This window comes from Tympanuchus pallidicinctus, unplaced genomic scaffold (assembly GCF_026119805.1).
Source record: "Tympanuchus pallidicinctus isolate F22 unplaced genomic scaffold, pur_lepc_1.0 scaffold22, whole genome shotgun sequence".
Classification (NCBI taxonomy): domain Eukaryota; kingdom Metazoa; phylum Chordata; class Aves; order Galliformes; family Phasianidae; genus Tympanuchus; species Tympanuchus pallidicinctus.
Genome location: NW_026294739.1, coordinates 19,993,854 through 20,138,032, shown reverse-complemented (window position 1 = coordinate 20,138,032; position 144,179 = coordinate 19,993,854). Strand labels below are relative to the sequence as shown.

The window sequence follows — 144,179 nt, the reverse complement described above, 5'->3', positions numbered from 1 at the left end:
AAGTCACCTCGATATCTAGGGACCAGGAGCATTTAATTTCACAGTGAAGCCAAAGTGCTACTAATTCATATAAATCACTGCACAGCTTAGCAGAAAAGCTATTTCCAAGGCTTGCCAAGATATGTCTCTTTCGAACTTCTGAAAACAGTATTTCAGTGATCACATAAAAGTGACGGGAGAACCTGAACAAAAGCCCACCAGTTCCTTTGGTCGACTAAACATCATTAATACATTGTGCTTTTTACTTTCATGAAAGCAAAGCCTTAGACAGGAGGCTGGTGGGTCTACGGTTTTTCATATTTCATTTTACCACCTATTCTGTGCAAGCAATACTCAAAGTGCATGAGGTTTGTTTCTTGATAACACATACTAAGTACGATTTCAGTCATTCCCCACATTTTCTTTTTAACAGATGCCATAATACATTGTGCTTGCAGTTTCCATAATATTACCTTTTTATTTTCCAGGCTACCTTGCTTTCCAATGACTGGTAATGTTTAGCTCATCTCATAGCATAAATAACAATGCTACCTTAATGTTAGCCTGTCTGTCCAGCCACAGAAGAGAAATAGATATGTAGGTTTTATGTCGATTACGTGGAGTAAAAATTCAGGTTAAAGAGATGTGGGAACAATACTTCATGTTGAATCTTGTGCTCTGTTAAAGCCTGCTTCCAGCAGAACCCATCTACAACCTGGCCTAATGGGTGCTCTGCCCAGGTAGCTTTTGTCTCTCAATTGTAGCACAAATTGAACACGACAGGTCCAATGCCTCACACATATTTTAGTGTCTGCCTGGGGCTGAATTTTATTTGATACAGGGAAAGGCTTGTAAAAAGGGTGGGAGTATGCTTTGTGTCCAAGGTCTATTCAGAGGCACATGTATATTTTAAATATATTTGCATTTTCTGAAAGGCACCTCAGAACTGAAAAAAAATGAGTAAGGACCATCAGCTTTTCCAAATTTTTGAAGAGGAATGAGAAAAGGTTAAAAGAAAATGCTAATCTTACAGTTATTTTACACTTTCATGATACATACTTCCCTCTTAAAAAACATCTTCAACTTTCAGATTTCTAATTCAGCCATGGTGTTGAGACACCATGCCAACATGTTCAGGTTGGACTTTAGAAAGAAGCTCTTCTCCAAAAGAGTGGTGAAATACTAGAACAGGCCTCCCAGGCAGGTGGTGGAAACATAGCCCATGAAGGTGTTCAAGAACCATTCAGATGTTGTACTGAGGGACATGGTAGAGTGGGGAAATATTGGATATTGGTAGTATGTGGGAGGTTGGACTGGGTGATCTTGGAGGTCTCTTCCAACCGTGGTGATTCTATGATTCTGTGAAACCAGAAGCAGTTTTCCAGAAATCAGAAGCAGTACTCCCTGCATCTGGAACAGCATAGTACCCTCTGGGTCCAAGCGTAGGGCAAGGTTGCAAGATTCAGTACAGAAGAGCAGAGGGAAATGATGTGATGCAGATGCAGATACATCTCACATGTACTGAGGAAAGACACGATCCCCACAGTGCGCTATGGCTGTCCCTGCTTTACAATTAGGCTCGTATCCAAAATCCACTTACCACCAAGATGAGCTGATTGTTCTCACTGGGTGGAATTGTGGGAGCCTTCTCCTCCCTCCTGCCCCATCACTTCATTATGCGATGTTATTTTTGAAGAGTTTTCCTACAGGTGACACCTGCTGTGATAGAACCTGAGAAGATAATACCTCCCTTTCAGCTCTGCCTCCTCTGTTGCAGCAGTCTGTGTAAGCAGTTGCTCGCACTGCTCTCTGAAAGGTTTTGGAGTCTCTGCAGGAATTTGAATATGCAGAAGCATAAGGCAGCTCTCCCAAGGTCACAAAAAGCAAGAACCTTTAAAGGCCCTCATCATCTCTCAGAGATGCAGGTACGTGAGACCATTTGAGGGATTTGAGGCAAGATTATAGCTGGCTGATCTTTAAACTTCAACTATTTTTTGGAAGAAAGTGCTATCCAGAATGGAAGAACAATGAATAAACACTATCCAGAAATTTCTTCCAATAGAATCATGGAATGGCTTGGTTTGAAAAGGAGCTCAGTGATCATTTAGTTTCAACCCCCTGCTATGTGCAGGGTCGCCAACCAGCAGACCAGGCTGCCCAGAGCCACATCCAGCCTGGCCTTGAATGCCTCTAGGGATGGGGCATCCACAGCCTCCTTGGGCAACCTGTTCCAGTGCCTCACTACCCTCTGTGTGAAAAACTTCCTCCTCAAATAGGGACAGCTCAGGGCTCTGCATCATTTACTTTTATTTAACACTAGGTGTTTAAAAGGAAAGATATGAGAAAGAAGCTATTGGTCAGAAATCAATGACAGTGTTGAAGGCAGTGGCTGTGGTGTTCCACGATGAACAGCCAACATCTTCATCCTAAACAAACAGCATACAAAGGAGAATAGCGAGAGGCTGATTTGATGCCTATCAAAGCCAATGGAAATTGTGGAGAAAGAGATAACGAAAGACCAGTGGAAAGATCTCTACTGCATAAAGTCAAGCTATTCAAGCCTGCTTTAAGCAGTGAAGAGTGGTGGCAGCAATCAGCCGTTCAGTTCAGGCAAACTTATTCTACTTTTGCCAGAGATTTTACAGAGTGATCTGAGCACCCCTGCTTGGATATTGCTGTCCTTATCTACTTCTCACAGCAACAACAACAGGAACAGCTGAGTGCTGTTATACCTTTCTGGGGACAAAGGCCCTGCGCTGCACGTCTGGGAACTGTCTGGGGCATCTGGAGTAGGAACAATTGCTAGGAAATAATTCAAAGCAATCTTGGACTGAGTCTTCAAGGGCAAATGGGCAAACAGTGCTATGAAGTGTTGGTCAGGGGAGCAGCAAAGACCAAAAAGTTTTCTTCCCTCTCCCACATATACATAGTCAAAAATCCCCCTAATCTCTTGCAGTAATTTATCTTATTATAGCTCTATGGAATGATAAATTAACTGCTCTGGTAAAAAGTGTTTTCTCACTTATGCCCTCAACTAAAAAAAAAATAATGTGATATTACAATGCAGATTCAGTGAAAATCTGTAAAACTGTAGACAACCCCTATCCTATTCCTGAAGCCTGCAAGCAACAGTTTGAAGTGTAGAGTTGTATGTGTAATATGAATGTATGTATTTATTTCATAGTAATAGAAGTATGATTCAAATCAAAAACAAATCTGAGAGATGATTCTAGGAAGTATCTACAAAGGTAATTCTAAAAGCATTTTGCCTCAAGGACTAAGAACTAAGAAAGCTGAAAAAACCACCTAGGGTATTGCAGACTTCATCAACTTCTTCCTTTTCAAAGGGATGTAAAAAATGAATGCCACTTGAGAACATTGAATTTATAACCCATAACAGTATAATCTATCACAGAACAGAATGTTATTGCATTTTCCAGTATAATTATTAAACTGAAGCCAGAAATATATTGAGATATCTGAACAAAGTGAAGTCAGTAACTGTTCTTATCAGTACAATGTCTTTAAAAAATTACAGTTCTTAATCAGAAAATGATTGTGGCTTGTCTAACATGTCATTTCTAATGTGACCGCAAGATTTACAGCCCTTCACTTTGTACTGATACCAAGATTTTTCCTTAGGACTATTTTTTTCCTTTGTTTTGGAAGCATATCATTGAGAGGAAAGGCACAGACTCAAGAGCAAACAGCAGGGAGGTCAGTCTCAAAAATACAGGAAAGTAACGCAAAAAAACATAAGAACATAGAACATAAGTTGGCCATTTCCTAATTCAATTTTAAATGACGATAGCATCATTTAAATTATTTGAGATTCCTTTTCTGATTGCATAACTGAGAGCAAGAAAGTTTTTAATGCATTTCTTACTGAACTAAATAGCAAGTACTTCTACAGCCTTGGGAGTTGCACTCAATGATCCTCTGAGTCATTTCCAGCTCAGGGATTTCTATGATTCTATGATGTGTAAAAGAAATTTAAGCCAGAGACGATATGGTACCTGTTAAACCTGCCTTTGCCATTTGTTGGTCTATGCACCAATTAACGTTTTGTTGGCATACATTAACTAATCACAAAATCTTTTTAAAGCCTTGAGATTTGAAAATATGAATTACACTAAAAAATAATCTGAAGCGTCAGGAAATGGTGCAGGTTCTACTGAATGTATCTGTTTTACTGTCTGAACCATCCGTGATACACGTCAGAGAACTGTGTAAAGCCCTGAAATTATCCTCGACTTCCTTTACTTGAAAGGTTCCACATGCATGAGCAAAACAGGATATAATTCACATTGAAAATGCAATATTTGTTTTAAACTCCTGAAGAACACAAAGGTGTTTTCATTACTTCACAGAATGAGACAGCCATAACCTTTCAAAAGGTGTGAATTTGGGGGTAGGAAAGAAAATGCCACCTACTTGCACAAATATTCATCTCTTTCTTGAATTTCTGGTGATTCTTTCAGTCACATACTTCTTCATCAGCAAGGAGGACAGCTGTTCTATAACCTCTCAAATTTAAGAGTCAATTACTGCCACGGCACAGCAATGTAAAAGGACTTTATCATACACCTGTCCAGATGCTAAATGAATCTTCCCTCTCAAAAGTCTCCCTGGCATCGCAGCATCCCTTTCAGTCTCTTTTGGCCATCATAGATCACTGGTAAACCACAGCAACTTCCAAGGACCCTGTTAACAGAGAAAGTGTGCCAGTACCTCTCACTTGGACACCTCCAGTTTATCAGCATCATTAATTCCTTGTGGTTCTCCCCCAGTGAACACAATAGTCTGGTTATAATCACAGAAAGGCTCTGGGAATGTGAATTATCGCTTTTCTCTCCTCATGAGGAACACACTCCAAAATAGCTGTGGCATTTTCCCCTAATAGCCTCACATTTCACTTATATTCAATTTGTTACCTGCTGTCTCTCTCAGATTCCTTTCTGCATTGCTGCTCTCTGTCCTGCTCTCCTGTATTTTATTTCTGCTTGTTATTCTTCTTCTCTGCCCCTTGAGAGGAATGCCTTGAATTCATCCACCTTCAATCACAAGCCCCTGGACTTCATCCAACCTTCCCAACTCCCCTCTTTCCAAGCACCCTCCCTCTTCCTGCACAATGCCATTAATGTGCCTTGTGTTTGCTTTTCCAGTTCAAAACCCAGTTGTTTGTTTGTTTGCTTAGATCAGCTTCTCAGAGGTTAATTTACGTGATCAGAAGGAAGGATGGGGCAGACAAGGATTGCGTGCCCACTGGTGGCCATCTGGCTAAAAATCAGATTCACTCCCTATAGATTTTGCTCTTCTTTTGAACATCTTTGCTCTCTGGTTACCTAGGCCCAGAGAGAGCAGCTCCACAGAAGGGTCTGAGGGCAGCAGGGCCAAAGGAATCATGGAATGGCCTGCATTGAAAAGAAACACAATGATCATCTAGTTTCAACCCTTCCCCCCCCCCTGCTGTGTGCAGGATCACCAACCAGCAGACCAGGCTGCCCAGAGCCACATCCAGCCTGGCCTCGAATGCCTCCAGGGATGGGGCATCCACAGCCTCCTTGGGAAGCACAAGACTGCTCCAGCTCTTTGCATTCTCCAGTACCCTTATTAAGGAGAAAAGATCAAAAGGGAAATATAAGTTTCAATGGAAATTTGTGTGTCTGATCCTGTATTCCCACTTATATCACTTAAAAAGAATCTATGATTCCCTCGTTACCCATCTACACAATACAGGAAAACAGTTTCAGGAACCACTATAACACTGATAAGCACCACAAGTGGCAAAGACAGAAATAAATGCATTCAGATATTGCATTTATTAATCATCACTCTCGATGACAATAATGTTAATGAGTCCCTTCCCACAGAGTTATTGACCATCAGCCTCACTTCCAAGTGTGATACAGTCACAGAAACTACAGCACAGGAATAGAGTCCTCAAGGATATCGGTAACGTTTTTAAACAACGTGAAAATAAAATAGAAAGCATAACATTTTTAATTTGTTTTAGTGACATCACAAGGACATTTCAGTGATGGCTCTAGCAGAAATTAACAATCTGTTCTGTGCACAAATGCTTCTTTCTTTCTTTGAATGTTTACATTTCTGTTTTACAGGTGCAGAAAGACTCTTTCTCCCTCCATTGCTCCCTGCCAGCAGTGGGAGTGATCATTAACATTGCACAGAGAAATTGGAAAATCTCATCCATGTAGGTGAGAGCATTTTCTGTTCATGCTGAAAAGCATCACAGTGATATCCCTTCTGAGGACACATGCATAGGACAAAACAATGAACACAGGAGAAGAAAAGCAGTTTTTGCCTTGGGAATACAGGTGAGCAACTCAATCTGAGCGTGTACCTAAAATAATCAGTAAAATGTTAGCTCTTTATTTACAGAGTTTGTAAAATACTTTGATGTAGCAATATGCACTTCTTCACAGCTCTCAAAAGCTAGGTAGGTCATTGTGAAGAGTAAACTGTTGGACATGATACCCAGTTTTTCATTGAAAAACAGCCATTTTTAGAAGCTTTTGATGGTGAAGATGCTGTTCAATGGAGGATCTGGTCAGAAGCAAACAGCACTTAAATGTGATTACTGTTATCCTGATGCTAATTGGAACCCCTCGAAAAAATAGGAGACTTTTGTTAAACAACCAAACCCAAAAGCACTCAAAGCCTACATTTTGGTATGAACGTAAGTAGAAAGCATAACTTTGTTCTAAAAATTTCCACTGAAATCAGGAGGACTGACTTAACAAGAAGTAACTCCCTGGTTGCAGACATTTGTATTTCTTCCTCTGCCTTGCTTGTTTCCTTCTAAAGATTCTTCCCACAAAGGGAAAGAAGAAAGATGTCTTCCCAGATTGATTAATAGCATTGCTAAGCTCATCTGGCAACATTTTTTATCCTTTGTAAAAGACAGCTGCCCTTTGCAAAGGAATAGTCTGTTCTTTTCTTCATTTCTTTTTTTTTTTCTCTTTTTTTTTTTTTTTTTTTCTTTTCCTTTTTCCAAGCTGCTCTCCACGGGAAGAGTACTTTGTCTTAATGGCAGTGATTGCCTAGCATGGAAGGACCTGGGAAGACAGAACGCTGAAGGTGGCTGCAGACAGAGAGAGGCAGAGAAAGTCTTACTACCTTTAAAGAGCCTGAAAAGGGCTCCCTGCTATGACAGCAGCTGATGATGAAAGGACTGCTAAAGAGCCACCTTCTCCTGAAATAAGACATAAGTTCCACTGCTGCTGCAGAGCTTTGTAGAAGCGTCAGTCCTGCTGGCACATTGCTGGGGACCACCCTGCATTGCTGCTGCCAATGGACTTTGGGGTGATTTCCAGTGTGAACTCATTAAAACCGCCGGAGCTGGCACAAGTTAGAAGCTAATTTCTAAGAGGCACACTGATGTACACGTGGCCTGTGATTTATTTGAATGTGTGAGGGTCTGAACCTTCACTGACTCTACTGAAGTTTCCTTTCAGGGAGTGATAGATGTAGCAAACAGCTTGAGCAAAAGAAAAGCTCATTTCCTGCTTTTATTCACCCTTGCACATCATGCTGCTTGTGCTTCAAGAAATGAAGAGGAGACAAAAACACCTCTTATTAATCTCCCACCTTTCACAAGTGATTTAATATTTTACAAGAAAAGGCAGTGATGGCTGATAACACACTTGGGAACATGGAAGCAGATTTTCCCACTGCATTAACACAATATTCTTTCTATAACAGTCAGCAACAAAATATGCTAAAGAATGGTGCTTCTATGCTTTCCTTTATCATAGGCTAATATCTGCTGTCATGGTTTAGGATATACCATTTGGTGTTCAGAGTGACCTCCTTGCTGATAACAGCTGGCACACAGGCCCAGGGGCTGCAGTGCTCCCTCTTTCCTCCAAAAGAGCCCCATTTTGCTGAATGCGTGCCAGAGATCCTCCACGTACAATAGCTTGCTCCCATTCTTACTGCTGCTTGCCAAACTGCTAGGAGATCATGTGGGAGTATTGTTGGTCATCATAAAGTAACCAGATGTATGATTGGCTTGCCTTAATTACACCTGTTACCTGCCTTCAGTGGGACTAGATATGGCTCATAGCCTGTGGGCTCCTGGATAGAACTGTTAGTAGGTGAACCATCAGAGGTGCAGAAGAGTCACCCAACTAATAAGCAAGATTGAGCCTCCTTTAGAGTGGTGCCTATGGAGAGAAGCACCATGACAAAGCAGTAAATGGTAAAACTCACCCATGGCTAGGAAAGAAAAAAAGTTAATGCTGCGCTCTTTATGGATCTCAAGAAGAAAATATAACCTCTTCAGATAGCAATAGTGACTCAATGAACAAAGAGAAACAGTTAAAAAACTACAAGTTGAAGAGAAATAATAGAACCAAGACAAGACCAATAAGAACCATCTTGTATTTTCAGCAACTTCTTCCTTCTTTCCAATGCCTTGACAAAATCTACACTCCTGCTTTAGAGCTGTGAGTGTGAAATTGGCATCTAGACTGTTTCCAGGCAAACCTGCAAATGCTACAGGACATGACAGGAAATGATACATTGACTTTATCTAAAGCACTGGTATTTATGGTCTGGTCTTCAGGAGCGGAGATGATTTCAGCGACTTTTTTAAAGGCAAGAACTGTAGGAGTTGGTAATCTTGCTACTGAACAACGTGAAGTGGCAAGCACTGGAGTCATTCCAGAAGAATCAGCATTTTTCCACGTTTTTTTTTTTTAGTGAAGATTTGAAAAACAAACAAACAAAATCAACAGAAAATCCAACACACTTTAGAACAGACAGCTGTTCCAGCTCTGCAGATTTCTTGCACTGCAACACCTACGGTAATCCATCAACACCCAAAATGTGCTACAGGATTGTTTTTGGCCTCCTTTTACACAAAAGAGTACTGTAAGGCAGGAGTTCTGGTACTGAGCTGTATCATTACCTGCACTGTACTTGTAGATCCTAGCCAAGATCTATCATGTTAGGCACTGTGATATCTAGGTATGTGATATGGCTTAGACTGTCCTTGATTTCCTACAATCTATGCCACCCATATCAAATACTGCAGGAAACTGTGAACTCAGATTTCTGTGGTCCAGCTCTCATATACAAACCTCACCACTTTTCTGAGCCTAAACTAAGGTCTTCCTCTAATATAGCTAGCTTCAGACTAACCTTGTTGCAACATTACATTTTCTCTTACTCTCTAATGCCTGTTTTTTTTTCTAAAGCATGTTGGAGAAAAGTGGTGTACACTTACTGTGTGGAGAGGTGAATATGCAGTATTACTCCAAAACAATAATAAAACACACTCCTCCTTTCTCTACTAATGATTTTGACCAGGTTTCAAGAAGGCAGTAATTTGTGTAAAGAGGACTGGAAGTTAAAAAACAAAAGTTCAGGACCTTTCTGAAAGTCCTCTTCAGTTAGATTTGTTGGCTATAAAGACAAAGAATCAGCAGCCTCTATATGCCCAAGCACTCTGTCCTATTTGCCATTTCTTTTTCACAAAGACTGTGATATGTGCACATAATTTCACCTCTCCTTCAGATGTCAGCAGGTAGTTGTAGGGTATATTGAGTATATGGGAGAATACTACGGCTGAAGCATCATTCTGTCCACCACTGCTGCACATTTTGTATTCCTTGATTTTATTTTATTTTTTGTGATGCTTACAGCAAACTAAGTATAAAACAAAGCAAAGCAAAACAAAACCATTTATCATCATAAAGGTTGGGACAGTCTTATAAGGAAATCCTTCATCACACTTTCCATGGAGGTAACCCATAATCAATATGAAACATGAGAAGGGAAAAGTGTTTTGGGTGAACGCATCACTTTGGTTGGAGGAAAATTCTACCTCACATCCATGTCATAGTGCTAACATCCTGGAATCTCATAAATGCAGCCAAGTATCCCTTGATCCCATTTCCAATCATGCCTGTTTGTCTTAAATACCTTTACTCTTTCAAAGGATGTGTGTCATTGTGCTACTAAGCAATTTTAGCATTTACTTAGTAACCATTATAAAGACTGGGAGGAGATAGAAGACAGAAGCAGAGTTGCTCACAGATTTATCAACATAGAAGCGATTTGTCACAGTGTTTTTCATTCCAGCATATTGACACGGCTCCACAAACTGCAATCTTAATAGAATGTACATGCCAATATTCTAGTTATAAAGTTAGTATATGGGAAATTAATATTATTATCAACATTGATTTAAGAGTTTCATATAGCAATTCGACTATGGATAGTGATGGTAGTGATGGAAAGTATTCACTCAACAGAATGAGTAAGCACAAGGAATAATAAAACTCATAAAAGCCTAGTTAGGGCTTTTCATCTCAAGCAAAGCATTCAAGGACATTTGTGCCTCTGATAGATGTGATCTAACTGAATCTTAGCCAGGTTTAGGACAAAAGAAGAGGAAAAAAAGGTAGGAGATGATCTGAAACACCAAGAGTCATAGGTCTCAGTATAGAATCATAGAATGATTCAGAACTTCTAGCCATCATCTGCTCTACACTCTCACTCAAACAGGTTATTCATGGTCACATCCAGTAACATTTTGAGAACCCACAGGGCAGAGATCCATCAGCTTTTGCAAGAACCTGCTCCATCATTAACACCACCACAATACTGTAGATTTAGTTGCCTGTTCATCCCATTGAGTTGTTGGGGTTCAGAATGGAGAGCACAATTCTGGGACTGCTTAAAAATTGAAACAGACATAGGTTGAAGTAGTTCTAAATTCCAGTATCGGAGTGAACATGTTTAGATAAAGAAACACAACAGCTGGGAAAACAATCATGCATTTTCATATGCAGCAGAAAAATAAAACTACCATACTACTGGTATGCTCAGTGGAAAAGAAATACCTCAAAACACCTTGTTGGGCTGAATAACATATTTTTATAGTGAAAAAAACAACTCTAGAATTGCATAAAGAGGTATTAAAAACAGAACTACTACACCATGACCAAAGAAAGGAAGGCTTAATAGCAAGTACTTTAAATTGATAAGGGTACACCAAAAAAAAAGTAGCAAAATTCTCTTCTTTGAAAATGGACTCGCTTTTACTGGCTAAATCTTTAAAGCTCAGATAGTACAAAAAACTGGTTTTCAGTAAGAGCATATATCTTTCCTGCATCTGATTAGCTGTTACTATTATTTATAGCTCTGTGCATGTGATAGAAACATAGAAAAGACAACATGAATCTTTCTGTCTCTGTTGACAGGCCAACTAATCCATTACTAAGTCTCCTCCATTCTTGTTCCACTTACCTGTAAACCAATAGTGTCAGTGCTGAATTATTTTTGATATGGAAACTATTGATGAATTGCAAAGGTTAAAATTAAAGTGTGATTTATGTTGTGATCAACAGCATGGTGTTAGAGCACCTACTGATCTGTGAAAAATTATAACCATAAATACACTTGCATCTTTGTTTTAGAACCTTTGCCAAACAGCTCTTTTTTTCTTTCATTCTCCCTGCCTTTTCTTCCTTTCCCTGATTTTGCAGAAAAAGAAATGCAAATAATTTGCTGATAATGACCATGAGGGCCCTGATTTTTATGACTTTCTGAACAATAGGATCTTACTTTAGAGACTCACCTGAAACACTACTTGAAAACACCGCATGGTATAACATATTCTCACTTGACAGTGTTTATAAAATTCTTATTATAAGTTACTGCAATTCAGTAACATTGGACATCTCTAATAACGTGAAAAATGCTTAGCAATCGAAAGAATTATTACATATTACATGTATTATTACTGGAATAATACATGTCCCTATCTACAAAGCCTTAGCCTGTCTCATCCACACCTAACAGGACTTGAGTCAACACATTCAACAAAAGAGAATGGTCCATTTGTCATATACAATATCATTACTTTTTAAGTATTCCTAAAATAGCTTTCAGTTCCACAGAAAACATCGCAAACCCAGAATATCATCCTCTCAATAATTCACATTTTCTGCATCCTCACCCACTTCAAGCGTAGAACCAATAAAAAAAAGTCCAAAAATAGAAGAGGTGAATCCTGTGGATCTGACCCTGCAGCCCGAAGGAATAAAGGTCAGTCAAACCCTCCTGCCTCAACAGGGCTCCCACTCACGTTGCATAACAGAGGTGAAATTATCATACGCTTTTCTCAGAGCACGTCAGCCAGCTCCTCCGTGATGCGATGTTAGAGACCTGTGTGACCTCAGTGTGCAGACTACAACTGTTGGAAAAAGTCAAAGAAAAGCAAACCAGCAAGTCCAACCTGCCTTCCCAAGCATTGCACTGACAAATGTTCAAAGAGGAAAAAAACTATTGCAAAATGACAGGGAAAAATATATCTGCAGAAAATGGTTGAAAACACATCAAACTGGTTAAATGCCAAGGTTCTTCACAGTGAAATGGCCGTGCTCCTTAGCAGCAATGGACTTTTTCCCATGTCACTGCAGATCAGAACGACAAAAATATTTCTATGATACTGAAGCCAAATCTTGTCATCTCTACTCCTGCTGAGTAGTACCTTATTTTGGTAAGCCTGCTTGCTGGATTAAGTTCAAGAATACTTGACAAAGGATGGCGGCATGTCTGCTTTCACATGTGTTGAATGCCTCAACTCATTTCAGAAGAATGCTTGTGGAATAACCCAGTGCTTGTGGGAAATTGCTCAAGCAGAGGGTTTTCACATCTCTTCTCTGAGGAGTGCCAGTATTTCCCAAGAGCACACTCCAACAGTTGTCAGTGAACATCTCTGAGACTCCCACTTACATTAATGAAACCGCACAGCATGAACTAAAAGCTTGTTTAGTCCTATTCCTCATTTCTTACAAGAGACTGAACACATTGTTCACTTTAGAGAAGTGCTTCATTCTGTGGATTCATTGGAGACATGATTAATAATTATTATCCTATCCATATTAAAGAGAATTTTCTAGGTGAAAAGAAAGATTATGTGCACTTCTCAAAGTTCTCCTAAATTTAGATTGATTTAGAAATTGATTTCATTTCAATTCACTGTAAATTTGGCAAGCTGCAATATCTGTTCGTTTGTTTTTTTTTTTTAATGTTTATTATGAGAATTGTGAAAACAACAACTGAAATAAAGTTGCGTGGAAAGCAGTGTTTTACAGATACTCACTTACAATTGAAAATCCTAATAGAGGTGACCTCTGTTCTCTTTTGCTACAAAAGAAGAACGCTGGTCACCAAAATGAATCATCACTGCATTATTAAACTGCCATTTCTCTTCTAGATAGTGCAGGTTTGTGAGAAGGATGTTCAGTAAGTTATACACTGGACAAGAGACCTCTCAGTCATCCCAGCCTATGGGCAGGGTGAATCCAATTTAATGTTTTTCTCTACTTCTGTCATCAGAGACATTTCTCTACCAGAAGAGAAAGAGGTTGGAAGTAGGAAAAAGAGCAAAATTCCTGGCTAAAATTTCTTTTTACGATACATTCATAAACCTAAGCTCTGTGGATAAGATAGAATAAGAAGTATATTCTATTAGGAAAATAATAATAAAAATATATACATTCAGAATGTACACATGCTCTGTGCAGTGAAGGAATTCTGAAAACTGAAGATTTCCTTCCTTGCATAGATTTATTTTTTCATATGGAACACCCCAACACTGTTGGTTCATCTTTTCAGAGCAAACGCAGAGTGCATCAAAAATGGCTGACATTTACAATGACTGTAAATGAGTGAAACACTTCATGTTTTCTTCATCAAATAATATCTCTTGAATTATAGAAGTGTCTAAAGTGTAATTGTAACATTATTTAAAGTAACTTCTTAATATGAAAGACTAAGACAAAATTTAAAAAGTGAATAATGGTGTGTCTTTTTTCTTAGTTGCTTCTTTAACTGCACTGATCAGCAATTCATCATTTTCTTTAAAACTCAATATTAACAAAATTGTAATGGATCAGCTTTACTCTGAAATCAATTCCATAGTCGTAGCCATGCCCCATTATGAAGTGAAGGCAGTGCTAATTTTATTCTGCCAAACGTAAATGGACTGATTTATCACATCAATCTACTGCCCCTCCAATTTGTCTCCAAAATAACAGGAGGCAAAACAGAAAGTATAATGTAATGACTTACCATTTTTGTTTTAAATAGCACTGAGAGAAGACCACAAGTGTCCACATGACCTGTCACAAATAATTTGAAGAGGCAAACACACCTCAGTATTTATTGTAAGTCACTGTGGTCTCCCTGACTTCAGCCTCTTAGCTTCTGAGCTTTTTAAGTCAAGTAAGAATCTAGCCCTCAATTTTTCATTACAGGGAGAGATTTAATAATTATAATGCAAAAACAAAACCATAATAAAATAATGGAATAGCTATAATGGGAAAGAAAACATTCCTGGTTCAAAATTAACTTGCCAGAGTTATTTCTGTTTTCTTTACTTAATTGGTCTATGGGGAAAGGATGCCATGTTTTTGGAATTCTTTAAGATTTATGCAAAGATAACCCCTAAGACAGCCCAAGATTTCCGGACAAAACTTGGAGTTCAGAAAGATCCTCATCATCATCCTCTAATTCAAACTTCTGTAGACCAAACATTATTCTTATCAGTCTCAAGAAACCTGATGGCACAAGTTTAACCAGTTGGAACTGAGCTAGCAAACCCAAAGATTCAACAAAACAGAATCAGAGATGTCTGCCAAACCAAGGGGATAGACAAAAAACGAAATGCTATTGCCAGAGCAGGCAGTCCCATAACTGATTTAAATGGTTTGCAGCCAGCTGGAACTATGGCGTAGAGAAGGCCTTGCCATGCTGAAGCAGCTTGCACTCAAATGTTTCTAAAATCTGCCAGTTATACACCCTTTATGGAACACAGATTCCCACCACTTGAAATATCAGGAAAAGTCCTTTCCAGTCATTCAGTTGTGAGCTGTTCCAGACATTGCCACCAACCACCTGCTCCAAATTCAGTTCTAGAACTGCAGCTCTTTCTGTTTAGAAGGCGCTTCGCCTGCCTCAGGTTGCAGCAATTGCTAATTGCTGTTGTGAATAAGCTTTTACAGGCTATTTTCATCTTCTGTAAATCTGTCTCTTACCCCTACTTGATTGCATATCTAATTTAGTGTGAACTGAAGAAGCTAATAATATTACATCTGCTAAAGTAGCTGAGACGCATGAAAAAGGGCAGCCACTAATGTTTTGTATTATTTAGCTTCTTAAGGCTTTTGACTGCTGGCATTATGCAAAGCAGTCATTTTAGTCATTGCTTTCGTAGCTGCTAAATTTTCACAAGGACATGCTGCTTGGTCCAGGGCATCTCTAAATAACAATAAAAAAATAAAAGCATTTGGCTTATAATTACATAAGACGCACGGTAAGCTAACCTCAACTGAGTACACACATTACAGTTAAACAGGACCCCAGATTCTTGGCAGAAGCCTCAGGGATCTGTGTGGTGCTAAGAAAAGCAAGCACAAGGACAATTATAAAAGCATTGCAAGAACTACTGGTTTGGTTGTAATGTTGGCTGCGTGCAACTGTAAAACACTTTTTGCTACCTGGAGTAAACTCTGCCTTTCACAAACTCCAACTCAGTGTGATATGCTTTGTACCTCATGTTTCTTTCACTTTTTTTTCACCCCAATATATCTTTTTAACAGGATGTATATCAGGTCTACTGAAAATCAGAACATCTTAGAGAAAGCCTGAATTTCACATCTTTGAGCCTCAGCTAAACACACAGGACTGCAAACACTGAGAAGTTCTTCCCAGAAGTCTTTTTGAAGTGGAGTGTTCAGCAAATTGAAGTTTGTTTTAACTATGGAGCATTGTTTGTAGAATCTGAAAATAAGGGATAAAGCAAAGAAATACAGTATACGCTTAAAAATGCACAAGACAGAATAGCAAGAAGGAACAAATAAAAACATGAGGGAAAAAAAATACAAACAGAATTGCTAATGAAAAGGAAAACAAATGTAAAACTGAATGGGTTCTGGGTCTGCACTCCATTCTTTTTCAGAGTGCAAATGCATTAGCAAGGAAATGGAAAGAGCTGATGTGACCAGTCAGTGGGTTCACTGTCTGCTCTATAGGTCAGACATGTCCTGCAGCTCTCCTTGCAGCCTACTCCTCGCTCCTTCCCTCCTCATATACTGGAGTTCTCTTCAAAAGGGACCCTTGGTGGAGACGTTAAGAGCTAGGAAACCTTTGTACTATCTGCCTTTGCTCTCTGCTTGTGCATCACTCCTGTGATGGAGAGCCACTTCACTCTTAAAAGCACTGAATCTGTTATTATATGCTGGCGATATTTGAAACACGGTGGTAGAAGACAACTCAGTGAGATTTACAGAAAGCAAATGAGAAAATTTCCTGTGAAGCCGCCTGTTTTATAATGTCTCTAGAACTTATAGTTCATCAGCTACTCTACAGTGATTGTCTAAATGAATATTTCTGTCTCCATTGTGCCATGCAGGTCAAAAATTGCCTTGCAGGGGTAATTTTTTTCTTGGAACAGAGGGGAATGCAGCTGGTTGCGCTCAGGTAGTTCATGCCCTAACTCACTTATTTGTGAGTGCTGACTTTAGGAGTGACAATTTAAGTGCAAAACCATTCATCTTGAAAATCGTGAATTCAAATGATCTGAGGTATTTCATACAAAAGTCGTGGTGTTCTCTGTAATTAAATAGCTCGTTTATTTCCATATTCGTTCGTTTTGACCTTATTTGAAAATAATTTCATTTTTTTTAATAAGGAGGCAAATTCTGTTAATTATACAGTGCTCGGGGAAGTTGAATGGAAATATCAAGCTGAAGACAAGTTTCCTCTCTGGTTTGTTTGCTAACACACATACCAGCAGTCCCAAACTCTGCTACAAATCATTTAATAACCTATGTCACATTTGCATGGCATATTTACTGCTGGCTAGTGGACTGAACTTAAGCTTCTTCATAAAGTCTAGAGGCTTTCGATTGGCTTGAGCGAGCATGCAGCAGGCCCGTGCCATTCATTCCCAAACTGATTGTAAAAAAAATGTTGTAAAAAAAACAAACAAAAATAAGCTAAAGTTAGCAAACCATTCTCAAAGACCAGGTTTCAATCTAGTGACCATGACTAGGTCGTAGGAGAAGAGATTTCATTTCATTCATTCAACTTATTTGCTTCTGACAGCAAAGATGAAAAGTAAAAATCAGAATGAGTAAGACTGGTTGACTGAAGAGATTTTGCAACTGTGGCAAAAAACACATCAGAGGAACTGATTTTATTTTTTTTTTTTTTTCCCAAAACTGTAAAATTTGAGGTTACTGAAACTACAGTGCATTTAGATGACCTTTAGAAGCATTAATGTTAATCTTCTGTATTTCTGATAATGAAGTCCTTCCAAAGCTGTAACATAACATCTAGAAACAGCAGCCCATAAAAACTGGCAGTGATATTTCTACAGAGGTTGGAGCACATCACTAACAAATCCTGGATCAATGTGCCATAATCTTCCAAGAACTTCAGCTAGGACAACATTGGTAACTACTAAAGAGCTGGGAGAAAAAAAGAAGAGAAAAGAAGAGTGAAAGGGAAAGAAGGGAGTCTGAATGAAGATCTTTTTTCTCCAATCTCTAAAGATGCTATGGAAGAAAATATCCCAAATAAGCCCTGCAAGTGTGGCTGTCGCCTAGAAAGCCTATCACAACGCTGTAGATTAATATTTTAAACCCAATCTGGCAGCAGCAGTGTACTACAATGACAGCCCCAAAGAGATCTGCTGGGTTGCCAGCTACACCTGAGCTATGGGGTCCTAAGGCATTCCCACAGTCCTCTGAGTGATAACTCATGTCAGAATAAGCCCAGGAGCTCATTTTTGGGGAAGAAAACAAAAAAACAAAGAACTCAAAGACCACAAAGTAGATCCTAGAATTCTAATGCTCTTCAGGCCAGACTCAGTCTCTGGCATTATGAGATTGAGCATGATATGAGCACATCTCTCCCTAGCATTAAAAGGAGCCCATAGGCAAGTAATGCTCTGTGAACCAGCCATGAAAATTGGTCTGCACTACAATTCTGTGGGAAATACAGGCTCTGTATGGATGCCAGCACCCAAGTCTGAGGAATTTATTTTTTTCTCTTCCTCTTCTCTCTGCAATTCATCAATATCCAGTGGACTTCAGTTCTTCAATGGAAAAACACCCTAAATGTCAGACAGTGCATGTATTTCCCTGCTCCAGCAAATATCTGTCCATTTTTTACAACTTCAAATGTAGCACATGTCCTCAAAAACATTAATTACTCATTAAAGCCCACTGCTGCCACACTAAGTAGAAATGACTGCATTAATATAACCCCTGCATAAATATTTACCATCACTAAGCTTTGATCCTCAGTGGCTGTGGATCACTACAGGTCTGTCCACTTCTCTGGGCAGATGCTCCAGTTGGATTCATATCCATAGGCTAACATCACCTAAGTACAAGTATAATGCATTTCCAATGGCTCCCTTGAAAGTGTAGCTACAACTACAAACTAGCTTTAAACTAACTTATCTTCTTACAAGAAAGTGGAAAGAATGCACTGTTTTCCTTCTTGTCTGTTTGGTTAAGATATGTTTCTGAATTTCCAGTCAGCTGCATGAAGCCACAGGTATACAACTAGATAGATGCATTTTATTTAGACAATGCTGACTTCAGGTCCACTTTCTGGATTGCAGTACGAGCACAGTGACATCTGCTTACAAAATCTGGAAAAATTAACAGCAACTACTTCCCAATTTATCTGAAAAGCTGCAGGACCCATGGGGAAAAGTCTGTGAAATATTATGTAACTTTCCCAGGGTTCAACTGCTATAATTCACCCTTAGCTATTAATTCACTGGGATTGGAGTAGCAAGCAGGCACATTCTATTTGTATTTAATCCACAAGCTCCTGAATGTTGATATGTCCCAGCAAATCAAATATAAGTGCAAAGTAATATGTAATCTTTGAAAGCTAGAGAAAATCATCGACTGAAGCACATTATCAGGCAAAATAACTAAAACAAGCACTGTTCTTCCAGATGAACAGAGATGAGTGCTCTGCATTGAATTTAAAGGGTGTAGCAGCTCTGCAAAGGGTCTGTTAATGAGACAGAAGGCTTATCCAAAGGGACATTGAAATAATACAGAGCAGCAGCTTAAGGATTATTTATTTATTTCATATTTTACTTTGCTTACCAGCACTGAAAGCTGCCGCATTGCAAGTTGGCCACAAAGAAATGAAGACTGATTAATGGTGAAAATGAAGGGAAGCAATCCAATCTCATTAACAAGAAGGTAGGTAAACAGAATTCCCAAAGTCTTGGCCAGCGCCGCATAACATCACCTGAACATACAGTGCCAGGAAATTAAGGAAAATTCCACTGATCAGCTGATATTATGCATGACAGTGAATTTTTCACTGATGAACTTCATGTATGCACAAGCACCTCTTTCTCTTGAAAGTTATGAATGTTAAACCCAAACCCAATTTCATTTGGTGATTTCACTGTAGTAAAGTCTTTTTCTCAGGCTCTCTCTCTCGTCATTTTCCAGCTGAAGTTATCTCAGCTCAGGTTGCACATTATAACCAAAATAAAGTATCACTGGATTCAGAATAATAATTATAATTCTGATTATAAAGTATTGATCTGGGAAATCTGGAATAGACTCTTTTAAAAGGAATACATTAACGTGTTAAGTGCCATAATTTCAACAGGAATGACTGAGAGAGATTTAACACTGAATACTCAAAATCAACAACTAAAATCCTCCTGTGGGAAGAAGGCATGTTAAATGCATATCTTGAAATCAAATCCAAAAATATATTAAAAATTGTCTATACTCCAGATTATTGTTCCTATGCACTAAGAAGGCAGCACAATTTTCCCCACTGTTTTTGTGCTTGCCTTATCAGTGCTCAGAAAATGCCTACTGTATCAGATCCAAAGAATGATCTAGTGTGTCAAGTCATATGGAGCATGAGCACCAAGAGGCTCAAAGCATCACACTGATGTTCCTTTTGTTCACTATGAAAAAGAAAAACAGATGTCATGAGGACTTTACTATCAAAATTTAAATACATTGAGACTTTCATTAGAAAACAAAGTCACGATTTCCAAAAGTTAGGTTTAGGTGCTTTGAAAACTCTGCAACTCCAGCTTTTAAGTCATAGATGCCTTTGAATATGCCACGGGGGACAACCTATATGATTAGACCATCTATACTTTTCAAACTCTTGTCCTGTCTGTCTGCTGTAATTGGGGGCTTCACAGTGAGGCTTGTCTTTTACTATGAATCAGCAGAGAGCTTGTTAATAATGAATGACTTATAAGACATAACACTTCTGCTCAATAATGCTAATTTGACGGATTCATGAACAGCTTCTTAAGTAATGCCATTATTTATTCTCAAAGGAGACGTGAGTTCAAACAGACCAGCTGCAGATTGTCTCTGCCATGCATGTTGCTTCCAGAGCAGAGCGCAGCAGTTTGGCATAACTCACTTCAGCAGGACAGATTTACCAATGGCATTGAACTGAGTTATAACCATAGACGCCATGGGTGCTTTGATGTGATTAACTAACAAATTCACAATTTAATATAAAGGTGGCCTAAAGGAGAGAATTATTTTTGCAATGTAAGGAGTAGATTGTAGCAGCGAAGGTACAATTGCTTTGAAAAATAATGTTTCATGAATTAGTACTGGGCCTAGAGTAAAAGAGACCTTTTGCATTACCTTTGACACATGAAGGGCTTGCAAATGATTCGATCAATTCAAAAAGTATTTTCACAGAAAATATTATTCTATATGTTTTTCTGACATTCAACTAATCATGATGTCAGGGCAAAGCGGCACTTAAACATGGAAAATACTGAGCAGGAAAGATGCAGATGCCATGGTAAGAGCTGTTTTGGCCAGTGCCTGCATCCTTTCAGGTTGCAGAAGGCTGAACAAAAATTCCACACCAAGTAACCTGTCACCTTCTAATTATAGACTACTTTGCCTCCTGAAAATCAGTGCAAAAGAAAATACTTTCCATTCCTGTGAATTTCTCTGTTTCTTCTTTAGCAGAAATCCCATCAGCTAGCTATTAAGCTCCAGTTGAGACCATTGCCCTACCTAGTCTTTCTGTCACGGCTGAATGACAGCTTTTATAGAACTTTGATTCTTTTTCTGTAATTCAATAAAACCGACTGGTCTTTCCACTTTTAATATTTTAAAAATCACATATTTTTTATACACATTTACCTGTAAGAAACAATGTGCTAATTCCAGACAATAAGTGATACAAAAAATGAACATCTTAAATGAATCTGTACTGAAGGTCTTCTCCAGCACAGAGTAAACCAGGCTGACTGGTTTACTAGCTTGACACTTCCTGACTTCGTAAAGGCTTCCTTTTGATTTGTGGGAAACTAAAATTCTGACAACACTCAATTATAAAATCTGCCATTGTGATTACAGGGTCGCAAGAAATCTGCCCTGACTAAACTATAAAAAGCATGGGACAAACATCATTTAGTATCCATTAAATTCTGATCTAAACGATCATGATTTCACCCCATACCTCCGTACAGTAAAATTCACCCAAAATCTCAACTGAATACTTCTGATTTTAAATCTGGTACCAGTTCAGAAACATCTATTTGAACAAAACAGACGGAATTGGCTCAAGGTCTTTTCTGTTATTTCTGAAGAAAATTCTGCCATAAACAGTACTAAAATTCCTTCCAAATAGTTTGCAAAAATTCACCTTTAGAATAACGTTTTCAACAGTAAATGTGCGTTGATCACAGCTTAATACTGAACACTTCTCAGATTAAACTTTACCATGTTATTATAATCCCACTTTTCTACCTATAAAGACCTGGAAGCCTCAATGGGTTACATTGTGCCATGTTGCCTTCTGTCCTTCTGATGCTAGAAAGAACATCTGCATTCCTCAAGCAATAACTTAATATTACTTTTCTTAGTATTATATAAAGATAAGTTAATTTTACCTGCAATTAGAATTTTAGCATGCTTCATGGCTACAAGTACCTCCAGTCCACTAAAGAACAGTTACTGTCTAACTGCTCAATACAGCAGAATGGATTTGCACAACTGCAAATTCAAATTCCTCTAGTCCAGGTGGAGAGATTTTGTTAGAAAGCTGCAAGGAAGCAGGATGCACTTACTCATTTAGTTTGTTGTTATCTCCAGACCGCCACAGCTCAGGATAATTTAGTACAGTTTGGTTACTTCTGCCCAAATAAGACCCTGCAATGAGATTACAGGAGAACTGAAGGTCAGTTCTGAAAGGTATCATCAAAAGCAAATGCAACGTCTACCTGCACTGTATTTATCTCTAGCAAATGTTGTGTGACAAATAGGATAAAGCTGGTGGTGTATAGTGGGCAGAGAGATAAAATTGAAAGGAAAATGTTTGCTGGTTAGTGTACATGTCAGGGAAATTCTCACTAGCTACCTCTAGGCAGACCTAGACCACTGGGATTGAGTACAGTCACCACACTGATAGCATTTGCCTGAACTCCTAATTTTTTTTTTTTTAAGAGTTGGTTATGTTACAGTTTAATTTTTTTGGCAGAGAATGAATAGTTGAATTTGAAAACATAAGGAAGAAGCAGCAATGGAAAACAAAACACAACAAAACCAATGAAGCAACCAATGAACAAAAGCCAGCACCCTCACAAGGCACGCAGTAGAATAAATGGTTTTTTACCTAGAGGCTTCACTTTGACTGCCCAACAAGGGGACTTTCCTATTCTAGGAAACAGAATATTCCAAGAACATTAGCAAGCCTCCCTGCTGTAAAACAGATTTTACCTGTAAATGTAAACTAAGTGCTAAGTGACAGTGGATTTTCTATGCAATGAATTTGTGCTCCTACCAATATTTTCTCATGAAAATTATTTTACACTGAATGCCGTTGTGATTTCCTTATGACTCACCATGAAGCAAGATACCACTTCCTTACAGTTAATTTATCACCTAACTCTTCTCCTCTTGCAGAGTAATCAAGGAAAAATCACCAAATTACTTACTGCATTTCCTTTTCCATCACTTCATTACATGAACTATTTTGCTTTTGCTTCATCCTCTCCTTTATAACAAAAAGGGAAAAGAAAGGTATTAAAACAGCAGAAAAAAAGAAAAAAAAGAAAAAAAAGAAAAAAAAAAAAAAAACCACCTACTTCTCATTTCTTCAACATTTGGATACAATTTTTGTTAAACAGCAGAATGTACACCAGAAAATAAACTCAAGAAAATACCCCTCATACAACAGGCGTTACTCAGAATGTAATATGTATGTAATATCATAGTAATTAACATTCTTAGTCTCCTAACAACTCTCTCTCCCCAGAAGAAAGGAGGAAAGGAAACAACAAAGGAAATATTCCCAAGGCACAATATCTCTTTTGTTTTTGAACTCTGAATTTGCATATTCATGTTCAACAAGTAACATCTACTGACATCTCCACGGTTACCTTTTTACAGCAAAATATCATCTTCCTCTGCAAGGCAGAAGCCACCACCTTGTTCTTTGTCAAATGATGTATTCTAATCAAACAATTCCAAACTGTGACACATTTCTTAATTGGAAAATATTTCCAGCTCCTATTTTGAAAATAATCAAAGACTTTAGCGCTGACATCAAACACACACATTCCTAAGGGTACAAAAAACTTAATATCAAGGTCTAGGAAAAGCTTCTGAGCATTTTATATCAGTATTCATTGGCTGTAGTAAAAATTCAAATACGTTAGCAGAGAATCACTGTCAACTTGTTTGCTGTTTGATAATCCATGAAGCATTGGTTTGCTGTTGGAATTCACTGTCCTTAGATAGCTATCTATCCATATAATGGAAATAAGAATCACAGGTATTGTTTTTAAGCTTCCTTAAATGAAGGATATACTACTCAGTGAAATGAAACAGATGGGAAAATGAAATTCTCTCAAATTAGAAACTCATTTTTTTCCCAATCAATAGGGCAAACTATCAGATGCAATTTGGAGCAGCTACAGTTATAGCTATTTTAATAATGCACATATTTATTAACTACTCCAATATAGCCAGTGGCGTGCACAGTGATGCTCACCGTGGATAGTCTGTTGATTCTGCTGTACCACTGACTTGATTTCTATTTTCCCAAAGGAAAACATGACTAAGGACAGACAGAAAGTAAAGAATGATGCTTAACAAACAAACAAACAAACAAACAAACAAACAAACACCTTTGTTATTTAAGGTTCTTCCATATTAGAACAAAAGAAATAAACAATTAATGAACAGTCTCAATGTAGTGTACAATTGGGGGTGCAGCAATGTGTGAAACTGAGACATCTTGCTGTCTTATTCTGAAGGAGGGGATTGCAGCATGAAGGAAAGCCATCATAAAACAGTAAATTCAACAATTCTTGGACAGTGTTTAGGTAACAGAGGAAATAGTACATTAAACAGAGATAGCTGTTCCCAAGAAACCAAATATCAACAGTTTAGGGAAGCATTTGGTACAATTCTACAGGAAGAACAAACACATGTCCCCCAAAACACATACCTGTAACAATAGAAGACAAGACATATCAACGAGAACATATGAGGAATGACATTCTAAAGACAAGACAACACACAAGGCAGAGTTAGAAAAGAGTTTCTGTTGTATTTCCTACTGTTTAACTTGAACTTTCAATTATAATTCAGCAGCAGAGAACGTGCTATCCACTATGGGATACACATCTTAAGGACGAAAATTTAATTGGCATATCCTTGCTAGAAAAGAAAGAAAATGCAAAACTATTTTTCTGCTATAATAGTCAATTACACAGAATTGTTCTGTGAATAACATGTTTAGAAAGTATGAATCTGAGAACCAATTGTCTTTATCTCTGAACAGAAGACTGAGTTGTACCTGTTAAACAGATTCTAACAGTATTGCAAGGAAATGCAGCAAGTTAAAACAGGTAGCACTGAACAACATTATGCTCATTATATTTTCTTTCCATTTTTGCTCAACTTGAGCACTTTTAAGTAGATCAGCAAGGGAAGAATGAACATTCAAATGTATGGCTTGTTCTCTGAACCTTTCTCCAGAAAACACTGTACAGATTTTGGTGCTGGTGTCGTTCATAGAGGAGTTATTTCACCTTATTTTTCATTTATTGATTTTGTTTTAGGTGGATGGATCATGCTGTTCAATATGCCCAGAGACTGAAATATTTTGAAATCATCCAGTATTCTGAATTTAAAATATCTGTAGCGCTGCCTTGTTCTTTAAAACATTGGCAGCATTCCGTGATTTTTATTAAAGTATTTGTGATGCTTCTTTTTAATTTGTCAAACAAGGGACAGCGCAGGTGGTAATGCAGCACAGGAAGATTCATCTGAAACAGAAATAACCTCTAAGGACACTACCCTGCTGTTAATGTTTATTCAAAACTCCTACTGACTTTTTGTGAGAATTCTTCACAGCGAGCGATGCTGCGCATTGGTTCAGTTTCTCTTCACCTCTTCCAGAGGTAAACAACAAGTCTCAGTTGTTCTGATAAATTCACTTGCACCTTGCTTAGGGATATCCAGGAAAAAAAAGTGAAAATATCAATGCCATTAAAATATGGCCTAATGAAAGAGTACCTTCTGACTGACACTGCAAGTTAAAACTCTGTCTATTCATGTTACCACCCCAATGACACTGCACAATGAAAACCACCTGTAAAGACACCAGCCAAAGACATGAGACAGCCCACATCATAACAAGCTAAAACAATAGCCATACATTTGGAAAGGCCAGCTGAACATCAAGCAGAGAAGCAGATTTTTTAGGTTAATAAGCATATTTGTACTGACTTGGAATTACACACAAATCAGAAGGCATCTAACTTCAAATAAATTAGGGTTTTCAGAGTTCAAATGAAGAGTCATTTTCATCTTTCAACCTAAAACAACTAACCAAATCACTTATTCAAGGCAGACCAACGAGAGAAGATCATTATACTGTTTAGGAGCCACTTCAGAGTATAAAGTGGATTTAGCTGGCATGGAGCAACACAAACAAATGAAGTTGTATTGCTGGTAACCTACAACCATTCCTATATTATTCCTAGTATGTTCACTTATTATATAATTATCTTTAAGAAATATAACAAACTGATATTTCTGTAATCTAAAGTACTGTGTCTTTTGTGAATAGTATAGTGTAGAATAGTACAGTATAGCATAGCATAGTTGGAAGGGACCTTCAAAGATCATCCAGTTCAATTACCTGATCACTAACGAAATAACTAAGTATGTGTACACATATCTGCAGTAGATTCACTCTCATTTGGCTCAGTTCTGCATACTTTAAAGTACGTACAATAATTTTCACCAGATGAAGTTCCAATGTATTTTTTATTTCTAAAACATTGTTAAATTGTTTTTCAAGGTTTTTTTTTCCCTGGATTTGGGAACTGTGAAACCCAGTGAGAAGAGAAGATATGAAAAAATGTCACTCATCAACTGCATGTTATAAAACTTCTCATTTCACTAGATGTGCCTAGATGATGATGATAATTATGTCATGCATACTAATGAAACACCATGGAAGAGTATCATATTTTATTAAATGTGATGAAAGTAATGTAAGATGTTAAAGTTTAAAACTCTACCATATTCTAATTTGTAAGTCTTTATGGCCAATGCTCACACAAGCCAATTCCTATAATGATTACCCTTCAACCTAAATATAGAGAGCAGAACAATTTTAATATTTTACTGGTTACTGAATGTCATATCCTTTTTAATAGATATACACTTCCAACTATCTGCTCTTTCAATTTTCACATGAATGAATCATACTGTACATTATTTGTTTTCTATTATCGGTCTTATATTTCCCATCTCTTCAAGAAGAGAAAGTTGCAAAGTTTAGGAGAGTAGGAGTGAGTTTTAACTTTTAATTTGCAAAGGCTTAATGATGTTATTTAGAACTTAACAAGTGAAGTAGTTGCAAAGCACCTGTATAAATAAATCAAGGTTTTCCGCTGTTGCTCTTATTCTCCTGTAAACAATAGTTTTTTTAAACATATTATGTTTTTTAAAGTCCATACAGATGTGGAATGAACTCAGCTCCGGGATTTTTTCAACCTTGACAGATTTTCCTGGGAGGTTATTTGCTGATGAAAAAAAATAATTATGTTCCATGTAAAGTCATCTCCCAAAATGTAGATAAATTAAATATCCTACCACCTATTTTAGTTTCGCTAAAGTAACATCTATTTTGGCTGAAGAAGGATAAAACTTACACATAACAAATTATTCTAAATGAAATTAAAAGAAATGGAAAATCTCAGTAAACCAATCACAGAGGTTGTTGTCAGAGCAATCTCCTGTATCTTTTCAAATATACATTCCTGTAATTCTTAACTCCCTGACACCCTGCAATGGGAATTTAACATTTTGTGCCGAGTGGACAGGCAAAGAAAGAAAACCATGGCTCTCTGCTTTGACTTTTCTTACTTTTCAGAGTGTTTCTAGGCCCTCCATGTATTTGGCTCCTGGAAGATTCGATCTGTTCTCAATTTCTAACAAGTTGGCTTGTTGCACTTTCCTACCAAGACAAAAGAAAGTTGATGGTGTCTTGTTTACTAAGTAGCAGTATCATTAGTAAATGACAAGATGATAAGGAGTCTAGAATCTCCACAAATAACTCTCACTCTAATGAGAGAAATAGTAATTCCACTGCAGAATAGCAACAGAATGGCTCAGGATGCGCTATGCATTTGTTGGGTTTTTTTGCTATTTGCATTTGATGCACATGCATTTAAATTCCCTGTGGGATACTCAAGAAAACTGAAGTGATAAGAGAAGCTGCTTTATCAACCAGATTCAAACACTTTCAGTGTGACCCAATACAGCTATTGTTACAGCATTACACAGCACACACAAAATATAATTTACATACCAAGGTGAAGCAGTGGACAAAAATAAACAGGTAGTCTTCCCTTTCTCAGGTTTTTCTAGAGCAATTTGTATGCTGTGGAGGCAAGTAAGAAAGTTAAGTGATCTCTATAAAAGAGATTAGAGCGACTACTTGCAGCACAATCTAACAAACACCATCTGATCCCTGAATACAAATCGCAGCATTCAAAAATCAACATTAGAAAAATTTTACATACTTCAAATTGGCTGCCAGTTAGGTTCTCTAATGGCTGTTGACACCATCTAAACCTGTATAAGACTGCTACATCTATAAGAAATCATTTGGACTTGAGTAAAACATTTCATAGAACCACAGAATCATAGAATGTCTTGGTTTGGAAGGGATCTCAAGGATCACGAAGCTCCAACCTTCTGCCATAGGCAGGACCACCAACCTCTACATTTAATACCAGACCAGGTTGCCCAGAGACATTTGAGATGTTCTTACACATTGGCTTAAGCATGAACATCCTAGTCCAAATATACCTAAGAGCTAAAGAATTACTAAATTCAGACACATAACAGGAGAAAACAAGCTCTTTGGCTCTACAGAACTTGTTTTTCTAGGAAGAAACAAGACAAAGTGAAAAATCAAATTCAGAAGAGAAAGTAATGAACTTCACAGGGAAAACTGTAAAAATCTAAAAGTGCTTTAGAGAATTCAACTACTAAAAAGCTTCATATCTTAAAAGACATCTAAAAGCATAATACATATTAAAAATAAGACAATAAGTGAATATTATTGTCTCCATAAGGCCAGACATAACTGGTGGGGAGAAAGGAAGAAAATAAGTGAACTCAGATTACTCTTGGGGCTCTTCCACAAGTAAAAATTTCCTTTGGGAAGTTTCTGTGTGGCTAATGACAGAGATATGTACAAGTGTTGAATAACTGAATGATAGCAACTTTTATTAAAAAGAAAAAAATGCTTTCTTAGTCAAGTGCTTTTTGTATGCACGTTAATGTTATTTTCCTTTTCTTTCCTTTTTTTAAGCTATTTAAGCCAGTCAGTAAAGAATGGTCTAAGATTAGTCAACATTTCTGGGAAAGCAGTTATCTGATTCATATCTTTTTATATATTATAGATTTATATTACTACTTATATTTTTATATAATTATATATATATATATTTTAGATATAATCACTTTTTCTTTAATACAATCCTACTTAAACCAGTTCAGGTACTGGAGAAGGGCATAGCTCTGCAAATTGCTACCGAGTAGTTTGTAACAAACCTGACTTCTCCAATAACTTCTTTACTTTCAAAAAGATACTTTCAATATTATGGATAAATCTCTTTATGTAAGATATATTCTCTCCTACAGATCTTCATTTTAACCTATATCACTACTAAAAATCCAAGGATTAATTAACTACTGACTTTTTTTTTTTTTTAAGTTAGCGAACATTATGTAAGTATTCATTTCCTCTCACCCAGCCCATTATTTCTCAGTTGGATACACAACATGAAAATTAGCATTTATACCCTTTACTTAGTGAACATTATCAACATATAACACTACACGTTGCAATAGAGTAAAAATTATGATTGTCCTCAAATACATTGCCTTTTTACCTCTGAAAACTAAGTTTTTGATTTTACAATAAGATTACATAGCTGCCAGAGTGCTCTTTCTCTATTTTGCTAGAGCAACAAAAATTAAATTCTGGATGAAAGTCAGTAGAAGTTGAAATTAATTCAGAACGTTGCAGTGTTTTTAGTTCTTGGCTTTGATGATAGCTTTTAAACTACTGTGCTTCTCAGTCAACACTGGAATATTTTATAACTGCAATAAATGGCATTACTCTTTAGTTATACTGCAAATGTTTCCTAGCAACCCGGTATTGGGAAACCCACAATAAAAGAAAAAGGTTGAATTCCCCTGGCATCACTGAAATTCTCTTCTAATATTTGCCAAGCTGTCAGGGACTCAAAGGTAAAGCACCAAATTCTGTTCTTGATCTTACTGATCTTGTCCCATAGCAACATTATTCCAATGGCTTTGGTATAAACAGTTTCACTGCTACTGATGGATATTTCAAATCAAATTCTGACAGTCGCATGCATCACATTTGTTTGTAAACTGTAAGCACTTACCGATTTTCTAGTCTGAGCTGGAATACTGGTTTCATTCTGAGGTTTGAGGTATTTATCTTGGCAGGACTTCAGTACTACACTTCTAAGTATGCAAATAAACAAATAAATAAGTTTTTCATTCTCTTTAAGATCAGTTACTTCTATTTTGAACATCAAGCTGCCTTTGGCAACGTAAGCTTTTATTTCTGCACTGATGCTCAGACAACTGTTTGTTTTGATTCCTGCTAACTTGTACAGCAAACATTAAACTCCCACACAAGTGGAAATACACTGCATACTGTATGAGACAGTTTATATGATAGCATTTACATTACTAGTGGCTATAAGTAAAAAGTCAGTATTCCTTAGTTCTCATGATCCATAGGCATGTGCAGGAGTACACGTATCTCACTGTTTTCAATCAAATTATGACCCATTAAATAATATTTCTGAAGATTGCCTTGTCCTGTTTGTCATCAAAATTTGAGGCACATAGCAAGTTTTTTGTTTAAATGATGTTATTTCACCAATAAAGTGAACTGAAATGTATCTCTAATATTCACTTCATATACTTCAGTCTCAAAAGATAGACTTCTGGGGATTGAAACTCACAGCAAAATGAAGTCAGCACCAAGGGAATATGTCACTGTGGACTCTGTTTAAAGCTGATCCATCCATTTTATGAGCTGGATACAATTTTATGAGGATACCTATTTTTCATATGGATGTTATAGGACATTTTAGAATAATTTGATTGAAGAGTAACCTTCATCTTATGTCTCTCTAATATCAAAATACATGTTGTACTGTAAATATGTCTCAAACTTAGAGGTAAATATTTAAAACCTTGGAGATAGAGTTAATAAATTAGAACAGGTGATTCAAGTGGAGAAGAATGAACCTACTTAGGCTGCCAATACAATTCGCAAAATGAATTTTCGTGTTCTGTCAAGGGAGTCTTGGAGTCAATATTTATTGCACATAAAATGTCAAACACTATAGAAGCACAAAGCTGTATTATTTGTACCACTGGTCTCAAAAAGCTGACAACTCTTCTGGTTATAAAATGACGGTAAGTAGTTCAGGAGTCTTAAGAGTTCATAGAGTTTATTCATACTGAAGTGTTGGGCAACAACATTTTTTTACCTTTCTTATCTTTTGTTATACACCAAGTATGCTGCCAAAAGTTTAAAGGTTTGCTGCAGAGCTAAATGAAATGAACTAAAACACTAAAAGAAGAAATGACCCGAAATTGTAAGATAAATTGCCATAGATAAGAAAAGGCTTTGACTGTATTCTCACTTGAGATTCTTGATAACCTAGAGGTTGAGGACGGATTATAGAGGTATATTAGAAGGATGTTACCGATCGGCAGATCAGATCTTCCTGCAAAGGTGAATAAAGTTGTGAACTCCTAAACACTGTACTTGTAAAACAGAAACAAGGAAGGAAAAGATATGTTAACTTGGGAGGAAGAAAAAAACACTTCACAGCTAATACGTGCTCCTGTATCAGGGCTTTACACCCCTTATTTTCAGAGGTGACAAGGAGTGATGACAGAGATCAGCTTGCAGACTGAACAAGTAGCCTACCACTGGTGCCTCTCTTGAGCCAGGACCATAACAATGCTCAGTTTGACAACTATGACCTTTTAAGAAGAACTACTTATGTATAAGATTAAGTACACAATCTACTTTAGGAAAAGTCTGTGCCTGCCTGAGTTTGATCCAAGTGCGACCTGGACGACTTGAGCATCTAGAGCAATCTTGCCACACATTCTGGTGAAATAAAACAGCCCTCAGCTTCAATAGATAGAAAGAAAAGAGATCTTCCTTACCTGCCCCAATATCTCCCCCTATTTCCATTAAGATCTCTATTTACCCACAGAGACACTTGAACTTTAGTAGCAACTGTAACTTGAGTAAAAGTCCAACTGTTTTTGAAGATTTGGCAAAGAGGAAAATACCTAGTTTACTGCTGTGGAATGGAAATATAAGGAATAAGACCAAAGAGAATTAATAGGAGTTAAGCCCTTATAGTTACTCTATATTTCCATACTCGGTTGTATTTTTTAGATGAAAAGGTTTTGCTTTTGCTCTGGGAATAAATGTGATGGTTCAAAACCTCTATCTTCTACAATGTTTGCATCCTTCACGCATCTACATGAAAAGCCTCCTTTAAAAGTTCTCATTTCTTTAGCTGTGGGCAAGTCACTACAACTGAAAACTGAGTTCTGACTTTTACAGCATTATGCACATCCTGGAAGGTGGGATACTCTCATTAGGCTCCCAGACAGCTTTATGGATTTATAAGGAAAAAAATTCATTGCCAAATCTTCCTTACAAAACTTCTGAATAAATAAAAAATTAAAATAAAAAGACCTAGCATCTGTAACTTGGAAAAGCTGTGCTTAGCCAAGGGAGCAACAGGTAACTACAGCGCAAATTTGATTCTTAGAAATGCTTAAAAATAATGTAATTGGAAAATATACGCTAGAGTGCTACAACATGTTGCTAATGCAAAGAAACACACTGAAAAGTGCCTGGACTAAAACTTTCACTCATGGGGAAAAGAGCCTAGAACAGGAGCTGTTATACTCCTGCCGCACTTCTAGAGAATAAATCCTCCATCAGTACTTCTACAGTAATGAGAATATTATATCATACCTTTTATTACATGTTTAAGAAGCTTGTCACAGAAAGTCCTGATTTTTGTTATCTGTTAATTCATCTTCCCAAGTGTTGGTCATATTTTAAAAGCGTCATTGAAATGCTTTCTAGAAAGCATAGTCTAAAGCAATATCTGCATTTTCAAACATCCACTCCAATCTTCTGTTTGCAATCTCATTTAATTTAGAAAGCAGACATTGAAAAAAATCTTTCAGTTGTAATACATTTTCTTTTGCAAAATTCATTCCACTTATTAGCTGACTGTGAATGAGTAAGTGCATGTAAGTAATTTAAACCTCAAAAAACACTTTGTTGCATTCTGCAAATACCTATTACCCAGCTAGAGAGGTCTATGTTATTTCTTTCCAAGGTGTAAATAGACACTTGGTAGGTACACCTGAGATAAATGGGAGTTCTTTAAATCTGGATGTCTTAGAGGATATATCATTTTCCACAATGAAATTTTTCCATACAAAGACTTATCCTTTTCTCAGCACATTCAACACTGTGCTCTAAATTCCGACTAGTACTCTTGAGTGCTAGAGAATGTTAAAAGCAGGACTTAATGTAAATGAACTGAATCCAATACTTCATAATTTCTTTCTGCAGAAAATTCTCTAGGATTCTTCCATTAGAATTTTCCTTTCTTGAAAATGCACTCACAGAAACTCACTAACTTACACTGTTAGATTGGTTCATTTTGTCCATCTGTGTTCATGATTCACAAAACTCTGAAATAATACATTTTAATTTAAAACCATTGACTTCAGGTTGTATTACCTCATACTTGTCTCACATTAACAGTACACATGTCAGTAGATATGGCAGAATAGCTGCCATATAACAGCCTTCTTAGTTAAAGTAACCTGATGTATTTTAAAAGGATACAGTGCACACACATTTCCATTGCATATGAAGATGATAACATTTCTAACTATTCCACAATGTAACTAGCAGAATCACAGTGTTGCTCGTCTCCCCATTGCTACAGTCCATAATTATCTACAATGGCTCATTCACTAACTCCCCAGTTGCAAATTTGGCTTAGCTGTTAGAAAGGACAAGCAAGAGAAATAAGAGAAGGGCTTTCTTCATTGCCTGACCAGATAGTAAAGAGTCTGCAGCTTACATGTTTGGACATTAGAAAAGAGGATAATTATTTATTAAGTATGTTTAGTGTCTAATTTTTTTTAACTCATGAACACTGAGGTAAGATTTTCAGGTTTTGGATCGTTCAGAAAAATGAAGTAGGAAGCAATATTTTCATCTCTACCTATTCTGATAGAGACCTGGAAGGCTACGTTAAATTACTCATCATCTTTGCTCATTTCAAAATAGTTTGACATCAATAACCTGAGAGATACAGCTGTCACAGTCATAACCAGAAGGCAAGGATTTCATTAGCCTGGTTGCATTTCATTTTACTTCGGTGACACTTTGGCTGTCACTCAATGTGGCACCTGACTGAAGCTGGAATACTTTGATCTGGTCTAAATCCCAGTAAGTGAAACAGCCTTCTATTCATTTCAACTGAAGTTTTTCTTTCTTCACTAAACAAAAACAAAAAAAAAAAAAAAAAAAAAAAAAAAAATCACAAGTTCAACATCTGTTGAACACAAGAACTCAACTTTGTGTATTTAATCAAAACTATATTCCTAAATTATGTAATTTTCATTTACAAGTTCTGCTTCAAGATGGGATTTCAAGATTTAGTCCACAGCATTTTGCTTACTAAGTAACATTTTATTTCATTCCAAAACTTACATAAGCAAATTGACTGTTAAAACAAGATACCATATACTAAAACAAGTATTTGATATATTAAAGAAATTAAAACTCTGACTTTCCTAGCCATACTCTGTTTGGTCTAATTCTAATTTCTTCCAAGTCAACAAGAAGCATGGTCTCCAGTTCCCAAATAAACAGAGGCCAGAACTTATCAATACCTCAAACAACAGGAGCCATCAACACTAAAAATTACGTAAATATTTTCGTTCTCCAGTCCCTGCAGGCATATTTCTCTTCTATGAAGTCTATCTGAATTACATGAAGAAAGAAAATGACTAATACAATCTGGAGAAAGAGATTAACACAAGAGCTTGAATGCCTGTACTTACCTAGGAAGAGATGGGCTAATGACCTTCTGTTAAAAAATGACCAAAAAATGCAATTTTTATATGCTAGAATTACTTCAACTATTTGAAAAATGGAGAGAAAACTTTTTTTGACTATTGCATTTACTGGAATCTTTAGACATTGGAGTAAAATGAATGCATGAATCCAGGTATATCAAAAAAAAAAAAAGAAAAAAAAAAAAAAAAAAAAAAAAAAGAAAAAACCTTATCTTTTTAAAAAGTGTTCTGTTTCTACAAATGAAGATATTCATCTGCCCACCCTTTTCTGTTTATTCTCTCCCATCTCCTCTGAATTGTTCACAGTGCTGCTGCATGACACCTGCCTATTCACCCATCCACTCCTGCATCTCAGATCCTGCTGCTCTGTACAGTGAACAACATTCTCTCTATAGTGACTGGAGGTGCCCTTCCCTATATTTAATTTAAGTGCTGGAGGAATTGGCTCAAGCAATTAAAATTAGGAAATCAAATGTAATGGTTCTGCAGGCAACATTTATCAGTTTCCACTGGAGCGAGAAGGCTAACATTTCTTGATGGGTTTTCACTTAGGAAAAGGGAAACAAATTACCAAAGCTACCACAACAAAACAATATCCGAACACACACACAGCAGAAGCAAATAAATCATGCAATGTGGCCTTTTTAAAGGTCACAAAATAGCATACGGTTCAAGACTAATTGATATCGGCATACCTATTGTAAAGAGGGGGAAAAGTGATCAATGATCAGATGATGGAGAGAAATCTACAATATGCATACATCATAAAATGACAGCAAGTTCAAAGGAGTGACCTCTGATGGGAGTAGATGAATCCAAAAATGGAGCACAGCGTCATAATTTTGGGCTGAAAAGTAATTAGGAGTGGGACATATAATGAAGATGGAATATTTTAAAAATCAGTTCATTGGACAGTTAAAGCATTAATGAAAATATGAAGTGCTACAAAACCTTGAGCATTCATGTATCATTCCACATATTTGTTTGAATTCTTCAATAAATAAGGAGAGAATACCACTGAAATATAATTACCTCATCAGTGAAGTCACAAGTAGGGAGATTACATAAAATACATAGGAATGACTTTTCAAATCAAATAATTAATAAAATATTCTGAAAAACTTCAAGGGGTGTCTTTTGCTCGCTTTTTTTCATTTTGAGATTACTCAAGAATCGAGCAAACAGCTTACAGGTTTGATGCATATCAGTATCTTCATGGCTGCTCTAACATCTTTAGGGTAGAAACGTAATGGCTGATCCATGAGTAAATTGTTACCTGTTAGGATCTGGTATTTCCTTCTCTTCTCTTCTCTTCTCTTCTCTTCTCTTCTCTTCTCTTCTCTTCTCTTCTCTTCTCTTCTCTTCTCTTCTCTTCTCTTCTCTTCTCTTCTCTTCTCTTCTCTTCTCTTCTCTTCTCTTCTCTTCTCTTCTCTTCTCTTCTCTTCTCTTCTCTTCTCTTCTCTCTTCTCTTCTCTCTTCTCTTCTCTTCTCTCTTCTCTTCTCTTCTCTTCTCTTTTCTCTTCTCTTCCTTCCCCTTCCCTTTCCCTTGTTGTTATGGTCTTTACTCATGTAATTCTATTTATTGCTATTATTTTTATAGAGGTAATAAGAATCAAGATACTTCGGTCAACTCTAAAATCTAATCTGTGATCTCCAAAAACGTCCAAACACATAAAATGTGAATGAAGGAATGAATGGTGTCCTGTTTCTACTTTCTTGAATAAGCACCTGTGCTATCTTAAGCAGAGACATTTCCTGATTTTGATGGTTTGTAAAGCTATTTAATTAAAGAAATCAGAAAATATATTTAACAGTTAAGCTACATATTGCTTATTGAGATGGGAAATTCAGGACAAGGCATTTGCAATGCCTTTAAAAGACTACTCAGAGGATCACACTCAGCTAGCACACGAATTTATATTCATTATATTATTAGTATGCACCTCCCTGATGCATTCTCACAGTAAGAATCAGAGAAGACTATAACATCAGGCATAGAATATTCTCTTTTTTATGTCAGCTGTTTTGCCATATATTATTTCATTTTTATTCTTTGTCCATGACACTTAATTCACTTCATCACTATGCACAGGAAGTGAAAACTCTGGTTTTACCTGATTCAGTAAAGGAACGCGCATATAGTTGCTCTTCATAAGCAAGTAGATTGCCCACAAAATGTTTGTTTCTGTGTAAATTCATATTCAATTATTGCAAAATTAACCTGTCTAAAGCCACAGCCTATGCTATCCCATTTCTTTCCGTCCCTTTAAATTAAGCAGAAAGCATTTTTACTGGCACAGACTGGTTGTTCCATTTCTTATGGACAATGTGAAATGAAATACCTTAACCTGAGACGAAAAGGCACCACTAGTATTTATCTCCTACGCATTAGCATACTGATCATTTTCAAAAATAGCCAAAAGAAGCTCACAAACACATAAAAGGAAGAAAAATAGCAATGAGTTAAGGACTCATTGTCCTTATATAGTCTGCACTATAATTCTTTGAAATAACTGATGCTGGAAGAGTCTGGCTACCCTGACATGAAGTCCCTTTCACACAAAGTAGGACCAGTGAATATATTAAAGATTTATTATTATTATTATTATTTCTTTCTTTTTTTTTTTTTTTTTTTTTTTTTTTTTTTTGCAAGAGAGAGAGGAGTGGAGGGGAAAAGTATATATCTAGACAAGTACCACAGCAATAAGATTAAGGCATCCTCCCTTCCTGCAAGACAAAAATAAACAACCAAGGAGAAAAAGCAATAAAATGACTTCTTTCCCCAGCTAGTAAGCTTTATTAGCTCTTCCAGAGAGCTTTTTTTAAAGGTTAAAAAAATACACTGAGCTACAAAGCAAACATTTTCCAACTTTTTTACGCTGATATTTCCACTTTCAGCTGGACACCCAATAGAACAGGATGTAGGGATTAAGGCTTTATCGAGGAAAATGCTTTGGTGCACCTTTACAAGCACCCACTTTACAGTGGGTGTAAGGGCCCACTGCACCTAACTTGTCCCGCATCCCTGCATGACGTGTGCATATATTATCAACTTAAATACGTTAGAACGATTGTAATGACATCTGAATTACTTTAGATGCAGTACCTCATGGTTTTACTGCTCTTCAGGAGCCTTCTCATGTATTGTCTCATGAGATAGAATTATGAGCTGGCTGAAGCTTACTTGTGTCACTCTCGCAGAGGGGAAGCCATTTCCCTACTACTGTACAGGTTGAAACTCCTAGCTGTGCCATCCACTTTTTGTGCCCAAAACTAACCTCAGGGTTTCTTTTGGCTCAGAGAGAAATGTGAGAACACTCTTTAGTTCAAGGAAAAATTCCTCAGGAAACCAGTTTTTCCTATATGTGAAATTGTTAATTTAGCACTTGAATAACGAATTTATTCATTGAGATTTTCTCCACTTAAAACCACTTTCAGTTTTGCTATTTACATCTGAAATTTTGTCTTATGTTCATAGTAATGCAATGGCTGTGTGTTCATACAGTAAGAAATTTTTTATTTTAAATTCATATGTATTTTATATTTGGTTGTTAGAGCATTAAAACACATGCAATAAAATCATACTTGATGGAAGACAATTTTCTCATGCAGATGACTGGCTATGACTGGATAATTTATAATCATAAACACAAAATTCAAAGAAGCAAAGCTTGATCATCAAATAGTGCAGTGGGAAATAGAAATTGCACATAATTTTGTAACAAGCTGGCATGAAAATATCAGTCCCTTTATTGTTTTTCGTTTATGTTTGTCTACAAACAAAAAACAATCAAGGAGAATCTAGAGACATACAAACAACAACAACAAAAAATTGAACCAAATTTTTGTAATTTTATCAAACAAGAACAACCGTGAAAAGAAAATACTCCACCAGTGACAATCCTTAAACTCTGTGTATAGTAGGTGTACCCCATGTACACACTGATGGTAACTGCATTCTTCCTTGAAGCTCAGCACAAAATAATTCCATGCTAACACTACCAAGATCAATCTAAACCATTGTTTATTGTTAACCATTCAACTGAACGAAAGGAAGAAAGCAGTCCCCTGTGCTACATTCCTAGGAAGGACACTGGCATGTATTACTATTTCTATGGCCAAGGACAATGGGATACAAACAGAACTGTTAATCATTTGGCTGCTTCTCTGCTGTCTTTAGGATTATATTCCATTCAAAAGTACTCATTAGTCAAATGGATGACAAGAAAAAGCATACGACTGCTCTTTCCCTAATTTTTCAGGGAGAGATGTCAAATAGAGCTAAACCTACTTTTACTACTTTCCTGATGTTGCCAACCATCTTAGTCTGAGCAAATAATTTGGCCAAATCAATCCAGTATACAGAAAATAACTACAAATAGAAGATTCATACTGAACACTGAAGATGATCAGTACTGATGGATGTTAGTTAAACTGAAGCTGCCAATACACAGCCTGGAAACTTGTAATTGCAAGTTATAATGACCAAACATCCATTTCCTCTGAAAGATATAGTAGCAATATACACAACCACTTATAGCCCTCACTGTTTAGTTTAGTAAAACTAAGAGGAAAACAGAATCTGAAATTAACCACTGGTTCACAGCAACTGAAATCCATCTGTTTCATTACAGGTCAAGCAGCAGATAAAAAATGAAAGCATTTACTAAATCTAAAAAGAGCCACGGGGCAATTGATGTAATTGCTTCATGAATCTGCCCTAATTGTTTTCTAGTAGTAAAACTGCATAATTAAATTTGTACTCAGCCTCCAAACAGTTTCTCAATCAGAAAAGAAATAAAAACAAAAACTTGTTTTCTTTGATGTTTTCTTCCCGTGAAAAAGAGGTTTCTTAACTCTTGATAGGCTAGAAGCAAATGTGACATTTGCAGAAACCTATGCTTGGGAAGGAAAGAAGAGAATGCAAGACATGAAATGAACATAATATAAAAGCCAATCTAAAATGTTCTGTAAAGGGTGGGAAAAAACAGCTTAAATCTTTTTAAATGATCATACAATTTGCTGAGCCTCTGTAAGCGTATGAAAATAGGTTTAATATTAATAGATATCACCCTTCTGCAGCCATCTTTCACACTGAAATAAAATGTAACAAAGTATTATCTGGAAGGTTCAACTTCATGGGTCAACATCATAAAATAGGAGGCATTGCTTTCAGAGCAGTCCTGGTACATGTGTGCATGTACACATGTGTGCATGTGTGCAACTGCAGGAAATAGACAAATAGAAATACACTTTTGCCATATGTATCAGCTGGTTTAATTGCAAGCCCTAAGGTTTTATGGGTGTTAGCATAATGCAAATGCATATTTAGAGCAAAAACCATAAGCAGGCCCTGAATAAGTATGCTGTGGTTTTAAAACCCTGACTTCTTTTGTTCAGTTAATGAATCTGCACAGATGATTATAAAATGAAGGAAATAAAGGAGTTTAACTACAGCTATCAAAAGGCAATTTCAGTATATATGCTATTACCATTAATATATAGGAGGTTATTGTATGTGCTGTCTACAAAAAAAAAAAAAAAAAAAGGAAGCATACCAGCATGGTGAAAGCTAAAATTTACTAGGACAGCTACTTCAGCAACTATGTGAGTTATCTGAGAAGAGGATGCGTAAAAGTGCTGCAAGTCTTTTCACCCCAGGCAGATGAATATCCAGCATAAAGATTCACGTTACTCAGATAGAAACAATTGTGTCGCCTGTGGGCATCACTTCTCCCAGTTCACCACAGCCTGCCAATTTTTGGCATTTATCTGAGATCAATAACTTTCATCTGCCTTTCAGCAGAACAGATTGCACCAACATTTCCTCCATTAATGGGAGTGGCAGCTATCAAAAACATAAAAAGACCATACTGATCAGTCTGGTCTCTGTAGATCCTGAGCGGGATAGAATTGAAAGAGAACAGAATGTATTGTTTAATAAAAGAGTAACAGTTTGAAAAAATATATATATTTCATCCTGCTAATACCAGAGGAGAAGCTTTTTAGATTTGGCTCCAAGTATTGAAATAATATGAAGGTTATATCAAATCACTTTTCACTGAGAACTGTGAGAACTTTCTCCTTTTTTTCTTTTTCCTTTTTTTTTAATTATTTCTTACAATTACTGCATCATTTCTTTTTAGCTCAACAGCACTGTACACTCCTGTTTGCAAAACCTAAATGTCTTGCTTGATTCTTATGGAAACAAAAAGTTTCCTAGCTACGTCATTCAGGAGTTGAACCCACAGATATTACACATCCCATGTCTGTCCCAAGTCTAGTTCCTCAGCTGAACCAAAGCAATATGTCAACAAGAGGTGCATTCCCACACGTGACAGTGTGACAAAATGGTGCCCACAGCTCTCAGTGCAGAGCTCTGTACATCTAAGAAATACACGCATCCTCCCCAGGCATTCAGGCATGCAAAATGATTCACAAATAAAGAAAAATAAAGCACTTCAAGCAGTGTGTAGTTGTCATAAAAGGGACTGAATAATGGTAAGCCACTCACTCATTAATTGCTCTATTCATCAACATTTGTCACATATGGACACATCCCCAACATACTGCCTTTCTTCTTGCCAGATGCATGGCTGCTTTTTCACTCACAATAAAAAGCAGATTTGTACAGCAGCAGAAATGAGTATAAATAAAGGTATGCTTCAAATGAAAGATCTTCTATATAAAGGTATTTTTTCATGAAAGATTCAGGATCAAAGGGTTCCGTTTCCTTCTTGCATTTCAGGAGCCAGACAAGGCTCCAACCACCGAAAACCTATGTGAACATCATTTGTAAAAAGAATAGTCTTCTCCAGGGTTCTCCAGTCTAACCAAATAACCTCTCATTTCTTTACTACATTTAACAGTAAAATAATCTTAAGTAAGTCGTCTTAAGGAAGGCTGAATGAAGCAGACACAGTGAATTGTTTGAATTGTCTGAATTTACTGTTCAGAGCATTTTAAGGATGGTGAAGGACAAAGCTTCAAATGGCCATCCATTGGTATGAATACCCAGTAATACCAGGACAACACAGCTGGGAAACATTACAGCAGGTCCCACCATTTGGGAACTCTGAGTATTCCACATGGGTCTCTGAACTCAGCACTTGTTGCTCATCCCATCTTTCCAGACTTCTGTATCCCTAAGCCCACTTGCAGTGAAGTAATATTGCACAAATATTTATCAGTTTGGAAGCACAGTTTCTAACTGTGTGGCAACAGTGTAAACAACTCTGCTTTATGGCATACTGTTTTGAAAGTGCTTATAATTATGTTATGTGCATTTGTGAGTTGGTACTTAAAAACTTGTCTCAGGATATAATAAATAATTCACTTCAAAATAACCGCATATACTAGGTATATAAGATTATACATTTCTTTCTAGTTAACGACATAGTAAATTAGAATTTTGGGTCCCTATATCTCTAGTGTTCAATTAAACAAGATGTTTGAAAAACAGATATTGAAGTAATTTTACTCAAGCAACATTCAAAAACATTTTCCAAAGAAATGAGAAGACAATTTATCTAAGACGTTGTGTGCTGCATACTAAAGTTTTTCTCTTTGTTTACCGTAAGGATTTTTGAAATATTTTGCCTATGAGGTAAACTTTCACTATATCAAATAATAGAAAGCCTTCAAGGTCACATTCTGTTAATGCTGAGGGAGGAATAGAGTCGATGCTATTCTAGAGTTTCACAGTTCAACACATCCACTGTCATCATAGGACGATGATGATAAAAATATGTTAACGTTTCCACTTAGATATGCATGTTTTGCATTTTATATTGTGATCACTTCTACTTAGCTAAAGTCATGGCATATACTACTTTTTGAGTGTCTTTAAGCATTGATGCAGCCATAATAAGCTCTTGTGTTCAGAAGAATATAAATAAAAGATATGCCTTCTCTAAAAATGAAGTTCAATACCTTTTTGGTTTTGTTGTTTTTTTCTTTGTTTGTTTTTTGTTTTTTTTTTTTTAAATCTTTGCCTCTGGTTACTAAACATATGTTTCTGTGGGAATCAATCTGTCACCTTTCCTCCGAATTAATAAGCAACTCAATTACATGTGAAATGTTACACTGCATTAGCATGAAGGTATGATCAATAAGTGACCAATTTAGTCACCATTTGGAGAGACTTTCCAGAACATAAGGTCATGCCTGATGAGAATACAATAGAATAGTGTCACCACACAATTGCAGTGATGTGATGATAATTAGAATATTGCTTTTACTTCAGCACAAGTCTTAAACAACTCAGATGTGCTAGTTTTATGTTTGTCTAATGCTAAGCAACACAGGTTTGAAAAGTACTGTTATTCTTTCTTTTGAAAATAAAATTAAATTTCATTTCCTCCCAAAGAAACTAGTGACTTTCCTCATTTCTCAAGATGTTCATGTATGACAAGCAATACTTTCACTGATTTGAACATTCACTGTTTTATCAATAATGAATATAAAATTACACATTGATTTGCCATTTTGTAAACCTAAGTTATATTCGAAGCAAATACTATGCAAGAAGCAGGAAAAGGATTCTACTCTTTTCAAGTCCAGCATTCTAGAAGATGAGTGCATTTACTTCTTCTATAATGTTTTTGATGTTATGGAAATTCTTATGTGAAATTAAGATTCAGCATTTTGTAGAGTCAGCAAGCATAGTGAGAAGGTAATGGAAAGTGCAGAATCCCACGGATTTTTCATGCCTCAGTCAATATTATCAGCATTTCTGCTCTTTCAGCTGCCTACTATCAGACCTGTAAGTAGAATGCCCCTGAAGAGCTCAGCCATTTCTCCTATAAGGCTTTATTCTCTTTTCACCCACAAAAAAAAGTTCATTTTTATGAATGTCCAGCTTGCAGTATTTAATATACAGGAAACCCACAAGTGACTGGAAATGGTGAATTTTCAGACAGTATATTTTACCATGGAATAGAACAAGTACTGAGGCTGCACGTACCTGACAAATTGAGGAGGAGCCACAAACATGAGTAAGCAAATTGAAGTTCTTAGTTATCGGTGGTGGTTTATGGACAAGCGAGGGGGGTGGTACTGCCAGCAAAACATGGAGAACTGGAGTAAATGATGATGATGTTTGCCAAGGGCTGTGAACTCAGAGCAGACGTGTGGAGTAATGCTGTTTTTTTTCCTGAAACCAGGAAGCATAACATTACAGTAACTGCAAATTTGGGTCTAATCTCCTCCCTACCACTCAGCCCACCTACCTCTCAAATGAACCAAGAACAAAGAAGTTCAACTCTTAGTAGAGGGATGGAATGTTAATGTGCTCCCATGAATGTCACTGCTTGTGATTTCTTTGGATCAGAGTAGCTAATTCTAGTACAGCAAATGTCCAGTTTGGAAGAATAGAACTTAATTTGGGAAACCATCTTCAAGAACTAAAGACACTGTGTTATAAAGAAAACTGCTACAGCTATAAAACTGATCAGATCAGAAGCCTACAGTATGCAGTTCTTTCCCTTTTTTTTTTTTATCCAGTGCACAAAACTAAGCAAAAAGGCTGAAAGTGCATTATGAACCAAAATAAACAGATCAATATGTAATCCAGATATTATTTCATATTTAGAAAGCTACTGCATCCACATAATTGCAACTACAGTAGTTTTGAAGCTTCTTACTATAAATAAAAACTATCAAAAGTTACCTTGTTTATTTTACTTGCAGAGGTAGTGTTCATTGCTTTCATATAGACTGATTTTTCTCACTGTAGGAAGCATGTGTTTTGGTTCCTAACTAGCTCAAACACCTGCAGGAAAAGAAAAATAGCTCCTTTATCTCACGCTCTCCTGTTTGTAGCTAGATTATCTTTAGTTTTTAAGGTCTATAAAAACGCGTTTGCTGCAGGCTTAGCAAATCCATAAAACAGAACACGCAATGTATTAAGCTGGGATCCAAAAAAAGTTTAGTTCCATTTTCAAGTCAAGGAGATCATGATCTACGACCCAGTGCTGAGCAGTTGTCATAGAGCAAGGTCGCTGAGCCCACCAATGTTGGGAGCAAGGCTGCTGACAAGCCTTTATGTTGCCAGATATGCTGGCAGCGCAGTGCATGCAGGGTTTGGTCCTGGCTTACCATCCAGCTCCATGACAGGACTTGCCAACAGAACAAATCAAACAACAGTCAGACTCACTTTGATGCACTGAATTCTCTGTACTTCACTGGCTGGTCTGTCTGGAGTTATTTCTATTAGATATGGATACTAAATAAGGTGAGAAACCCTGAAGTCTTACCTTAAATTTAAATTTATTATTTCAATCATAGCAAAACCAGTACTATATCTTCTGTTCCGAGTCCTCTTGCATTAGTTGATATAGAGATAATGCTTTTGATACGATCTGATATATTTTAAATTCTCAGGTAATATAGAAACTAAATTAAATATTTATGAGTTCCCAGTGAAAAATGAGAAAGGCTAGGCAGAGCTCTACAGAGAAGTACCATTGATTTTAAACTGACAACAGCAGAATAGCATACATTTTTCCTTATACCACTGTTTGCTCTTCAAGTTATAGTCCCAGTATTATTTCCATTATAGATGTCAATCAATATTTAGGGATTTAATCTTCCTCTAATTAAAGTCCTTGGTAGTGACATTTTTATTACATTAATTTCAGTGCAACAAAAATAGGATCTGTCTTACAGAAATAACAAATGCCTCTATACTGAAAATTACTCCATTGCTTCCCACTTCAACAGCGCACTTTAATTTTCTATTTGTAGCATCAATTACATTTTCTGAGTCTGAGGACAGATTTCTGTAAGCTGGTCTTTGTCTTTCATTGCTAATCATCTTCTCAAAGCTGCAAGGTGACCATTAAGAACCAGAGAGAACAGTGTACATGGAAACATTAAGAAAACTAATCAGATTCAATGTTCTGACAAGAAGTGGATGAAATTGGAAGACAGCTGTCATGGATATTTACTTACACTGGATTTTAGAAATGATGTTTAGAACGTGGCCTTCCCAGTGTTCTCAGAATTCAAACATTCTTTCTTAAAAGCAGATGCCACACACAGAAGGAATTGAAAAAGACAAGACATTGGCACTGCATGGACCAAGTCTCAAACTGTCATTAGCAGTAGCTTAGATGCCTCGTACTTAACTTATACCACATTAAGCATCCATACAGTACAACGGATTTGTTAGTCTGTAAAAGTTAAGAAAATTACATTAAAAGTCCTGCCTTAAATTGTTGCACTTGAATATATTTACCTAGGCAATTTTCATTTATTTTTCTGTTTTTATAGAACACATACTGATAGTGGTGAGGTGCTGAAACAGGCTGCCCAGAGAGATTGTAGATGCCCCATCCCTGGAGGTGTTCAAGGCCAGGTTGGATGTGGCCCTGGGCAGCCTGATCTATTGCTCTATCTAGCAGTTGGCAACGCTACCTGAGGCAAAGGGGTTGGAATGTGATGGTCTTGAGATCCTTCCCAACCCAAGCCATTCCATGATACCAAATTCCACAGACAGAGAAATTGATAATACAATAAGTTTCCATTACTACAATAAGTTTCCATTACAGGTCTGCACATAAGTCAGTAAAGCATTCAGCAAGTGAGATCAGTAGTAGGTGTTGGTTGCATTCTCTGTAGCAAAGCTTCTACTGAAACATTCACTTGTGCTATGAATGTTGGAGACAGAGAATGCAAACACTTCAGTACTCAGAGAGCTAAACTGAAATAGGCTGAAACATGAACTGGGGCTCTCACACACCCACATTTGATCAAAAAGCTGAATTTTCTGTTTCACAAGTTGAAATGGAGAAAACAATGAAGTTTGCATGGAAAGAAAGTTCTTTAACAGAACAAAAGGACAAAAGAATATAAAAGAACTGTAACTTTGAGGCTGCAAAGAACAGTTAACTTACAGCTGGAATTATAGATAAAAAAGATAGAATGATAGAATGGCTTGGGTTGAAAAGGACCATGATTATTTAGTTTCAACTCCCCTGTCATGGGCAGGGTAACCAACCACCAGACCAGGCTGCCCTGTTTTGAAAACTACTTGTCTTTTAATTCAAGTGAATAGAATTCTATCTAAAAATAAAATTATCATATATATTTAACTTGTTAACGCATTTTTTATTCATCATGCATGTATGAAAGCATAAAAATTCACTAACAGGGATGTTATTAATGACAGTATTTTATATGCATCAATGGAAATGTCACATAGTAATGTTGAAATCCATATTCTGTCTCCCTTCCAGAAAGAGAGAAATAATTTTGATGGTTTCCTCCTATATAAACATTAACGAGAGTCCCTAAGTGGAGAGATTGTATTTTAGGTAACAGGATGTTGAATTGGTCATATTTTCATCAGCTGCATCATTTGTATATGTATATATATATATATACACACCTGTATATATACATATACACATATGCCTATATATTTATACATACAGAGATAAACTATATATGCATGTACACACTATTTATAGCCAATATAAGCTTGCTAGTAAGGAGATGTTATGGCTTTAAAGAGCATGGTAAGTTAATAGGTTTAAAATCATCTACCAAACATCCAGATTAGATCATCATTAAGTGTACTGTAAATAGAAACTACTCCATACAATATTTCTTTTGATAGAGGAAGTACAGACACATCACAGACTTTTGTCCATTGTGAGTCCTGGCAGGTATGTCATCCTCTTAGGGTTCATGGTACGACATGCCCTCCCTTCTTCTCAACTGCACTAAATGGGACAGAAATGGAAAATAACCATCATTTGTCAGTGCAAAATACATCCTACTCTCCTTCATCTTCCACTCTTGAAAGACCGGGTTATCTCTGCCTCTACTATCATCCACCTTAAAGACAACTACTTTTCTTTTTGTTATCTTTGTAAATTTTTTACTCTGCTAACATTTTCTTAGTACTTAATTTTACTGTTAGTTAACAATGGATTCTGTCCCATTTCATAGCCTCAATTAGTAAACCTATGTGCAAAAAAATGAGACCCCATTTGCTTTTATCCTGTTCTGAAATAACACTGCCACATCAGTGATGCATTCTTTCTGTCTAGCGTTGGTTTAAAAATCTGCGAGACTGAGACAGAAGCATATCTGTATAGGGACCTTTAAAATGTATTATGCATCACTCTTAAATCCACCAACACGCAGCAGCAGAATGAAATCCTTCTGTTGCTGTGAGATTTGTAAATGTTAAATGTGCGATTCATTTGCAGAAACTCAGCTCAGACAGTCACAGAATCAATGAAATAAAAAGCTCTTCCAAATTAAATATTCACTAATTCTCTATTCAGGCTACATTTTAATTATGAATCTAATGAACTGTAAATGTGACATCAGAATTCTTCTCTAATACCAAAATTTGGATTTAATTAAAAAATAAAATTACACTAAGCAGATACGTATAATGATTGTAGTGCCATTAAAAAATGTAATCAAGCTTGCATAAGATTAATAAGCTTAGGATATATTTACAAAATGTTCTCTTTGTAACACCCTGTGCTAGGAAACCGGCTAAGAAACTGCACTATGAACTTTGTTTCTAACAACTCTGTTGCTGCATTTGGACAGATGCTCCATGAACACAGCAGATCACAGTTTGTACTTGTAATTGCAGCCACTGTAACATTGTCTTTACTGAGTCTTACCATTCAATCTTACAGTGTCCTCTTAGCTTCGCCTCCTTCCCATTTAATATCTCCTGCATAACCTCTTCAGAAATGATTGATAGTTTGAAATGAGCTGAAGTTATGCTCAAGGGGAGATTCTGGAGCACAAATATTGTTGGTGGGATTTCCATGCACAGTCTGTAGAGACAGCATTACAACCTGTGTGAGTGGAAATCAAAATTTCATCCGTGCCTTCGACTTAAAACCATTCAAATGCTTCTCAAAGGGTAACTCACAAGCTACATCCTTCACTCCATTCACGTTCAACTTTTCTAATTTTTATATGAGATCAGAATATCTGCCATATACTCCCATAAGAGGCCAGATTTCTTCTTGCACTTAGGCTTTAGAGATGTCTGCCTTCCTCTCCCGATTGTTTTATAGAATCATAGAATGGCCTGGGTTGAAAAGGACCACGATGAGTTTCAACCAACTTTCATCTTCTGGTTTCACCTGACTATTCTAGTAGTGCAAAGGTCAGGCTGTGACAGCCAGGGCAATAAATGGCATAGAACTAAAACTATTCAGGTTTATTTGTTGGAGTGAAAAAACACATAATTAACTTCACAGAATCACAGAATGGACAGGGTTGGAAGGGACCTCAAGGATCATGAATCTCCAAACCCCCTGCCACATGCAGAGCCACCAACCTCCACGTTAAATGCTAAACCAGGCTGCCCAGGGCCCCATCCAACCTGGCCTTGAACACCTCCAAGGATGGGGCATCCACAACCTCTCTGGGCAGCCTGTTCCAGCACCTCACCACTCTCTGGGTAAAGAACTTTCCCCTAATGTCCAACCTAAATCTCCCCTCCCTCAACTTAAAACCATTTCCCCTCGCCCTACACATATCAACCCTTTCAAAGAGTTGACTCCCCTCCTGTTTGTAGGTTCCCTTTAGGTATTGAAAGGCTGCACTGAGGTCACCCTGCAGCCTTCTTTTCTCCAGGCTGAACAAGCCCAGCTCCCTCAGCCTGTCCTCTCAGGGGAGGTGCTCCAGTCCCCTGATCATCCTAGTGGCCCTCCTCTGGACCTTCTCCAACATCTCCCTGTCTTTTTTGTACTGCGGGCTCCACACTTGGACACAGTACTCCAGATGGGGCCTCACAAGAGCAGAGTAGAGGGGGACAATCATCTCCCTGTCCCTGCTGGCCACCCCTCTTTTGATGGACCCCTTGCCGTTTTTTTTTTTTTTCTGGTTCTATTCAAAATAATGGCTAATAAATATTGCCTGAAGGACAAAGAAAGAAGAGCGAAGAAACATCACCTAAACTCCTTAGAAAAGGAAGAACCTGTATAAAAGGAATCAATTGGAGAATTTGCATTCTCTGAATGTAAGTCAGACACTGATGCATCTCCTAACATATTGTATATAATGTGGGAATCAAAGATCAATTGCTTTTTGCTTCTATTATAATGCTAGCTCTAAGATCTTCTAGAAATGTGATGTAAGCTGTGCAGTGATTTCCACTTCTTTCTCCTGCAAAAGCTTCAAAAAACCCTTTGTGATCCAAGATGAATTACCACGGAGAACATAATTCTAAGAAGTTTTTCCAGTATTAGAATAATCCCAGCTGAAAGGGTGATAACAGCAGTCTGGCAGTTGTAAACAAAACTGCAATGGACAAAATGCTCGTTTTACTCATGGCAATGGTAGAGCTGGATTCAAGGCTATACCTGGAGGTTGGAGAGAGGGAAAAAATGTGCATCCCTGGAGTGATCCCAAGGCTGAGATGAGTGCTCACATGGCACATGGTCTAATGGAGGCCCCTCTAATGCTGCAGCCAAAAGGGGGTCATTTCATTCTCAGCTTCTAACTGGGGCAGCCATTTCCTTCCATGGCTACCAGTTAAAATAGCGACATGAATCTAAGCCAGGAAACACAAGTTGAGTGGTTTAGAAAAATGAAGAGGTAAAAGGCCAGCCTTTTATGCCCAGGGAATTAACAGAAGCAAAATAAAACACTCCTACATGTCACAAAGTTCCATGTTCTTCATGACCCAAATTCTGCCCCTAGTTAGAGATGAATAACCCCACTGATTTCACTAAGTCATCACTGATAGCTGAGAGCAAAGTGTTTCTTTCCCTTTTCCCTTACACTTCCTAGTGAAAAAAAAAAAAAAAAAGACTAATACGTGATTAATTAAGGTGGATAGGCCACTTCTGGGGTAACTCTTTAAACGGTAGGAGATTACTGCAGGCTGGTTCTTTTGCATGCAGGATAATAGAACTTGCTAGCACTTATTCGAAGCACTAACGAACCCTTTGATTTCTTTAATCACATAATCCAGAGAAAATGATTCTTGACCACTGAAATAACAAGTTCCAAATGATTAACAGCCAACTGCAAAAGCCTTGCCTTAACCTGATTTGCGCTAGCAAAACCTGCCTTTAGCTTGGACAGTTATTTTCACATTCAAAAAATTAACTTCATTTTCATCCTAATTTCTTCAATTCTGTCTCGTCCCACTCCGTGGGTTTCAAGGAAAGTGAATTATTTTCCATCTCCTGAGTCGCACCCCGGTACTCAGCAGGAGTTGCTGCTGCAATGGAGTCAGCCAAGACTCAAAGGAATAACACAGATCAATTTACTGAGAGCTCTCTAACAATTAATACGCTACTTGGAAGTATAATAGGCTAATTTGCTAATAACAATTAACAAGCGTTATAGGGAACAGTACTTTCATTCAGGAGTTATTACTATGCTAAAAGCTCTCAGATAATATTAAAATATGTAGCTCACCGAAAAGAGTGGAAGATTAAAAGAACATAAAGAGAAAAGACAGAAAAGAGTGGGGAAAGACAGACAGGCAGAGAGACCTGCAGAGACACAAACTCAGCAAAGCAAAGCGGTTCACCTCTCGATCCAGCAATGTCTTGGTATCAGGGCTGCTGATCTTTGATAAGTGCGGGTTGTCCAAGGTGTGATGGTCGCTTGGTGACAACGATGAAGGCACGTGTTCTTGGACTTCCAGCGGTCGACAATTATCGAATCAGCAAGGTTGGAAACCTCCAAGATCATCCAGTCCAACCGTCCACCCACTACCAGTATTTCCCCACTAAACCACGTCCCTCAGTACAAACAAAAGGCTGTCCTTTGGAGTCACAGCTCCTGGCTTCGGGGATCCCAGCAGGAACTCTTTTGTTCCTGTCTTCCTGACCTTGCAAATTTAAACCAGCAGAGAGAATAAGAAGCAGGGAGACTCCAGCTTGTGTCTTACCTTTGCGGATGCAATTGAACCACCTCTAAACTTCTTGCTGAAAAGGTTTGCTCCCAGGTCAAGTCTTCATCCAGAAAACGTTCCTGGGCCTTCCCATTCAAAAACAAACAGCTTTTGGCTCTGTCCAAAGGAAAGCTTTCAAATGTAAAACTGACCACTAACTGTTGCTAATTGTCTGCTATTGATTTCAGACAACACATTCCTTTCCAGTCTCAGACTTTTTTTTTCCCCTCACTAACCAGCTGCTCCATTTTTTAATAACAGAAAAAGCGACCTCAGTAAAGATGTAACTGGAAATTGAAAGTAGGATCAACTCCGCCACGTGGACTTTAAGAAAATTATGCTTTCCTAATTTTATAAATGTATATTTCATTTAATGCCCCAAAGCAAGTAAAATTGAGGTTTTAGAAGTAGAAAGCAACAAACCAGCAGTACTAACTAGATAAAAGCTATATTTGAGGAATAACAGTCCCACCTCTTGTTCCTAACAGGAGCATATGTAATAAATGCAATCTCTGTCCAAAGCCGCAATGGCAGAGGCTGATAAAAAGTGAGAGCAAGGAGAAATACCTTGATACTGAAGAGTAGCAGATACAAGTCTTTCTCATGTCTCAACTCAGTCACATTTTGCACTGCTAAGATTGGTGAAGTGATTCACGTACATTGCTCCAAGATTTAGCAAGGTTTCTCTAACTCACACCTTTATGAACATGACCTTTCTGGTACTTTCTATTCTACGATATGAGGGGCATGTTTCTTCTTAAGAGTCTCTGAAACTACTGAAAACAAAGCAGCATTTCCATCTCAGAATAACTAGGCTTCAGGCATTTCTTCCATACATCACCAGAAATTAAATAAATGTATCAAAATAATTTACTGGGGAAAAAAAAAAACAACACACAAGTGAAAAGAACAGAAATGTGCGCTGAAATGGGTACCTTCAGGTGAGTAAAACAGTCTATAACTTCATGTGCTCTTGAAGTATGGGAACAAATACGATTGCTCTCTCTCCCCCACTGTTGCCTTTCAGTTTTTGGAAAGAAGCAGAAAAAAAACATCAGTGAAGGTTCTGGAGATTCATGAACTGATGAAATATGGACTGCTGTCTTCCACTATCAAAACTATAGGTAATTTATTGGGTGCTGTGCAGATCTGCAAATACCAGCAGACCTGAACCCCACCCTTTTTTTCGAGCAGGACACACACAGAAAGTCATGAAAACGAATTTGGTGAAGGATGATGTAATGTAATGTTCTGCACCAGTGGATTGCTAGAGTACATCAGGCTCCTATAGAAAGCTCTGGCATGTTTCTAATAAGGTGTGGATGTAACTAATAAGCATCGTAGAGATGAACCCACCAAGTTCAGCCATCTCTATTTGGCCTGACGAGGGCAAACTCAAAGTCAGGTAACTGATAACTACAGTTGTGCAGTAGCACTGACACATGGCTGAAACAACACAACCTACTGAAATAACAATAAAGTCTCCTAACTTAATCAGCAAGAGGAGGGACTCAAATGTGGGTCTTCTGTCTTCCAGAACTGTGCCCTAACATTAGCACAAGTCCATTTTCTCTCACTAATCAACCGTTAGCAGACAAAACAGCCTACACTGCACAGATGGGCAGCTTAATTCTTCTTCCATTGTGTTAGCAATACTCTCCATGATGTGGCAGCAGCTGTGATGAGAACGGTAGATGTCCCCAGTCTATGCTTCATTTAGCTCATCGATTTCAAAGGCATTGCCCTGTGCCGAGTGTTAAAAGTCCTTTTCTTCATTGAAAGGTGATCATCTGAAGCACTGTTGAATTTCAGTCATCTTTGGATTTGTTTCTTCTTTTAAATATATGCTACTTTTATCTCCCTTCTAACATCAAGACAGAGCTTGTTGACTTGTGGAGGTCATAGTAAGGTTTATTTGCCACGGCTCCTTTCCTTTAAAAATGAATTTAAAAAATAATTAAAAGAAATTGCAGCACAAAAGAGCCAGCAGTGAACACATTCCTGCTTTAGAACTCGGGCTGGCACAGATGTAACACTGTGAAAAAGATTTCAAGGTAACCTGTGTCTTGCTAGAAGCATACCTAAAGGCACAAGGGAAAATTGGTTCCTCCTGAGCTTTATCATACTATTTGGACCCAAAGAGACCTGATCCCAAAATGAAGGTGTGTTCAGCTAAGCAAAAAATAACAGAATTAGACCATGGAAAAAATGTATTAATTTAATGGTCCCATTGCTGAGACTACATTCCTTGACCACTTCTTCACCTGATGGAGAAAATAAGTTCACTGGCTGGAATCGCTCATTGTTTATTGCTCTTTTATTTCCTCTTATCCTGACTGTACAGTTTTGTCTGAATTTCTGCAAAAGTTATTTGGAAGCTGTGAGTTACTTGTTTACCAACAAGACTGGTGTAGTCCTTATCTTAATTACATTTGGCTTTTGCTCATAAATTCTATGCAGATGTCAAGCTGTAGTTGCCATGAAAGAATATTAATAACCATTCCTTCTGTAAGATGCTGTAAGTGCTTACCATAATCTATACACAGTACTGCACATGCAGCCATGGACTAGACGGCTTCTCATGTCTGGGGAATAAATAAGTAAAAACAGTATATGTTGTACTGGTGAGATTAAGGAAGTAACGCCCTGGAAGGGCAGTGACAATGCATTTCAATTAATTGCCCTGTAGATAGCTCCTCGCAGTCCTGGTTTAAACATAAACACTATTTTACCCTATTTTAAATAGAGGAAGTTATTATTACAGCTGGAAAAAAAAAAACTTCTAGTATATTTTCAAAATGGAAGTTTAAAAAGATTCTCTATTTATAGGAATTATTTTTAAATGGATTTGCATAATGTAAATGCATCTATTGCATCATATCAACAGGATCCAAAACTGCTTCCCACATTCCATCCAGCACTTGTGCCTGCTCTTTGTGATTCTATGACTAATTAAGATTCATCCACATGTAACCTATATTTTTTTTTAAGTCTATCTCCAATGCAACAACACTGCAAATTCAGTAACCTATTGACTCATACCTTCACCTTGGTTGCACCCTTTGTCCTCTTGCTTTCCTGAGGTCTGGGGGCCTTGTATCTGAACCACCCACCAGAAAACTAGCCAACAAACAGCAACTGCAGGACAAGAAGATAATTATGTCAGTGCACTGCTCTTTGCTATATTCTGCACTCTGAGGTCAAAACTAGTTGGATACTGAGATTAATTCTATTATTCACCAGTGTTTTGCAGCACAACATTAGTGTACGAATACCATACATCACTTTCTGGGATCATGCCCAGATATTCCCAGGAGACTCTCCTTGTTCTGAGATGTTATAGCATTGTAATGTTGGCCGCTCTGAAACTGAAAGTAACTGGGTAGGACATCTTTTCAATAAATGTGTGATATCAGATTGCTATTCTGAGCAAAAGGTAATACAGGTCCAGAGGTGTCCTTAAACAACAACCCTCCCCCCCTAACATACATCTAATTCCATTGAAAATAAATGAGTGGAGGCTGGAATACTGCCAACATTTCTGAAATAAACAGGATGTCATGGTGGAGGCTGAGATGACTGAAGGTAATGCATGGCTTTAGAACTTTTGTTTATCACCCTGTCGTTAAACACCACTACACTCCTGCTTCAAAAATTACATGCCTCTTAAGCCAAGATGGCATGTTTGTATATGAAATTCCTTCTAATAGAGCATGAGATGCTGAAGTTCTGCAAGGTGATAGTAGAAGAGCAAAGTTCCTATATTTCAAAATTGGATTCCCTGGAAATTAATTGGATTTGTAGGTTGAGAATTAAAAATCCAAGTAATGCATTTTATTAGCACAGTTATCACACACAGTATATTTAAAGTACCACTTATTTTAACAATGCTGTAGCTCTAATCTGCAGTGCCCATGTATCTGTTTTGTTGTGTGGAAGGCTCTGACTCTGGTAAGAGAGCCGGGGATCTGCAATGCTTGACTGGCTTCCAGTGAAGAAGTTGAACTGCCTATTAAAGATCCTTAAAAGAAGAAATGCAGTGATCTAAAGGCTGCTGCAAACCTGAGATGGATTCTAACCAGAAGGCTCAATATGATATGAGAAAAAGCATAGGTTGAGCCTTAAATGGCCCCAAATTAGTATAGTCCCTTTAATGTATTCTTTTGCCATACTGAGCTATGAGATGTTTCCTTAGGATCTTAAATACCAGCTGCACTTCATCAGTCTTATTTAAAAATAAAAATTATAGTCACAATTCGTATGAACTTGGAGATATAACTGAAGATACATTTCAGGGAAGACAGTAATCTAGAAGGAGAGATAAAAAATAAACACAACTATTTCTTCATTCTGATAAGGTTAACTTGAAAAACTACTAGGAGACTTTCAAAAGCACTCAGAACCACTTCTTGTTCTCCTGCAGGTTGGATGAAATTCCTACACAGCTGATCAGAATATCTATTCCCATACGAAGCACAGCTGAAAACTATTAAAGATAAGTCAATACTATCTGTTGACCATAGGAGAAATGCAGAAGTTTTCTTCTCCTAATGCTTTTTTCCCCTTCTCAGTCATGGTCACAAAGTCCACCATACATTTACCTGTATGTACCATGGAGGTCAGCCAAAGTGGGAAGTTTGTTCAACCTACCTAGAAGCATGAAATGTAGGATATGTTACCACACAAGGAACTCAGAACATTGTAAAATATATGCTACTTTAAAAATCAAGGTAGCCTTGGTTCATTATTAGTGAACTTCTCCTCTCTTTTGCCTTCACTGCATTTTGTTTTGCTTACTAATAACAAGATTTCAATACTCAACTGCCCTTGCTAGTTACTAAAAGCAAAAACATTTGCATGCAGAGCTTGAACAAAAAGACTTGTGGAGAGCATCTCTAGACATATGTATGTATAAATGCATTAAAATGTTTAATGTAATGTGAGCTTTTCAGCTGTTTGGGTGCATTTTGTCATTTTTAATGAATGATGAAAGGAAGCTTTCTGTTAATATTGATGTTCATGAATTTTAATGCTACACCAGAAGGAATTAAACCAAAGAGCACGTTTAATACTTCCTAACAATGACATGAGTATTTAGTTTGCACTTTTTTTTTTTTTTTTTTTGGTAAAACAAGAAAAGAGACTTCTTCTAGTTACAGTTTATGACTGGTATAATAACCATGTGAACTCTGAATGCAAAACAAAGCCTGCATCAAAACGCAGTTGTATTACAGAGATGCATTTAAGTTTTAAATGACTTCAGAGGATTTTAAGTAATCGTAATAGCTAATAAAATAAAAATCAACCTGAAAAAGTGAAATAAATGCAATTTGTTCATGAATGATATTGATCATAATATAGTCCTTAACACTTCTATGAAATTTTGTTATTTCTGCTGTACTTCTTTTTTCCTCTATCTGAATGTATGTCAATCATTCGGATCATCACTTATTTCTTCTGAGGGTGCTACCTCAATCATCAATTAATTATGAGTAAATATATCACACTTAGTTTAAAGATGTTTAATTGCTTATCACTACCTGTTGGTTTTGGTTCTTTAAAAAACTCCACAATAAGTGAAAAATTTGAGAAAGCATTTTTGCCTGCTTTAGAACTTCTACCTTGGGGCACTATTGTTCTTTAAGGCCTCTGGCAACGATAAGGCTGCTGAGATGGCACACCTGAGAGTTTAATCTAACCTGTTTTTATGATAACATGCAATATTTGCTAGATCTACCTGGAATTTCTAGTTACTTCAGTGAATTCCCACTGATTTATAAGTCTCGATTTATCTCATGGCTTTACTATAAGGCACATTAGTCACTGTTTAGAAGGTTAATATATTACCACATATTAACTCCAAAGCACAGTTGATAAAAATGCATAGGATTTTCAATAGAAAGGCACTGTCAGGAAAGAAAAGGTTTTCAGCTTCAGGTACACACACAGCTACAGCAGCTGTGGATGAAGTTGCCTAAACATAATATAAATATATATCGAGGAGGGAGAGGGAAATTATAAAATAAAATCACTATAGTCAGGACATTTCCCAAAGTAATAACTTTTATAGGAAAGGCTTCCAATGAAATATGTAAATGATTAAAGATTTAGTAGTGAGCTTTTGAAATAATCATGAATTCGACAACTGTCAGATTCAGAGGCTCCATACAAGATAGAAAAATAGAATTGATTCTCTAATTATACATGCACATTGATTTTTCATTGATATCAAAGGTCCTCGGGGTGCTGAGATCTTCCAAAAACTCTAGGGCCATAAATGTAACTTCAGGTATCCAAACATTTCATTCATTACTTAAGTCTCTTAGCATGATTAAGCGTCATGGCCTGGGCATGTTTAACATACTAAGTTATCAGCAGAAGGTTAGCTTTATAGCAACTAAAGCATCAGAAATCCAGTTAAATATAAAAAGCCAAAAATTAATCTGTAGACTTGTTTCACCTGTTCTGTTATGCAAGTTCTATCTCTAAACTTCATGGCACTACACTTTAATTTATTTATTTGGTCAACAGGTTAGTTATTTCCCATGTTTTTGACTTGCAGCTATTATTCAACTAGGAAATATATATTGTCTGTATCTTTGTGTATATTCTTTAGTATTTTGCACATACATTTTAATAAATAGAGTTAAATATACATATATAGTACATATATATACATAGTACATATACGTATATAGTACATATATATATGTATACACCTACTATACACATACATACATAAAGTCCCTGATTAGAACCAGAACTAGAATACATAATTGCATTTCTGAGATATTTCCTCATAAATGGAATAATATATTGTAGGAAAAACTTGTAACAGATCCAGAAGGTAGTGCTGCTTGTGCTGCTTTCCTCTACAAGAATGTATTTGTTGCAATATCCCGAATAACACGTAATTACGAGATTTCTTTCTGAAGAGAAAACTACTGTTTTGGTGCTACCTTTCTCTAGAGCTGATAAGATCTGTATACAGTTTGCCTCCTTATAAACTGGGATGATTTTGATGTACTCAGTTTCTGTCACGCAATAAAAAGCACAAACACATTTCTGCTTTCACATATTTTTGGCTAATGCTTCCTACACAGCTGTTTTCCATTTCATCTACACCGAGGTAAGACAGGAATCTGTCTCAGGTTGTGGTGCTGTATGCTTCTGAAAAATAATTCTGCAGTCAGTACACCAGCTTTCCATCATTCCAAGGGCCCACCTGGCTGCTGGACCAACATACTTTGCGTGGCTTTGTCTAGAAGTGTGGACAGGTTTCACTGAGCTCTGCCACTTTGTTTTCTTTCAGTCAACCCAGATTTGGTATTGCCTTTAGGATTTGACATTAGACTGAATACTGGCTTCTGTCATATCTCATAAGGCTGTGGATTATGCCAGAAAGCATCAAAATATCTTTTCTGGTACCTGTTTTTCATTAGCCCAGCTTACTCACAGGAGCTAAAGATTACTCAGTCACTCACTCTGTATAAGCACTTGTGACTGCTTTTCTAAACCCCCAATCATTCTCAAACCCGTTGGCAGATTTCACAGATTTCACACAACTGTTAAAGATTTAAAGATAACAAAGTCTCTTCAAGTTTAATAAAAATGGATGTTTAAATAGGATACAGAGAGGATTTTGAATTTTTCCAAGTTTATCCATAACTTTCCCTCTCATGAGGCAGTTTCTGCAATCACAGTAGTCTGTAGGGTTTTGCTGAATTAACGTTGGAGGAGACCATTGGTCTGAAAATAGACAAATTTTACAATACTACTTAGCAGTCTATCAAAAAAGAGGGTCAGGTCTATGCAGTCATTAGTTCCACAGCTCAAGGTGGAGTCAGTTCTAAAGTTTCCCTGAAACTTTATTGGTACAACCAATATTAATTTGTTTAATTATCTCACTGAATAAAATGAAGCTATCAGTTTTTAATGTCCTTTTAAATACTGTTTAGAGGTTGAGTTATACATCTAACGAACCTTTATCAAGCTATAAGCTCAAAGAGACCAGGTTATCCAATGGAAGCCTACTTAAAAGAGATAACTGCATCTACCACAATCCTACAATGTTTTACACCAAAATCTTCAAGGCTAATAGCATATTGAATCACTATAATAATGAAAAATAAGCAAGCAAGCATAGGCAGTATAAGAAAAGGTTCATGAAAGAGGGATCTCTCAATGAAAACGGAGAATAGATAGTGTTAAGCCACACATATGGCATGTTTAAAACCAGATGCAGCACTAATGCTTCATAAACCATTGCCCCATGCAAATTAAAAAAATATATAGCAGTATAAAAGATGATAATTGCATTACTTTCAGCTTTCCTCTTTTTGATGCTGTATAGAATACTCAACCTACGCTTAAATACTGAATAAATCAAAATGAATCTAATAGGTCTATTAAAAGTGTACTATTAATGCATCTTTATGTAACTTAGAACAGCAGCATCACTTCAACAGAAAAAAAAAAAAAAAAAAAGATAAACACAATGTGTCCTAACAAATAGCAATAAGTGATTATAACAGGTACTTAGAAAAGGAATATTTATTTAGATCAATATCCAATTAAGGGTCCGGGTATTCAGAGTCTACACTTTGGCTTCCCTTTAAATTAGGAAAGTAAAAGCTATTAGCAAATCTTATTAGTTTCATGCTGGTCTCTTGAGATTTTTTTCCACCTGAATACTTTGTGTCCTTTAAAAGATAATTCTAAACACAGTGTGATATTGATTGTTTTAAGGCAGTAATGTGAAAGGATCAAATACAGTGAACGAAAATTTTACTGTATGCATAGTCAAACTTAGGACTATCTATTAAAATCAAAGGTTAATAATTTCCTTCTAAATGAAAAATTAACATCTAATCATTAACTCAGGAAGAGAATGGAACCCTGCTTATCTTTGTAATCATTCGGACTCTGGGTAATGTTACAGTGAACTGTCTGCAGAAACATCAGGAAAAATGCAAACTTCAAAGATTGAAGTTTGCAGGCATATTTTCTCCCATTCTTTGCCTGCCTTCTAAGTGTGTGGCTAATGGCAATGCAAGACCATGTGAGTTGATTTATTTTATGTACTGAGTCATACAAGATGAGAACTGAGACTAAGGTTAGTTTACTGAAACAGGTAAATATAACCCTTCTCAAATACTGCATATGTTATTTTATGGAAGGGTAGAGTACCTGAAAACATTGAATAAAAATGAAGAGATTTTTCCATTTCTGGGGAGTTCTGGTCTTGGGATCTCTTCCTGTCTTTCCTTTCACAGGACAAGTTTGTTAGCTTCTTTCTTTTTTATCCTTTGACATGAGGGAGGAAAACAAGTCCTCTTGGGCTTTGATGTTCTACCCGTAGTTAGTTTGAACATTTCAATAGAGATATTTCGAACTAAGAAACTCAACTAATTCCTCTTTTTCACTCTGTTTTATCCTAATGTGTCTGTATAAGAGATGGACAATGCTGGCTGATTCCCCAGTGAGCTGAAAGCCTTCTGTGTCTCTCCTGCCTTCCCTCAGCTAATGAACATCAATTGACATAAGTGGCACAGTGACATCCACTAATTAGACTATCATTTAACTCAAGAAGCGTGACAGCATGAACATGCTTTGGAGAACCATCTGAGAATACTGTAAAAGCACTATTATAAATTCTGGCTTTCTACACAATATAGATGCACAGTGCATATGCAGATACACACACATGTACACGACAAAACCATTTCTAGGTTAAGACAATTATTTTCATTTCACAATGAAATTTTCAGAACTCATCATCATGTTTCTCTAGTAACAGTGCTTTTTGAATAAGGCTATGAGTGGTGCATCATTTGTTTCACAGCTTGATGATTCTCATTGATGATTCTCATCCCCTTGATATCAGACAATATTCACTATGGCAATAACATTACACAGTCACATAATCTCTATAGAAGTAAAATAAATAAATAAATAAATTAATTAAAAAAAATAAAAAGAAAATAAGTCATTAATAAAAAGAACAAAGATAAAAAAATTATTAAAAAGAGAGAAATAACAGTCCTAGACAAACTTAAGAGGAATGTGGACATTGTTTCATTAAATAGCCTCAATACTGTTCGCCTGTTAGTGTATTAGATTTGAGAAATTAGCATTTGAAATTTTCTTAGCAAGGTTTCTTTGGTGAGGTGTAATTCAAAGCCTATGAAAGGAATGGGCAAGTCATTGCTGACTCTTAAAAAGCATGGGCTCATCTCTATACTCATTCTTTTCACTTCAGAAAAGTGCTAGTGCAAAACCAACTATGAGTTGTACGTATGTGTGTGTACATATACATATATATATACACACACACACACATACACAAACTATCTTTTCAGAGCCATTATAAATTATATTACATTCCATCATCCTTCTTTGAAGTTTCCATTGCATATGGAATAAATACCTCCTGGTTACAGAATATCCAGGCTTGTACAAGAGACGTGCTCTGTGTTATTCATTTGTTTGTCTCAGTACACTCTCAATATTTTTACATTATTCTTCACTGGCAGTATCACAGGACTGTCAGCAGAAATCACCACTGTAGTGCAGTTTTCTGGTGCTTGAGCTATAATCAAATTAACAGAGATTGTAGGGCCTATTGTAGCACTCAGCATATCCGCAATCAGCACGATTTAAACAAGGAGATGATCTTATCTGCACATCAGCAATTTCCACTCCAACAAAAACGAGACTGAAGTGAAGACTTCTTTCCAACAGTTGCCACTGTTCATACTTGAAGGATGTTTATTACAAGGAAATGTGAAGTGTGTTAGTGAAGGGATATAGCTAATGTGACATTAAAGTAAAACCAGCACGATGACCTACTTTTGTTTCTGCTGAATTAAGTTACATTTTGTCTTGCCTTGAGAGACCGTGAATATCATTAGTTAGAGTACCAAGCATATTACGTGCTTACCTTCAGTGACAGATCAAAGCAGCGAGGTAATCCAGGGACAACAGTGTTCATCTGTATGACAGTTATGCACAGTGCAGTCCTGGGAAGAGATCACTGCCTATACAGAATAAGAAAACAGTGTATGTTGCTGGGAGTGCAGTTCAAGACACTGAAATCAACACAAGTGTGAAACCCATTTCTAATTTGCTGTGTTATAAGAAACTGATGAATAAAAATATAACTTCGTTTTGAAAACAGACTATTTTACCCACTTACTTGGATATGCATATGCATCATTAATATATTGACATCATAATTTGCCAAAAGGTATCTATGGATTCTCCAAACATCCCTACTTCAGAAGGTTTGTAGGATCAGAAAACTCAGACAACCTTGATTTTGAACCTTGGACAACCTTGAGCCATTCACAGCTACGAACTCAATCTTTGCTGGAGAAAATGTTTGCAATGTGAGGTGGATGTGGATAAGATCATGAAAGAGCAAATGTTATTCTGTGATGAGCCCCGAGTTCCTGACACTGCACAGTGCAGACACTGTGGTATTTGTTATTCACTGACCTTTAGTGCACTTTCTAGTGTAAAGGATGTAAAATATCAACCAATGTAACTTTTTTTTTTTTGTATCTCGTATGACTGCATCTGTCAAAAAAGCTAACTTACTGATTAATGAACTCCAAAGATAATCTTAAGTTGTGTTCAACTATTGATCATTTTCTGACATTTCCTGCTGCAGATAAAAGTGATGGCTCTTCTTTTTCCATATACATTTTTCTTCCTCCATGTACAAGTACAGAGAATCTTTCAGCACGTTTACAACAAATGAAGTCAAGGGCTTCACTTCTGGAAGAAACGACAGAAGGACTCAGAGATGTGATGCCCACATTAGAATGAATAATTTCAGGAAATTGAGGTCATTTTTTCACTGTTTGCACAAGCTGGAGTTCACTTCTTCAAACAAATAACTGTATATACCTGATTAAATCAGAGTACTTTACACTGGAAGGCAAATGTGTATTCACACTTTTAGTAAAACCCCATCTCTCTAATATTAGAGACTTCCTAAAAAGATTTGTAAGCATTTGTCTATGCAGATCTTCATACAAACTTCATTATTTCTTCTTTAAAAAATAGTTTTTGTTGTCTGAAATTTTCTACATAGTCTATCAATTGCTCAGAATTTGTTTCAGAACTCACCAATAATGTGAGCTATATGTTATAGCTGTGAACTATATGTTACTGTTGACTGTAGATAAGGAACAGCTGCAAACATTTGAAAAGAAATCAGGTCTACTTATTATTTTCAGCTCTTCCAATTTATGTTTAGACTTATGTGCAAAATACTGAGTCAGCAGCAGGTGTACAGTAGACATAAAACTTCCAGAGAAGTCCTTTTATTTCTGAAGGTGAAATTTTGATTTATATTTCTAGGATACTACAAAAAATAATGATACCAAAAATTGTACAGACTGTACAACATGACACACGTATTATTATTATGACACTAGTAAATAACAATGCTCAAACATAATAAAGCTCAAACAAATTACCATATGTCATCTTTTAAAAGGAAAACCCTTGTAAGCTCCTCAGCAACAGATGTCTCAGCGTTCTGTTTTAATCCAAACCAAACCTACAAAAACATTTTCTACTTTGCAATGAAGTAACAGTGAGGTAATTGCCACTGTTTTCCAGTGTTTAAAGACACAAAGTAGTTAACATAGCTCAGCTAAGACTTAGTAACTTTTCATCAACTTCATTCTGAGAGAAACCTTAGAGAAATAGAGGTCAGTTAGTCTTTGTTTCACAGAGATGCGTCATTTGCAAAACAATCCAGCTACCGACTTGACTGGGATTCCATTTCTATGGTAAAAAGGTTAGCTTACCATGTTTTTCTCGGGCTGCATTTCACTGACAGGACAAGGGTGAATTAGGGGAGATTTAAGTTTGATTTCAGAAAGAATTTTTCTTTACTCAGAGAGAGGTGAAGCACTGGAACAGGATATCCAGAGAAACTGTGGATGCCCCATCCCTGGCAGCATTCAAGGATGGGTTGGATGGGGTTTTGAGCAGCCTGGTCTGGTAACTGACAATCCTGCTTATAGCAAGGGGGTTGGAATTAGAAGACCTTTAATGAACCCTCCTGCCTAAGCCAGTCTGTAATTCAAGACCATCATTGGACACTTTCCAGTATGTCTGGAATGAAGAAAATTTCTCCTCCCCATATTATCGCTGAGTTATGATAATTACCCCACAAGAAGAAAACTGACAGTGAACAACTGCCAAAACTAATGATGTTAGACAACAATCACCAGATAAATGGGTGATGAGAGAAGATAAACAGCATCAAGCAGAAACGGTGCACAGTGAAAGGCAAACTGTAACGAACAATGTCAAAAAGAGATTGCCAAAAAAGATTAGGATGAGCAATGTCCCATTGTACAGTAAACCTGAGTAAATGAAGATAAATGACACAAGACACTGATTAATAGGCAAGTGGAGAAAACAGGTAAAAATGGGTAGAAACAAAAAATCAACTTGGCCAAATGAACAAAAATTATTCTTAATAGATATAACACGCAATTTATTTTCTCCTTCAGCACGACTATGCACTACAGTATAGTGTTTCTTCATATATTTGTTCTGCAATTCCAGGATTATACAACAGAATATGATACGCATTCATGCAGATAATTTTCAGTCTCACTCAAATGACATCTCCTTCCAAGACATGTTGTGCTATTTCCCTACCCTGAAGACCTGTAATTCCAGCTCAATAACAAGAGAAGAACTCTGTGGTCCCCTTCTAGATTCTGTAAGTTAAGTTCTTTATGAGCAGACTTTGCAATAGGGGAGTTATTCAGTACTTTCAGGATCTAGTAGTGGGCATTATGCAGAAATAGTACCCATAAGAACTAATAACTTCCGCAACTAGACGAATGTCTGTGGAACACAACAGCAGATCATACCTAGGACGTATTTGATAGTGATGTTTGCTGGAAAATTGTCCAAGAAAAGCACGACAAGCCAATTTCTTTTTTTTTTTTTTTATGACAGAAAGGGAATCCTGGTAAGGTTTGTAGCTGGACTCTTTTGCAAATGACATATTGCAGACAAATCATTCATAAAAAATGCATACTTGCTTTGATATACATTAACTTGCTCACCCTTGCACATCAGCTTTGAGAAGCTGTTTCATATTTCATAGCTTTGCCAAGCATTACACATCAGTGTCAGGGAGTTTAGGATGATCTTAGAGAAACTCAATACATCTCGCAATCACAAATTCAATAATTGGTGATCAAATGAGAATTACAATTCAGAAGGAGCAAGCCTTGTGCTAATTGAATAACTCCATTGCCCTGATTCCTAAGTAAGCAGTGTAATTAAATACAAAGCATACAAATTTCTAGTCACTTCAGATGTAAATTCTATGTTTAGTGCATTGAGGACAGCAGAGAGAGCAATAGCAGTAATCCAGAAAGAGAAGCTAATCTCTCTACATAGACACAGGCCTGCAATGCTGTGACACGGTACTCTAACACATCTAAATAGCAGTCACAATCAATTATATCAAGAAAACACTGAAAAAATATTTCATAAAAGGAGATAAAAGCAATAGAAATAGCAGGCAGCTATTGGCTGCCACAGAGATGGGACCAGAAGTGCATCTCTCTCCAATCATTAATTCACTCCTATTGAAAGACATCGAGGGGAAAAGTCATTCAAGTGGTTCTATCACTCAGGAAAATTGAGAGGTCTACATTTTATGCTGACACCACTCAGAAGTTCAAAAGGACTTTTCTTTCACTAGGATTTACCAGATATAGTATCATAAGAGCTAGCAATAATCTAAAGTATTAAGATATGTTTTACTCGTCCTCATCCATTCTTCTCAATGGCTTTGATAAAGATCAATCAAATCATCAAGTGGCAAGAGGGAAGAGTATCACACAGAAACTCTGACAGTTTGAGAAGCTCTGAGAAACCAGTACTTACTTTCCTCATTCTGGAAATAGAAATCTGTTTGAAAATATTCAGAAATAATGCAAAAGTTAAACCCCTATTCCACAGCAGTAATCCCATGACAGTTTTTGTTGTTCCTGTACTGTCGTGCCTATGATCTTTCTCTGGAAGTATAATCAATTACACATCTTCCAGGTGGTAGGTGCAGATTGGTACAAAAAAAAAATAATAATAATTAAGCATTACCGAGAAGCACAATTATTCTGAAGGTATTTAAATTGCTGAAGAGAACTTCTTTAACAAATAAATGTTTACAAGAGAGATAAAAAGCATTCAAAAGAATCAGAATAGGAAATAAAAATTTTTACCAAGTGGGTGTAGAAGTTCAGTGAGATTGAGGACTTAAGTGTCTAAGCTACTGGCATCTACGCGTAAACCAGTCATCCTAGCTTTGCATTGTAGAGGAAAATAAGCATGTCTGAAGGTAATTAGCTTCACAATGATAAGCTCCTTCTGCCAGATAACTAGAGGAGCTCACCTTGACCAGTTTAAATGTAGATACATAACTCCTAAATGTCTAGTGAGATGAGTTCTCAGTAAAGCTTTAATCACTCAGCTATGGCAGTTCTCATCTTAACCTTTACAAAAGCCTTAGTGAGATGAACGCACACAGTAATCTTATGCTCACATTTCCAACACAGAGTTCACACTGCCTGGCCGGCTGAGCAGGGCTTACCTACACCTGCTGGCAGACAGCTCCAGGGAGGGAGTCATGCATGGAGCATCAAATACTATTCCTTGGGAGAAAATTATTTTAAAAAGCATCCTACATACCAAGTTAAAGTTCATGTACATGAATGGACAACTGGCAGTGCTCTTCAAAATTGATCACTCATTCAATCAACACAAGTTTTGTGAACTGTTGGTAGTTTGAGGCACTTGCTGATAAAGGAGCTCTGGGTTCCAGGATTGCTGCCAGAGAGTCTGTCAAGGTTTAGTCACAAAACAGAGCTGGGATTGAACTTTAGTTTGTAGTGGTTTCCCCTCCAAATTTTACCATTCATACATGAACATTTCAGATGGAATTTCAATGTTGATGTGTACTTGCCTCTTGAAAGACATAAACTTTCAACGTAACAACATAACAACTTGGCACGAATCAAGCCTTTTTCCTGCCTCCTCCAGGCTTCTGATGTGTCCTCGCTGTTCCAATCACAAAAGAAACCAACTATTCAAAATGCACTGTAAAATCCCTCATCAACATCTCAAGAAAGTACGATTTTTAGAATAAGTCATAAATTCCTTTAGTTCTGCAAATCGTTCATGCTTACATAATACTTCTCTGAACACATTTCAGACCAAGCATCCTTTCCTCTATTTCTGCCTCTTTACACAATATTTGTGGGTAGTCACTTAAGAATGCTTCAATAAATCTTGCTAAAATACTTACTAACATCTCTTTTCCCCATGATTATTTATTTATGGTGCAAGCCTCTGGTGCTCAGATATTAATTATCTGGTGTAAGTAGACATCTGTGAATCCACTCCACAGACTGAAGCTTTTAATTTTTTCATTACTTTTTCCCCAGTGTGCACCTTGAATGAGGTAAAGATGCTAGTAAGAATTTGACAGCAGATGTCCAGCTGGTGCAAGTCAGCCCTGTTTCACTGAATTGAAAGATTCAGTGACAATGTGAATTACCAAAAAATCTTCCTCTCATGAGGAAGATACACTTCTTCACTGGAACAAAATTATGAGATGATAAAATACTATATTTATTATCACAGGTCAAGACAAATTCATTCTGAAGCAGTATATTCATCATCTGCTTGCTTGAGTGTCTGTCCTTAACAGGTACCACATGGTTACGGTTAATCAGTTTTTTCTCTCGTGCAAAACTGAGACACTTTCTCAACTGGAACTTCAGCCACATTAGGCAAATATGCAACATTTCTAGTGGTTATAAATCAGCTCACCTCAAAATCTGAAGATGGAACTTCAGCTATATCTTCAATGAAATGGATAAGTTTACATTAGACACAGGTGTAACGCTGCATGAGAAAAGTCATGACGGCTTCTTCTGAGACTGGAGTAATATAATCTAGCTTCTTTCCATTGTCTGTTGAAAATTAGAGTAAAATTTCACCTCACCATCTATTTCTTCAGAACCTTTAATAAGAAGATAAAACGTATTTCAATGATGTGTCAGTATAGATGCACATAAAAGCATTAATGATTGGGGAATTAAAAATGGCTTTTAGCAATAAGAAACTTAAAAAAATAATTTATAGCTACAATCAGAGAAAGTTTACAGATTTATTTTGCAGAAGTATGCTGAGTTTCCTATTTACAGCTTTTGAATCAATATTTTCCAAAGCAACACGGCAGCTCATTCTAGAAGATTCTTTAATTAATTTGAATGCTGAAGCACTGAGAAAATACAAAACAAAAAACATGTTATGCAACATTTAGCTCCACTGAGCCATACAGCAGCATAATTTTTACCAGTTTCACTATGTTCCCATTGTGTTTAATTCTGTTACTTGTTTTAGACTGCAGATGTCTCTGTCTTTTCCCCACAGCTAAGACTGTTCTCTATTATACTGTAATGGCTACAATATGAGCCCCCAGATCTAAGACAATTCACTTGTTATGCGAGGTTAGCAGATATTTTTTTTCACATTTCTATGGAACATTTACTTTCAAACACATACTCTTGACTGAGGTGTTAATTCAAAATAGCCCTTTGAAGAGCTAGTAAGAAAATGAGAAGTGAAATCTAATTTCAGAAAGCGTGTAAAACTGTATAGAGGAAAAAATATCTTTTTTCAGAGAATTGTCAACAGATGACTTTCAAGTACTTCTCATAGATACACAACACTAATGGACAGAACAGAACCTCACTGGTTTACCTAAGAACAAATGCAACAGAAACTAAACTTTTCAGATTTGAGGACGATCTACCGATAAGGTGTTGGCTACATCTGTCCCCACCTGATGGGTTTAGGCAGCTTTTCACTCAGCAGAATTTAAGTGTAGTGGCATGCAACTGTATTATAAATATTCAATGGAGATAATTATTATCCTTCATTCAAGATCACTAATAGTTGATCGCTCATTTCACTTTCACCACCACTTTGAAGCCATTGATACAATCTCAATGTAGTCAGATCAGGAAATCAGTACCAACCAGTTATTAAATCTTCCAAGTGTAATCTCCAGTAAGATGATATTAATTCAATAATTAACTTCTTTATTCTTTTTTCTGTTGAAGAAAGAAAAAATATGCTCTATGCATAAGAGAATATAAATATAATAATAATTGTAATTAATAAATTACAATTTATTTATAAAATAAATTTATAAAATTTATTTATAAAAATGTAATATAAAGCTCATAATAAATTGATATTGAATGGCATCAAGCAATGGAAGCAGGCTCCAGAATTTTACTGTTGGTCTGTAAAGGTTTCACTGTAGCCTTAGAGCTCATGTGTTTCTGTGCATAGTACACAAGACTAGAAAATGGACTGGTATTTTTCAAGAGCAAAAAAAAACCAACTCATGTAATCTCCTGCTACATCATATTTGCATTTAAATAAGAAATGGTTTCATAAGATACGTAAAGTTGTTCTGAATGAACAGATGGAAAGGCAACCACATGAGATGAATCGTTTGTTATGCTTTTTTTTTTTTTTTTTTTTTTTTTAAATCAAATGACCAGTCTGGCACATCAGGCAGATGTACAAAACATTTTGCAGCATACAGGTGTTGAACAATCTTTTCCTCCCTCACACAAAATAGGATGTACGTCATCCAGAATCCAGAAATGTCATTTAAAACATGCTGGCTCTATGCCTGTCCTCAGCTGTTCATACCTGTTAGCTGCTATTAAATACTTCAGAATGCTAGCTCAGCACACTTTAACCTTCTGAACCATTTCCCAGCCCCACCAACCCCCACAGCCAGAATGTCTGAAAACCAAGAATGCACAGAGGGCTCTGATGCTCTGATTCTCGTTTCTTACATTGCTGCTCCCAGTGGGAGGGCAATTAACATTTCTACTGCATTTCTATTCTTTAAGCATTTTTGAAACTTTTTAGAAGAAAATAGCTTTAAATGCATTTCCTAAGCCTTTTATCTTACAGAATCCTGGAATGGTTTGGGTTGGAAGGGACCTTCAAGATCACCCAGTTCCAACACCTTGCTATAGGCAGCAACACCTCCCACTAAACCAGGTTGCTCAAAGTCCCACCCAACCTGGCCTTGAATTCTTCCGGGGGGGGGGCATCCATAATCTCATTGGGAAACCAGTTCCACAGTGCCTCACCATCCTCACAGTAATGAATTTCTTCCTAATATCTAACTTAAACCTACCTTCTTCCAGTTTAAAACCATTACCTGTTAGCCATATGTTAACAGTTTATCTCGCGATACATAGGGGAATGGCTGTCTTAGCAGTACAGTGTAGCCTGAGGGAAGGCTGGTTTACAAAAATGGTTAAACTAAAGAACTATTTGCTGTTAGCTGAAAGGATACTGTTCATGATTTCTTTTTATTTTTATTTTTTCCTCGTGTCTATTCATTTTTGTTATGGTTATTCACATACAAGTCTGGGGTAGTTCATAAATATTTATTAGACAGTAGGAATAACACAGAAGAGACTTTGAAGAGAAAAACACCCACTGTGATGCAAAAGGCAGTTTGTAGACTTATAAGCCGCACTGAGTAACATACATAACATGTCCTGAGAACTATTAAATGCAGACTGGTGGTGCCAATAAAAATTTCATTTTGAAATCCACCCAAACAAACGTTACCCTTGCTATTGACATTTGTAATCTGTTCCTCCCACTCCTGTAGCAAAATAAAAAAATAAAAAAATTGAAACTAGGCCACACTGTACTATTACCTGTTATGGATTCTCCATTACAGTTGGAGAAATAGTAACTAGGTCAGCAAATTGGTGAGATTAATTAAAAACAATCATAAGATATGAGCCTTTCTTCACTGCAAAATTACCATTTAAATCACAGAAGCAAAAAACAGGACAGAACCCCTAACATAAAAGTTGAGAGAACTGGAAGTTGCAAAGGCTCATTTCCAAGAAAGAAAAAAAAAAAAAAAAAAAAAAAAAAAAAAAGTCATTTGAAACTTTTCAGCTAATAATTTCCAGAAACTATATTGTTTACATATGACAGCTGATACAAAACCAAACTAAATGATTCCCAGCTCTAGTCACCTCTAACCTTGATGTTTACAACCACCATTTCATTTGTTTTTAAGGAACAGCTTAAGAAACTAGAGCAATATAACATTGATCAACACTTCACTTGAGCCTATGAACTCACATTCTGGAGAGGAACAGAGCTTTGAGAACGAATAAATGAAATGCATAGGTTACATAACACGTCTGGGAAAAATCACTGTTACACTGTCATTGTTAGTAAATTTCAGGTATATACATCATATGTATATATGCACACACATGTACATAACATGCAAGTTTGTGTGTTACATGGGCAGAGTGCTATTATTGTTATATGGCAGGATGGGAGAAACACTGCTCCATATTTCAGAGAACGCAGGCTACTAACATACACAATCTTTTTATAAGTTCTATCACTTTGCTGATAAATATAATCTAACTACATCACATGAAATACAACTCTTGATCAAATTCTTTAGAGATTTATGACTTCCTAATTTTCAAAGTCTTCCAGAGTTATACTGAACCCTTTGATGCAAAATGGATTGGCAAATAACACTTCAGTGTGGAATCTCAGAACTAATTTAATCTTGCTGCTACTTTGGACTCTCTACGTTTTGCATAATATAAATACCTGCATATACTAGGACTGCAAAAACAAGAAGTTAATTACGTTACAAGAGTTGCAGGTTCATAGTTTGGATTTACTCTGAGAAGAAAATCCGAGTCCCATTGGCAGCCTGTCAGCTTTCCTTTGAATTGCCACAATAATTAATGTCCTTTTCATCTGTGTGTCCTTTTCAAGTGTGTCTCCAAAACAGGACAGGTGGTTTACACAGTTGCTAAAAACTGCTAAATATCACTGGCACCATAATAGTGTGGCTACAAGAATGGTCCTGCTCCTGAAAACTTTAACAGTCACAAGACCAGCTTAGTTGTTTTAAGCTCAGTTCTACTGATCTGTCTATACTTTCATACACATAAGATGCGCTTATGTTTATATATCTATGCAAGCAATTGGGAAGTTTACTGAATGTAAAAGCTTCTCAAAATAAATAAACAGAGGAAAAGATGACTCAATATTTCAAGAACACCACACATCTTATTGCTCAGAGCTCAAGACCTTCTTCTGATTTTGCAGGTCAGAACATTTCAAGGAATACATCAATGTTCAGAATGCCAAAGAGGGATGCAACAACAATATTTTTTAAAAGGCACTGGATTTCTAAATGTTAACGTCAGCACTGAATTGAAGAGATTTCATAACATAACTGTCCATTACCTCTGCATGGCAATGGTGAGCAGAGTACCACAGAATTAACAACAAACTATTAGTAAATTACTGAAGTTTTATGTTAATACAAGTGTATCTGCTGTGCCACCTGGCCAATATTTGGAAAGGCAAGAACCTGTTTTGCAGTATTTATCAATACCAAAGACTAATTCAAGCACTCTTGGCAGCTTTCATAGATGCTTACATTGAGGCATTTGAATAGTTGCAATCAGTAATGAGAGACAGACTCATATAGCTGTGGGGTACTGGTCTTCTCTCAATACAAAACTGATGCACTCGTGATTTTTCAGCAATACATTTTATATTTTTACAAAAAGTGAAAAATCATTATTTGAAGTGAGATGCAAACCATTTAAAGGGATAACATATTTGATGACTACCTGAAATATAGCAATTACAGCTCATGAATTGACTGTGATCAACTCATGATTGATGATCAAATTTGATGATCGAAACGTATTTGCTGACAATATTTTTTTCACTAAGCACTTAAGAGCATCAGCTTTATGAATCTTTTCATTGAAAGCATTTCATAACATTCCACTATGAAACATTTTTTTAGTATTAAAGCTATTGGTCACAAACTACTCAAGATGGGTAATTTTTCCTGTGGATAAGCACCAGTCCTTCGGATGAGATATCAAGAACAAGTCTTCATTACGTATCTGAACATATCTGAAGTATTTGTTCTCAAAACACAGTGTAAAATAACTTAAAGACAGAATAGTAGAAAATCCTGGAGGTGCCAAAGGTTTGTATAGAGTAGCTTCATCCCAAAAACAAGCAGCAAACTGCAGTGTTCCAGAAAGGTGTCAGAGCCATAAAAACTATAGTGATTACCGGTAGCCCCAATCTTAATTTCTTCTGCAATCTTGCTTTATTAGAAAGCTATAGATTTGTTGATTTTAGTCCTCATCCTACCAGATGTTGCAGATTCACAGTTTCTATTGAATTCTGGATAGCTAGCAAGGCAATGCAAAATAAAGTTAAAAAACTTTAACTCTTCAGAAAAAGATTTGGCCAAGAGATCACGTTCTTACAAAACGTTCTTAAGTTTATCCCATCCTAAATTAAGGCTTTACATAAATGAACTGAGCCCATACTGAAAACAAAGTACATGTCACAGCTGCCAAGAAATTTAGAATTAGCAGAAATACAATCTCAAACTTTTACAGCTTCATCTGCATAAGAATTTTTAGGGTTTCTTCTATCAAACTGTCTAAAGCTACATAAATGTTATTGTATTAACCTCTTCTGTATCCCCGTATGGTAGGTATTTATTTTTTACATTGTATAGCCAGAGAAACGATTGCAATACAGCTAAGATCTATGCACAAGCTCAGTTAGCAACTCAGTCACAAAACCAGAAATAATTCTAGATGTTTTTTAGTCTAGATACCTCACAGAGAAGTTATCTATTCAACCACATGTAGCCTACGGTGTCTGAGCAATGGATGGGATTTCCAATGAAATCCACCTTGCCACAGGATTCCTCTCCAAAACCAAGCATCTCTAAAAACTGATTCATTCAGAACATGCAGTGAATTTTTGCCCCTAGATTGGCACAGCTGAAAAATATTCCTGCAGATGTTGAAAGCGTTGTGGCACTTTTCCTATTGTGATGCAGAATCGATATCTACACGATGTTGGTTTTCATAAGCTAAATGCACTATATGCATTACTCCAAGGAGTTTAGGCTTGTGTGCTATCCACCAAGGCAGTACAAATTCCTGGTGGGAGTAAATTTATAGCATGTTATAGAAGGCATTATTCCTGTTTTAAAGTGGCATTATTAATTTATCGTTATTTTTGACGTAGAGGTGAGTTGCTTGTGTTGCTGTTGTTTGTCCTGATAATCCCAGGAATGCTTTTTAGACAGTTTCAGAGCAGACAAAACTGAGATTGTAAACCCAAGAGAAACCACAAGATTTCCTGGAGAAATAGTACTGAGAATGAATTTTGCTTCTCATAAGACAGAAAACCACCCATTAGAAGAAGTTAAAAAACAGAAACAGGCATCAATAAATTTAGTCAGCAACAAAGAAAACAAACATGCCCGAAATTTCCACAACTCTGAAGCTGCTAGCACCTATCTGAAGCTCTTGAACACAGTTTGGACCTAAAAATATCTGAAAAAAGTAATAACAGTACTTACAACTTACTTCTGCCTTCCTTAAATAACAGGGTGTGCAAGAGGTGGTAGGAATCATTCCTGTTTTTCTTCCAAATTTGTTTTGAAAAGACCATGATTGAAACTTGGAATTCCAAATTGCTGCTATTTTTTTTTTTTTTTTTTCCTTTTTTGGACCAATTTATCACTGGATGAACAGTATGCCTTTCTTACAAATATAAGCTCCAGATAGAATAGTACCATTTATTTGTAGTGTGAGATAGTAAGAGATACATTTGTAGAAATCTACAGCAGTTGACTGTTGTCTTCTTTCAAAATAAAGAAATGACAGATGGATCCACTTTGAGTATTTACAATTTTATAATGACCCAAATCATACTGATGGATAGAGGAACTTCAATCTTGCATCAAGTTTATATATTTCACCCGAAATGCACTCAAGAACAAATTGTGTTGTTTGATAACTGAATTTCGGACAAAAGTACAACCAGTGACATAAGTAGTATATTAAGATTTCAGACTATTATTGATTTACATTGACTTTAATCCACCTTACTTTGAGAAACGTTCAAAGACTTAGAAACTAAACCTAACGTCTCTGAAAGAGATAAAATTTATTAACTGCTTCCAAACTCAACTACTTATGGAAATACACCGGTATGCTGTTGGTAACCATTCCTTTGATTTGTTATGAGGAAAAGGCACAATACTCTATGAAATTCAGTCATTCAAATTGATATTTGAAAGGGAGAGAACCAAGCAAACTAGAACTACATTAAACAACACATAAAAATTGGACGATTTGTTTCACAAATGAAAACTGATGCCATCACTCTATTGTACAGCTGCAGACTTTTTTTCTTATAAAAAAGAGCAAGTAATATAACTGTGAAATCAGCATAATTTCTCTTCAGTGTTTCATTTATTCAAAACTACCAAATTACAAAACTAAAAGTTAACCTAAATTTCTTGATCTATAAATCTAATTTTAAGGGAAAAAAATCCATTCAGTCTTCAACCAAATAGAAAACCTAAACCAGATGCATTCTATATTGAAAGGGAAATCCAGGCATTCCACAAGACTTACACCTTGAACTTCATTCCAATTAAAGTCAGAGGAAAAGATTTTGCTGACTACAGGAGAGAGATAATTGGGTAATTAGGCCAAATCTTGCACTGTTCATTTAGACTATTCTCATGAGCTTAAATCCTAAGCTATTATTATTGTGATATAACACAGACCTATTATTTTCCAAAGTATTTTGCAAATACATGGGAAGAAACAGCTTGTGATTGATTCACTACTCTAAACAGGAGCTTGCAATATGTGGGAGGAAGATGACAAGGCTTCATAAAAATTGCACTCTCCCCTCCAATGGGGGAAGCAAGAAAAAAGAACCTTCTTTCATAAGAATACAGACACTAAAGCCAGAAGAGCTTTGTACAGCATTTGCCTAGCAGCAATACCAGCAACCACTGGAAGAGAACGGGGGTTTCTTAGTGTGATTCTGTTAATTGCCTTTTTCATTATGATATGGCACAGAATTATCCCAGTTTCAAGGGAGGGAATATTTGTTTGGAACTTAAATTTCATTTGATTTACTTACCGTCACTTTGGCAGCTTTCTCACCATTATAATTTCAAGATTCTTTTGCTGTTCTTTTGGGGACTTGATAATTTTTACTGTACAGATACAATCAGTGCTGTTTATTTCTGATTATTAGACAGGGCATAGGTTCACTCTATTCTCATGAATGAGATGAAGCTGCGGGGACTAATTACCTGGCCATTTTAATAATCCTACTTTTTCCTCATATATCATGGAGCACTGGGCTTTTAAATAGTGAATCATGATAAGAATCCTCAAAAAATTCTCCTTTTCATTTGGGTCTGAAACATAAGGACATCATTGTTCTCCTTCTATCATTTCTAAAGTGTCTTTCCCTCTTTTCTAAATGTTTTAAATGCCCCATCCCTGGAGGCATTTCAGACCAGGCTGGATGTGGTTTTGGGCATCCTGGTCTGATGGTTGCTGACCTGCTATGTGCAGGGTCAATTTTAACCCAGGCCATTCTATGATTATATACTCTCATGGAGACTTCTCCTGTGATATCTCATTGAAACATTTACTTTTTCATGCTTTTGCACAATACGAATCACTTTCAGTTCATCTCTAGAGTGAAATATTGATTCTTTCTGACTTTCATAACACACACAAAGGTTTCTTCTTTGCCTCGCTCTTCATCTTTTTTGAATTATATAAAGGAACAATTTCTTATTAGGGGAGTATGGACTTACTGAGATCAAAACCCTACTTTCAGCTGTGTTAGGACCCTTAACTGTGTACTATGTAAAGGTACTTTAAAGTGTGTCTCAATTTCTCACACTAAGCAGATTTAGGGATTATATTGTTTGTTTATATATTTTGGCACAAAACTGATATTACGTGAGTAGTGACTTGATTCTTTTCAGATAAGTTTTTTGTTTTGTTTTTAAATAAAAAAAGACATCTATCCTTGCTACAGAAACATATATAGTAAATTTAGAAACATTGTTTGTGAAGAATATTGTTTCTTTAGCAGAGTGGATCCGCGATATGCCTGCATTTTGCCTAGGCAAAAAGCATTTGCGTTGTCACAACTATCCTTAGTGGCTACATCTACCTGATGAGCAAACATAACACATACTGGTCTATTCAAGACGAATACAGTGTAAGGAATATAGTTCATTGTGTCCCAAATTCAAAGTGCTTCCATTTAGAACAATTGTGGGTTTCACTAGATCATGGATACAAATAACATGGGAGAGAGAGGAAACCATCTAATTCTGAGATGCGTTTTGGCTTATGTGAGCAAAAGATTTCGAAGAAGTTCTTACATAGAGAATAGCTACAGTTTCAAACATGATATTAAAGTGTCATCACAGCAATTATAATGATAAAGGTAACAGAACATACTATTTCATCTGTAAACATTGTAAACTTCTAAACGGAATGAAGATTGGATTCCTGTTAGGTAATCTGCTTGGCTGTTTCAATAACTTAACAGGAAGGTTTTCCTCATTAAATCCAAGCAGCTGTTTTCTTAAAAAGCACACTTCATACTTTAAAAGTGTCACTTAATGAATTCAAACCAGGATCACTTCTGCAATAAAAAAGTTATAAAATATGAATGTAGATATTCTGCCTATGAAAAGGGAAATAAGACCCTAAGAATCACTTTCCTGAGCATTCATAGATCAAAACTGAAATATTAAGAAAAAGAAAGATGATGAAAGACTGTTCTATCAAGTTCTACGCACAAATGTTTGACTCTCAGTGGATTTACTGTTTGAATAAAGGACAGCAGTGCTCTGATATTTTAAAAGTCTCATATATTCGGATGTCAAGTCTGTGAGAATCAGAATGATATACAGACAATGTGATCGCTGCAAAATGTTATCCTATTCTCCCTGGCTTTAAAATCCCTTCTGGTTTTAAAATTTATGAAAACTCAAGATGCTAATCGAGACATCAGACAGACTCTTAAACTTCCTTTAGCTCAATTCCATTGCATAGCCTTAAAGATGCAGTTACTAGTAAAGTATGTTTGTTTCATTTTTTCCAGGATGATCGTACGCCGTTCTTGAAACTAGAAGAAAAAAATTAATTGATGGAAGCACGTGGATGGTCTCTTTGTTTAGCTTGCACTGGAATTTCAGTACGGGAAAAAGTTAACCTGCTGTATTTATGGAAATGTAGGAGAAATCTTGACAAAAGCTTCAAGCTATCACTGATGTGTTTCTTCACAAGATAGATATGTGATGCCATTGGATTGCTCTCAGTAACTATCAGCTCCTGATCCCTTCACAGCATCTTGCGTGGAAGAAGCTCTGAACTTGAATTTCAGACCTTACCATTCCCATGTATTAGCTGAAAGCATATTTTATTACATTGTGGAGAGTCTGGGACTTAAAATTAAATATAAGTTTGATATCTAGAGTCTTCAAGAAACACTTCAAGATTTATTATTTTTGTGAAGCATCACTCTCTCTGTACAGGACATAATTGTCTTTTATGCATGCAGAAGTAACTGCTGCAGATACTGCCCGTATCATTTAATTATTACACCACAGAAAGGAACAGTAGGCCTGATTAAGCTCAGCTAAAGCTCAGCTAAAGTTTAAACCCACTTTCGCATTAAGCATTCCTTTCTGCTTAAGATTCTAGATGCATTTTACCAAGAAATCAGAGCATAAGAAGGAAGGAAGGCAGGCACTCAGACATGATCCAGTCCTTTGCCCATGGACAAAGGAAGGACCAGCTACAATGTCAGCTTTCATGGCAGACATTTGCCTGGCCTTAGTTCAAAGACCTTTGGTGCTGGCAACTCTAAGCTCACCCTAAGCAATGTGTTCCAGTGTCTCACTGCCCTTTTATTATTATTATTCACCCCCCCTCCCCCCAATCCAATCTCCATGGCTGCAACTTAAGCCCATGACATCCTGCTAAATTAACCATAGGCTATTTCATAATCTTCCCTTCTATAGTACTATCTTCATACAGTGGAAATTTAAAAAAAATATTACTGAACATGTGCATAAGATAAATTATGTATACACAGTGAGCCACAGTAAAAAGTACAATTAATTCAACCTTCTAATAACTGAATACTTCCTAATCCCACAAATTAACTGAAAATTAGGTTGAGACCTCACAATGATTAAAAGATCATTTTGTTTCAAGTATAGTGATAGTATTGCAGTATACAATTGACCTCAAATACTTCATTCAGAAATACTGTTGTTATAATGGTATCAACAGACATGGTTACCTCCATTTTTGAAGGAAAGTGGGTAATTTATTTGGCAACATGCTTTTCAAGATGTTTCACTTTCCTAAGCTGTCTAACATTTTAAAAATCTACACTTTTTCCTTACTCAAAGATAAATTCTGGGTTTATGACCAAAATAATGACAATAAAAAAGGCAATTATTGGCTATATTATGTGCAGTTGAACTTGCACTGAACAAGGTGAGAATTTTCCTAGCAATTCATTTCTAGAAGAACATAACAGATAACTGAGTACAAAGACTGGTGTTTAACAAAAAGTAGACAAAATACTGCCAGAAAAAAATATAAGATTTACCACTTAAGGAATTGAGAGTGTTGATACAAGGATTTAATTTGGATCCTTCTTTTTGAAGAGTGATTAAGTTTTAATCCAGGCAGGCATAGATAGATTAGAAATTTATATTGCATGTTAGTTCCATCTCCTATTGATCATGGCATTATAATAAGTAGTATAAGCAAGTAGTCTTCTGTGCAACGTTCACTTTGTTGTAATTGCTCTTTAAAAAAAAAACAAACCAACAAAACAATTTTGCACACATGTATAACCATCCTGATCTGTGACTCCTTCCTACTTTATGTTATGCACTGTGGAAATTTAAATTCATAATGTAAACCAAAAGATGTCCAAGTGCATTTCGATCTTTGTATTATTTTAAGTCCCAAAAGACAACTTTCCCACATCTGTCATTGTCAAGCAGCACAATTTGCAAGCTCTGTCTGTGGCCTACAAACCTCTAAAAGTTTCTACCAATCTCGGAGTCCAAATTGTGAATCCAAGGAAACACATGTGGGATCGCAAAACTTGGCACAGCATGGGTCTGGGATGCCCCACTGAAGGCAGAGTTCAAAATTCCTGTACTTGTGCTGTTTTGATCAGCTAGCTTGGGCTGGTTTGGAACCTTAATCAGTTACAACTGTTGCTCTTACGCTTCGTGCTTAAAGCTTTTCAAGGACAGTCATTCAGTCCCTAGTTTTGGGCGTCACTGCTAATGGTGGCACTTTAATATTATGAATTGCTTTTCCCTTGAAACAGATTTGTATGAAGTTCTGACACAGTTTGGAAAAGAAAAAGTGCCTGAAAGTACATTGGAGGAAAAAGAAGAATCTCTTCAGACGTTATTACTTGCTGTCATACTGCTAAAGCTTTAACAACAAGCTTTTATACTAAGTTGAGAATGGTACTCCAGCACGCTTCTCACATATACGAATGTCAGGAAAAAGTTATTCTTCCTTTGGTAAAACATACCAACAAATACAGTACGAGCCTTAAAGTTCTTCTTACAGGTAGCATTGTATTTTTGAATCTCTACAACTAGATCTTTAGAGACCTTTTTGTAAAGATCAAGCAGATCATTAGCAGTCCCTCTAAAACATTTCGTATTGATTTTCTTATTTTCTGAAGCAGCAGCTTTCACTTACACCCTCATCTTGGCTTACTTGACAGCTACCTTTTGCACAATTTTCAGATAATAAAAATGAGCCACAGAGTAACATGAAAACAAAAACATACTTCAGCATTTCTGAAGCACGGTGAAGTATCCAAAACCTTTGCCACTACAAACACAGATACATGACCATTACCATGCCTATCCCTGGAGCAAAATATTTCATTCTACATTCATTCATACGACTGGATGTAGAACATTGTTACTTTAGTATTTTGCCCACAGTGGTCTATTTTTTTAGAAAGACTTTCACTAGGTTCATTACATGAGTGTTTACGATGGATCCCCAGCTATATAACAACTCAACTGACTTAGGTGGCTACCGGAACTTCTAGTCTACTCTGCCATTTGTACACCGGGTAGAGAGTAGACTCACCAGTTCACTGTGCTCCTTTGTGACATTGTTAACTAAAGCTTTCTACATCTTTTACCTATCTCAACATTTCTCAACAGATTTCTTTTTATTTATTTATTAAGTCAGTCACTGGCTTGTTTCAGCTGAACGGATGAGTATGGCTAAGGCACAGAATAATGGCAGGTCAAAATAATGCTTTTTCCCTCTGCAGTTAAGGAGGGGGGAGCTCCCTTGCCCATCCAGATCTGGGGAAGTGATGCCTCACTCAGCTTTTCCTCCCTCATAGCCAAGGTGAGAGCTCCCTCTCCTGTTTCAACACATTTCTCACCACTACTGTTTAAGAACCAACGCAGGAATGCAGTCCGATGACATGCAAGCACAACTCAGCTCAGGAAGTTCTTAAATCTCTAATAACAAGAGTATGGCAGTTAATGCTAACTTTTCAAACTATAAAACATTTCCACTGCACAGATTTTTGGTACCAACCGTGGCAGGAAGGTCTGCACTGATAATGGCGCTGTGAATGCGTAAGTTGAAGTGCAAGTAATCAAAGAAAGCTCATTCCAGTGCAATTATCAGAACCTCTTAAGAATTAAAGGCAAATAAATAAAAATTAGAGGTTATTGCTTATTTAAAGAAGGGTTCAGCAATTACATAGCATGTAACATGAAGGATGGACTAATTCATTTATTCTAAATACAGCAGAGAAGAAAGTCATTGAGATTAAAATTTTTGTCTATAGGAGAGCCACAACCAAAGAGATTGCTTACACACTATCAAAAGAAAAAACAAACTCAGAGCTACAGATTTCACTGAATATATTATTCCTAAATAGCATAAACTATATTAGTATTCCATGGGCATGTCCATGGGCATGTGTTTTTTCCCCCCTTCAATTAAAATATTGGATTTGAAAACAAAAAAAACAAACAATGCAATCTATTTAAAAATAAAATTTGAATGAAAAGACAAATATTCATTCTTATTTGGGGTAGATTAAGAAATAAATCACTCAAAAACCAAATATATCTAGTCAGGCAATTCTGAGTCTGTGATAGACGAGTAACACTAGAATGAACCAATATATGATGAACTAAAAAGCAAAATTTCACTGTCATGATATAAATCAGCAAATAAATTAAAAAAAAAAAAAAAAAAGCCCCATCAATATCTAAAAGAGAAATAATGCGAGCCAATGATCAATGAATTTAATGGAAGTCTTTCCAGTGACGTTAATAACATTCAGAGCTGGCTTTTGTGCTCCAAGCTGATGGTGGTTTCAGGTGATACAATCATTTTCAAGCATTAAAACACAAGACGACAGCCCCGTCTGTTTGGCTGCTTGTCTGCGTTGGCAGTGTAGGGAGGGGGGAGAGGTGTTAAGATTGCTATTAGAGAAAGATGAAATATTACACCACTCCAGACAAGAACTGAGAGCCAGTAAAATATTTCTGGCAATGCCCTTGAGATAACCACCTGTCACATCACTAGAATGTGCTTCTGAGTTATTTTCTGATGTAGTTTCGTTCCTAAGCCCCTATTTTCAGTATAACATATTACCTTTTTAGTATCTGGTACACTATACAGCACATGTATTAATTTTCCTTCTTCCAATTGAATTTTTAATGAAGATAAATTATAATCATGACATTTACATCTCAATGATTTTCACAATTGAAACACTCTTATAATACCGGTGCACAAGCTGTAAATGGGTTACACAGCCAGATACTAAAGCAATCATTTTATCATTGTCAGAATGAACATAATGCCTACTGCAACCAATTGGACTTTTATGGGAACAGTTGGATCAGCTGTTTTTACATTGTAAGAATTGCAGTGAAGTGCCCATTATCTATCTCCACTGTCAAAGGACAAGGTACAATCTTTGCTATCGTTCTCAAGACTATGAAACTAGGTCTTGTAACACAGCCAAGATCAGATACAAAGGAGGGCCAAAGTCACAAATGGGTTGCAAGAGAGCCTAAAGATCACCTAGTTCCAAGCCCTGTGTCATGGCAGTGGCCAGCAAAAGGTCCAAGAACATCAAATCCACAGAGGTGAGAATTTATTCCTGGCCATGAAGAATGGAAGATCTGAAGTCATTGAAGGTGCTAAAAGCATAGATGAGTGATATGGGGAAAAGGAAAAAAAGAAAAAAGGAGAAGATTGCAAAGGTATAATTGCAGAGAAATCTTAGATGAAACAGCAGAGCTGCTGTGGGGAAAAAAAAAAAAAAAAAGAATAAAAATAAGGTAAACCAACACAGGCAGAGAACTTGGCCCATGAGCTCTAGCAACACTATAAAAAGTTAGAAATGAGATCTTTACTATAGCCAGCTGAGTAACTAGGACAAGATTTTTTCTGCAAGTACTCACCGTTATTTCTAGTACCCAGAGGTTAGATGGGTTTGCTTCTGCCTCAAGCCCTCAGGTCACTCAGTCCTTTGTTGTTGCAAGCTGCCTCACTACCTCAGCTTTCTCATAACATTTCTTTGTGCATTAGCTACTCTTTCTTCAGTCTGCATGCTAGCTGTCTGATCTATGCAGAAATTCTATCAGAAAGAGAGGAACACGCCTACATTCCCTGACCTAGTCCATGAGACAAAGAGCACAAAGAATACTGTGGTTTTTTTTGTTTGTTTGCTTTGTTTTTAAATTGAGCCTTAGGTATAATACCATCATTAAGCACTGAAAACATCATTTGGGTGAGAAGCCAGTGGATACCACTGTACTGGATGTGCCTGGGATGGAGTTAACATTCCCCACAGCAGCTCATAGAGCGCTGTGCTTGGCACTCATAGTCCTGTGGAGTAATCACATTACCTTTGTGATAACACACAGCATAGACTACAACATTCCTATTTTCAAAGGCAAACTGAGCACGTCTTCATTCCCTTCATCCTCTTTTGGGCACATCTTCTAGGCTGATAGCAATCCAGAGTCTGCTGTCTAAAAAACGCCCTCAGAAGTCAAGATGTTTCTTGAGGATGGAGAGGGATTGCACAGTATGACGAACCTGATGGCTTCGTAGCTCAGAGCACAATTGTCAAAATGGTAACTAAGTAATAAGAGCTCAGTGAGATTCATCATTGTCCTCCATGCTCCAACATAAAGCCAGAATAAACTTGATTCAACAGTACTAGACATATCCCCGTGGAACTTGTCAGAGAATCTGGCTTTATTCCCAATTAGATTTGGAGAAAATCAACTGCAGATTTATTTTTTTTTTCTGTTGCATCTAATAACTCAGAGCAGATCTGAACTGATCTAATAGCTCAGCTGGTCACATCGATAAAATCCCAACATCACTCAGCTTGGAAAGCATCAGATCTACAGAAAAGACAGAAGGTTTATACTGATATAAAAACTTCCTTAAAATAATTTTTGCCCCTTCGTGATGCACTAAGTTCCCAGATCTGCTTAACCAGAGTTACACTAGTAAATCTTTTTATGTTTTTGAAGAAAAATAAACAGTAAAGGTTAAGGTTGGGAATATGCTATTTAAAAGAAAAGAGCAAATATTTCCCGCCTGCTATTTAAACATTCAGTGGGCAGATAAACACAAGAAAACCCGTTAATGTTTCTGTTCACATGAGCATTACCCAGAGCCTGCATGATGTGCAGAGACAAAATCTTAAGTCTACAAGCTTTTTCAGCTTGACACCCTTTCCCCTCAAAACACAGTTTACTCATTCCTTAAGAAAGCCTACTACGACCCCCAAAACACTTTTTTGTATTAAAAATCAGAAATGTGGAAAATGACATTATGCATGGTGAAAGCTGGTGATGCAGGAAATTTTATTCAACGAGCAGGTATGCGAAAAGTTTGGTGTTGACAACTGAAACAAAGGGAACAGTGAGAAGAGAGGCTGTGAAAATGTACTGTTGATGACTCCTGGCTCAGCGTTGAACCCTTAGGTGAGTGCCGATGTGGTTTCCTGAATGCTAGTGAGATGCTTAATATTATCTAGTACCTTGGCTGATTTCCTGACTAGAGAAAATAGAGAGCAAGGAAAAGAAATACAAAACAGCATTTGCAGATCTGGGAGAGATAGTACCCAGCATTGCTATACGAGGGGGAAAAAGAGAAAAACCAACGACCTACAGAACAATCTGGCATAAATTCCCCCAGAGCCACATTTTGAAGGATGACAAAAATCGTTCCCTATGGCAAAGAGCAGAGGTTTGGTAGCAGGTTACAACCATGAACATTACAGTGCTCACTCTACAGAACGTCAACAGAGAAGAGACTGTCATCCACAAGGAGAGCCCACAAGGACTGCTCAAGAGGCGACCAAAGTGCCTTATGCTGTTCTCTCATTCATCTTACGCTGTATTCAAGACATTTTTATTCCACTGAGTTGAATCCTTACTTGAAATATGAAGTATTCAGCCCAGTTTTACACCTACAGCAAGAAATATTTTGTGACAAATATTCAAGTTTGATGTATTTTCATATTTAATATCTTTAGATCAGTGTCCCAGTGATTAAGAGTACCATGGTCTATTATTATCAGCCATTAAGAAAATGTACTTTATCAATAAGAACATAAGAAATAAAAATTTGCATAATCAGCAGTATTGGGAACTAAATCTGGAAGGACAACTTTAAACCAGATTTAGAATGGCCTCTTGTTTTGAATCTTCTGATACCTAAATTTTCTGCTTTTAAAGACAGAAAGCACTCTGGTTTTAAAACTCAGTCTAAAGGTGACACCATTGTAAGAATCCTTTAGCCATAGAGCTGTTAAAAGTATGATAAAGTAGCAAGCTAAGGCTTGAAAACACTAGAGATTAAAAAAAAAAAAAAAAAACTGGCTTTCAAAAATATCAGCCCTGCATATCAAAACATAATTTTCAATGTAATTGAGAATCCTTCTTGATTGTACAACCACAAATTCAGGTGCTTTAAGCTAATCAACTTTACTATTAACTTCTATGTTAGTAAAATGTCTATGTATACATAACTGTTATTTCTAAACCATTTAATACATGAGTCTGATTACATTATGTATCTTCTCACCAAACAGTGCGAAAGAACAAAAGCTATGAGAAGCTGCCTTACCTACCAACTTCAACATGTATTCAAAGGGGAAAGACTTTGGCTTTCTTTTAGAGCAAAAACCTCTCAGAACTCTGGGATTTTTTTTGTATTTGAATAACCTACTCAACTTTATGTGAACACATCAGTACAAGTGGCTCAGGGAGCCAACCTCAAATCTTCTCTGCTTGTCAAAGGCCACCTTACACAAGTCTGATAACACCAGATAGCAAGTTTTACAGTTAGTGTGAGACTTCACTGCCTGTTGAGTTTTCAAAGGGAAATGCCAGACAAAATGTTGTCTGGAAAAAATGTCAATCCTGATCAACTTTGGAAATGCTTTTGTGGCTGTGTAAACATGGATAAACTCCTCAAGAGTAGTTCATCTATGGGCAAATACAATTCTGTAACAATACCAAGGTCAACAATGTGCTAAGTACCACTGGCAAGTCAAAATGCCTGAGGGCACCTTGAGCTCATATACCCAATTTTCCACTGTGTCAAAAATTATATGAGAAGCCAATACATCCTGCAACCTTCCATCTCTTCCCTTTTTGTATAATCCTTATCCTTCCACCACCCCATCTTCAAAATCCCCTCACACTCTTGGCACACTTCCCAGAGCCCATGATGAGGTTCATTAAAGGAGAATACTGATTTGGGGTGATCTGGTCTGTATTAGCTGAAAATACAGCTCTACCTTATTCAACTTGTTCAAGGAATCTGTGATAAGCAGAGCATGAATAAGATAAGAAGCCCTTACATATCTAATTTCTTCCTTCAGGTCAAAAAAGGCAAGTGGAAGAAAAGAGCCCTCTCCCTGTCTTCAGTAATACCAGACTGGACCCATGCTGATAACCATCTTGCAACACAGAAGGCAACCTCTTAATAAACACTAAACCCTTCTAATCTGAAAGATTGCAACCATTCTAATTACCAGAAATTAAATTGTTCAATGAAGGCTTATAAAAGTGCAAGTCCCTGAGTGCATAGAGAAATGCAATATAAATCTGCCTTTCTTTTTATTTTGACAGGACATAATCTGCTGGGTAGCATCGTAGTACACATGAGATTTGATACAGATGTCCAAAAATATAGATAATTACTAAAAATAGACCTCATTAAAAACCATTTGCAAGATTTCACCATAAATGTAACTAGATTTCTCCAATAAAATTTGTATTTCTTCCTGCAAGTGCCTGTGGCATGTTAATTACTCAGAGACTGTTGTGTTATTGAATGCTTTTGTAGAAGATATTTTCTTTCTAGCTTTTACATACAAACAGGATTTAAAACTCATAGTTGTTTTAGAATATAGGTGAACACTGGAAGGACATGTGCATTAAAAATTTCCTGGTAATAATTTAACTGCACTGTCCAGCACATCGTGCAATTACGCATGTCCAGCCAAAAAGAGTCCTGTTGCCAGGGAAGTGGGAATTCTGCTATGTTAGTGACAACAGCTAGATAATGCAAGTTTATGATGAGAAAACTCTTATGGCAAAGTAACTACTAAAAACCAAAAGATTATATTGTGCTATGCATTCTTTTTTCAAGAGGAATGAAGTGTTATTTTCCTCAGACATCTTTCTGGCTGCAGCAAAGGATCAGAGCATCATGCTAGAGAGAGGTTGAAATTCACAGCTTCAGCTGTTATGCCCCAGAAGTCCCTCTTCAGAGGTTTTTCTCCTTTACCCAGACAAAAAGCACATCCTTTCATGTTGTTAACCTGCATCACTGGATTTTGAATTCCTGCTGCCATACTCCAAAAAGTCTGCAGATGACACAGAAGATCATTCAGGTCACAAGTGTTCCTGTTGAGCTGTAGTCTCTTTTGGATTACATCACTTGGAAAGCAGTCCAAACTCTTTGTCTGAGCCTCCTAGATGCCCTGCAGCATACAAGATTTAGATAGCTGCCCAACTAGCAAGGTACCAAACCTGCTGACACTCCTGAGTCCATTCTAACAGAGGTGCAGCTATTAGGGGTCAGAAAGAAAGAGCAGAATAAAATACCTACTAATAAAATCAGGAGTCAAAGACTCACTAAACACACTTAGAAACTTTCTCTCCTCTCTGAAACAAATGTTTTCTCAGCTAAAAAAATTAAGTTGTAATTTCAAACTTTTTAAAGTCTGCTCAATGCTGGAAGGAATGTTTTATTATCCAAGCAAAGAAAAGAAGCAAAGAATGTAATCATGGAACTATTGTAGTGGCTCTGCTGCATATAAGATTTTAAAAATCCTGAAATGGGAGGAGACCAGAAATGAAATGGAAAAACAGGATCTAATGGAACCTAGGTTTGCAAGCTAACCTTAGTTATACTGACCTACTGACTGGTTTGTTTTGTTTTTAAAAAAGCTACTCATTAAAGTACTCAAGATGAGAATCAGTACAAAAAAAAAAAAAAAAAAAAAAAAAAAAAAAAGAGAGAGGAAGGCTGGAGAACCATCTGAAAGAGATGGAAAAGTAGTCTGATAACTTAAGGCTAAACTTCCCTGCAATAGCAAGGATTTAGACTTAATGACCCAGAGGACTTCATTCCTGTCTTGTTCTTTATGCCCTTACAATAATTGGAAACTACTACACATCTGTGGGATGACTTCCAGGTAAATTTAGAGTACATGTGCAGACATATTAAAAAGAGCATGCAGTACCATCTAAACTACGATTGGAACTACATTAATCCTTTTTTCAAAGGCTTCATATGAAAGCAAAGATGGGCACTTGCATTTTCATGACACTGTGATACATCACTCTGTGAATAATGGCTGCAAATAAATATCCCATCCATGGAATTTTAATCTTCCTCCCATTTAAAGTTTATAAGGGTACTGGTACCAGCAGATTTATATTCCCTACCCAGCCAGCTTCATCAAATGAAAAATCCTGGCATTCAATTGCATTAAATGGCAATCAGTCAGTCTTCTTCTAATCTGATGGTTAATATATCATGTCAAAAGCTCTCTTATGAAGAAGATTGAATTGGAATTTCATCTATAACATTAATTTAATGCATTACGATAATGAGTCCCAATCCCAGCCCTGAAGCTTCAAGGAAGCTTGGATATGGAAACGTACCTGCACCCAAGCTTTCTGCCTCAAGCCACCTGCTATGCGATAGGCCAAACCACAATCTCTACATTCATCTCCTTCTGAACATGGGAGAAACTGAGATTTTACAAAGATGGATACCTGTGTTCAAGATCCTCAATAGCTGCTCCATTACTTTCTTCACTTACAGGCACAGGTTCTCCCATGTTAGAAGATCTTGTGAAAACAGATCTCTTCAAAGGTTAGAGGATGCCAGTAGTCAGTTGTCTACACTTCAAAAGGCATCATATTTGGAGCTCAGCTGGTGAACAAATCCACCTTCTGGGAGTTACTAAACTGGCTTCCAGAACCACAGAATTTTTGTATGCTGGCCATTTTGGCTTTTCTCAAGCAGTTTTTTCCCCAAAACACTTCAAGCAAATTATCACATGCACCAGAGGCAGCAAAAAAAAAACCTACTGTAGATTTAAAAATTATTTTTCCTTCAGAACACAGTCCAATATTACCATTATGTCTGTAAACAGAAAAACGGCATGATACTTACCAGAGAGGTGTAGAGCACCATCTGAGTGCTAACTGTCAAACTATAAGCCTAATGATATCTTCTAGGATAACAAAAGCACTGGGAGATTTTGCTAACCATATCCATGTGCAGCACAGCTACAATCAATCATTTCAGATGATAACTATCAAATTGAATGTAACTGACAGTCATTAACACCACTTATGGATGAGTCTCTAAGGAAAGATAATTTTGTGCTGTCCTTCAGCTTTCTGGGAGACAATTCATGCAAGAGACAGTTGCACATCTGACATCCCCTTCCTGCCAACTCTAATTGCTTATTTTTCTTGAGCTACACCCTTGTAGCCGAGCTTTATAGGTCTCTTGCTGTGCTCCTGCCCTTTAACTGGGTCTTTGATGGCTAACCCTTTACCAGATTACTGTACTTGAAAGTGGAACAAAATTTTTTTCCCATTAAAAGTTAATCAGGCTGTTGTAGTAAGAGCATGTAACAGCTTGCAGTCTCAGATCCAGTAGTATCTAAGTTCATATACAAAAATAATGAAACTCATGGCATGGAGTCAAGTCCCTTTCTTCATCAATTGATTTCTCCATGATTATTCAGCTTTGTCTCCCTTACATATTGGACAGTGATAGGAAAATGACGTGCTGGAAAATGAATTATTTACTGTTACTGGATTATGACTTAGGATAAGTACAAATGACTGTGGTCTAGTCGTAATGTGCTTTCTGTCCTGAGCAAATTCCAAAAATTAAAAGAAAAAATCTATTTTACCACATTATTACTAGTAGATAACATTCACACAAAGGTGACAGACTAGTAAATACGTATATAGATATCAATAACTTCAAATGTACTGTTTTTCTGTAAAGTAAAATATAAAGGAACATTATAACAGATAATTTTTCTTCCAAAGAGCATTCTAAAGTGCTTTACAGACTAGAATAATATAATCACTAAACTAAAAAGCTTATAATGGAAGAGACAAAATATAGAATTAAGAGACTCGGACAAGTGAGAAAAGCTGCTGTCCAATGATATTTTAAAAGATACAGCAAGTCAATGAGGCAGAGGCTCCAAAAGACTGTTCCAGATGGCAGTGTCTTCAGAGGAATAGTTTTACAGCAAAGGCACAGTTGTGGGATAGCACAGTGAAGACATGGTTGTCAGTCTAGTCAAAGGATCAGAGAAGATAGGAGCAAGTAGAATAGATGACAAAGTAGGATGCAGTGCAAACATGTCCCAGAGCTCATTTTCTACCCTGTGTTCAGTAGTGAGACCACAAGGACTAGCGCTATAGCACACTTTCTGCTTTTACATTCACTCTTTTCTTGAATTACCTTACTAACTTCAATTTCACCATTTTTGGACACAGTGCCAACATGCATATCAGCTGCAATGTCCAGATTTATAAATCCAATACCAATAACAACTGCAATAATGACCATAACAAGATCTACTGGAGGAGATGACAAGTACAAAACATTTTCAAAGGAGATGACAAGTACAAAACATTTTCAAACTATACCTTAAACTGAATAAAAGAAAAAAAAATTATACTGGAAAAATAAAGGAAATAAAACCATACACATACATTTTCTGAAGTACACGAACAGCATCGTTTGAAAAATTGCACAGCCAAGAGTGAATATGTTTAGTTATAGTTGTTCTGATGGCTCAGATCAGGCTATATGAGGAGGGGGAAAAAAAGGGATTTAAAAGAATGCCATTAAATATTGCTTTTACTTTATATAGTACTGCCTCTCTAAGATAATTCCAAAATTATTTGGAAATGATGATTTTGGTAGCCTCTATTCAGACTAATTTCTGTTGCCAGAAGAATTGCAAAGCTTTTTATGAACCAGAGGTCATCTCTCCCCCTCAGCCTTTTGGTTATCGGGAAGAAATAGTCAGCTCATTTTTGAACTCCATTTCATTGTTTGTGAAACACAACTAGCCTGCAGCTAAGCTAACCCTGCCTCTACAAATGTGTCCAGCAGGCTTCACCAGAAACCTTTTTGCATAAAACTCGCTCCTGATTGCTTTATTTCCTGATGGGTGTTGAGGAAAACTGGAACATCCCAACGACCTGGAATTCTTCCGTGCATTTTAGTAAGAAAGCTCTGAATGCATGACCAGGGAGCTGGGGAATCCTCATCCTTAAGATGAGACTAGATGGTCTAAAAAGAGAGATTAATGGCATTGTTTGGTTACATGCCTAAACTCTCTTCAGTATTTCATCTAAAAGTTGCATCATATAGAAATAACACCTAAGGAAATGTTCACACCACCTCCGGCAAAGCTGGCCTGTTGCATTGCAGACAATCCTACAGTCTCTACCAACATTTCCTAACGTGGGTGGTTGTTTTTTCATAACCAAAGAACACAAACAAAAGCAAATAAAACAAAGAGGAAAAAAACATTTTTATGTCACATCGTCTCAATAGAAAAACAGGGTAGGGCTCACTGTCTAGCTTCAACTATGGTAGGAAACTGAGCCATCCCTACCTTTAATTTCCAATAAAAATTATTTTGCTTTGCATAAGTCAAGGGGAAAAAGAGGTGAATTGCTGTGAAATATGCTCCTAGACAATGTAGTGTTTTAGAAGATTCCTTTGTATTTAAATAGAATGAGCTTACTGTAAATCATAAGCTTTAAAGTTTTAAAGTTGTAATTGGATCAGCAGAGCTCTGACAGGTTTCAGGTTTTTATAGCAGCCGTGGATCTAAAAGAATGGATTTCTTAAAGAGGCACACAAGAGACAAGCAACAGAAAAGATCCGGTCTGGGATATATTTTCAAAGGAATTTCAAATAGACTATCAATCCCTTAATGCTCTTTTTGTATTATCAGTAAACAGTTTAAACTTCAGAATGCAACATACCCTACTTTGCCAGCTTATTCTCACTGCACCTAAGACCCCATTATTTGACAGATGACTAAGGACTTAGCTGATTGTCTGCAGCATTTGATATACAATCTTGACAAGCATAGTCTATTAAATTAGAAGCATGCCAGCTGAAGTGAGTGACAGAGACACAATTAAAGAAGTGAATAAAAAACAAATAGTAAGATTTTCACCTATGTGTCTTATACACAGTTGACTTGTAAAAAGACTTTTATCTTTCAAAGAGAATTATTATATCCCATAAACAAGTTAGGAGTACATTGTAACCTTAATTGGTAATTAAGATTCCACACAGTGACATGCTGAATTTCATAGCAGATGCTTATAATCCTGTCCCTAAAATCCATTTATCTAAGTCTGAATGACTTTCACTAGGACTTAGATACCCAAGTCACTGAGATGCTTTTGAAAAACAAACTCAAAAGCACTACAGATAAAACTCTAGGCATCTCTTCAACAGACAGAGTGATACTTTCCTGTTACTAAAATATAAAATACCATAAAATACCTCTCTGAATAACAGTGAGAGCGTATACCTGTGCTGACACTTTCTAAATAAAGGATCGAGTCTTGAGATGTTACCTTGCTGCAGCCTTTTGAAGCAACCTCTTCGAGGACTGGAGAACCTTTGTATTCTGTAATATCAGTAACAATCATAACAAGTTAGATTTTTCTCTCCTGGATATGCAAGGTAAATCAGATCCCAGCTATCAGCATTCAAAGCATGCAAAGGGCACAAGCAAAGGAAGGCCGCCTGTCAGGCTGAAAAGAAAAAGTGCTGCTGGAAAGGACTTCATAAAGTGGCAATTGCTAATGTAGCAAGAGAGAAAGAGCAGTATGTTTGTCTAAAATACAAGCAGAAGTATTTGGGCAAGATGTCCTTCAACAGGATATCACACTAGTTAGATCAAGGATTGAGTTACCTTTCCAGTTTGTAGAGTAATTAGCTTTACCATGAAGCAAATATATGATGTAATTGACAGTCCAATACAGCCTTGATCTTACCTTCATCTTCTTGTTTTCTGAGGAGGAAGAGGTATTAGTTCATAATTAAATATTTTTAAAAGACTGCGTATCTGTAGAATCATAGAATGTTTTGGGTTGAATGGGACCATTTAGAACCAGTATTTCTTGGCAGTGACACACCCCACCAGCTCAGGCTTTCCAGGGCCCATCCATGTCCTTGGACACCTCCAAGATGAGGCACCCAGAGCCCTCTTGGCAGCAGTGCCAGGGCCTCACCACTGTGTGAGTGCAGAATTTCCTCTCAATACCTAATCAAAATAGATACATGTGTTCCTATCATTTCAATTATACAACATTATCAGGCCACACAGGAGTGACTCTTCTCTCTGTAAGTTTCCCTCAGTTTCACTTGTTTAATGATCCAAACATTAGTAAAAACCAATGATGACATTAAAAGAATTTCTGCAAAAAAAAAAAAAAAAAAAATCAGAAGTTACATTTTATTTTCAGGAAACTGCTAGCATGCAGAGAATTGGAATTCCCTCCTCTTCTCTTTTCTAAATTTATTAATTTAGAGTCTCAAAACAGATGACACTTCAAGTTCATTTCATTTTGATGTCCTAATGTTGAGCAGTAATCAAACATGACTTTCCATTTTGAGTCAATGGTATCCAAGCAGTCTTTGACCAACCAGGCCAGCTGAGGCCTATCTTTTAAGCCTTGGCAATTTTAGGCAGACTGAGCTAGACTGACCGGTAAGCTTTTACATTGAGCTGAATGAGACCTTAATATACTTTCTGTAGACTGTTCCATGAAGAATGCTTTTTTTTTTTTGGTATTTAAATTCCTAGAAATCAGACAGTAATGAGGAACAAGACTGATAGCATAGTTGCATGATTCATATTATTTGATTTCATTTCTATCTCAGTGAGTAAGTATTCCATAATCAAGTTATTGTTTTTATGGAGTTGAGAAGATATAATCTCTGCATAGTCATCCTTCATTACTCTAAGGAAGCCTGGAACACATTTCAATGGGCTTACAAATTAAAAATATATGAAGGCAGCCATGGTAACTGTGACCATGCGCATGCAAGTAGCCTTCCCAGATAAAACAAGACTTAGTTTGCATTTCAGAGAAAGAGTTGCAAGTTATGTTATGGGTGTTAGGGAGTAAGCTGCAACATAGTTTTAAAATGTTAAATGCAAGTTGAGCACATGCATGAAATCTCCACAGTTATTATCAAAGCTAAAAGTAAAGACTTAGTTGTAAAAGGCTACATAAATATGATAGTCCTATTTCTGAAGCAACACATCTTTGGCAAAATAATAACAGGCAGATGTAGGACAAGGCAGTAAAGTAATATAATATGAATCACGATTGCTACAGCACAAATATTATATTCATGTATTTCCTTATTAAAGTTCACAAAATATTGAACTGCACTTGTTCTATTTCGGTTACAATATTGAAAAACTATCCAAATATAAAAGTATCAACCGCTACTGTTATTAATGCAATCAATTCAGATATGAGCTCAGATGTTATTGTTAAGATTTTATTTCCAACTTTATTACATTCTACTACCACTTTTTCAGTCTTAAATAATGACAAATATTAAGTTCATAAGAGTTGCTGATAATTGCAAAAGAAAACAATGAAATCACATTAAACTGATAAACCCTGAAATTACTACACCTGGGATAAGAATTTGAATAAAGAGCAATATTCCACTGTAAGCTGAATCCTTCAACTTACGCATGTTTTTATTTAAGAGCCATCACTTCCTTGCACAATAGCTAGAATCACTGGGGATGTAGCCTTTGTAGGATTTTTTAATTACTTCATTTATCTTGATGATCTTTTAGATTTACTGAAGTAATCTATGAGAGTGTTATTTTAATGAAATTGCAGTGACTTATTACCATTCCACCGCCCAGAATTCCTTACTGCTAACATTAAATAATCCACTAAAAATTTACAAGTTTGTTTGGCCGGTGTTTGTAGCAATGCCAGAATGCTGACACTCACTGATCAAGAGCACTTCTTACTCCAAATAGTCTCAAGTCTGTGATAGCTATGCAGTATTTTAACATATTTATCCTAGAAAAATCATTACAGAATTCAGATTTTTTGTCTTAATATTAACTTGATTTGCTTATAGGTGCAAGCTCTAGGACTCAATTTATATATATGATTTTAATTATATATCATTTTAAATTCCCTTTGCGTTTTTAACTAATTTCATTAACTTGCTTTTAAGAAAATTATTCATTTCCCTGTAGCAGAAGCTGTGGATCTTCCAGACTGACACTAATTTCCATCCTTGTTCACTAGCAGTAAGTTTCCCCATCTCACGTACAGTGAAGCTAGAGCCAACGGAACCTAGCATAGTGCAGTGCTCCAGCTCTGGTTCCAGTTCTGATAAAACAAGAAAGAATTGGATGTTTCAGAGGCAGAGCAGCTGCTAAAGCTCAAAAAAATCCTGTGTTTAATAATGTTAGAAGCTTGTTTGGTAAAACTAACATTCTGCACTCATACGTTAACCAGAAAGGTTGAATATGTCAACCTACTTGTTTTGTTAGCACAATACCATCTCACAGACCAGATAGTGCACATGCTCTTTTCTCCTTTCCCTTACCATCAATATTACAGCTGCTCTACAAATCACCACCTTTTGTGAAAAGGAGGACAGAAATCCTCTCCAAAATCCCTAGGAGCACTTGCTTTATTACCTGAGCAAAAAGGTTTCCTACCAAATTCACAGATGTTTTATGTTCATCGGAACCACAAAGCACTGTATAATATGAACAATCTCTCCTCAAGAGATAGTTTTAATATAATTTTAATGAGCCTATAGTTCAAATACATATTTGTTTCTCATTTAGCCTCCTTGCCTGTTAGATATCATTACTATTCATTAAACTGCATTTTCAACCTCGATTCAAAAAGACACTTAAGGAGAGGGAGCTTCTTGAAAGAACTTAGGCAAGAAGTATAAGCTTCTTAAACTGCAGTCACCTTAGATATATTCTCAGGCAGAAAAGAATATCGAGGAAATCTAGACCATGAAAAAAAAAAACCAAAGATTAGCAATTTTATACATAATAGACTACATATATATACACACACACACACGTCATTACTTCTACATTATAAAAGACAGTCTCACAGATAATTACTCAAAAGCACTATACATTTCAGTATCACATGGGTGGTTTAGTCCAGAAGTTTAACCAAAGGTCAGCTACCCAAGGCCACATTTACAGTCTAAAAAAGAAAAAATTGCCAAATTGTAGATTCTACTGGGATTAACAGGACGACTTGAATCTGCATCTATTTATTTATTGTGCTTTTATTGTTATGACCTGAGGATGAGAACAGGCACTGAGACTGGTGCAGCCTCAGTGCTCAAGCCATAACAAGGACTTACATTTGAAGCACTTCTTTTTCTAGCAAGCAACAGCTTAGCAAAGTTTGAAAATGTCACTGAATGTGCCATTTTTGGTTTGTGGAGTAATTGCCACATTAATTTCATCACAGGTTCCAATTTTGGGTGGGATTAAGCACTCATCTTCATATTTCCCACCTAAGAACCCCTCCTTTTAAGTTCCGCTTTATTCGAAAGTCAGAAAAGATTGGGGATCTATTGTCCAAAACTTCCTGGTTGCATAGAAGTTCTCTGCTAAAATCTTGGCATATCAGCAATGATGATAAGCAGCACATCATTAAGTTACAAGCAGGAGCAGCTGGGAAAATGTGAGGAGAAATCTTTAAGGTGAAATTTAACCAATAAATGAATGGGACGACATGGAATGCATGCCTAAAGGCACTTGAATACAATTCCTTTCAGATTTAATTCCTCTTTTTCCTAGTAGATTTCTGAGTCTAGTACAATAGGAACAACTATAAGACTGCAAATAAAGACAACAGGAAATTCCTTCCTTGATGATGAAACTTGAAACAGCAGTGCTAAAAAATTATTAATCATTTCTTCTCCTTTTCATTTTGCAGACTCATTGATTACCTTCAAATATCTTTGGTTTTCAGGAAGTTGGTATTTTGCTTCTCAGCCACTAAGATATTTTTTGTTAGACATTTTATTAAACCCAGATTATTTCAACAAAGGTGAAGTCATTTTGTCTTGGATTGATTTTAGTGCAGTATTTATATTGATTATTTAGAATCACAGGCTATAACAGTTAAAGAAATGTTTTTTTTCTTTGATCAGACTGAGTAGCATAACAAATGAAAGGAATAAACTCTGTGACATCCTTAACTATTGTTTCATAATTTAAAAATAGAGATAGAATGCCATCTACTTGCTAGTTCCCAATATTGCTAGCTGAAGAAAAAGAGCTAGACTGTTTGCTTTACTGCACTTTCTATTACATACCTTGACTAACCTGTTAGTTAAAGCATATTAACTAACATAATTAATGTTAGTTAATTAATGTGACGAGAATTATACGGGGGAAAGAGGGAGGTGGGATGTAACCACAAAATTAGCATTCACCTGATCAGTTTGATGCATCAACAATACAACACAGCAGAACTCTCTCCCTTTCAAACACATTCATTCAACCCCAAATGTCATTTCAGAACTAAGAGGCACTCTCTGACATTTTCTTTTCTATAATCCAGGTCTTGATCAGGAATTCACATTACAGAAAGTATAGAAGCAACAAGGATAACGATCAGAGATGGTGTTTGTGCTGCAATACAGTTTGTACCGTAGTGTTTGTCTCTGGAGACTTCATAAAAACATACTAGCTCCTGAAATTCCAGGATGGCTGTTAGCAACTGTTCACAACAGTGAAAAGTTGTTAATCAAGTCAAGGGCAGAAAAAAACATACAATTATCCCTGTTGTGTCAATGCTTTCATCACAGAACCCAAAATCAAAAGTCGACCGGAGAAATCTAGAAAAAGAACTTATTAACTCATATGAACAAAGGAGGGCTTATATTTAAATATGTGAACTTTACTTACTAAAGTCTATAGTGGTTCTGCACCAGCTTCATTTGCACCTCAACATAATCTTCATTTGTAATTTTTTTGGACTAACAGAAGAACCTCACTAACAAACCATGACCTGCTTCAGAGAATTCTGTTAGCTGGAACTCGAAGATCCCTGGACTGCTCTACCTAATATATTTGAATAAAACGTCTTTTAAAAAAATAAATAAAGAAAATAAACAAAAAAAACCCCCACCATATTCCCTATGGCCAAGTAGCCATCAGTGTGAATAAACGCCTCAGAAATAAGATCCATAAATCCTGTGTGTTAAGTTGTCACATCATTAGTTTTTCTAACACTTTTACCTTTCTTTATGTATACTTACTTGGAAGCTCTATAAACCTTTTAGAAATCTTTATTTTTCACCTGGGAATCAAGCAACAAGTCTCCAGTGAGCATTTCTCTGCTACACAAAAATGGATAGGGGACTGTTAACCTGAGAATCATTAAGAGTTCTATTATCATTTGAGCTGTACTTGTTTTCTGTTCTTAAATCTTACAGAGGACAAAGATTATTAATTACCATTATTGGTATTCCCACTGACAGGCAAAACTATTCCAGTCTGTCCCATCATGAAGTACAAGTCCCAACAGAAACTTCAAAGGCACTTCTACCATTATGGCAACACAACATCAGTGAATTTTATTAATTTTTATGTAGACAGCATCTGTGAGTGCATTTAAGCAAGTAAATCTCTGTGCATTCTCTGCATGTACAATAGAAGCATCTGTAATTTCTGCAGTTCCACCTAAGTAGGTTAGGTCAGGTCAGTACAAGTAATTAATATAAATGACAAGAAGTTCATAAAAGCAATTTAATTTGAATTAACAGTTTATCTACTCCCAGGCTTCACTACAGTCAAGAGGCCGCTACTTCTTTCTATTAATATTTTTATTTATGTAACATCTGTGTTAGAGAAGATGAATGTATGCAAGCATACTAGTATAGAAAATTTCAGGATAAACACCCAAGAGTCTATATTGCATATAATTATTGAAAATATCTGTCAGTAAAACTCGTACATTGCTGCCTTTATCCAGATGAACTCCTGAAAACATCAATTCTGAACTAGTTTCTACATTATCAACTCTGTATTTTATGTATTAATATTATTTAACACAAATATATATTATAAACAATTACAAATGTGTTTTTTCTTAAACATGGTCTTAAATTCCCTCCTAAGCCAATCGTTCTGAGTTACAATTTCAGAGCCACGTTCTGGAAATGGATTGAATTACATTAGAACAAGTGGAAACTCCAGAAATCTGAACTTAATCACCTTGGTTCAAACTGAAGTGGAAATCATTTTTTGTATGCAACTTCAGTGAAGGACACAGCATGTGTCAGACCACTCTTGTGACTGTGAACATACACAAAAAGAAAGTGATAGAGGCAAGAGTATGTTTTGTTTCTTTACAGGTTACTACAGCTGATGCTGAGGTAATCAGTGACACCAGTCAGCAAAGTCTGAAATAAAACAGCCCTCTATGCCCATTTGCAACAGCAGCTACTGCTCACACTGTATCTGTTTAAAAATACATATACACACACCTATAATATTGGAGCTACTATTGACATTTACAATTCTAAAGTAATTTACAAACAATTAATTAGTCCCGCAATCATTTCAGGCTGGTAATTATCTTAATTTTGCTAAAAGAAAAAGAGATCTGTCACATGGAGAGTTTGAGAGACTCTCAGAGAAGCAGTGTTGGTTCACTGTTTGACAGTCAAGCAAACATCCCCCTCCTAACACCCTACAAGATCACAAAAAGAAATCATCTCTGAGCTTGTTTTGTTTGCTTTTTCTCTTAATAAACAATTCCTTTCTGGTTGGCACAGAACAATTAGGAACACGTTAAAAAATTGGGCCCAGCACTAAAAACAGCGATGTAACTTCATCCAGTTACCTAAAGGAATTAGATCTGTGTATGGACAATGGGTGCAAAGCATTTTAGTGTTACTGAAGTCGTATTACTAAAGAACATTAATCAGCAGTGCTCAAGACGTCCTGCAGCAAGTAATTTTTAAGTAGTAACATTTTAAATACCAGCTTTCCCTAAAAACAGCTACTTTATTTTGACAGATTTTAATGCTGGCACGTAGTTTTGCATGAATCAGAAGGGTTTTCTTTCAGAAGCCACAATCTCCTTATGAAAATTTCCTGTTTACTTAGAGAGGGAACTGGTCTGGGCTCGGCCTTCTCATCTCGAGTCTTTACCAACATTTTTGCTATCTTGCAAGACCTATGCAAGTTCATTATGCAAGATTATAGCTGGTCTGGATGAAGCTTGCTGAAACTGAGGTATTTTCTTTCCTTTTTGGGGATGCAAATTTCTGATGTTTTCAGTTTCGCTAGAGATTTTGTCACCAGAACTTTTAGACAAAGCATTAGAAATGAGCATTATCACTTCAGTTTACTTATATTCCTGTACATCACAGCATACATTTTCTTTTATGTGTACACACACACATACCCCAGATATCTTTCCAAAGGATTTCAAGTCTAAGTTGTAGTTTGGATAAGATGTTCTTTTTGCACTATAGCCTCAAAGGAAAACTTTGTATAACCACTTTTACATAGAGAATGCCACTTTTGGCCTTTAGTGAGGCTTAAATTACAGTTTTCCCCTTACAGCCCAGAAAGTCAGCTTTAGCATGGGTCTTTCACACAGCAGTGCTTGGATGTTCTTCAGTGAAGGCAATTTATACTCCCTGAAAAAGGGTTTAAATTGCACTATAATTTTTATTACCTCCAGTACATAAGAGTGCCTACATAGGTCACCTTCTCATCCATAGATGGATACTACGTGTTGTAGGTAGACAGACTGAGAAATATTAAGAAGAAACCTCACTCTAATTGGATTAATTACTGTTTGTTTGAATGTCATATTCAGCAGCTGAGATTGACTGAGATGATGAGAAGCAGCTGATTCGTGGTCCCTTCATAGTATGGTTTGCAGCTCATCCTCACTATAAATATAATATTTAATCTGTTTCCAAATTTGCTCAAGAAAGTGAACAGACACCAGCCTTCAGGATTTTACCTATCATAATTTTTTTTCGTGTAACACAAGAGGCAGTTCTTGGTGGGATGGGTTCAAAATGAAGTTTTCCATTTTTGTTTTCTTTATAATCTCACTATTTGAAACTGGATATCAAAACGTTCACTTAGAAATCGCCATTAGAGTTAAGACATATTGTTTCTTTGTTCTGATTGTTCCCCCTCTTTCATCTCCCTGTATGTAAATATTATCCTCCTATCTGTCTTCAGCAAGAGGAAAATTTATTTTCTCCTCTCATATGCCTCAGACTACAACTACTAATCTTTTCAAGTGAGAAACTAAACCTTACCTCTGAAGGTCCTTTTGACAGTATCTATCAATTTGGACCTTCCATCTTCTGTGGAGGAGCTCTCCATAACCTGCAGAGACAAGCAAGCTCCTATTTCTCCCTCTTTATGCAAGAGCAGACAGACACCTGCTCTGCTACCTTGCTGCCAGGTGCCATTCTTTTCCCTCTGTTGTTGTGCCACAGAATTCTCTGTGGTATTGCAGGGAAAAAATACGGGAAAAAAAAGTGATAAGAAATGGGTTTAATAAATTTGTCACGTTTCAGCAACACTTGTCTTCCTGAGGGCTTATAGAATTGCTCATTCCATTGCCACATAAATGTCATGTTAACCATCATAATATCCTTGTTATCATGCTCACAATGCTTTCTTATCTTCATCTCCATGGATGTTAGGAAAGTAATGCGACCCTTATATTGTACAGCTATTTTAACTCTTCCCTCCCCCAAAGTATTCAACTGCCTGATCACACTGAAGTTTTCCTCTTGGACTGCAATAACTTCTACACAACATCTACACAATCGTATCTACACAAGCAGCTTTCTCAATGGCAAATTCCATTTCGGATGCATTCTTTCTCTATTTTGAAATTTTGTATGGAGTGTCCTGAAATCTTCCTGCTACAACTCAAATGGGAAGAAACAGCTATACCATTTTTACTGTTATTCTCACAGAGTCAATAACCAAACTTCTAACATTGCCAATAAGCGTTGCACATAAAATTGTGTTCCTCGACCTGTCTCTAGATCTATTACAAAACACTGTAGGAGAAGACATTTGTCATTTGTACAGATATGAAGATACATTACAAAGCCAGGTACTTAGGCAATATACAACCTTTGCCAGAAGGGCAAAGTGGATTTGGGAAAAGAATTCCACATTTGTCCCCAAATACAGAGAATACATGGAAACCCAATTTTGAAAACCATTTTCTTTTACAGAATTCAGTGACTGGATGATCCAGCTGGGGAATGTCTGACCTGAAAAGATTTGCCCAGTAAACATTAAACATAATAGAAGTAGCAAGCAAGAGAAAAATAAAAACAAAACAACAACTCAAAATCACAGCTGTGAAAAACAAAAACCACACAAAAACAACTCTACAATCAAATCAAAGACAAGAAATACATATTTGATAGGGGCAAAGAGTTTGAAGCAGTACTAAAGATAAGAAAGAGCTCTCTGTAACAGTTTAATAAACCTAACATTATTACTGCTATTTAATATCTTAACATCTTTTTGGGAAATATAAATTATTCACTGTTGGAGTGCCTTGTAATTTGATTCAAATGATGAATGCAGAAAACACTTAAATCGTGAAATATATTTCGTATGCATCACACAGGAACATTGACCAACTTACTGAAACAGGCTCTTGAGAGATCTGGATGACTCAGATGACTGCTAATAGGTTGTGGCGTCCTTCATCATTAAGATCATGAGTTGAATCCAAAACAAGTTGAAAGCAACTGAAAATGGTTTCTCAAAAAATCTAGAAAGTAAAAAAGAGTTCTATTAGTCTCCTTGATCATGTCCTCTCACCTTTTCTTCAGGAACGTTTTTTGAATCCCTGGCTTATAGTACAGCAATATAGAAAATGTTCAGCCCTTCTTGACAAGTTTTTGAAGGCTGAATGGATCATCATACTCCTTACTTCATTCTTGGATTCAGTTCTGAACTTTAGTCTGTCCTTCACATTCCTTGTGGTAGGATGCAAGACATCCTACCGGTTTATTGGGGGATGATACCACACTGACATCAGGGACTGCAGTCTGCCCAGATACACACTACGGATCACCATCTTTTCAGGGTTCTTTTCCCCTTGCTTAAAAGCACACACCTGCAGCCCAAGAAACCAAGTTTGCCTTATTTTTTCCAGAAATGTAACCTTCTTTCATAGTTCAAACCTTCAACATGGTACTGATGTCACTGTCAGCACCTAACAGCAGCCTGCCTACCTGTGTACTTATATCAGTGGAAAAGTCTCAGAAACTGAACATTCCCATTTACTTAAATGGCAAATATCAATATTGCATGGTACCCCACAGAGACATCCAAGATTCTCCAACTTATGAAGTTGTTTCTAAGAAATGTAATACAAAAGGCTATTCATGGGAAGGCACTCATCTTGCCTGGAGCAAACTGCCATTGAATAACAAAAGTCAGAGCCTTTTAGTTAAAGATTGACTAACATAGCCAAGAAGAAAAGGTAAGACTTAACCAAATTAGATATATCACTGTTATAAAATACTCTGAGACAAGCTTAGCTTCTGTGCTTATTGGTGTGAAATCCACTGAGATGCCTTATAACTCTTGCAGCTTTCAAAATAGCAATACTTAAGACCACCTTAAGCTTCCAAAGTGAGACAGATTGTGTTATTTCTCAAACCACATATCTGGTCACCAAAGAGGAACCAATGAGAAATTCAGCATCCCTTCACAAGAGGCTGCACCAACAATTGAGATGGAAGCCACAAGTTCTTTTGGATACTAGGTACAATCCCTATATTTGTCTCCTATCAAGAAACATAGGTTTTTCTTCACAGAAAGTGCAACAGAGACTCAAAGAGGAAAAAAGCAGTATACAAAATCTAAAATACTCTTTTTTAACTCTAAGGTTGACATGAACTATATTTCTACTAAGCTCCACAGTCATCTAGAAGAAACTCGAAGAAACAAAGATGAAGAAAAACTTCCACGCGTATATACATACATACACAAACACACAGAGAGAATTTTACAAATGTCACTATAACAGTTTCATGTGAAAATTCTATGAGATGTTTTTAGCATATTTCAGAATAATTGCATCATTTGGAATAAAAACCAGTGGTAAAGCGATGCTATCACATTCTTCAGTAGGAAGAAAAAGCAACCTCTTTTTTTTCCTGATGACTGCAGCACAGATTATCCTGAACCATATTTAACACTTTCAACTTCCAGTGAGGCATATACATTTGGAAAGCACTGCAAGGATCAAAGCAGAACTTTGTTGCCATACAGATTATGTATTCTGCACCCAGACAAAAAAATACTGTTTGCATTTCTACGGATCTATGAGTCTAATCAGCTAGAATTTCTAAGAAAAAATTAAGCAGTTCACAGCAGAGGGGCAGACCCTGTACAATCTCATTACTGTGCTAACACCAGGAACTTTTTTCTAAATTAACATCCATAATATCTGAGATAAGAGTCATTGTGAGTTTTTAGCCACTTGTTTTCAGTTTCAAACAAGAGCGGAGTTTCTGCGTCACAAAACTTCTAGGAGTGACTCTTAGGTACGTCTGGTTGAAGGAAAGAATGAATAAGCTGTATGAAACAGTAGTAAGTGATTAGGAATAATTTGAACAGAGTAAGATGAAAGTATAATAAACTGCTCAAAGAGAGTGGAGATGAAATATATTGCCTTGATTTGTACAAGGCAGGGTGACACATATGTAGGATTGATTTGTGGAATACCTTCTCTTTGAGCTTGATTCTCTTGCCTTTTGCATCTGCAGCCCACAGATCTTCTAAACATTTGGCTTTCTCCATTTACTTAATATGGCTGTAATAGTTTCCAAATGATTAATATCACCTCTGTACAGATACAAATAAATAAGTTGCTACAAACTGGGTATTGGGAATCCTGAAATGTAATTAGCTGCATACATGGGATTTTTTTATTGGCAAATCTCAAACTATACAGTAAACAGAAATAAAAGGACAAAGTATGACCATGCAACATCATTACTCAAGAAAAAAATGATACATTTATACCCTCATTACTCACATTTTATAGTTGTGGATGCTGAAATACAGAGAAAGTGGCAGTGCAAGGTCACTCTGGCAGAGCTTGGAACAAAAATCAGACATCTTATTCTCCAGGATAGTGTTCTGCTCTCTATTGCATAAATTGCTTTTCTCCTTACAAACAAAAAAAGAAAAAAAACAACAACAAGATAAAGATCACAACACTGAAGTGACAGAAAAGGCCCTGAGTGACACACAGATAAGCATGGACTTAAGATAAGCTGCATTACTGAGTCTCATTTGCAACAATACAATTTGTTGACTTCACTAAACCATATGCAGAAATAACATCAGCACTAACAGGAACGCCTAAAAATCTTAAAAGCAATATCCTGGTCACTCTGAATTCACTGATAAAATTTCCATTGTGACTAAAATTTTATTCACAATACTGCCTTTGAACGTTAGTATCTTGTAAATTATCTCATCTGAAAGCAAACTACTGCCAACAAATCTGTCTATTCACTCCAGCAAAGTCTAGATCTACTTTTGAATGAAGGAGAGTGGAAAAGGCAGAATATTACGTCTCTTCAGCTAGGATTTTGTGAGGACTCACTAATGATTTCTCTCTTTTTCAGCATGCCTCAAGCAAAGCAGTGGAAACATCACACATTTACGTCAAGCAATGTCACTGGAGAAAGAAAGGCAAAAGGAGAAGGGGGTATTTACTTCAAACCAAAGTACAACAAAAAGAATATTTTTCTGTAGAAGAAATCCTTTTTGAGCAGTGGCAGCATGTTTAGCAAGCTTCTCTATTCTGCCATCATTTAACAAAACTCTGCCTAAAAATAGTTTTCAGTCCTCATAAGTCAGAATATCTAGATCTCTAATTATTACTTCTACTCTTTGCTGAACTCTCTCTGCATATGTATTTTTGTCTGCTGCTAAAATGTCCAGAAATGAATGCAGTTTCCAAGGTGGTCTTTTTTTTGAAGATAAATACTGACCTGATCTGTTATATCTCACATATGTTAATAGAACTCAGAACGGTAGTAGTTCTTTCTGGAGCCAAATGACACTGCAAACCCTGTGCCTCTTCCAAAATAAGGATGATTTCTTGTTTTGCTGCCTTGAGCTACTTTTGGCAGTATTTTAGCCATCATATTGATCAACACAAAGCTAGGTGCTTACTTGCAAAGCAAGGTCCTAAATAACATAAGTGTCAGAGAATCTGAAACTTTCTAATGCTTTGTTCATGTCATTTATTTGCCCTTGCAGCAACTGAGGCTGTTCAAGGAGTGGAAGAACACAGCTCCATAAACTGAGAAGGGAATGTCATCCAGTCCAAATATTCTGGATTTGTTTCTTTGCTTTCACGTACTGGGAATACTGAATTATATTACAGTTTTATTGGCAGCTGTTTTGCTTTGTATTTACAATGACCTAGATTGCCAGTTTCCAATCTGACTGCAAAGCAGTTGAAACATAGCTGTACTTTCCCAGAAGAAGACTTGGGGAATCATCTGGCAGGGACAAACAGTACACCATGAGCACATGCCTCTTCTAATCCTCCCAGCTCCTACAGAACTAGAGAATAAAATATTATGAGAATGTGTCTAAAGTTAGGACTACAAAAAAAAAAAAAAAAAAAGAGCAATTTATCTGCTTTTCTCTCAAGAGTTTGCAAGCACAGGCATGGTTGCAAAGACTGAAACACGTTTATATTTTAAAGATGCAGGAAGAGACTCCCAATGTGAAAAAGTTGATGGAATTATAAATATTGAGCTTCTTGGCTTCTTTTTCTCAGCCTTTTGGTGCTGATGTGCTTCAAATCTGAGAGACAATTTGGATGATTCAGTGCTTGTTTCAGAACAGCTTTTGAAAATATCAAGTATCTACTACTCTTTCCCTTCCTAGTCTCCACTTTCAGAAGGAACTAAGAAACTTTTAGTGAATAACATGCTCTACCACAGAACAGCATTGCCACCATCTCTGGCTCTGAACCAGGAATTCATAGTATCACCTTACATAAGCACTATATTCATTAACAGATTGATAAAGACAATGTCAAACCCAAGAACAACTCTGACAATAAAATTGCAGCATCATTCTATTATTAGTACCACAATCAGTCAAATGCTGAAAGATTTTTAAAGGAATTTTGGGATCAGTATTGTGTCAGCAATTTACTAATGATGGCAATTCATGGTCACTTCAATCACACATTAAAGTTTTCAGTCTGAAAGTAAAGTATTTGTTCTTGTTCTTATCTCTCTCTCTTCTACTGTCAGCCACTCTTGCTACAAATTTATTATTAAGTACAGAAAAAGCATCACTTTTTCCTGTGATCCAAGTCCCTCTGCATGAAAGACATTTGTATAAAAGGGAAAGCACAACGGACGCCTTTCTAATTTCCTTTCAATCATATTTGAAAAAGCATAGTAATTAGACCTGCTAAAACAATGCTGTCTTATTTGATATGCTGGTTCAGAGATGGATATTTTGTGCATCTCTATTTCACTGGAACTGGAATTTACTTTTCTGGCAAGGTTGACCAAATAGATGTTCAGAAAGCTAAATCTGGTCATATGAGCATACGAAGTGGGCTCAGCACAAACCAGTACAGCCAGGTCCCACTGACCCAACTTCTTCCAACACTCAACATGCACCATCTCCTGGTCACCTCTTATAACTACATACACAACTAATGAGCCTTGGATTTTCATTTTGAATGCCTCATTCAGCAAACAAAATTCAAACAGAAATATAACTGTTTCTTTCTCCTACACATGAACAGTGATGCTCAGCTGGTTAATAATTGCTTTTTTGTGTGTGGATCATTTGTCTGATCACTCTCATTCCCAATAGGAGAAAAAGAATCTTTCCTGATGGATAAAGTTTTTACCCAAGAGGGGGACGCAAGGGCTCCTGCGACTATTTAATAACTTCAACTGATGACTGGCACAGCTGCTAATGAAGGCTTCAGAGCCCAATCTCCCCCAGTGAATGCTTCAATATTAGGCTAGTAAATCAGGCTTATTTTTGCTGTATTTTTCTGTAGCACAAAAAACAGATGAGAATAATAATTCATTTGGTCTCTCTCTTACCTAAGGACTCTCCATCTAGATGGCCTACAGCTTTCTGAAGAGAGTTAATCTCATCAGGTAGAGGAGCCTGAACAAAGATATTACATACCTTTAAGACTGCTCAATCTCCTGGTTCAAAGAGGGAATTGCCTTCAAGAAGGTCAGAAATGATTTTCTATCTCCCGTGCGCTGGCTGACTAATCATCAGGCACCTCATAAGGAAGCTTCTGGAATCTTATCTATTATTATTATTGAAATCTGGTGTGGTCTTGTCTTGGAAATCCCATCAGATCAAGACCCTTTTGTGAATGTACACGTATTCACTTTGTGAACACTGTGGCAACTCGTGATCTTATTTCTATCTTTCCTACTGAACCAAAAATCAAGGAGATGGTTTGGTTCCTAGACTTGACTTCAGTACTGAGAGGACTCCAAGTGTGGTTTCTGAGGCATGAAGCAATTTCAGGCATATACATTTAAAGTAATTTGTCTGAAGTCAAGGAGAAAGGTATCATAATCTTAAACTTAAGAAATCAAAGACAGTTGGGATTTACATATTTGCATTCCAATAGGGATGAAACAATCAAAAATCCAAGCTAAATTTCTAAATAGATCAAAAGGAATCAGGTCCAAATTACTCCCTACGGATTTTGGTGACAGAACCAGATAAACTTCTATCAGCAGACAAAGATGGAACGAGGCAGCAAGAGTAAAGGCCAATGTTATGCTAAATATAGTCTGTTGCAAAAAAAAGCCTTCTAAAATTTGCCTTTGTGTACTGTTTCTACTAGGTTCTACGCTTCATATTAAATATTGAACTCATGGAAGATCCGTTCTAAATAAGAGTCAGATCTATATTTCTCAAAGTAGATCTATAGGATGTTGCGTAAGAAAAGTGAAAATATTTTCCAGTTTTCTGCTGAATGGAGTTTCAAGATGAAAAGCTACATTCTTAGCTGTAGAATTAAATGAAAACTTAATACAGCAGCGTTTGGGGATTTTCAGAGTCAAAGTTTCTAATATCCCTATCTCTACAAATGCTTAAGCTGGCTACTTCTGTGACCACAGCTATTTTTTTTTTTCCTTTGACAAGAAAAGTAACTATGGTCAAGCACAGCTTGAAAAAAGCTAACATTAAACAGGAATGCAATAATCACCACAGCTGATTTCTAAATTACAATTACTATTGCTGCACAAACAGCACTCATGCAAATACACTTTGCATACACAGCTATGCTTTGGTATTTACAGACTCAACTACATGGACTTGAAAACCTTTTTTAGGGGTCAGTTGAAAGTATTGCCTTACATTTGTTTAAGGAGCTCAGATTTTTCAGATCACACTGGCAATTATTCACTAGACGTAACATGCTCATTTTTTAAATAATTTCTGGAAAATAAACTAGCATGATTAAAAGCTAAAATATTATGAACAGATAATAGAATGTGCCAAAAAGAAATCAATACAAATTACAAACAAAAAAAAGAAAAATAGAAGAATATATTTATTCTTGTCATAAATTGTCTTTTATTACGAGCCTAGACATTGCAGACATCAATCAACACAGGGAATATTGAAGAAATGCTATGGTATTCTCTGCTTCACACTCTTCAAAAGAATTAATTCAGTAAATTATTGGAAGATGCATCTTCCACTGAAAGTTTATCTAGCTTTAAAGGAGCACATGTAGTGTGTACAAGTGTATATTCTGTGCATGGAAAATCTCTACTCAGGTACCACTTTGTGTTTTGAGCAGGGGGCTTGCTAGAAACTGTAAGAGTTTCACTGTTTACAGTTGCATGAGGTGACACACGAATATCTGAAGGGAATTTTGTTTTCTTGAGGATATGCTCCTTGTTGAAAATGTCCTTGAAAATATCCCAACCTAAGAGAAAAGAATGACTATTCAGGAATGAGATAACTCAGGAGGAAATATTATCATTTCTATCCTGAGGCAATAAAGTTTACTCAGTAATTTCCACTCTGTCTAACCTCTAAGCTGTAAGTGCCAGAAACATTCTTTCCCACAAGAAGAAAATGAAAATTTATTATGTCTTCATTCCTAGGTAAAATTTTAAAAAAAACAACAGAGATGATCTGTGCCCTTTTTAAACAATCTCATCACGATTAAATCTTTAATTGCTAAGGAACAATTCAAGCAAGGAAATCTCAAGTCTACTCTTATTTCATGTATACAGTTTTGACCACAGAAGCGAGTTTTTGAAGGGGCTCCCTGTTGTGCCTTTGATGTTTTTGCCAGGGGAGGTATTACAACAATCCAAAGTAAGGTGAATATGCTACAAGTGCTTCCAGCAATCAGAGTATAGAATTAGCAGGTGTTGAAAAGAAAACCACAACCCGAGTCATTGGCATTATCCTCAAAAGTCAGATGTCAAGTTTAGACACAGATGCTGAGGACACAAAGAACAAGAATGTCTTTGAAGAGATAGAAAACATACAGAAAAGAGAACAGTAAGAGCATAACTGCAGCCTGAGAAAAAGGACCGCAGAAGAATGAAGAGATTTAAGAGTACTGAAGGAAGATGTTTTGACCTAGCAGAAGGACAGCACACACAACTCTAGCCATGATTAAACACCACAATAAAGTTAAACATAATAATCCCATGAGCAGTACCCAGACTAATAAATTTGGAACATTGACAGCCTGAACAGGATTATAACTTATGACTCCTTTAGCTGAGCATCTGGACTCCGTAAGCTCATCTGGCTTCCTCCGTGCATGTGTTCTCGTGATAGATGTCACTTGCACAGCAGTCAGGGATGCAAAAAATGAATGGAAAGAGTTGTCTTTACCAACAATATACTGCAGGAAGGAACTAGAAGAAGAAAGTCTTGATATAAATCCAGAAAGCCCAAAGAAAAGAAATCCATTCTATGAAGAAAGAGGTAGCTCAGAAAACTCTTATTCCGTGCACCTCAGGCGTACATCAGGGCACGGAAGTTGGCCATAGATGCTTAGTGGCTCATTTCTTGAGGGACATGGGAAGCAAAATGTGACTGGGTTATGCTTTAAGTCCCATAGCACATAGAATAAAAACATGTTCTCGTCAAAAAATTCCTTCCAACATAATAATTTTCTACTTATACCAAACTTCTCAAGTAAGGCGGAGGAAATCCAATTAAATCCAGCTCCTTTATATGCATTTATAGCTTGCCATGAGTCTGGATAATGCAAGACAAGACAATTTCTCCTAGCTGTTGGGAGCAGTATGAGAACTGCTGTCATCAGTACTGCATTGTGAGAAAAATCCTTTCAGCCCATTTGTCTGTAAAATAAGCAATAGTGAGACAACTTCCAGCTCCAAGTAATTCTTTAGATGATGTCTTCATCTAATGCAGTAAGTTGTTCTTGGGCCTAAATTCCAACTTCTCGGAGTTTTCTATCCCATATGCAACCAGACTTAGACATTCTGTCTGTGTGGATCTGTATTTTGTGTATTAAAGTACCAGTCTGGATATGGTATGCTTCTGTTGTGCAGGTCATGCAAGAACCATAAAAGAACCTGAAAACTACTCCCTTATACAACAAATTCTGAGCTCTCATGTCAGTAATTTGTTTTTCAAAGTGCTGGCATGGTCCAACTATGCAGCATATTGCCATCTTTCAGCTTGACTGTGGTTTGGGGAAAATGGGTTAAGACTTCCCAATGTCTGCGCTGTGGTAATAATTCCTAAAAATAGGTAGAGCTTCTTTTATTATCAATACCAAGTGTTACATAGTAAATATGTATCTCCCAAACACAGTGAAATAGAGATAAATCTCACAAGAAGTTCTCTCTCTCTCTCCAAATGCACTAAATCAAACAGACTAACAACTCTCCTGAACTTTCCTAAAGAAAATCCTTAGCTCTAGAGGTTGACTTGATGATGGAAAAAAATTTAGTTATTCTCTAAAGCGCTGCTGTGAAGTCTCCTTCCACGACTTTGCCACTGCTGTTCTCTATGTAAGGCTTGAATTGCTCTACTGGGAGCACTTTGTTTACTTTCCTTATTTGAAAAATTTATTACAATTGATGCAAACATCGTGTTATGACTCCAACATTAATAGTACCACATCAATAAGATGACTTTTTGTTGCACAGCCACGCATGGAAATTTTCAGAAGCTCTGTTGCATATTCTTATTTATGGATTCAATGATGCAGAATCTTTCATAAATATGGAGACAAAGCAGAGTAAAAGATGACAATAATTCAAGAATAACATCAGAACATGCAAAAAGTCAAAAAGACCAAAGATAGTCAAAATTGTTTTCTATATCATACATGAAAATGTTGATGGAATAAGACTACAGAACTGATCCTGAATCAGCACAAGACAACCACGGGGTATCTAACAGCAGTCTGCAGCCCTAAGTGTCTCCACTGGAAGCTCTTTTGAGGCTCAAGTGGCAGATGAAGACAACTCCAATCAAGAGCAAAATCATCTATTTTTCCTTTGTTTCTCTTCCTCCTGGAGTCAGTACAGAAAAGTAATCAGTTCTACTTACACCTCCAGGAAAGCTGCATGGCAGACACATCATCTCCCTAGTTCCTCCTGGGGCTGAATGAGGCTGACCGTATTCCCTCAGCCACACGGCTCCAAAATTCAGCATTGGTTACACTGATGAGAAGCTTTGAGTCATCTCTGATGCTGCTATTTTGTGCCTGCTGTGTCAGCAGGGGATGCCGGGCCACGGCATCACTCTGTCCTCTTTCTGCCACTCACTAGAGAGGGAGGTGAGCAATGATCTCATTCCCTCAGGCTTTCTTACTCCACTGAAAACACAAAAGCCTTGCCAGTTGCCTTCTGTATATGAGCTCAAACCCAGAATAGCAGCCACGTTCTCCAAACACACAAAAAGAAGAATTCCCCATCACGTACAGCATTTCTCTATGGGGACTGGCCTAAAATAACCAAATACAACAAAGCTGTAGAAAGCACCAAATTACCACATTTAATTTCACTGCAGAGCAACAACTGGAGTCACATCAGTGCATACATCTCCAGCACACTGATGAATCAATTAAAGTTTTGAAAAACGCAATTTCAGCAAATACGAGTTGGAATAACGCAGGAATTTTCCATTACCAAAATTAAAAATACTGTTTTAAGTAGCAAATAATTTTTTGACCTCCAAAATATAAGCATTTTAACCAGTACTACCCTTGACAAAAAAAAATCTGCAAAGTTGAGCACCACAAATACCCTCGTCTTCCTCAGCTCACACACACTCACACAAATCTTGGAGAAGCTTGCCAGAGAGCAGCCCTTAAAGAAGGTAATGGAAAGGGGCTGGTGTCCCTGTATCCACCACTGGGAGATCCCTCTAGCTTTTTCATCCCTACCACCCTCACGGAGATTCTATCGACAGCGCTATGAGAAGATAAAGCACCATTTGAAGGTCTCCACCATGACCTGGATTAAGGCTGAGTTACCACTAGATAGTTTTCTGATATATTAGTGAATACAGCTGCTGCCCAGCTGAACCATTTTTCCTGCTATCTTGTCATTTTCTTTGTCATAATTGTTACAAAGAGGTTCCCTGCAACTCAGCTGCCTACATAAAAACTGACAAGTCCAGCCTATAATTGAACATGGTCCCTGCTGTTGTTTAACAGATTGCAGTTCCATTATGTGTTTTTCAAGTCTAAAAGGCTTGTGATTGTTATCCAGCACCATTCCACATTCTCGTCACCATGAGAAGGCTGCATAAACGAGATTTTTCAACAAAATTAAGGCAGCCAGTGAAAAGAACAGGAAATGAATCTTACCGATTTTTGTGACAAATACAAAATTACCATACACTGACTATTCTTGTTATAGGGGTGCTCTGCCCTTCTTGCTTAATGAAGAAAAGAATTCTAGAGCACATGCTACAGGTGATCTAATAAGCCTCCTGCAGAAAGGTGAGAATTGCTTACGCTGATTACAACTTAAATCATTTTTAAGTGTTTTTAACACAGGTGAACATATCAAAACCATATCAAAACACATCAAAAGAAGAAAACCAAATGGCACTCAGCCAGATGTCCACCTCTGCATTACTATGCCCAAGAAATCCCAGATTATAGACCCCTGGCAATATCAGCAGTCCGAATAGCTCATGTCTTAGTAACTGTTAGGTTGATAAAGAAGTAACAGTGACACAACCTAGATAAGGAACTGGCGTAAGATGAAAAAGACAAGCTGCTGCTAAAATTAACACAAAAGTTCCTGGCTAAAGGGTGTTAAAAGCTATCAAGTGACATTGACTTCAGCGAAACAAGACCAAAAACCAGCCAACAAACTGCCAGACTCAATCACCATTGTCTCTGTTCCGCCTGCACTTAATGTCAGACGGATATGAGACGCTCACAGAGATAACCCATGAGACACACTAATTCAGTGACTGAGTTCACTGACGAAAGTCAGAAGTGAACACTTGTCAAAAATGTCAAAAATACATTGAGGAAATAAAGCATTCGGGTCCAGATTTTTAATAAAATCTGGCCTGAAGAGAAAGAAAATATTTAATGATTCACTGCTTATAGCTCTTCTCCAATTGTTTGGATGTTAGTTCTTCTGAAGTATATCAATTTTTGAGCTGGGAGAATAATTTCAGCAGTTCAAATAATGATAGCATTTTAATTGTGAATAAGCATTGACTCAACAGTGGAAAACACTTGAAAAACTGAAAGTTTGAATTATATCAAATGTACATAAGTTATGTACATCATACTTATGTAGTATGATGTGGATGTAGGAGAAACTATCAAAGAATTTGAATAATTTGTCTCTCACCATTTCCTGTGCATTTTGTCACAAATAAGGCTTTTAAATTCTCATACCTCCGCTTAAAGCACTACATATGGATCCTGCCTTTCAATATCTCTGTGAGGATGAACCTGCCATTGATAACTGAGAAATGAAGATGGAGATAAAGTTCAGATTAATAAAAGTCTAGACCAATGGAGTACGAGCAGAATCAGCAAGAAAGAGGTATTCTATACAGTCTGTACATTGGAAATACGGTGTAAGTAATAAAAGAATCTAAGGGAAAGTGGAGGAACACCATCACCCTTTCTCTACAGGCTGACTACTTAAGGTCAGGTAAAACTGAACTGCTCTTTATTATCAAGAAGCAGCCACAAAGGACAGAATCACAGAATGGCCTGGGTTGGAAGGGACCTCGAGGATCATGAATCTCCAACCCCTCTGCCACATGCAGGGCCACCAACCTCCACGTTTAATGCTAAACCAGGCGTGAGCAGCTCTATGTTCACACACACTCTGATGTATGCCTTGCCATTAGGAGATTATCACACTTGTAACCTCACCCCACACACTTCTGAGGACAGTACTCTGAACATTCACAGTAGTCATTTACCACCATAAAGCAGGTGTTAGAACAAAAAGCACAACCAAAGCAGCAGCACCTCTAGGATCCACCTCTAAAGTGGAATCCAGGTTTACCTACCATCTAATTTTAGCTACCGTCCACAAAGCCTTTGCAGAAAAACCTGAGGACAAGCCACCAGAGCTGCAGGGACCCAAAAACCTTGGGAAGCATAGATGTGGTTTGTGTACAGTATAGATTTAGTAATGCATCCACTGTATCAATCATTGTAGTAGAAACATCAATCACTTCTACCAAAACTAACTAATTTTTATAACCAGGTGAAGCAGAATAAGAGCAAGATAGAAAGGCTAACACTGAGTGTCACCATTCATAAATGTATTTAGGTTTCACATAGGAAAAAAAAAACTGCAAGGTCATTTCAGCAGATCCAGAGAATGCTATCGTACTGTATGTTGACTTCTAACATAACAAAGCCATCTGGTATGGAAACTCAAGTTCAGCAGATGCATTTGGAAAACAGAGCATTCATTTTTATTGTGCACTAAAATTAGATTTAAAGTGTGCTCAAATGCATAACTAAAACAGATTGTCCCTTCTAGCCTTGATGCTGTAGGAAACAGTGAGGACTGTATTTGTTGATTGTATGTTACAGACCTTTGGTCCGCTTCCTATATCTATCAAAATATTAAATGGGAAACTCCCTTCCTTCTGATAAACAGAAATCCAAATAATCATCTAAAATGGTCTCACACATCGGAGCTGTTCACAGTTTCTTGGGAAAGCATAGCATTTAACTTCAAAATTTGTGCTGTGTGAAAAGCCATTCATTTAGAAAAAAATCAAGTCATTATTATTAGAATGCCTTTTTTTTTTTTTTTTTTTTAAGTAGCTACAGTCTTCAAAGCAAAAAAATTCTATACAAAGGAAAAACTGTGGACAAAAATACAGGGTGAGTCCTACGTTTGGATCTTTAACCACCTTCCTGTCACAGTAAAACATGTGTTTGCATCTCCATTGCTGGCACATCTTTTTTGCTTAAATGGAAACAGCTACTCTTACATTCCTGTTAGCATGACCCAAGTAGCCCTTCATACGTGGGTCCCAATCCATACATAAATTCAAGTAATTATGCAGCACAGTCCAGCTACAGATGTTTAGAATCTTTTCAACATTTGCAAATAACTTCTTGATTTAATTAGCATTTTTCCACCCACGATATACCCAATTAGTGAGAACTTCTCTAAGCTTCACAATTTTGAGAAACTTCAGGCTGAGAAACCCAGAGTAAAGAGGTTGATAGTGCTGATGTTAGTAGAGAAAGGAGCAAGAGCAGACATATACAGTAGAGCAGCACTATAGAGATTACTCTAGCATAGAATCATAGAATGGTTACAAAAACCATTTCTGCAGCTGCCTCCTGCAAGCAATTGAATGGTTATACACATGATGCACAACTCAGTTATTGCTTTGGTTGGGATACATAGGCGGGTGCCTACGCAAGTGAAAGCTCTCATTTGCAAAGAGCACAATCTGAAGTTACAGTTCATTAGTCTAATGGCAATAATGAAATTACAGAGTGTTTAAAACATAATTAAAGCAGCCTGCAAAAGTGCAGGCTTACAGTGCAGGTTAGTTGAGGTTCTTGGGTAACAAAGGACAGAGCACAGCTACTTGTAGCAGCTACACATATGGACATGTATGCAATTTACCTGCAACGCTCAGAGTAAATGACTGGAAGGCAGTGGAAGCCACTGGTATAGTGCTTGACAACACTACCCACAACAGGAGGTTTGGAGCTAGGTAACTGAGATTCCTTCAAACCCAAGCTATTCTGTGAGTCTATTGTTCTATGACTAGAATAACAGAAATTACACTTAAGATCTAATTGTGCTTTAAGTTGCTGTTTTGAATTCAAGCTCCTAACAAACTCACTCCAAAACTTGGGACTTTCTTTCCTCAGAGATCCCTTTAGGGCTAAATAACCACATAGGCAATGTAACTCAGGAAAGATTCACAGTGCCTTCAACACAATGTGCAAAGAATCTGTCTATGGCCTTCAAGTATGCTTTCAAAAGTAGATGTGAATTGGCCAGCTGTTGGCAAACTTCTTTGTATAGTTCTGATTCCAGAACTGATTTCTTCAGAAAGACAAGTACACAGCCAAGACAGGATTGTATACCAGCATGGGGCAGTTGATAGTTAGATATGACAAGCTGTAACAAAACCAATACCATTTTCTTCACTAACTGTTTACAAAAAATGCTTGCAAAGTTGCCCATTTTGACCTGTACAGATATGGCAAAGTTTTCCATATCCTAGAGCCACGTCTCTAACCCTGGATGCTGTACATGCTCACAATACACAATCCAAACCCTTAAAATTTCGGTTTTCTCCCCATTCTCTACCCAGGAAAAATGGAGATTATGAAAACTTCTCCACATTGATGCCAGCAGCTTAAAGGGATGTAAGAAAGGAGGGAAAGAACAGAATGTAAAGAGAGTGTCTTTTTCACCCTCTGATATCAGCTCTTTGCTCAGGCTTATGAGAATCCTTGCTTCCCCAGAGATCTAAAACAAAGTAGGAGTTCAAATGGAATATCAAGTGATCTTTCCCATTCTCTTAAAGAAGTGCTCAATAGAAATGATGCGAGGTTGAACAGGCAACACCACCTATCTGAGGAAACTTGGCTCTGATATCTACAGCTTTATACCCATTAAAAGTATAACAGTGAGGAGAAAATACAGAAAAGGGCAGACTGAAAGCTAAGGCCTTAAAAGCGATAAAAGCAAAGAACAGCACGTCTCTCTTCATGCCTAGGATTCTTTTAAATTTTATATTATTTGAATCCTCAGATCAAGTATCTGCACTGTTATGGAAAGACCCACGTGGACAAAGTTTTCAGGTAGCTACCATACAAGCAAAACTCAGCCACACTTGAAACGTGTTTGGAAATAGCAGAAAAAAAAAATCCTGATCTCAATACAGTATTCATTTATGTCAGATGGTGACTTTAGGATGAATTTGGATTAATTACCAAACACATTCCAGAAATTCTACTATACTTTTTGTGGCTCAGAGATCGGGTATCCATTATAACCTCTGTTATAAAGAACAGTAATGCCAAGTTGCTCTACTTCTCTAACAGATAGTTTGGTCTTGAGGAATCTCCCCACTTGTCCTTCTTCCATGATATAGTCATATTATTCAGGTTATGCAATGACTGTATTTGCAAATCTTTCCCCACTCCTCAAGATAATAAAACATGAGATTCAGCATTAATTTATCTCTCTCCTCTGAACTTGGCACCTCTGAAATGCTGCAGTTCATGTAATGGAAGTGCACTCCAGTGAACTTGCTCTAATGATAGCATAGTTAGAAAATTTAGACTTCAATTAAAATGAGAATCAGGCAGAGATAAAATACCATTTGTGGTAAAATTGTTGCGTTAAATGTAGGAGTTCTGGCCACTAAACTGAAGATATATAGTTATTATGCTCAGTTCTATCTGTGATATTCTGATCAGTCTTAAGCACCATTTGAAATAAAATAAGCAACCTCGCTGGTGCAGTATGAAGCTGATATCTTAATATATTCTCATTGCAGTTTCTTTCTCTTTAACTGAACACTGGGAGAATCTTCGAGAATTCTGTGACTAACATCCCTTTGGTGCTGACAGCACTGTTACATTTCATTTTCTTATTCCTGTGATTCTCCTAACTTGTTCTCAGGCTTGCAAGCACCAGCACAGTTTGCTCTGATTAAAAAAGGGAAAGAGTCATCCTCTCTAAGAAACAAGTTTTAATCTCTCAAATTGTACTCTGATTAGTCTTTTAGCGAGAATTTTACTGAAAAGAATTATCTGAGGATTCTGTTTCACGTGTTCTCACATCAAGAAAATATTTAAATGATAGAAAGTTAGCTGAAGTCAATTTGAATTCAAAATGTTAAGACAATCAAGAAATGAAACTACTAGGTTGTAGGAAAAACTGCAATGCCAGCTTTATACAATTTCCCATTTGCTGAAGTTATGAATATTCAGAATAAGGGAGGAAATAATTTATGGGCTGTTTGGGCACTGTGTGGAGTGTCACTGTCCCTGAGGAGTGCTGGCTGCATTTTGCCTGAAGCCTCACAGCGCAGACAGGAGCATACAAACAGTTACGTCTTCCTGAGTCTACACACACGGGAACAGGATAACCTCAGAAAACTCCATCTCAGACAAAAAAGTTTGTGAAATGAGATGCATATCTTCACACTGATATGCAGCTATGCTTGGGAAGTTCTGTGGCTAAGAAGCAAGGCATTCTCTGATTCCTGACAGCGCTTATCTTGAGAAATGTCATTCAACACAGGTTGCCTCACGATGATTTCTTTTCTTTTCTGTGGAAAAACTGTTTTACCACAGCACATGAGGTCCAACAGATCCAACAACACCCACTGCCTCTCCAGTTATCACCGCTTGACAGGATCACCAGTTTTTCAGCCTGCTTCCTTTCCTACTCCCTAAAGCAGCATGAACTCAGGTCATAAGAACTCGTGCAAGTTGAAGAAACGCATCCTTACTCTATCGTTAGAAAGGCTGTCCACAGGTGCATCCTTTAAACATCTACCCTAGGTTACTGCGTTTCCTACTGCATATAGAAGTTACGGCTTAATTTTGGACAGCTATACTCTTGTATTTTCTCTTCAGACACTCCCCAAAAGTTTTTCAATGAGAAATCACTGCTAAGAACAAGGAACAAAGCAAGTCACGGTGAGAACTCCCTTTACTTTATTACCTTTATGCCCTTATGTAGCCTCAATACGATAAAAAACCATGGTTTACTGCTCCTGCTCTACTATGGGTAAGATTCTGCCCAGAGACTCTTAAAGAAAGCAAATGATACACTTGGTCAGTAAATTTCCACCTTCCCTTTCTTTATGGTAACATGTTTATGGGCACATGTGCTTAACAATGCCTTCTTACATTCCACTGCTGCTCATTAAAGTATACTATTTGGTTAAAGGATAATGAGATGGAGTAATGTGTGAGACATCTAAAAATACTGGTTGCTGCTTACAGATTATTTCTGGTTGACTGATGCAATTGTGCAGTATCACCTCTAATCCAGTGGGTAAAACTGGCATTAAGCCTGTTGTTCAAACAAACTCAGGGCCTGAGATGCTCACAGTAGTTCCAAAAGATTTTGGAAAAGCAAATTCTTTACTGAAATATTTCTGTGATTATCCCAACACACCATATGCTATTATCCCCACTGTATCCTCTGGCTTCACTAACTCTGCCTACAAAAAGCTTTCTCAATGCTGTTACTTTCCATATCATTATCTAAACACAAATTCTATGAAATCAGTTTACTACCCTTTGAAGTTTATAATTGTAATACCTATTTAGGCACTACACAACAGATACAATCAATTTATTGTACAAAAAATAATTTAAAAGATACACATGCTACCTGTAACTTCATAGCATGCAAAGGATGTTCCTCAAACCATCTGTAAGTCATGAGGCATCATTATTTGCTTACTGCCTTCTTTGTGGGCTACCTTAAACCCCTAACTAAAACCAAATTAAATTAAAACTACATCAGGGCCAATTATCCTCCTTGACATTCTAAATTTTCTACTCTTTTCTTTTCCCTTCCCTTAAGGCCAGACACAGCAGCCATCTCCATGGCTGGGAAGGACTCAAGACAGCTCTTGCAGAGCCCTACAGCACCATTCTAGGTGCTGGCCAAAGGTATGAGCAGCCACAAGCTGAAGGGAGCACAGAACTGCTGAACTCAACGTTCCATACCCATATGATCACGCATCACACATGGCCAGGCTTCGCACTGACCCAAAAATAAAGCTCTTTGAAAGGAGTATGTGGCAAGTTGCAAGTAAATATTGCTTTCCTACAACAAATGGTTGAAACTTTTTGCCCATTTAAGAGTAAACAACTCTGAGTAATGTCAAGGTATCACACTCCATGCGCTTAATCATAAAAGCATACTTCAGTTAACTCCTGGGTACAAGTATATAATCTGTAAGCCCCAGAGTAGCACTAGAAAAGCACAGTGACTCAGAAATATTGTTCCTAAGCACAATGCTGTCTTAAATGTTGTGGGAGTTTTTGTCCTTTTAATTAGTGTGCTGTGCTTAAATGACAAGACAGCAGTTCGACAAAAAGCAGAATCGTTAAGTCACTTCATTTTGGCTGCTTATCCTATACCTCATATTTTTGTGCCTCCAAAGCACTGTGACCAACTAGGCAAATAACTGCATGAAGTACACACTGAAGGTACAGGACAGAGACCTCAAGCTCTCTTACACCACTAGCGCAGTTGGTAACTAGCTCTCTACTTTATGTCTGAACTAGAGATTGCATATAGAATGAACATAGGTTGTGATTATTACAAAATGGAAGTGGCTAGAATTGCCTTGTAGTGTAAAGATATACTATGTATATATATATATATCAGAAATAAAGAACTGGCTTTGCTTAAATTGTGCAAAGTCATACTTGGTTCACAACTGAATGCATCACACACCTGAAATTCTGTAGTATTTAACTTGGAAGAGTGTGGAGAAGTTAAAAGAGCTCTTATCTCCCCTCGGTTATACTGGGTCACTCAGTGCAGCTGATGGATGAAGTTCTTCCCTCACATCTGAAAAAGGAGCAGTGATACAGCTGAAGGAAGCACCATGAAACATTTGGTTTTCTTTTTAAAAGAAGTGCCGTTGCAAGGTTTGAAAGAGAATAGCTTTCAAAAAGTTCAAAATATCCTTTCACCCCAGATCCTTCATGGTGTTCTCTTCAGAGTACACAGCAATTCTTCACATCACATTTTGGTATCAAGCATCCCATCCAACACCACCAGTTTTTCCAGCCCCCTGCAGAAGATGCATTCAGTTACATCCTAGTCAATGTGAGAGAATTAGGAACTTCAATCCAGATCTTCAAAGGGAGGCTTTGAGGTGCACATCACAGCCTTCATTTGTCATTCTAAGGGGTTCAGATGCTTTTATGAGCTTTCTGCTACTATTTGTCCATTAGCTGGTTTAGATTTGGAAAGGAGGCAGCTATGAGGTAAAACCGGATAAAATCCAATTTAACTTTCAGTAAAATAAAACTGTAGTTATTTAACTTTTTGTACTGAGCACCTTCCAGAAGTGACAGAAGGAGATAAAACTTTCAGCAACTCTGCCTCGGGTTTTCCTACACCATCAGAGATTTAACTTTTCAATAATTGTCTCTTCAAATATAGAAAGTGAGTGACAGATTTTAAAACAGACAGGCACACACACCAAGTAATCAACATTTAATTTGGTAGACTGACCACAACAAGAATTCATTTTGTCAGGGTTTTTTTTTCTTCCCTCAAAGAATTGAAGCCAGCCATACAATAGCAATATTCCAGATGGCTGTACAAAGTCCTCTGTCTCTTTCAACAAAATGTTGATCATGATCCAAGAAGCAGGAAAGTGCTTCTGATGGACACACGCATCTTTCTGCAATGTGACAAATCACACAAAATAAAAGAAAAGCCACCTCATTTACAAAGTAGATGTCTGAGCTGGGGATGAAATTTGGAAGATTAGAAGGGGAAAACATATGCAACAAGGCCAGTAATTAAAAAAAAATTTTTGCCTTCCCTTGTAAAAGCTATTAATTAGAGAACGTTTTCCTACACTTAAAACTCCTAACTTAGATGAATATAATAGAGACTTCTTATGTCTCTTTAAACCAAAATTTCCTGTCATCTGTTTGGTTGTTTTTTTTTTTTTGTTTTTGTTTTTTAAACACTTAACTAAGAATCACACTGGTGTTTGCTGTGTTTGCTCACTAAAAATGAAGCTAGCAACTAGCAAGAGACTTACAAAAACTAATTTTTTTTCCACCATGTAAAATTATTAATTGTTATCTCCATGCCTGCATTTTCTGTGCTACCAAAGGAATCCCCAAATGATTGTGAATCTCAGCACATATCCTGCAAATCTTAATTCTTCCTCACACTTGGCCCATGGTAGATTTTTCAAAAGAGGCAGGTATCTTAATTCCAAAATTGAGTTTTTAAACAGTAATCTTGTATCAAAAAGCAAGACTTTAAATGCACCAAATTTCTAGTGTCACTTGGATACGTTCTTGAAAGGGCACAGGCTCCATGCTTCAGAAAACAAACTATTCCCACAGTTCCCTTGCCTTATTCATTGAGATCCATAACTTACACAAAGACTTCATAACATCCTTATCAATTAGTGTTTTTTTCCACAGATAGCAAAACAAGAATTAAAAAAAAAAAATAGCTAAGAAAGAAACTATCATCTTCATTTACCTGGTTGCTGAGTAGTTAAATTACTCAGATGCACAAGAAAACCTAGATTCAATCCCTTTCTTGCCCAAAGGAGATTCAGGTTTATAACTTGCTTCTTGACAGGTCAAACTTTTGGTGCCATGCAACCATCAAATGCAGCTAATTCTGCTTTAATAATAGCTGCTAAAGCCAAGCAATTTCACCAGGAATAATTAAATGTTCAGTAGGTTAAAATAAGAAAGCAAACACAAGCAGAATTTTCTAGCATAACTTTTATGATACTTTTATATAAGCAGTGACACCATGTTAAAGTCCTCGTATAAAATATTAAGCACTTTCTTGAAAGCAGACTTCCCTCACAATCTCTAAGATTTTATATGTGATATCTGACACCAATTCACAGCAGCTTCTCTCCAGCTTATGTCAGCATAACTCCACCAATTTCAGCTGAACCAAGCTCACAGCAAGTTTTACAGAAAGATTCTCTCTTGACAGCTCCATCAGTGTAATAGCAGGTATTTTCTACTCTTGCACAGTGGTAGTTTTCTACTTTTTGAATGGTAGCATCGTGGTTCCACTGCCTGTTTACAGAATACCCACCAAGTTCCACCAATGTTGTACTCCATAACAAATATTTGCCTTTGATCATTTGAGCAATAAACGCTGTTACTGGCTTGCCATTCCTCTCTGCTTAAATTCCTCCCATACTCCTAGTGCATCAGACAGTAATGAATGGCTCACAAAGAGAATCAGCAATAAAAGCATCGGTACCTCATTCAAACACAAGTTCTCTGCTACTTTACCTCTGTGTAGGATAACTTTCACAAATGAAAATATTCATTCTCATGTAGCAAAGGAAATATGACAAGCCTTAGTTCTTAAACATAGATTTTCATTGTATTTTATTTATTTTTCAATATGAGAACGTTGCAGAACAGCATTATTTACACAGCAATATCAAACTCACGCATTATGTTTGGCCATATTCTCCCAATTTCCAGAGATTTTCAGGAAAATTTTTTCAGAAACTTCAGGGACTTAACAATAAAATGCCGCTTTAGTTTAATGTCAAGCAGGCACATTGATAGTTATCAGTATTTCAAATCAATTTAAACAATTTATTTTGTTTCTTGAAACCCATTCCCTCCTGGTCACCTCCTGCAGAAATTCCTACCTTGCTCAGTCCAAATGCTTTCCACAAGTGCTCCTCCATTCTTTTCCCTGCTTCTGCACATTCTATTTAGATAGCAGCAGAGAAAAAGGAGCCAGATGATCATAGCAGTACCTACCATCAAGTCAGTCTAAGGAGAGATCTCAGAACTTCACAACTCCTAAAGGAACTACGTAATGCAGCAATTAATTTAGTTGCTAATTCACTATTGGAAAATGATAAGCTATACCATGATACTATTTTAGATGAAGTACGGAATTCAGATTCTTGTAACTCCCTCTAAAATCCAGCTCCTCATTAAACAGAAAGAAAATGTTGAGAAAGAGATGCTGATGTAAGTTGTTGGGTGAAGGAGGATTAGTCAGTATCAAACTTTCAGGTTCATAAGCCACACATGGAATCATAAGTAATGAGTTTCAAAAGTGAACTTCAGCATACCTGAATGTGGTAAAATGCCAATTAAGATCCCTCAAGACTCTTATGAGATTCAGCAGACAACAGACTTAGAATATCAGTAGTTATTTCAAGTATGAGTAGTTACAGAAACACAAAATACTATTAACACTTTCCGCAGCTACTTATGTTTCTACAGATTGCAAGTGCACAAAGCCAAAAAAAAAGATAGGAAGATGTATATGTGAAGGTATAATGTACATGACTGTGATTCAGTGAGCACAATGCTGATAAAGAATGAGGCACTAAGCGATTTGCGTCACGAATTAATGGCTTCATTGAACTTTTATAAAGACTTCCTGAAGAACACAGTAACCGTATCAATATCTCATTTACAACTCCTCACAAGCAGATAGGTTTGTAGTTTGGTAACAAAGCATGGATGTGCTACGGCTTGAACCCTGCAGTTAGAAAGGTCGCACTGGTTGTTCAACACCTCAGCCGAGAGTACAGCTGCGTTAGCGCCGTACTGTACACTGCAACCTGTAAACCCACAAAAAAGGTAAAACACCCTGGAAAAGTTCAGTTAAGCACTATAATTATGCTCCATGGGCCTGATAATGAAGCAATCCTTATTGCTAAAGAACTACCCCAAGAGTCTTCCAGCAGCGGCAGGCTACAAGCCGTCACTGTCAGAATGACTTCTCTCTTGGGTGTCTGGTCGTTGGTGGCTCAGCACAGATTCCCCTTCCTTGACAAATGACAACTGCTCATACTGTGATTTTCTTTCTACTCATTTTCTTTTATAGGTGGCTCTATTCCCAGTGCTCTAATGTAATTCAGCTTCATAGCATGTCTGGTTATATTTCTTCTACAGATCGCAATTACACTTCTAAACCAGTCTTTGTGTTGCTATGAGAATCAGACAATAGGAAAAAATTTTAAAGTTTCAATGAGGAAAATTTCCATAATATGTGGTGGCTGTCACAATCTTCCTGATAGAAATAATTACTCCTCCAATGTAACTACACTAAACCACCAAGAAATATGGATAAAGACTCATCCATCTGTGCAAAGCTCTCTCATAAATGCATATGAAAAGGGAGCTAAATGCAGAGATTAGTATACACTGAGATGGGCAATGGAACACATGTTAAGGCAGCAGGCTCCTGTTACCATGGTCCTGAGATGGGGAAGGTATTAACTTACTCTTTTTATCAGTATTGAGAAAAAGCTACATATGATACACTGTGATTTTGAGTAAGGCTATGCTTTGCCTTCCCAAGATCCACCAGATTATAGATGCTAATTCTCCCACATTTCTGACTGAAACTCAGAGTATCCAAAAACAAAAGCACAAGCTGCCACAGCATGAGCTAACAACACTTTTTCTGGGGCAAGAGAAAACTACTCATCTGCAAATAACAGACATCACTTACTTATAAAAAAACATTGCTTTCATGGCTGCATTGGAGAACAAAATAATTGAAAAGCCTTCTTCCGTGATTTTGTTGTCCTGTTCCTACCTAAACTCTAGGACAGTACTATTTATTACTAGATGCACCTCTCGGATCAGCAGCACTTTAGCATACTGGCTACCAACCCAAACATTGCAGCTTGGATGGAGGTACTCTGGCACCGCTTAATTTTCTTCTTCATGTACCTGCACAGCACATAGGAACAGCAGAACTCAAAACCCACCAGTAAGCCTGGTTAAATGAGCAGAAAGGCAGCAGCTCTTAGGGAACTTCATCAGCTTATCTATATCCAGATAAGCAATTAAGTTACCTCTGGTGGCAATTGCTGCAAAGTAAGTGTGTCTCTGGCCAGTAAAGAAGTGCTTTTGTGTATTCGTAGACTGCAGTGAGAAAGCATTGCAAAATATATTAGCAGAAAGACAGAACCTCCATGTAGATCTGTTCTGTTGCACTCTAAGACCTAATCAAAGAACAACTGTTAAGCTATTCTTTAACTACAGTAGTGCCAAGACAGAGGCTTTATTCAAGACTTGTTGAAAACTTGGATACTGACTACTCCAGAAATCTGCAGGGAAAGGTTATGGCAAACTCTGTGCTATCTTACCTGTGCAAACAATCTTCCTCTCCTCCAGTGAAAAATCACAACCTATTAATGCAGCCCAACATTGTTTGGAGTACCAACAATTTCCAGAAGCCATAGAGCTCTCATTCCATGCCTGACCATCCCCAGTGACCATCATATCCTCCATAGCCACAATGGTAAGGAGGCAGTCCTCCAAATACGTTTCAGCAGAAAAGTAGGCTAAACAACAAACTAATTGCCTAAGGGTGGAATTGCACCTGCAGCCCAAAGCAACTTGAGCCCAACAGTGCTATAAACTCTTCATCCAGGAAAAGTGCTGCTGAGACAATGCCCTGCAGCAAACTCAATAGCAGGCTAAGCTAATAGCTGCAGGGCTCTTGTCTCCAGAGACATCATCTAACTGATGGGAGACCTGCTGATTCAGAATGGAGTCACTTCAGCTTTCTATATTGCTAATATGGCCATCAAAACGGTCGTACACAATAAACTCCTTCTGACTAAGCATCTAACTAGTAACCAGAATTAACTATGGAAGACTGGAATGTCTAGAGCCATGAGCCCTGTAACCCGTGTTCACACACACCAATCTTTTTTTTTCCTTTAAAGCACTCAAGGAAATGCAGTTCAAAAGAACATTGGCTATGAATGACTATTTTAAAAGCTACCAAGAGCTAGTCTTTCTTAGCAGAGAAGACCCAAAGCACCTATGGATGAAGAAATGCTATATGCAAATGCTTCAAGCTGCTTCTGCATGAGCTACAGCACCCCAAAACATCCACTGTGACTTGAATCATTATGTCATCCTCCTTGAAAGTGAATATTCAAGTTAAGACAGAGAAAGACAACAGTTGTTCTTAAAACACTAGAAATGATTGTTATTTGGAAGTCATCTTCAGCATAGTGCTTTTTCCATTCAGTAAATATCTTGTGCCTCTGTTATCTTACTTGAAATATGAAGTATCACAATATTTAGAAATACTTCCATGTTAAAAACAAACACGAACCATTTTTCATGGCTTCTGAACTCATTCCTTGCATTTAGAACTATAAATCCATGAAGTGACTGTAAGCAATAATAACACTACTACTTGAAACACATTTCAACTGGAACTCCTACTAATTACCAGTTTATTTCAGATAAAATTAGTGACCATTGATCTTCTGAACTACACCAAAATCAAATTCTGTTTGAGATAGTTTTGGGGAGCCAAAGCCTTCCCTGGCATTAGTCCATCTAACCACAGACCAGAAAGGTGGTAGTGACTTATCTTACTCTTTGTAACCCTACCTGACAGATTCAAACTTATCTCCAGCGTTATTCAGAGAAGTGGGAATTTTCCACTGTTTCTATCTTACTCAGCCCTACTGCTCACATTTAAAAATTCAAAAGCAGTCATGAGTTTGCAATAAATGAGAAAGTACAAAAGGAAGCGTCTACTCAGCTCTGAGATGGAACAAAAGAAGAAAATTGCCTATAGCTGGCTTCACCCTGCCTTTTCACAGCAATGAGATTCATTACACGTATGCTTCTCTGAATTATTTTAATCCCATCACTGTCAACACAAGTTCTTCACAACACAACACAAGCAGTCAGGAGATATTGATGGCTTTATTGGACCTGCTGACCACTTTGTTACATCCAGATGCGTTCCCCCTGTATGGAGAAATTAAGAGATGCTGTGGTGTTGTTTCTGATCATAATGTAGGAGGAAGTCACACAGATCTAAACCTCACAGTTGCTCAGGTTGCATTTCAATCCTGTAACTTAGGGGATGCTGCCATCAAGAGTTTTGAAGACATAAATGGCACGCTGACAGCCGTTGTCAGTGAGGACAATGAAAATTGGCAGCTCTAGCCAAGTATGAAGCATGACAAATTGCAGGAAAGCAAAAGGAAGACAGTGTTTCACTCAATTCAGAAGTGAGATGACATTTGCTAGGAAACTGATGGGAATTCTTCAGGCAGTCTACAAGATGTGCTAAATGTTACTTGCATTATAACAAATCATAAGGTATCAACTGCAAAAATCAGTTGCCTTTAATGAAGACTTCTAGAGAAGAAAAAAAAATGCAGAGGCAATTAGACAACTGAAACTAGAAATATGCTGTATTTAAGTATCTTTGAAGCATGAAGGACCTAACAAAAACATTTAATAAAAGAAAATATCAAATTGCTGCAGCTCATCAGGCTGACAGCATCTTGAGCTTATGGAACACTTAGCAGGTTTCCCTCTTCTCTTTACACCTACACTAGCAATATGTTTCCAAAAGCACATTCTTCTCTAAGATAAAACCAACTTCAGTATGTTTATCTATTGTTTCTTACCACTGAATTGGAAGAGATCACTTTCCCTTCACTAAAAAGAGATGTAAACTCATAGCATCAATGCCTAAAAAATAGAAAAGTTGTTTAAACTGCAGCCTATATTTGCTTAATACCAATAGGATTTTTATTTTTACACATTTGGAGGGGAGCTGTTTGCTAAACAGACTTTGTTTGCTGATCACACTTTTCAGCTATCATAATGCTTTGATCAGTCTAGGATTGGAGTGTGATGATTTCCCATCGCACTGCAACAAAAAAAAGTGTATATTTATCTATATACATACATACACCATCTTTTTAAGCACTACTGGTCATCCCAAAAGAATTTTTGACAAACTGATTTTAAAGAAGCTTTTTAAAAAGCATCTTTTTAAAAAGCATCCAAACAAAATAAAATAATTTCCTTCTAAAAGGAAAACCTCTGGGAAAAAAAGCAGCCATATTTTTAAGCATAAAGAATTCACACAACAAATTGCTTATATACCTTACCAGGAAAAAAAAAAAAAAGAGAGCATCTCTGAATTTCAAAATTACATTCTAGAAGTAGAAAACAAACTTGAGCTAGACCTAAATGGCATCAGTAGCAACACTACATTCTCTTGGTAAATCATGAAAAGCAGCATTTATCACTATTTTTCTTAACAGTTTGACATTTGCCTCACTATCAACCTACAGAGCAGCGATCCACAGAAGCAGCACTAGGGGCCCACAGCCCCTTTCCTCCCCAATGAGAGCTGTTCAGTTGAACCTTAGCAGAGTCTCAGTCTACCATATGAATTCCCCCTCTTTGACCCCTCCGTGGCAAGAAGAGATAACTGCAGCAGATTAGCAAACGGCACGTTTAATTACATACCTGCTTCACTAAGCTAAGCAAGTGGCCCTCAACACCTCAGCTAAAAGCACAACACTTTGTTGCAATCTGGAGCAATGTACAAAAACTTCTTCCTCGTTAGATTCTCGTATCATTAATTCCAGCAGATGATGGTTCCACAATTTATTAAGAAGTCCTTCTTATTTCATAATAATAATTAAAAAAACAAAACAAAACATTAAGTTGACTCTGGAGGAGCTTTTCACATTACCAGTTTAAATGTAAGCCTAATCCAGGAATGCAGACTCTGCACAGCACACACAACAAATTGCATTACACGTTTTAGAACCAACGTATGGATTTCACAATAAAATTTTAAGCACGAGTATAAACAGCATCCTGATGCTCCACATACATTAGGCATTTTAAAAGATGCACATTACCACCAAATAAAACTTATCACAGACTGTGCAGAAAACATGTAATTCATAAAGAGCTGAACTGAATAGCTGAATTCTCCTTGCATACCAATACTGCTGGTTCCCCAAGAGACTTAAGCAGTTGGAAGCTCTGTAGTACATGAGGGGAAAACCAACAACCAAGCCCATTCTTCAGTATTTTTGATAAAAGACAGGAAGATATGAAATCCCAAACGTTGCCTTCTGTGTAAAAAAGAAATTCTTTAATCTCCATAAAAATATTACAAAATAACAATAATAACAACACTCTACATCCATTTTCTTGGGCCTCTTAAATAAAAGACCACAAAGAAAACCTCTTGTGAAGAAGTAGGAAAACAGTTTTTACTCACTATGTATCCAAACTCAGCTGCAGCTCTGAAGTGACCCAGCAACTCTTTGCACTGCAAGAAAGCAGTGGGGTTTCACTTCACCATTTTTATCACCACAATCAGCATCAGCTGTTGAGCTCAGCTCTGTAAGCTGTAATCTGGGGAAAATCTATGTCAGGTGCTCCCATTCTGGAATTAAATGTTGCAAGTCCCAGCTTCTAAGGCAGGTGGTGTAAATCTTTGCCTCCTCCCCACTGAAATTAATCCTTTTTTGGTAGAGGAGAAAAATCACTTCTGTGTCTCATTAACGCTTCCTATTCTCAAGGATAAGATTTGCTGTTTTTAATTGATCATTTTCCTGATTTTTCTCTCTGCTTTATACCCATGAATTCAGAGCAAAACCACTAAGAAATGAAGTAACTGCTCTGACAAATGCTGCAGTTGAAGAAGAAAGAGGAAAAAAATGTAAATAGATGGCAAGAACAAATACAAACTCCTGTGGCTCAAAAGCTTAACAGTGTGATTTCAGAGAGCTCAACTTAATCCAAATGCATATCAACGTGTTCTTGAAATACACTCTATTCCTTAAAATAAAAACATTTTTAAAGTCTTTTTTCTTCCTCACCTCTGCTAATTTTGTCACAGTGTGAAAATCCTGGTATTATCAGACATCCTACTCTCCCCTTTGATCGTAACAAGACAAAGAAGTTCTCCTCCTCAGTGAGAAAAATAAGGGAATGAGGAATAGCAAGAAAAAAAGAAAGCTGATGAAACCAAAAAACTAATTAAAAAGTAACACTGCTTGCCATGTAGAATCATTTCTCTCCTTTCATAATGGTTCCTGGAGCTCCGCTGAACTTTGCAGGGTCGCACAGAACAGCAAACCATGCATATGTATGGCAGTTCAAAAATAGCACTGCAGTGAAGGTAATTGAATGGAATTAGGGTGCTTTTCAACTTCAGTAACTGAAGTAGGTATAAAGGGAGCCCTCAGACTCCGTATGCTTCCTGCACGGTGGCCTTTGGTTTGCTTCATGTCTTAGAAATTCTACAGGGAAGACAGCCAAAGAGAAAACGACAGTTGCTCAGCTTTTACATTACAGTTCAGTTGGATTTAAGTCTTGTCCTTTATTTTTGTGGCAGGAAAATAAAAGGGATGACATGCAGGAGGATTCTCTATACTGTCATGAGCGCACTTGTGAGCTCGTTTTTATAGTGCTGGACTCAAAGGATGCAATGTTCCTCCCCAGGAACACAGCAGACTGAATTGTGTAATGGCAGACACTGCTGTTTTAAATTGTTTTAAGGTCACTGAATGGAAACATACTGGCAGTAAAACTTGCTCTAGGTTTCATCTTAGCAATATCATGTCATGGTGTCAGAGTATACGAATGGGGAGGGAATCACCAGCAACAAAGGGCATCTGATGACTGTTCTGATGAAATGAACCTCAACAAGTAAAACCGTTGAAGTTTAAGTACCCCAGTACCAACTTGTTTGCAATTGGCAAATTCTTGGAACATGGTAGCTCTGAAAATCAGATGGCTAATAGAATGTTTTCTGCCTTTTTGCATATTTTGAAATACATATTAAATGTATTTATTAATTCTGTAGTTGGCAAGTCAAAGCTGCTATTCCCACCAAAGAAGCCCACATGTTAACAGAGCAAAATCCACCATATACTTGCTTACATTTCTGAATGTCAGCACTCCTCACACAGAATACTGCTGATTAACTCTTAATTGCATGCTATTAAAAATGCCACCACTGGATTAAAATTTCCGGAAAAGAAGAGGCTGGTGAGCAGACGTGTCAGCACAGCTCTAACTGCAGTGGTTTGGTGATGATGCAAAAAATCAACAGCATTACACAGAGAGGCTTCACTGTGGCTAAACAGAGAAATTTGAAACAGAACAACAATCTGCCATTTTATGGACCAGTTCAAAGTCTAAAAGTGGCTCTATTTATAAATACCTTTTTTTCTTTAAAAAAAAAAAGGAGTTAAAAATTCCTCAAGATGTTTTGCTTTTAACATTTCAAATCTTTATGTACCACTTTAATAAACAGGTAGACGAAAAGCTTTAATCTCTCTCTTTTATTCATAACAAGCATAAATGCACTTCCTGTTGATAGCCTGATTTTAGATGAAGGGGAAACCATCAAAACAAGATCCAAAAGTAAACCCAAAGGAAAGAACAGTGTATCCAAGTGCCTTTGCTTGGAACACCTGCAATACAAAGTCATGATAACAAATGGACATCTGTAGATGGAGTTAGTGTGAACAGCTCACACTACTTCCATACATTGTGTATTTGAATTCATTAGGGTGCCTCGGTACCGTCAGCATGATTATGAACAAAAATCCCAATGAGAATAAAGGAACCAGCTACAAAGCAGTGAATTTTAAGCAAACTTCTAAAGTTGTGCTCAGTGCGTAACTCTTTGGCATTCCCTGCATTGTTTCTACATTCAATTAGATTTCACCATGGAGGTACTTCCTCAAGACTTTGCTCTAACCAGCATGCAACAGCTTCTTTTGCAGCAAAAATCCAAAACTCTCAAAGTATTTGAGAGTCCAGGCCCAGGAAGTAGTAGGAACGTGACCATCACCAGAAATCTGGCCTTTGGATTTGTAGTCCCTCAACATATTTAACTTTCTGAACTTGCCTAACTTCATAAACTAATCTAATTCTCCGAATTTCTTCCTACCAATGAAAATTTGATTCCATGCATGCTAGCCAATAGGGCCTACTGCAAAAATTAAGAAATTAGAAGTAGACTGGAGAGAAAAAAGGCTTACAAAACTATTTGCACTAATATCTTTCAATATCAAGTTTCCAGGGATCTTTTAGAAGTCTTTATTTCAGCAAAATCACATAAGAAATTAAAAGAACATTGAAGCTGTCTCAGCTCTTCAAATTAGTTAAGGAATGGAGTCAACCTTTACATTTAGAAGAGACCTCTGTCAAGTATGTGCCTCGATATTTTCTACTACTGAAATTAAGTAATTCATCTGGTTAAGTCCAGTTATGTCATCCACGCTTTCACTGCACACAGAAACCACAGTAATTCTAGGTTTGTTAAGGTATGGGTCTGCTTAAGATCATAGGGTGTCTTACTGGTAATTAGATAAACATTTAATTTTTTGAAATGAGCAACATTTGATATAGGCATTGCATTCGTATTTTATTATGCAATTTGTTGTAGAACCCATTATACTACCTTACATCTGTGTGAAAGATTATAATTTCAAAGGATCTCCCAAAGATATGCGCTGTATTTATATGCACATCTATAGAAGTAGACATATATTCATATATATATGTATATAGTGTAGAGGCACACATGAACACTTTGTCTTTGATCATCCCAGGAATCCACAGGACTGCAGATGGGAATTCTCCAAGAGAAAATAAAATAATAAAATGAGCAAGAATAACAAAAATATTTTTGCACATCTGCAAGCCAGAGCTTATATTATTCCTCAACACATTTAAATATACAGCTCTCAGGTGTTTTTATCCTTTTCTCAAAGTTAGTTTTTCAGCTGAGCCCTGAAATTTTGCTTACCAAAGTTCTTGACCAACCAAGAAAGAGTAATTCCATTTTATTCCCTATCCAACAGAGTTTATATTCAATTTTCTTTTCTTATTTCAATACGACATAATTGCTTGTGCATGCATGTGAACAGTTGCTATTTAAATGCTTGTGGAGAGCTCAATTTCTGGCTCATTTAATTGCCTGAGGCCATTGGCTAAGAAGATCTAAGGAGTTGTGTATGAGTACATAATTTATTTTATCTGCCCAGAATGAACCCTCCGGTCTCTTTTGTGATAGTGGTGTTGTTTGTCATTGCTCCATAATTCACCAGCATCATTAATTGCATACATGCACAATACCCTCTGCGAGGCGTGCACTCGCATACCCTTGTCTCTCCTTTTATTAGCTGCATAATGCCAGGCCTCCTGGCATTAGGGATTAGGAAACATGTCTTACTGATGGATTGCTGGGTCCCACCTGTATACGCTCATCCATAGTTCATAATTCTGCCAAATGCGACTTCTGTTGTGCTGTAACTCACAAACCATTTACCACAGCCCTTAATGACAATTTCTATATTCCCATACCAACGTTACATCAGCTCATCTGTACAATTCCTTCCTCACAGCAGTGATGCTGGACATGCACTGACAGTGCTCATCGATTCCAGGGATCGTACTTAAAACACTCTTCCCACTGAGAGCAAGAAGTTGTATGGGGAGGATTCACAGGTGTTGGGATAGATTTTATTTCACATTTTTCCCAGGGAAAGTCAAATTTCTACCTGGGTAAACCTGCTTTGTTCTCCTTCACACCACCCCAGTTCTTGCAATTATTACCACAAGAATAATTATTACAAGTTGAAGTTCCAGTGTATTCAGTGAAATATACCACCCTACTCTGAATACATTAATCATTTCACATTGTGACTTAAAGCTTCCCCACAGAAAAGGAGGCTGCAATCAAGAGACAATGCTACAGCAGAGCCAGAAATGAAACAAGGAATATCAGAAAATGTCAGAGAAGCCCTGCGCAAAGCATAAAGAACTGCTTCGTCTTTCCTACCTGGCTCTCACCCATATTCCTCCTATCAACAAACCGGAGAAAGAAATTCACAGTTCTGGTTAAGAAACCTGGATACTGCCAGCAAACGTTTGTTTTCCCTACAGTAAATTTCATCATGACTCTGCAAAGGTGATAAGCCCACCTGGTATTCCCTGATGGACTCAATAAGAAAAAAAGGCACAGAACAGCCACAACACCACAGCTGTCCATCATTAGTCCCGTTAAAGTTGGTATCAAACCCCATCAGCTGTGAGGGCTTTGCAGGTTCCCAGATCATAAGGCAGCACAGCTACAAGAAAACAGAAACAAGGGGTTGTCTTTTTGCCATTCCTTAAAATTTAATTTTATCAAGGGATTTTCTGTTTTGATTATGTATGTTCAACGTGGAAAATTCCATTATCTTCACAACATGTACTAAATGTAACTGCATCTACAAAAGATTAAAAGGAGACATCAGCTAAAGAGCATCTGCTTTTTATCTTTGTCTCTGAGTTTGTAATCTGAGACACGTGTTCACGATCAGGGACAAACTATTTTCCCTTAGTGAGGTGAATGGCTCTTTTTCTGTGCTACAACTGCAATTAACACTGCATCCTACAGCATCCTGCCCATCGCCTGCGTGGTCAGTAGACATTAAGGGACTGAAAGGTTAACAGCTGGGGGTGTGGGAGAAAGACAACCTAAAACTTTCTCTCTTCTGCCCTTTCTGTACAGACCACTCAGAACAGCATTTATATGCAAGAAGTGTTTTTCTGCTACTTTTATTTCACCCTCTGCTTCTCTGGTTTTGGCAAAAGCAGTGAATAATGTCTTTCACTAATAACAAAATTCAGATTTCAGCCAGCTGCAGCCCAAGCACACTGACTTTGCTGCAGCTGCTCTATGAGGTCCAGAAGTCCTGAAAAGAATGTAGACTACACACATTTATCAGTGAGAAACAAAACCAACAAGCAAACAACAAACTAAAACATGAGCAAGGAGACCTTGAACAAAAAGACTGGGTTCTGAATGGAGGCAGTGCTCTCCTTTGAGGCTTGTTTTCATGACTTTCTTTCTTTTTTTAAAGCAGGATTCACAATGCTCCTATTTTCCATTTCTTCCTACAAAACACTTTACGCTCCCAAAATTGAGCAACTGAAATAAAAATTAATTAAACATTGGAATGAAGTGAGATTATTGGGCTTTATAAATCTCTTCCTTTGGGACAGAAGCTTCAGTCCAAAAACATCCCAGGGAAAAAAAAGCCTATCTCGACAATGTTTTTCTATTAAGCTACATATCATAAAATCTTTTCAGGGAGGAAGGAAATCATAACATTAAATGCAACTCTTGGGTATAGTTTAGTAATTTTATGGGAAAAACAAGAAGAGCAGTAGCTCAGTCATGTGCAACAGACTTTGCAGTCTCTTTGATACTATTCAGAGATTCTACAAATTTAAGAAATTAAGTTGCTTTGGGGAAAAATGAAGAGAATTTTTGTATTAGGGTTATTCATGGTTTGTACTCTATTCATGTTGGTACTCTAGGAGACATCATCCATTAGAGATTATAGAGCAAAAGCAATGACTTGTCACAAAACCTGACCTCCAGCACAGCTCTGGCCACAGGATTTTTTTAAATTAACTCATCATTTAATGCAGTGTAGCAAACTCAATGACAAAAGACATGTTTGGGCCCAGGTCCCAGTGCACAAATGTAAAAAAGGACCTATGCATTCCTGTATGTACATCTGGATGGTGGTCAATGGGCTTTACCACTCAGCTGCCGTCCCAGAAACTCTGACCTCAGAAAAGAGAAAGGTGTGGAGCCATCACTGACCCATTTGCAGGCCCAACCCAATCTAGAGCTGTACACACATCATATAAATCTGAACACCCTCCCATTTTCACCCATTCTTTTGCATAGTCCCTAGAAGGAAGCACAGCACAAAGACTAGATCAGATGTTCCTAACACACTGAGCCAAAACATTAAAGTTCTTTTTTTCTTTAGCAAGAATATTAATGTGATGCCTTAATGATCTAAAAAGTGTTTTAAAATCCTCTGGAATTCAGTTTCCTTGAATATATTTTCTTGAACTGTCAAATGAAATTGAAGGATTGGTAGGGAAAAATGTTGGTGCAAGGCCTCTTCCTTTGTAAAAGAGATTCAAACCAAAGTTCAGTAAGGATCTTTGCATATATTTCCATAAAATAGCATGGCAAAAGCCAACTTTTTTCCTCCATCAGAGGTGTCATAGAACAGAAAATTTCTGAAAACATAGTCTGACTCAGAAGATTTCAAACGTCGTAATAAACAGAAGTGAGACTTTGAATTCAAAGAAATCTAATGGATAAGATCCTAACTGTACTAAAAACCCATTCTACTTCCACACATGCAATCAAAATGTCAAGACTTGCCAACAAGACAGTCCAGCTAGAATAACTCTATAGTCTCAGAACTCTTCGTCTTGACATTGTTCTATTTTATCTGTACATTTACAAGTAGAATTGATCAAAAAAGGTAGTATATGTGAGATCCTGCAATCCAATGGCATTTGGGTGTCTAAAATACTAGCAACCAGATAAGACAAAGGAGTGAAATTAGGCTGCAGGTAGATAGAAAACAATTACAATGAAATCCTGGACTGACGTGTATTAATTTTTACTGTCACAACAGCAAAATGGGTATATTATAAAACAGCAAAGTTAGTAATTGTGCGTTGTAACACATGTAACATTAAGAAGTCAGAATTCTAAAATTTGGTCCTGAGAACTGCATAGTATCTCTTTGTCTCCCATAAGAAGAAACTCGATTCCTAATCCTCCTCCAAAGTTCCACTCAGTGGGTGCAATGTACAACAATTAAAAGTACTTCACATCATGCACTGCTGCAGCTGCGACTAGGAAGCTCCAGCCCTCCTTCCTCTTCAGTGGTAAAACCTCTTCTGAATTTTGTGAGAGCAAAACTTAGCTCAGAATGAATCCAAACTGTGAAGCCCATTTAGCCTTATTGTCAGCTCTACACCTGCTACAGGATCAGAAGCAGCCAATGGCTGTCCAGTAATAATTAGTTCGCCAAATCTTCTTGGATGAATTGCAGAGATAACAGCCTTCTTTCTCAGATCCATACCAGACAACATTTTAGAAGGAAAAACTGATCTCTCCATTGCTGCCTAATTACCCTGAGGTTCTACCAACTCACCTCTCTGCACCAAATATAACCCCAGTTCTTTCCAGGCTCCACCAAAATACCCATGATACTGAAAGGCAGATCGACACCAAATGCCAATAATTGATCTGCATTATCTTCAGAAAGAAAAGTAGGGTCATTCAACCAGCAACAGAAAAAAAAAATGATACTAAATGTATATCTATAACATCCAATAAAGCACAATGGCAATTGCTCAGGCCAGCAGATACTGCCGGGTCTGAAAAATAAAAATGATACAGGAAATAGCTGTTTTCTAGATTTACAGAAGTATTTTTAATAATGGTTAATTCTATTCTTAATCTCATTCCAAAAAAGACTTTAGTCTGTAATTTCTAAATCTTCACCATGAAGGGGAGAAACTTATTTTGCAACCAATTAAAATTAGAAAATGGAAGCATCAGAACAAACAATTTAGGGCAACATTTTTAACTGCGATTTAAAGAAATCCTCTGACACATCGTCCTCTGATGTATTTGGTGCAGTGTTTTTCTTATTATTCTCGATTTTGTGTCCATGCCATGAGGAAATGCCTGGGGGCTTTGTGCATATCACACAACAGCACTGGCTTCAGCTCCTGTTGCTAACTTAGCAAGTCAGCATAGAGAAGGTTTGCAAGAAAGCAGCAAGAATAAACTTGAAGCAGGAGAGCTGCACTCAGGTCTTTTCTGTCTCCACAAATGGGAAAAAAGTGCACCTTCTATCAACTGTGGTTTCTTGTCTGTGTGTTATTACACAGGTATTTCAACCTGTCTCATGTAAATACCTACGGTGTAGTCCCCTTTTCTTACTGATTTAAGTTCTCAGTATTACAAGCATTTGCATCCTCTCCACCTCAAGATGGGATCTATTCCAAAGCCACTCTATTAATTTCATTAAGATTTGAGTTACGACTCATCAGGTAGGCCTTGCTAGCAATTTCAGAAAATACATAGCAGCATATCTTTTTTACTCCCTGAACTACACTCACTATTTTAATCTAGAGTTGTAATTGACTCCACTTTTAACGGAGGCGATAAAGCATTCAGAGTTGCCACGGTGCCACAAGATAAGCAGCCCTACCAATATAGAAGGGAGAGAGCACAACCACTGGATGAGAAAACGATTACAGCTACATTAGTACAGTCCTTTGCCACATTGATCTGTAATTTTATGTTATCTATTAATCTCTGAAGTTTCTGCTTTGAATCATATCCAGGTGAATACTACCCTGGGTGATAATTGTTCAAATTTCCTCTCAAGCTACAGTCAACAAAGCAGCAAGCACTATATTTTTTTGCTGTAAATATGATGGACAAAATTTGATATGGAAAAAGATAGCAGTGTCAGCGGGTGTGCCATCAGGGCTAGTATTGTTTCCTGTAGTGTAAGATAAGGAAGCACAGTTTCCACTCTTTTGCAGCAAGTAAGAGTCATGTTTGGCAACAAAACAAACAAAAATCCCTGCAAAAATATAAACTCTACTTCCAGGGCTTAAAGTTATAATGTAAGTCAAAATGGACATTGACTCAGTGAGGCTCTATCTACTAGTATCTGAATTCAGAGACACTTCCACCAGTCACTTGAAACCAGTGAGTTTTTATAACAATTGGCAAAAGCAATTGCAGTGGGGCAGGAAAGAGAAACGAACAAAACGTTCTCCAATCTTGCCTAATCCATAATTGTGTCAGCTTCTGAAATGGGATGTTTCCACTTGCTTCGGCACCTGCTAGACTAGAAACCTGCCCTTTGCATCATTCATAGAGCATAACTTAGCTAACCTTTATGCTCATCTATTCCATGGATCATTTGAGAAGCACTCAAAAATCAACAATCATTTCAGCATCTCAGAGAGAACTTACCTCTTCTCAGTGATTTGTAGTCTGTGAGGCAAGGATTAGTTCTCCAATGAGTAAAATAACATCACACAGGAAGGTGTGATCTAATTGTAATATTTCCTACTAAACTTCCTACTGAATGCCACCCAATAATCCAATACATACAGTGCACCCATTTCCTGGTTGAAACAAGACCACCATCCTGGTCACGTGTGATCCAGCTTCCAACTGTAGGATTCGAAGAAGCTTGGAATGCAGAGTTGAATGAAAGGTATTCATGTTTATACTTACATGCTTTTATGATCACTTACCACAATATTTCAGACTTCTACCAACAGATCTTGTTTTGTTTATCTTCTGCCCAATGGATACATCAAGCATTGTCTATTGCCAATTGAATCACAAAAAGATGAAGGGACAAGGTTAATTTCTGTCTGTCAAAATCTCTTTGCTACAACATCAATTTCTCTCCAACCAATCACAGCCCAGCAGATTGGTTCTCATAACTCCCAGAAACAGATGATTCCGTCACCTAAAGAGCAAATGTCACCGAGAGATTTGCTGATGTCACTTCAGCATTTAGAAATCTGCTTCCAGTTGTGTTCTCTTACCAACATCAGCACTAAGCGCCGGCTTAAGTTTCAACCTATGGAAGAGCCCAGTAATTTCACGTGGCATCAGGCCACCAGTGTTCATGACAAGATATCGAATAGATATGATGAAGAACTTAGAGATGACTATGGTCCTAGAAATTCAGAGGAAAGAAGCAGGTGTGCAGTAGATAGTACAAGTGTTCAGCTTAGAGTCACATCTTACTGGACGTTAAGGAAGAGCACACACATAAAATGTTATGATTGTGAAAAGTATCAGTTGAGTTTTATCAATCAGCTACTAGCATGTAGATTTGTAGGAAATGGAATTTAATTAACATCAGTTCTCCTGAATTTCCTTATTCCAGAATATTCCCAGCTGTTATGGAAAATTAATTAAGGCTTAAATCTTGCGGTTCTTTCTTTAGCACTTGTTGCATGGCAACATTGATTTGTATGCATGAGCTTCTATTTCCAAATGGCTTTATAATAGTTGTACCCAAAAGATGAGTCTTAAGACAGATATTTGCACATTTTGGTTTAGCTTCATTGGGTTTTTCACTCATCGGATGTGAATTATTCACTGAGAAGAGTCTGCAAAGCTTTGGTTGGTTCTAGGAATCAGGAAAATCAATCAATCATGGCAGAGGATTTAACTCTTTTTCATGTAAGGAGCAATGGATTGACACAAAGATAGAAGCATACTATTGAATAGCTCTTCTAGCTCTTCTCTCTTCCCTGCAAATGCTCATTGTGGAGGTTTAAAAATCTGACTTGAAATAAAAGGAAAAATAACTAGCACATTATTTCATTTATGAAATACAACACAAGTTAATATTCCAGATTACTGACTGTGGATTGGTCAAATCTAACAAAAAACTCAAGGGATAACTCATAGAACAAGACCTGTTATTTCATCAATGTGCGCTAAAGTTTGCATTTGTGATGCTGAGGATAAGCAGTAGTGAAGGATGCTATATTGAGTCACTGTGAAATCTTTAAATTCTGGTTAGACGTTGTTGTAAGGCTCCATTTCATTTGCAAGATGTAAAATTGATGCAGGAATCACTCAGTTTGGAGGGCTCTATTAGGAATGCAATGGATTGTCATTCCAGTAGACCTTTAATAAAAATCCCACAACATTTTTGATCTATTAATCTATCCCTAGCAGGGACTAGCTAAGAAAAAAAGCAGACTTGAGCTCTGATTAAAAGCAGCATGAAACCAAACTCCAGTT

General features: G+C 37.0%; 1 long non-coding RNA gene across 8 annotated transcripts; it reads right to left on the bottom strand.

Annotated features, from left to right (window-relative positions):
• Positions 1-52,362: 52,362 nt before the first annotated feature.
• LOC128082418 (uncharacterized) lies at positions 52,363-132,844 on the bottom strand. 8 transcript variants are annotated; one of them, XR_008207664.1, is made up of 7 exons: positions 132,765-132,844; positions 104,099-104,227; positions 68,578-68,770; positions 63,298-63,477; positions 62,639-62,735; positions 54,739-54,834; positions 52,363-53,628 (listed from the first exon to the last, which is right to left on the bottom strand). It is a non-coding gene; the product is annotated as an uncharacterized LOC128082418 (long non-coding RNA). The 8 variants fall into 8 exon arrangements; XR_008207667.1 differs by lacking the exons at positions 52,363-53,628; positions 54,739-54,834; positions 62,639-62,735; positions 63,298-63,477; positions 68,578-68,770 and adding exons at positions 87,676-88,887; positions 90,507-91,133; positions 93,977-94,029; positions 102,738-102,807 and having other exon boundaries at positions 104,091-104,227; XR_008207669.1 differs by lacking the exons at positions 52,363-53,628; positions 54,739-54,834; positions 62,639-62,735; positions 63,298-63,477; positions 68,578-68,770 and adding exons at positions 83,060-85,198; positions 93,977-94,029; positions 102,738-102,807 and having other exon boundaries at positions 104,091-104,227.
• Positions 132,845-144,179: the final 11,335 nt, after the last annotated feature.